This window comes from Cornus florida, unplaced genomic scaffold (assembly GCF_030987335.1).
Source record: "Cornus florida cultivar Cherokee Brave unplaced genomic scaffold, ASM3098733v1 CherokeeBrave_3.0.0_Hap2_Chr08, whole genome shotgun sequence".
Classification (NCBI taxonomy): Eukaryota; Viridiplantae; Streptophyta; class Magnoliopsida; order Cornales; family Cornaceae; genus Cornus; species Cornus florida.
Genome location: NW_026775578.1, coordinates 84,696,448 through 84,840,626, shown reverse-complemented (window position 1 = coordinate 84,840,626; position 144,179 = coordinate 84,696,448). Strand labels below are relative to the sequence as shown.

General features: G+C 37.0%; 1 protein-coding gene across 2 annotated transcripts; it reads right to left on the bottom strand.

Moving 5' to 3' along the window:
- Positions 1 to 23,920: 23,920 nt before the first annotated feature.
- On the bottom strand, positions 23,921 to 110,076 carry LOC132268241 (uncharacterized). 2 transcript variants are annotated; one of them, XM_059769061.1, is made up of 12 exons: positions 109,574 to 110,074; positions 109,385 to 109,452; positions 104,188 to 104,271; positions 103,718 to 104,011; positions 102,583 to 102,722; positions 88,570 to 88,657; positions 66,199 to 66,381; positions 43,063 to 43,224; positions 36,702 to 36,895; positions 33,842 to 33,992; positions 27,355 to 27,520; positions 23,921 to 24,346 (listed from the first exon to the last, which is right to left on the bottom strand). In XM_059769061.1, exons 1-12 carry the CDS (start codon positions 109,941 to 109,943, stop codon positions 24,279 to 24,281), a joined length of 1,968 nt encoding a protein of 655 aa, XP_059625044.1. In that variant the 5' UTR covers positions 109,944 to 110,074; the 3' UTR covers positions 23,921 to 24,278. The 2 variants fall into 2 exon arrangements, with proteins under 2 accessions (XP_059625044.1, XP_059625045.1); XM_059769062.1 differs by lacking the exon at positions 104,188 to 104,271 and having other exon boundaries at positions 109,574 to 110,076.
- Between the last annotated feature and the right edge of the window lie 34,103 nt (positions 110,077 to 144,179).

Here is a 144,179-nt window from a genome sequence, read left to right as displayed (position 1 = left end):
ACTCTTAGAATTTCTTTTTGGTCGTTTTTCCCCAATTTTTGGGATTCTAACCCCGGTTACCGCCGAACTTGTTTAGGGCATATCTTTTTGCTTAGGACTCAGTTTTTGATGTTGTTTCTTTTGTTGTTCATCTTTTTTCATTTTGGTTCTTTTTTGTTCATGAAGTTTTGCCGTTCGAGTGCGTTTGCTCAAATTTCACTTTTTCGAACTTGGTGGGGCCCGTTCAGGGCTCTTTTTGAGTTTTTCTATAAATAGGGGGTCTTGAAATGAAAAATCAGATTTCTCTATCTCTCCCCCTCTCTTAGTCAGATTCCATGGCAGCCAAGGGGCTGCCACCTTCTCTCTCCTCTTTTGAGCCTCCTCCCTTTAGTGAAACGCTGTAGTGCCATAGTGTTTAATGTTTGCCTTGGCGAGGCCTTCGATTCCAACCGATTGGAATTCCGTTTTGGCCATTTTTTGAGTTCGGGTTTGAAGCCAAGATAGGATTTTGGTAGGACTTCCTTAAGGTTTAATGATAACCATGTTGTCCCCGACAAACCCCCGAGGTATCGTCAGAATCGTAGCGGTTTCATTTTGGTGGCTTTTAAGATTTTTATCTCAAATTGAGGTAGAGGATGTCTTAGGTTCATTTAAATGTTGTATTAATGATTTTAAAAGCTTATACAACTTGTATGCATGCTTTAGTTCAAGTTCTAGAATTTAATTTAATTATTTTCTATGTTTAAGATTTCATTCTCATGATGGTATACAACTTAGAATTAAATTGTGGCATACTATTAAATTAAGCCTTGATATGTTTGTTAACATATATTAAATTGGGATTGTTTGAATAAGAATTGCAACTTTTATTTAATATTTTTCTTTTGTGAAAGTTTAATTCACATGGTTGTAACTTGCATGAAATCAACTTGTAATGTGATATTACAATAGACCATGGTATGTTCTCTAACCTATATTAATTTGAGAGCATTTGGATGAGTTTAAAAATCTAGATATCTTCATTAAAAGAATTAATTAAAATCTATTTAATAGTTCCTTTGGCTTAATTAAGTTTTTAACTTGATATTTTTGATGGCTATGACTTTTTTACTAGTATATATTAATTTGGAACCATTCGGAGTTGCTTTAGAAATTAGAGATTTAATTATCATAATTTAATTAAATTCTACTTTATTGTTCCAATGACCTAATTAAGTTTCGAATAGATATATGTAATGACCATGCTATGTTGTTTAACATATATTAATTAGGGATTATTTGGTTAAGATTTGAAACCTAGAGAAATTAATTAGTTTATTTAATTAATTTCCGCTTCTATTGCATTAATGATTTAATCATGTATTTGACGTTGGTTGTATGTTTAAATCATGATTTTAGACTTGTATTAGATTCATGAGTTTACGTTTTCAATATTGAATGATATTGTTATAACGTGTAACGAATTGCACACTGAAGATTCGACATGTGATGTTATTATAACGTGTAACGAATCACACTTTGAAGATTCGACATTTGTCATGCTATAGTAGTTGTGAACTTGAAGCATGTGGTGCGTAATTTTTAACCTACTTGTGCATGGAAGGTGGTTTCGTGCATTATTTAATTCGTGTATACGTTGTGAACTTATTTATTGATTTTGAAGTCACTTGGAACATTGTTACAAAGATATGGCCAGAGTTTGGCTCTAGTGCGGGCGGTATGAGGTCTCTCTATTTTATAGTTTGCACTAGGGTGGTATTCCCAGCGGGTTAGTGCCCGTAATAACCGTTTAAGTCTTGGTTTTACTCCGAGATTTGATGTCCAAGTTTTTCACTATTTGATTTCACATTCAATTTCAAGTTGACAACCAATGTTTAATTGTGACATGTGATTTTGGTTCTTGGCGATTTAAATGTTGTTAAGTACATTTATGTTTTATGATTTTAATGAATCATTGCAAATTTAATGTTGTTAAGTACATTTATGTTTTATGATTTTAATAAATCATCGCAGTTTTAATGTTATTAAGTACATTTATGGTTTATGATTTTAATGAATCATTGCAAATTTAAATGTTAAATAAATTTATGCTTTATGATTTTAATGAATCAATACAATTTTAATGTTGTTAAGTACATTTATGCTTCATGATTTTAATGAATCATCGCAGTTTTAATGTTGTTAAGTATATTTAGGCATTATGCCATAGTGTTTAAATGTAGCTTAGGAATGATCCTATAGATTCATATAGAACATAGACGTTAGGTGGCATGATCCACTTTAGTTGTTTTCGTGTTTTTTATTTCAAGTTGATGGCTTTGAGAATCTATATCTTGTTGTTTCGTATAACATGCTTCTATATTGTTTGAATCGCATGAATGATGTGATTTATACTAGAAATGATCTAAGGTAGCTTAGGATGCTCCCTGAGTCTCACCTTCGACATAAACATTAGGTGACATGACCTTTTGAATTGTTTCACATTAGTACGATAAACTTGTAAAACATTAGGTCCTTGCATGCTCATCTCCTACAAGTAGCTTTATGTTACTCACCCCAAAGTTACCGGGGACATTTTTTAGGTACAGGAATGAAGGTTTGAGATTCTCATCATGCTTAAATGATTTGTAGACTTGAAGGTTTCAATTCTTGTAAAGGTTGGCTTGAAATCTCACTTGTAGCCTTATATGTCAAATGTGTATATTTGATTCTAAACTTGTAACGTGTGCCTAAGCACACTTTTTGGCACTCATTTTATGTATATGATATGAGGCCAAGAGCCAAACTTCATTTGAAATCCATGTATACCCATAAATGTTGAATTTTGCCTTTAATGAGAATATATGAAAATAATGTGTTCTAACATGTCATTTATGCATCGGAGTGTGCATTGGGTATGAAATTCATTATTTAGCATTCATTTGATATGTATGTGGTGTGGCCAAGGGCCGAACACCATTTCATTTTCATTTATGTGCCATGGTGTTGTATTTCACCTTTTTAGGCAATTTTATGGGAAATTGAGGTTTGATAGCTCATATTTTGCATTGAGGATATTTAGAGGCCGTGGACCATTGGAACGCATCTTAAATGTCTTTTTACGTTCGTGTGCATGTCCATATTTCACAAAACTCTTTAACTTTGGAACTTCATGGGGGCGATTTATGAGTTTTTATGCAAATTTTATGCATTGGAGTTGACTTAAGCTTCCTTCTTGTTTTAGCATGTTATGGATGCGTATTTGTGACTATGGGAGGTTTTGAAACTTGTTTAGGACTCTTGGAATGCATGTATAACATTAGGAGTGGACTGGGCACCTTCCCTATACATTGTAGCAGCAGCTTTTGTTGCTATCTGCTATGTCGGTTGGCTGACAGCTTCTCGAGACCAATTCTAATAGGTTTGCTAGTGAAAAAGGTCGTTTCGGTTGGCTGATCTTTGCCATCAGCCAGCTGATGATGCACTTTTGGTCGGTTGATCCTTGTTGTCGGTCAGCTGATCCTCCCTAAAGCCTTCCCATTTCAGTTTTTCTTGGACAGCTTTGTTGCACCAACTTCAGAGGGTTATATCTCACTTGTTTTAAATCCAAATTAGGTCATTCTTGAGTCTAAATTCAAGAGCTTGAAGTTAGATTTCCAATGATACTAACCACCAACCAAAAATCCAACTGTAGTGAGAGTTATTACAGTTTTAGTGAGATAGGTTCGTGAAACCTCTTGATCGAAGTATGCCATTTTGTTCTATTTTCATATCTTTTTCGTCCGGACTCCAAATTCGGTGATTCTTAAGTCTAATTTCATTCATTTTTCGTTGTATTTACAATGGTGTACACGGTGGCACCCATTTCAGTTTGAAATGAGCATTTTACCCTTAGTTCATTTCTTATCGGGTTTGAAATCCTTGCTTCGGTACTTTACTCATTTGAGTTCCGTGGCTTCATAGGGAGTCATTTTGGTGCCTTAGGGATGACGTACATCTCTAGAGGCCATTTTACATCTCTTGCTTCCACATTTTGAATCCGTTATCGAGTCAACTTTTGGTCATCATTGACGCACTGGGTTTATAAAACTTGGGCCGTCATAGGATCCTTGAGTTACGGGATTCCCAAGTTGTAACCTTAGATAATATTTTATATGGATTTTAAGTTGGAAGTTTATTAATGAAATTTTAAATTATTAGATTTCTTTCAGCGGGTTATTTATTTATTTTTTTTCTTTTCGAAATATGTGCTTGTTAAATATTAATTATTTTGATATCCCTTGGTTTTTTTATATGGATTTGATTAACCCATGTTGGCCTAAGGATTTTATCTAAAGGTCAATCTTATATTTTGATGATTACAAATCATTAATGATGTTTAATTACTAATATTTTCATCGAGTGATGGATAGTTGATCAATATCCAATCCTCAATAATGAACTAGAAGATCCATTCCAAGCATTCCAAGCACTCAAGCAATGGATTCATGGAAGCCTCAAAGTTGCAAGAAATCAAAGAAAAACTCGGACTTCAAAGATCACATAAAGCATTTCAAAGAAAGAAAGAAAGTCTTCATCAAGCCTAAACGATCATGGTCAAAGAATGAAGAAAATGGTAGATAGGATAGTGAGAGCTTAAGATTCAATGTCAAAGTCTTTATGAATACATTTGAAGCTTATCTCTATAGGACCATGCATATCATACATCATTTATATGCTCCTACATCATTAGCAATAGACTATGAACTTCAATACATATATATTTAACATATAAAGTCTTTACTAAGAATGAGTTAGTTCAAGCTTGCATAAGCTTTGAAAGAACTCACAACTTAAGCTAGAAATACTAGGACCATGCACATTAATCATAATATTTATTTTGGTCTCTAAAAAAAAAGAAAAAAATATTGAATTTAATATTTCATCTTTAAAGCCTTTATTGTCATAATTTGGTAAATGACTCTAGGATACAATGAACATGAAATTTATCATCTTCATATATCCCAAGACTCTTAGAAATAGGCCTTGAACTAAATTGAATCATTCATCAAAGTCCTAGGTGCTAGAAAGATGGATATCTTAAAAGAAGCAATTTTCAGCCCAGAAAAATTTCAGACCAGCTTGCACTAAAACTACTATAACTATTTGTGTAGTTGGAATTTTTACATGATAATCTGTGTAAGAGTTTCAAGCTTATCATTCAAGGAGATCATTCCTTGTCGCAAATCGTCAAAAATGTACCTTATAAAGATCATCTGAAAACCATTGATGAATGGGCACAATCACTCAAGGCCAGTGGCATTAGAAAGTTGACTTCGAGCCCTTGAGTTTAGACTCAAATTTCACCTAAAAAGGATTTAAATTGAGAGAGATATAACCATCATAAGATGCCTGATTTTGCTCTGCGAAAATTCTGACCAGGTTGCACTAAAAACGGCCATAACCATTACTGTGGTTGGAATTTTTGAGCAAGGCCAGTGGCTTTAGAAAGCTGACTTTAAGGCAATAAATTTAGACTCAAATTTCACATCATTTGGAGTTTCATGGACTGAGTTATGTCCATTTGAAGTCATGCACTTTTTCTGTCCAATCCAATTTAGCAGCAGCCTTCATGAAGCAAGAGCAGCCTCTATAAGAAATAGAGCCAGCTCTCTCAAGACCAAAGGAGCAGGCTTTATGAAAGATAGAGCAGGCTCTCAAAGAATGGAGAAGGCTCCATGAAAATGGAGAAGGCTCCATAAAATTAGAGAAGGCTCCAAGCAAATGGAGAAGGCTCCATGCAAATAGAGCAGGCTCTCAAAGAATAAAGCCGGCTCTATAAAAGACAGAGCATGCTCTCTCAACTCCAGTAGCTATTTTTCAACGAAAAATGAAGTTTCCATCTAAAGAGCAGGCTCCTAAAATAGGGAGCAGGTTCTCAGAGGCTGGGAGCCGTCTCCATGCAATGGAGAGCCGACTCTTAAGGCTAGGGAGCCGCCTGCTCTTGTTTACAAGAGCCGGCTCCTTCTAGGGTTTTGATCTACAACGAAAACTTTTTCATTTATTGTTTCCCAACCACCTGCAACAGCTATATTGACCATTGTTTATCTATAAAAACAGAGGTTGGTCTGCAACATAAATTACACCATTTTGAGAGAGCATTCAAAAACATCATTCAAGTGCATCCAAGAGAGCTTTTGGCTCTAGCATTATACAGAGCTTTTGTTCTGGTTTTACTCACTCATAGAGCCTCTATTCAGACATTAATCTTCATCTCATATACAAGCTTCCATAGCTGAACTAGAGTGAACTTCAGAGAGCATTTAGTGAGCCTTTGCTGAACTTTTGTTCTAGTATTTCATCAGAGCTTTTGTTCTGGATTTTCCTCATCATCTCTCATTCATTTCATTCATAGAGTTTGAGCTTCATTTATATTCATCAATACTCTAGTTGTGAGTTAAAAATTGTATTACTATCTTTGAGAGATTCATTGTACACTTCATTTCTATTATAAGTTACTGTAAAAGGTTAGTGTGACCCAAAAGGAAGCCTAGGAGAAGGGTGTTCTCCTAGCAAGAAAGAGAAGCAAGGTCTTGCTTCAATTGAAGGTTTGCTTTCCACCATTAAGGAGAAGCTCTAAGGAATTTGGGAGGTCTCAAGAGGGATCTTGAGCCGAGGAGTAGGAGTTTCCGAACCTCGCAAAAATCGTCGTGTTATTGTTTGCAATTTCTCTTCCCTTATCTCTTTTATAATTGTGTTAAATTGATTACTTTCATATCTTGATTATTGCATAATTAGTTATACTGTTGATTAGAAATTGTATTTCTATAATTTGCGAAAATTGGCCATTGACTCTATTCGCCCCCCCTCTAGAGTCAATACTTGGGTAACAATTGGTATCAGAGTCTAAACTCTATTAAAGGACTTAACCGTCTTAGAGTACAATCATGGCCAATAATAGTAGTATCACACACTTAGAAGGTTATCCCATTGATAAACCTCCTTATTTTGATGGAAATGATTATATTTATTGGAAAATTAGAATGAGGGCCTTCTTAAAAAGTATTGATATTGATTTATGGAAAGTTGTAGAAAATGGTAGTCATATCCCAACCAAAGTTATTGAGGGGAAGGAAATTCCTAAATTAGAAGGTGAATGGGATGAAAATGATCATAGATTAATACAATGCAATACTTTAGCCATATGCCATCTTTATTGTGCATTAAGCCAAAATGAGTTCAATAAGATTATCTTTTGTAAAACGGGTAAAAAAATTTGGAACTCACTTGAATTAACCTATGGAGGATCAATTAATGGTGAGGAATTATATATGCCTATTGTTATTGAAAAGATGTTGCTTCCATCATAAATGAAAATGAATTAGTTAGTGAGATGTATTCTAGTTCTACCAACATTTATAATCATTTGAATTTTCTTAGTAGAACTTACTCTTCTTCCTATAGTGAAGAAAATAAAGTAACTCAAAAGAAGAGTATAGCTCTCCAAGCTTCTAGCAAAGAAGCAAGTGACATTAAAGAGTTGGACAAACTTTGTCTCATGGCCGATGAAGATGAGGTAAATTCTAATCATGAATTTTTGATATAGAAGCCTCTTATAATGAACTAGTTGATGCACATAATGAATTACTTGATGCGTTTAAAGAGTTACATGGTGTGCTAGAAAAAATGACTGTGAAATGTGCTTCTCTTAAAAAGGAAAATCAAAATCTCTCTCAAAGACATGAAAAAGTCCAAATGGAAAATGATTCTTTGAAAATGAAAAACCATTATCTTGTGCAAGAATTACAAAAGATCCAACTTGAAAACGAATCCTTGAAAAAGGAAAAGAATAATATACTATCTATAGAGCCACCATCAATTGATTGTGTTTCCGAGTATAATTTTTCAAAGAAAATCATTGATGATCAAAATGGCACTTTAGCAAAGACAACCAAAGGAAAAGAGAACTTAAGTTCTATGCTTGGAAATCAAAGAGTTGTCTATTTCAAAAATGAGATAAGATATGATCCTCATACTAAAGATGCATGCTTGTTGAGAAGAAGAAAGTCTTTGTATGATCACTTTGTCAAAAGTGGTACCCATTCCTTTAAATGCAATTATTGTAAGAGGTTAGGACACAAAATTCATGATTGTCCATTTAGAAAGAAGTTAAGGTCAAAGAAGGTTTGGGTTCCAAAAGGAACTTATGTTCCATTGCCTAACTTATATAGACCCAAGAAAATTTGGGTACTTAATGGCATCTTCTTCAATCAAGGATTAGGAAGAAAGTATCACACTTGGGAAAACTCTAAGGATAAGGTAATTGGTAAAATTCCACACAATCTTTCCATACTATGAATTGATTGATTATTTGTTTCATGGTTTGTTCATATATTGTGGAAATTTTCTTATAATTCAAGTATTCATCAATTATGCAAACTATTTTTAGTGCATGATTTTCAAGGATTGAAAATATATATATATATATATATATATATATATATATATATATATATATATATATATATTATGCATTACATTCATATGAATTACTTGTTAATTTTATTTGGAATGCTACACATTGAATTAGAATAAATTCGATTTAGAAATAAATTCATCTTCCTTCAAATTGTTGAATCCTTTAAGGATTTCAAAAAGGGGATACCTTGTTTAATGTTGCCTACTTAGGAAGAATTATATTCCTCTTTGTCAATTCTTGAACTTCATTACAGACAATGCTCATGGAATTACATTATGATCCATATATGAAAGGTTGTTGCTTCACTCATTTTTATCTCATATGATTCATTGAATTGAATGTAATCTTGAGCATGTCTATTTATTGAATTGACATTTGCACTAGCATGCTAAAGACATTTAAATTGATAATTTAGTTTGAAGCATGTTGATTAAAGGACCAAAAATGCTACATGTTTTTACATGAAATGATTTTTATCAAATGCATTTTTAAGTGACTTTAAATTCAAAGGTCTCTAAAAATAAACCACCCGGATTTAAAATTGCATATATTTTGAACTACATGTTTAAAATGATCTATAGCCTATGTGGTTAAAAATAAGCTCCTAGAGCTCTTTTCAAAAGGCCTTGTGGTTATCTCATGGATGTGGACAAAATACCATTCATTAGCCTAAAGTTTGCAAGGCATTGCTTTTTTACACATATCAATATCTGTCAAAGGCTACTAAATGAGGTGCTTTCAGCTGAAATATACAAAGACATTGTAGTCCTTTCTCACACTGGAAGATCAGGTGTATTTCCTCACTGTGATAGGTGTAATATAGCTCAACATTATCCATAGTAGGGTTGGATGTGTGTGGTCTATATAAAGGCTGTTATAGCAAATTGAAAGGGTGAGCCTCAAAGTAAAAAAAAAAAAGAAGAAAATCCTAGAAAAGAAAGCTAAAGGAGAGTGACTCGAGAGGCCATATGAACACATGATTTCATGAGTTCTTAATCAAGAATGAAAGCTGAATACATTCTCAGAAATTAGTAAGCAAATGTAAAATACATTGAAGTGATGATGGATGCCGAATAAACTAAAAATCTGGTGCAAAAGGTGACTGGAAGGACTTAAATTTGCTGGAATCACTATCCTTGCTTGAAGAAGGTTTAAACAAGCTCTTATATCATGTTTACATCTGCAGGAGGTGCTCTCTTGAATAAAGTTGAGCTGAAGTAAGTTTTTTTTATTTTATATCCCTAACCCTCATTTAAGCTTATTTTCTGGATCAACCTCTGATTTATGTAAGGAAGTGTTAGTATCTTGCTGTGATTCATCTGTTAATCATTCTAGCAAGTGTCTGTAGTTGAATAAAGGCTAGTGAAGTTCAGAAGTTACATCAAAACTGACCAACTTGAAGTTTGACCTAGTAAACCTAAGCTATTAAGGTTTAAAGGCATGAAAATCTGGGATTCAAACTATGAAAATTGTATACCATGCTTATCTTGATGTAATTACTGTCTGAGCAAGTGTATTAACATGAAATATACCTGAGGGCTTCGAATTCAAGGCAGTGGCGCAGTGATTTTACAGCTTTGTCCCTGAGTGTAGAGTTTTTACAGAAACTGGTCTATAACTGATTTTGAGGCTGAAATTAAACTGTGAAATGAATTGATTAACCTCTGAGCTTTTGTGAGAAGATGAACCAAGTATGTGAAAGTGTATTCCAGGCCTGAGACCGTATAGAATACCATTTATGTCCTTGATTCAGAAGCATCACAGTGGCTACAAAATTAATTCTGAGATGAACTGTTTTATTACCGATTATGTGCTGAAGCAAACTGCAGCAGAGCCAGCTCCATACAGAGGAGAGCTGTCTCTTTGAAGAAAAAGAGCCGTCTCTACATAAAGCATAGCCTGCTCCACAAATGGTATCAAATTGCATGCTCTCGGGATCTCAAGAATTTTAAGAGAGAGCCAGCTCCCTTTACATAAGAGCAGGCTCTATAAACTGAGAGAGCAGGCTCTATAAAAACAAGAGCCAGCTCCCAACCTGGACCAAAACCTACATATTACTTGCTTGCTCTCAGGATCTTAAAAATGATGAGAGAGAGCTGGCTCCTTATAAAACAAGAGCAGGCTTCAAGGAATTTATAGAGCCAGCTCTATACAACATAAGAGCCGGCTCCCATGATGGTTATAAGAATCAGTCTCTCGGCATCTCAAGAAGAACACAAGAGCAAGCTCCAATAATGCTATGAGCCGGGTCCATCTTTGATGTTAAAATGAGTCTCAACACTTTCTGTCTTGAGGTCTTGAACTTGAATCACTCCAGAAAGTTTTCCAAAAGCAACAGTAGGTAAGCATCTCGGCTAGAACTCTTGATTGGGCATCTTCACAAGTAAACTCTCTTCATCACAATTCTCTTTAAAGTTCATGTAACTCTTGCCTTTTAAATGATTTTTAGTAATTAATTTCTTAACTCATCACCTTTAATTCATCATTCAATGAAACCCTTGATTGCAATGTAGCCTTTCTCTTTCACATGTAAAAGACTTATTCTAGCAAGAATTACTTAGTCTATAGTTTGCAAATTCAAAATTTATGCACAAACTATCATTTGTCCTTTAATTAGTCTATTGATCCATTATATATAGATCAAATCTTAGAGATATATTGCACAAATTTTGTTATCAAACCCCATTTGTTTTGAAGTTATCTTTGAATAAATTTTATTCATGTGTTGTCTATGGTTCAATTGGACAGTGAATTTCAAGATTCTACTGGATTTCCACTTTTAGGCTGAATTTATCAATTTCAATCTTTAAATCTTATTACATAAAATTTTGTTTTGGGGTTTTCAAGTATAAATTTGTCCTAGCACTCAAATTGACTGAATGTGAAATTTAAACTAGATTGGTTCATTGTTTCAAAATCCTTTTAAGTACCTCTATTAATCTTCAGTCAAAACTAATTTGAGTCTTGAAATTTTCATTGTATGATAATTGGATTTTTATTCAGAGAATTCTTTCTGTAATTTCAGTCTAAACTCTAGAAATATCCATGGCTTCATCCTCACGTAGAAAGAATCCTTCTCGTGGACAAAAACAAAATACTCAACGTACTTATGATGATGAATTAGGCCCTAGTGAACTAAATCCTCCTTTAATTCAAATCTCTATCATATGGTAGTTGTGTTCACAGTCTCCTTATGTATTGAATTCTGCTATCTATAAAATGAAATATTTGCTCTTCATTTTCCCTTTAATTCATTTTTTCTCTGTTATTTCATATGATGGCAAGTAACTTTTTTATCCCCCCCGCCTTTTTGAGATGACAAAGGGGGAGAAAGATGTGTTCTTATGCTTATGTGTCTATTCTATTGCTTTTTATTGATCGATGCATATTGTTAGGGGGAGTCTTGTAAAAATATCAGTTGTAGAATCAAGCATGATATGATATTCTAGATATGCTTATTGATAGGGGGAGCATTCTTTCAAATGCAACTCCACGTTGACAATAAACACATCAATGTTTTGTCATCATCAAAAAGGGGGAGATTGTTGTCCTAAGGATTTTATCTAAAGGTTAATCTTATGTTTTGATGATTATAAATCATTAATGATGTTTAAGTACTAATATTTTCATTGAGTGATGTATAGTTGATCAATATCCAATCCTCAATGATGAAGTAGAAGATCCATTCCAAGCATTCCAAGCACTCAAGCAATGGATTCAAGGAAGCCTCAAAGTTGCAAGAAATCAAAGAAAAACTCGGGCTTCAAAGATCACACAAAGCATTTCAAAGAAAGAAAGAAAGTCTTCATCAAGCCTAAACGATCATGGTCAAAGAATGAAGAAAAGGGTAGATAAGATGGTGAGAGCTTAAGATTCAATGTCAAAGTCTTTATGAATACATTTGAAGATCATCTCTATAGGGCCATGCATATCATACATCATTTATATGTTCCTACATCATTAGCAATAGACTATGAACTTCAATACATATATATTTAACATATGAAGTCTTTGCTAAGAATGAGTTAGTTCAAGCTTGCATAAGCTTTGAAAGAACTCACAACTTAAGCTAGAAATACTAGGACCATGCACATTAATCATAATATTTATTTTGGTCTCTAAAAAAAAAGGAAAAGGCATTGAATTTAATCTTTCATCTTTAAAGCCTTTATTGCCATAATTTGGTAAATGACTCTAAGACACAATGCACTTGAAATTTATCATCTTCATATGTCCCTAGACTCTTAGAAATAGGCCTTGAACTAAATTGAATCTTCATCAAAGTCCTAGGTGCTAGAAAGATGGATATCTCAAAAGAAGCAATTTTTAGCCTAGAAAAATTTTAGACCAGCTTGCACTAAAACTTCTATAACTATTTGTGTAGTTGGAATTTTTACATAAGGATAGTGGCATTGGAAAGCTTACTTCTAGCCCTTGAGTTTAGACTCAAATTTCACCTAAAAAGGATTTGAATTGAGAGAAATATAACCATCATAAGATGCCTGATTCTGCTTTGCGAAAATTCTGACCAGGTTGCACTAAAAAGGCCATAACCATTACTATGGTTGGAGTTTTTGAGCAAGGCTGGTGGCTTTAGAAATCTGACTTCAAGGCAATAAATTTAGACTCAAATTTCACCGCATTTGGAGTTTCATGGACTGAGTTATGTCCATTTGAAGTCATGCACTTTTTCTGTCCAATCCAATTTAGCAGCAGCCTTCATGAAGCAAGAGCAGCCTCTATAAAAAATAGAGCTAGCTCTCTCAAGACCAATGGAGCAGGCTCTATGAAAGATAGAGCAGGCTCTCAAAGAATGGAGAAGGCTCCGTGAAATTAGAGAAGGCTCCATGGAAATGGAGAAGGCTCTCAAAGAATAGAGTCAGCTCTGTAAAAGACAGAGCATGCTCTCTCAACTCCAGTAGCTATTTTTCAACAAAAAATGGAGTTTCTATCCAAAGAGCAGGCTCTCTGAGGCTGGGAGCCGTCTCCATGCAATAGAGAGCCTACTCTCAAGGCTAGGGAGCCGCCTCCTCTTGTTTACAAGAATTGGCTCCTTCTAGGGTTTTGATCTACAACGGAAACTTTTTCATTTATTATTTCCCAACCACCTGCAACAGCTATATTGAACATTTTTTTATCTATAAATACAGTTGGTCTGCAACATAAATTACACCATTTTGAGAGAGCATTCAAAAACATCATTCAAGTGCATCCAAGAGAGATTTTGGCTCTACCATTATACAAAGCTTTTGTTCTGATTTTACTCACTCATAGAGCCTCTGTTCAGACATCAATCTTCATCTCATATACAAGCTTCCATAGCTGAACTAAAGTGAACTTCAGAGAGCATTTAGTGAGCCTTTGCTGAACTTTTGTTCTAGTATTTCATCAGAGCTTTTGTTCTGGATTTTCCTTATCATCTCTCATTCATTTCATTCATAGAGTTTGAGCTTCATTTATATTCATCAATACTCTAGTTGTGAGCTAAAAATTGTACTCTGATCTTTGAGAGATTCATTGTACACTTCATTTCTATTATAAGTTACTGTAAAGGGTTGGTGTGACCCAAAAGGAAGCCTATGAGAAGGGTGTTCTCCTAGCAAGAAAAAGAATCAAGGTCTTGCTTCAATTGAAGATTTGCTCTCCACCATTAGGGAGAAGCTCTAAGGAATTTGGGAAGTCTCAAGAAGGATCTTGAGCTGAGGAGTAAGAGTTTTCGAACCTCGTAAAAATTGCCGTGTTATTGTTTGCAATTTCTCTTCCCTTATCTCTTTTACAATTGTGCTAAATTGATTACTTTCATATCTTGATTATTACATAATTGGTTATACTATTGATTAGAAATTGTATTTCTATAATTTGTGAAAATTGGCCATTAACTCTATTCACCCCCCCCTCTAGAGTCAATTCTCGGGTAACAAATGTCTCTGAAATTAGGAGGTATCACAAAATGAATAGTGTTTTTTCATGTTCACATATGTATTTTGGTTAACTTCACTTCTTTGAAACATCATGACTTTAACTCCATTAAATAGTAAATATGAGTCCATAACATCATGTATATGTAATAATCCCTTACCTTTTTTTGCTAGTATTATATATATAAATTTTTCTCTTCAACACCATAAGAAAATCACCACTTAAAATATATTATATTGTTAAAGCAAAATCTTTACTACTAAAATAAAAATGGCTAATTAGCAATAAATATTATGTTTGCCAGAAAGTTATTCCATCAAAAAGTCATAATAAATGATAAGTTTATGATTGGTTTGATATCACCATTAATATTTGTCTGCCTAAAAAATCCTTCTGGTCTAGTGGAAGTACGGGTATGCCAGGAACTCATAAAGTTTGACATGAAAATTCAAACTATATTCTAGATGGAAATGGAATAGATCAGGTTATTGAAAGGAGGTCTAGAATGATCACCTCCAAAGGTTCTTTTTTGCCTTTAGTAATAAAGGACTTTGAAACTTTCTTATGATTGGAAAGGAAAGTAATTGAAATGGTGAACTGAAAGTAAGGAATTGAAAGTGCAAAACTTGGAAAGTAAAGTAATTGAAGTACTGGAACATAACTTGTATTAATGAGAGGAATTGAAATACATTGTAGAAATGAAAAAAAAAAAAAAATTTGAAGGACAATTAAAGGAATTGAAGGGATAATTGAAGTGCTTTTGTTGTATGTGATGAACAAGATTTTAAAGTTACAACAAAGTGCCCTATTTTGTTATAGTGCATGCACGTGTGAGACCATGTTTTTTCACAATTCTACTATTTTCTGCACGACTTTCCACTGGCCAGGAATAATCGTTTTTCTACTGGAAATCCTTCGCATGTCCCATGTTTTTAGATTATGCGCTTACCTTACAGCTACGTTCTGGTCCAAATCCTACCATTTATGTTACTTTTCGCACGATTTTCCATTAGAACTTTGCATGTTCCATTCGAATAGCCGTTTTTTCACTAGAATTCTATCATGTGTCCTACTTAGAAGTCATATCTTCCAACTGTAGGTAACTACTTGCTTCTTGGCCTGCCACGTATCCCATGACTTTCCACTTATAGGTAACTACTTGCTTCTTAGACGGCCACGTGTCCTAAGGAAGTTACTTTACCAAATGGATTTCTCAGATGAATCCACATGTTGCTTTATGATTCAATCCTCGTTTACATATCACCTTTCTATTGTAACTGGCCACGTCAATCTTCCACTGGAAAATGATCGATAATTATGGTTTAAATATCTATAGGTGTGGCCTTTGTAAAGAGCTATGTGTCTAACTTTGATTGGTTTCTTACCGAAATCTCTTGAAGATACCAGTTTCCACTAAAAATTTGTAATCGGCCATATATTAACCTTCTATTGGAATCTGCTATAGATATCTTCTACTAAATATTGACCAATAATTATGATGTAAACATATTCCCTCCAAATTTTATGTGTGATAAGCACTGAATGTTGCACATTCGAGTCCTTAGATTTGTATATTTTAATACTTGATGCTTTCTCGGGTGTGTGCAAAAATGTGTGTAAAACTTTGCTTTAGAGAATGTCAAGTGGGCATCACCTTTTAAAATTTATAAAAGCCACTTAACACTTATACTATATAGTATAAAGTGAGAAGGGATTATCCTAAGAGATTGAACACGTATTGGAATCAAATCAAATTCTAGTGCTAATGAGATTGTAAAAAGAGTTGGTTTGGTTTGTTTTAAACTACAATTTGAACTTTAAAACATGCAAAGTAATTAAACTAAAATGATTAGAATGAAAGAAATATGAGAAGAGTCTTAGGGTATAGGAATCACCGCTAAGCTCGTCACTAAGCCACTAGTTTATGTCTAAATGGGGAAAAAATCATGTTGTAAACCAAATGTGACTACTAATTGCAATAATAAGCATGGCTACCAAATTCAAGCATGAATTGTCAGCCTAACTACAAGCATGAATTAAATTGAAGTGCAATTCATCAAGTTCAAGCATAAACTATCAAATTAATCAACAATTGTAGCACATATCAATCTAGAGAATAATGCAGTTTGCAACAATAAGCCATGGATTGTCAAATTCAAGTATGGATTGCCTACCTAATTACAATTAAAATGCAATTAAACTACAATTAAGTTAAGACAATAAATTTAAAGCAATTAAACTAAAGGTGTAGTGCAATCCTTCAAGCATAAGCATAATCCATCAAATTAATCAACAAATACATCTAGTGAAATCCATTCATAGCCCTTACTAAATTCTCAAATAATCATACATAGACATGCAACCAACATAGAGAATTATAAGAAAGAATTTAACCATAGAAATCATAGGAAAAGCCAAGATTCATTACATACACAAGGCAAAAACATCATTTACAACATCAATTCCCCAAAAAAACAAAGTGCTAGGGTTTAGAGAACAAGCCTAGGGCTCTTCCAAGCCCTAAGATGGTGTTTAGATACTCATGGAGGAGGTGGATGTGATCTTGAAACCCTTAACATGACTCCATCTTCTTCCCTTTGGTCTTTTTGGTAGAAACCCTAGAGATCTTAATGTTCTTGCCTCTTTTCTTCCCAAAAACCCTAATCCTATAGAGAGAATTTTTAATATCTAAAGTTGATCCCTGTGTAAAATTAAATAACCCTTTACAAAGTGGTTTATTTTCCTTCAAATACAAGCTCCTTGGAGTGCAAAACAAGTCAAAAATGAGCCCCAAATTGATTTAATCTCGCAGCCACTTGGTAGGTGTCAAAGTTTTTGGCAACAAGTGTTACATTCTAAATCACATTGACAGCCTTGGAAAGTTTGATTCAAAGGTAGATGAAAATATCTTCTTGGGATACTCAACCAAGAGCAAGGCTTACAGGTGATATAATCTAAGATCCTCAAAGGTGGTTGAGTCAATTTATGTGAGGTTTAATGAGAATCCTCAAGCAAATAACTCTGAAGAAGCTAGTTCTATACCAGGATCAAGTGAAGCTAGTTCCTTACTCTCAGAGTCTATTATTCAGAAAGAAACCACTTATCCAATTCTGCAGAAGCAGGTTTAAGCTGAAAACATCATTGGCTCACTAAAAACAGGAGTTCAAACAAAGGCTAAGAAGAAGTTAAGTGAGTTGGAAGCTGAAAATGCTGAAAAATACAGTTATTTTTCAATGTTGTCCTTTATTGAACCTAAATCCTATTATGAAGTCAAGAATGATAAAGATTGGATAGTAGTTATGCAGGAAGAGCTTAATCAAATACACAAAAATGACATTTGGAAGTTTGTTCTAAAACTTTAAGACAAGAATGTTATTAGTTCTAAGTGGATTTTTATAAACAAGATGAATGAAAAAGGCTCTGCTATCATAAACAAGGCAAGGCTGGTGTGCAAAAGGAATGCTCAACAAGCTAGTATTGACTATGATGAGACATTTTCTCCTATGGTAAGAATAGAATCCATCAGAATACTCTTATCATTTGCTTGTCATAAACAAGTTAAAGTTTATCAAATGGATGTGAAGTCTGCCTTATTGAATAGTGAACTTAATTAAGAAGTTACTTAGAATAACCTGAAGGTTTTGAAGATCCACAACTTTCCTCTCATGTGTTTAAACTAAGCAAGGCCTTGTACGGTCTTAAACAAGCCCCTAGAGCTTGGTATGAAAAGCTATATAGCTTCTTAGTTAAACAAGGTTTTCACAAAGGCAAGGTGGATAACACTTTATATGTCAGAACTCATCAAGATCAATTCCTCATTCTTCAAATTTATGTTAATGATATCATGTTATGTAGCTCAGACACTTCATTAACCTCAGAATTTGCCAATCTCATGAAGACAAGGTTTGAAATGTCTCATCCAGGTACTCTCAGATACTTCTTAGGGCTTCAAATTCATTAAATATCCACAGAAATCTTCATTTCTTAAGAGAAGTATGATATTGAGCTACTCAATAAATTCTATATGGCTTAAAGTAAGGTTGTTTCTAAATATGCAAGTCTATCATTGGGAATTTGTTGTATCTCACAGTTTGTAGGCCTGATAGCATGTATTACATGGGCTTAGTTGCAAGGTTTCAAAGCAATCCAAGAGCTTCTCACCTTCAAGCTACCAAGAGAATCCTCAGATACGTCAAATGAACTCTTTCCTATAGCCTTCACTACTTAGTTTTTCCCATATTGCCTATTAAAGCCTATTCAGATGCTGATTGGGGTGGTTCTTTACTTGATAGAAAGAATACTTCAGTTGTTGTTACCTTCTTGGTTCCAATATAGTTTCTTGGCTGAGCAAAAAATAAGATACAATGTCGCTTTCAACCTCTGAAGCTAAGTGCATTGCTGCTTCTCAAGCTGGTTCTTAACTACTTTGGATTAGGACACCACTTACAGACCTTGTTCTTCAATTCTCAGGTCTTCCCAAGCTGTATTGTGATAACTAAAGTGCCATTGCTATCAGTAAGAATCCAACTCTCCATCGGAAGAGCAAACATATTGACATCAGGTATCATTTTCTTAGAGACAAAGTTCAAAAATGTCACATTAATATCACTTATTTGCCTACTGAAGATCAACTTGTAGATATTATGACCAAACCTCTTCTTCCTCGGTGATTTATAGCCCTTAGAGTCCTTCTCAGGGTTATTCCACCACCCTCTTGAGCTTATAATTATTGGTCCTTATCACCTTTTGACCTTCAATGTGGAGAAAAGGAATAAAATAAGGATAGTTTTTATCCTTTAATAAGGTTTTGGTACTTATATTTAACTGTCTGTGACTGTGGTATTCATATACTTGTGTTGCTGAATCTTCACTTTTTAGTTCTTATTTCATTTTGAGGTTTTTGTCATTAAAGGAAAAAGGGAGAGATTGTTGGTCCTAGTTAGTACCAATTGGTGTTTTCCTTTTGATGTCAAAACCTAGTGTAACAGAGCTCTCAAGGGCTTATATCATCACCATTGTTGTACACAATGGCTTTTATAATCTCTCAGGGGTAGTATATTCTTTTACCATTTTGTGACACAATTTTACAATGGTTTAAGATAATATATTGCAGTTATTCAGCCTGTTCAGGTTATTTTCTATGTTAACTGAGGTTCAGCATATGAAAATTAGCTATAGGGATTTTCAGCGGTATTATGGTCATTTCACAGTTGTATTATGTTTATACATATGTTCAGATAGTTGTATTGCATTGAACAACTGTGTTTTAGCCTGCATTGTGAATTATTCAGTCTCAACAATAGGTTTGGGCTGAGAATGACAAGTGGCTATTACAAGGGTATTTTGGTCTTTCTACTTAAAGCTAAGGTGTGTGACATGTTGCTGTGGTCCTAGAGTGAGAGTGTGTACACCACATTGCATTTCTTAATCATTAAGTCTGGGATAAGAATGTTACTACAACCTTGATATTGTGAGCTGTAATTTCTGGTATACTAGAGAACAAAACAGCTGAGTTGGCAAGGGTATTGTGGACTATTCACATGAAGAATGTCAGAACATTCTCTGGCCAATGATTGGCTACATGTGCTATATGTATATCCTTCTTGTAGTCGGACTTGAATTGTATGCTTGAGTATATATATGTTGCTATAGCATTTCTGCTGAATCAAGCCTTTTGAAAAACCCGAATAGTGGCCTGCATCGAACCTTACTTGAGAGCTTCCTATGAACCAACATTTTTGAGGTCCTTAATGATGTTCTGAACATGAAATCTTCATAGAAATGTCACTTAATTGATTCTTGTTGCTGTGTTCATCATGGAGTTCATTTGTTGTCAAGTTTTGTTAGTGTAAGGGCTGGTTTGAAGGTTCACTTTGAGCCTGAGGTTGCTGTGGTGATAAGTCAAGGTTGAAACAGGTATATTTTGGCTATTTACATTTGCAGAGCACTTGTTCTTGAGGTTTACTATGCTGCAAATGATTTTTGCATCTCAGACTTATGATTTAAGCTGTTTTCTGGTTTAGCCTTGTGATTCATATATAGATTGTTTATATCATGCTATACAATGTCTAATCTACATGCTAGCAAGTTTGTATTGATGAATCAAGGCTGTTGAAGTTGGTTTTTGGACAGAACATTGGTCACTTGTGGTTTTAACCTACTAAAACCCTAGTTCTTTATTGTGTAGAAGCTGTCAAGGCCTTGTTGATGTTGTATTGTGGTTCACATGATGTACTTATCTTGTTTATCATTTGAGCATGTTTGTAATGATGATATAAGGTTATGGGAGTGATCTCGAAATTTTCGGGACACGAATTTCTAGATTTACCCTTCAAACCCTAGTTTCTGCAGAAAGGGTTCTAAAGGCTATATATTGTTGTTTTGAGCTGGACAACCACTCTTATCTTTTGTGTAAGCTTGAATATTGTATATATTCACTCTTTTATATGTATTTGGTGAGCTGTGAGAGCTTGTAGGGTCCAAGCAAGGGTACTTAGGATAAGGGGAGTGCTTGTGAGCACTGTGTTGAGCTAGTGTATGTGTAAAGGCTATGGAAGCTAGTGTTTCAACTTATATAAGGGTGTGTGCAGAGTGTGAGACAACTGAGTATGTAACTACTTACATACAACTAATGGAGCTTATATTGGCTGAGGCCAAGAATTAAGGTTTTTCCTTATTGAGAGGGTTTTCCTTCTATACCTTGTGTTCATTGTATTTGTTTATCATCATTGATCTGGTTGTGCTGAAGAAGGTTTTGAAATTGACCAATTCACCCCCCCTCTTGGTCCAACATATAACCACATATTCTTCAAATGTGATTTTGCGAAGCCCTTATGGTCCTTTCTTCAAGCACGTTGTGGGTTCCATATTCAGCCGCCGGACTTAATTGCTTGGGCATCTTATCATTGGCGATGCAACTTTTGTTTTTACAGTAACTTAATTTCAAAAATGGCTCTGGCATCATTGGTTTACAACATATGGAATGAACGCAACCGGAGAATTGTAAAAAAAAAAAAAAAAAAAAATCACTTACACCGAACTCAGTGCTTCATCAAACATTAAAGACAATCAGACTGAAACTAATGTCTTCATCATCCATCACTCACTCTCTCAATGCTAGGCGCATAATTAAGGAATGTGAACTTCCAGCTTTAATCGTTCATCCGCCGGTAAACCTGTCAATAAAGTGGATCCTGATCCGAATCCGCTCCGATTAGTCGAATATGGATTGAACAAAAAAATCTTATAACCCGATTACGATCCGAATCCGATAATCCGTTAGCTTAACAAATCGGATATGGATTATGTTGATCCGATTTGATAATAATCCGATCCGAATAAAATTGTATATATATATATATATATATATATATATATCAATACTCTTATTAGATTTGTATTAGATGTAACCAAAAAAAAAAAAAATCATATTGTTATATGTACAATAGGTTGTTTTCATCCACGTACTAATAAATCTCCTAATATACATACTAATTATATCATATTGTTTATTCATTAACAAAGAGTAAATAATCTTTTTTTTTTTTTTTTTTTTTTTTTTTTCCTTTCATATTTTATTTATCTTTTGTTTTATATCTTTTTCTTCTAATCATTATTATTTTTATTCTCTTTTGACATTATTAAATTTTTTTTTTCCTTTTTTTTAATTATAAAAACTACATTTTATCGGGTAGGGACGAATTATCTGATTGAATATCCGTTTATTAACAAATCGGATTCAGATTGACTTGCAAAATATCCGTCGAATTATCGGATCGTCGAATTATCGGATCAGATCAAATCGAGTAAAATGTTTATCAGATTTGAATTGAATTAGACTTAATTCTATTCGAATCCAATCCATTTACAGGTCTATATGCCGGGGAAGCCCCTTGATCACCGGGTATAAGGAGACCATCTCCATCTTCTACACTGTTATTTGTTGTTGGCCAGTAACGGTCATTGCTTTTGAAATCCTTGGGTGGGATGTTTTAATCTTGGGCTTGGGCTTGCGTATTCACGGACTCAACTTGTAATTGTTGTTAGCTTGGGCCAACCTTGGGCTGTACATTTGTTAGTTCTTATATCTATAAAATTGAAATTTACCTTTAAAAAAAAATGCTAATTGTGGGTACTATTCTCTGTTGGCGAAAAACACTAAAGAAAGAAAGTTAATTGTGCACAAAAGTTGATATAAAAAATATTTTACGGACCGTTACCAAACACTGAAAAATAAAAAGGACATTTTACATGAAAATATTTTGTTTAGAAAATATTTTAGGTCCGAACAAGGAGAGTGTTTCTTTAAAGACAAAAATGGTCTTTTTGAGCTTTCTAAGGACATTTTTGGATTTTAAGTAATATTATGCATGTCATCAGCAGCAGATAAGAGTGTTAGATCTTATAACATGAGAGGCTAATGCTACTCGGTCCTGAACCAGTGGAAGTTCAATGTTTATATTTGAAATTAGGAATGCTAATTGCAGTCGCACATGAGATTGTTCTTGCACACTTGCACTCCTAATTGGTCAAGATTCCTACGCTAATTAATTAAATGTCCCCTAACATTATGGAACACTTAAAATTAAATTTATTGGACGAAAGTACTTTTCTAATTATTTCTTCTCTCCTCACTTAGATGACGTGTGTGTGTGTATAAACACCTAAATTCCTTTGTGTGTGCGTGTGTGTATATATATATATATATATTGAGTATCTATATATAAAAACAACAACTTTCCTTTTTATGTATATATATAGATTGAGTATTTATATTTACAAATAGCAGCTTTTCTTTTTGTATGTATATATATATATAGATAGAGTATCTATATGTACAAGCTTTCGTATATATATAATTATATATATATTATATGTATTCATAATAGAGAGATATTGACTAGTCTATCCCAAAAAGAATGTCTTTTTGGGAAACTGTGATATTCTTTTTGGAACAAAATGAGTAATAATTAGATACACACTCTGTATATTAACTAAAAGACAATTAAAAAAAATATCCATAAAAAAAAAAAAAATAGAATAAAAATAATCGCATCATAATCCATAATTAGAATGTTATTGATAAATATACACGTAGTATTTATATATGTATCCGGATCAACTTAAGAGAGAAAAAATAATTAAAAAGACACTTTTGACTTATAAATTTATATTTTAAATGTTCTATAATGGCAGGAGACATTTAATTAACTATAAAATTCTAAGAATCCTAACCAATTAGGGGTACAGTCGCATATGCGACTCCAATTAACACTACTGTTGAAACTAGAGGGGAGGCACATGGTGAGAGTAATTATTAGACAATCTACAGGAGATGCAAGTGTATTCCAAAAAGATATGGTGAGAGGTGGTGCACACAAAATGTCCCCAATGAATTACTGATATGAAAACAGACCTAAAGCAGCTTGAGTGGGTTTCCTTTATTCTTTAACTACTTTTAGTACTTCAAATCTCAGCAACCACACAAAATAAACATAGTAAAGAGTAATAGAAATTGGCCAAAAACAATCACACAAAATAAACAAAGTAAAGAGTAACAGAAATTCGCCCAAAAAAAAAATAAAATACACGAGAAACAGAATTTTTATAAGGAAAGCCCAAAGTAGGAAAAACCCAGAACAATTTCGCCCGACTAACCAATCCACTAATAATGAAGAGTACAAGCATCCAGAAAAATGCTCATTACAGTTCAACTAGCTACAGTAACTCTCAACGTCTGAACTCAAGCTTAGTTCCCAGTTGAATCCACAATTTTCAGTAAAGAAGCTATTATACCTGCTGCTCAAATGTTCTTCAATGATCCACGGTATCTTACACGATCAATGAATCCCGCCAAAAACTAGTATGTGAGTGTGTAATAAACAAAACTAGATGTCTTACCAAAAACTAGAATGTCACTGGATAACCAAAAGTCGGTAACAAGTCATGCAGCTATTGCCAATTTTCTGTTACGTGGTGTGACATTCACTTGCATTGTTGTTGCATTCTTTGCTGGAAATGACAATGAAGGCCATATAAGTTGGATACATCTTCCAACAGACATTTAGAAATTCCAATATAATGCAATAATTAGAATACATATAACTTGAAATTAGCAATTCTGGAATAAGATAGTCATGAAAAAATAAATGTACCCAATAAAAAACAAAATATGTAAGGAAACCATTCCCCAATTTATAAAGGAACTGTATATATATGATATACAAAGGAGCTCCTATAACATTTTCATTTGACTAGACACACAAATATATACATGCAAGGATACACTGATTCAATTTTTATATTTTTATTTGTACGTCATCTTTTTGTGCTCTACACTCAAAGCTTCATGATCTTGAATGGCTATGGAATATATATATATATATAAACATTTTAAATATTATGTAAAAATAAGATAAAAAAAGAAAAGAAATGGGAAGAATTCATTTTAAGTGCTATCTAAATTAAAATTGATATGTTTTCATTTGCTGAAATCTTATATGCCACAAACCTGCTCCAAATACTATGTTTAAATAAAAATAAAAATAAAAATAAAAATCAATAAGTTCGATCTGGTTACTACTTCTAATAAGATGATTTTCTTTACGTCCCAAAATTAAGATATCCTGCTCGAAGACTGATGGGAATAAAACTTGCACTTGTTGGAATTGCATGCCCTTTGAGCCTTTTTGATTGGTATTTAACACTTTCTTATTAATAAAATTTAATATTTTAGTTTAAATGCTTTACTTGTGAATGCTTTTGTATTGATCGACTCTAGAGTTGAGTCAAGGTATTCATTGATTATGTAATATAATTTATGTGCATCTCGAAATGAGAGACATGCATAGGAGATATAAAACATAGATATTACGTCTTCATAAATATGTTCACTCTTACCATAGAGTTTGGTCACTCTATCTGTAACAGTGTGACGTGTAAGTTTCTGTTTATGGATTGACTTATTTTAGCCCATCATAAATAGGACTTATATATGTTGGTGTGTATGGCAAATTGAACAGGATCGAGAATAAGTAGAAATTACGATGGTCGTCATAGTAATTTCTCCTTATTAAGTGTTATAGCAAGTTACTCTTACACCTGAGAGAGTAATAGACCATGCTCTGATTAGTGGTTTGCCCTGATTTCCTTCAATGGACCCAAGGTCTAACATCTAGGTATTTTAGGTAATCACTGATTGAATGGAACTGAAACATATATTCTCAAGATGGCATCTATGCAGTTGTTATATTAATCATTTATTGTGGCTTGACTAAGTTTGATCACAGGATCCAAATCTGGAAGTTTTAATGAAAAAAGTTTTATTATATATTTTTTTATTAAATATATTACTTTTTCTCAAAAGAAACTATTGATGTGATCAAACGGAATTATTCAATATAATAAAGGATAAATTAGTGATTGGATTGATAATTCCATTTATCTAATAGCCTAATTTAGCATAGAGGGGTAATCCTGTATTTTAACACCTGTGGTATTATTATTATAATAATATTTATTTATCACTTGGAGTGCAACTATTTTTATTTAGTGGAATTAAAAATAGTTGAATGAACTAATTAATTGGATCATATAGATTGCCTAGTACTTTAAGAGGCTCGTTGGAAGTTAAGTGTGATTATGCCCAACTAGATCACTCTCGTAGCCAAACTTGATAAAAGCAAACAAGGGAATTAGAAGGAAACTAGGAGACCATGAAATACCATTGAAAAAGGCTACGTAAGAGGTTGAAGAACACACAGGTGTATCTCCAAATTTTTCTAGACCAACAGTTTGTTTTGGTCGTATCTCCCTCGTTACAAGTAGGGATGGCAATTCGTGTTGGAGGATTGTGTTCGTGTCGTCTGAAGACATAGGTATCTAGTTAAATGGGTCAACACAAACACGACACGATTATTATTCGTGTCAAGAAACCTTGACACGAGATGACACACGTAACCCATTAAATAAATAGGACAAGACTTCACACGACAAGACAGTTTAAGTCATTTTAGACATGAACACGCCATGTTTATCTGACATGTTTAGCTAAATGGGTTATTTTTAACACGAACACAATACGTTTATTTGACAATTTTAATTAAATGGGTTATAAACGGGTTGGTGGGTCAGCACGAACACGACACGTTTAATTATCGTGTGAATTCGGATCGGCACGATTACGACAAGAACACGATTAAGCCAAACCTAAACCCACTTATCATGTGTGGTGTTCAAGTCGTGTTAGTGTGTCGTCAAATAGTGCCACCCCTATTTACCAGTCGGATTGATCTGAAATCTGCTACAAATCGAAGCTAACATCAGGGGCTACGACATATCCAAAATCAACTTCGGGAAGAACGATCGTTTGAAGTTCTTCCTGTTCAGAATTTTGGTTGGAAGACCTTAAAGTTTTTTAAGCGAAGGATTCACGTGTTGGCAACCTACAAGTTGCCCAAAGGTGGCAATTATTAATCTTCCTCGCTCTAGGATTCATTTGCAATAAGTAATGCAAAAACAATTTTTAAAATTACGCTGATACACTCGTTTTCCAACTGCACTAACCAAGAGTGCACTGTGCTTCAAAAGTTTACTTTAGCTTCTATCTTTTGCATTGTGCTTCCATGCAGCTCAAATATTGAGATCTATAAAGCTTGTTCTAACAAAGAATGCATGTCTGTTGGCAACCTACAAGTGGCCAAAGGTGATAATTCTTAATCTTCCTCACTCTAGCATTCATTGCAATAACTAACGGAATAACTATTTATAAAATTGATACACTCGTTTTTCAACAGCACTAACCAAGAGTGCACTGTGCTTCCATGTTGCTCAAACCAAGAGTGCAATGCATGTCTGTTGATACACTAGGTTTTTCATTTTTTTTATTTTTATTTTTGCTCCCACCCTCCCTCCCTCCCTCTACATCTTAAAAGTTGAAGATACACATTTTCACGGTAACAAAACAACATATATGACAAGAACATGAACAAATTATGAGCAAAGTGAGCCCTTTTACTTACCTTCACCTTTTTCAAATTTTCTTCTGCTGCGCCATAGAAGGCGAATAGGTGTTCCAGGAAATCCTGCATCCGATCGTAATTGCTTCTCCATATAACGTCGGTATGTCTCAGGGAAAAGTTTTGCATCATTAACAAAAAAAACAAATGTGGGTGGCCTAATAGCTGCCTGCAAAAGGAAATTGAGTCAGGTAATTGATAACCATAGTTTCTTTATTGAAACAGGAAGAGGAAATTATTTTTTTTGCAGAGTTCATATAACTGTAATTGAATGCTCTTATATTAAAAATGCAAAGTATTGAAGCTATTAATTGGTGGTATTATTATTATTATTTTTTTTAATAAGTAATAATAACATAAAAAGGCATTCAAAAGGGGAACGCGTCCCTTATACAAAAATGGAACATGGACTAAGGCCCCAAAAAATCCAAAAAAATAATTAAATCATCAGAAGAAGAGTAAGAACTCCTCTTCACATAATTGAATAGAGAACGAAGAATGTAATGTTTCACCATTGCCGTAGACGACTCTTTATCTTCAAACATTCTACTATTTCTCTCCTTCCAAATACACCACCAAATACAATGTGGGATAACTCTCCAGAAATCGCGTACATCCCTTCTCACGCGACATCCTCTCCATAGATGAATCAATTCCTTAGTAGATCGTGGCAGCGGTCCAAACAAAGAAAGCCACCCTAGTTGGAGCCATGGATCTCCAAATAGTTTTCCATAGGAAAACATAATTAACAAAATGAGACAGACATAAGAACAGGTATCTTACTTCGAAACGACAATGGGAAGAAGGAACCCAAATCAAATCATCATTTCCTTTGCCAACACCCTCCTGCCGATACAGAAGATCCAAAAAAACACATACCTCATCTATCTCCCAATCCTGAAAAGAGCGCCGAAAGTGCAAATCCCACGTAATCCCACTGCTATCAAGACGATAACAATCAGCTACGAAGGCATGTTTATCAACTGCAATACTAAATAATCTAGGAAATGAACGAGATAGTAGCTGACCACCACACCAATGATCTTCCCAAAACCGAATGCGACGTCCATCACGAACTTTGAATCTGATATGAGCAGAAAAGTCGTCCCAACCCTCCCGAATAGACTTCCACATCCCTACTCCTCCCACAAGAGTAACCGGATGTGTAAACCAGCCTCCATCTTCTTCCCCAAACCTACAGGAAACTAACCTGCGCCAAGGACGGTGTCTTTCCCTTCCATATCTCCATAACCATTTACCTAGGAGGGCTTGATTGAAAGGAACTATTCGTCTTATGCCAAGTCCACCTAATTCACAGGCTTGCAAACTTGCTCCCATCTGACAAGGTGATACTTGAACTCATCTCCCATTCCTCCCCATAGAAAATCCCTTTGAATTTTTTCAATCCTATCCACAATGGAACAAGGGATTTGGAATGTAGAAAGAAAATAAGTGGGAAGGCTCGATAACGTACTCTTAATAAGAGTAACTTTACCCCCCTTTGGACAAATATTGCTTTTTCCATCCTGCTAATCTCTTCGCATACTTGTCAATCACTGAATCCCAACTCCCCACTATCCTTGAAGAGACCCCTAAAGGTAACCCCAAATAAGGAATAGGAAAAGAACAGACCTTGCATCCAAGAACTGCAGCTAAGGAGGAGATATCCTGAACATTCCCTACTGGGACAAGCACACTCTTAACCACATTGACCTTTAGCCCGGAGACCGCCTAAAAACAAGTTAGGATGCATCTCAAATAACGAAGTTGAGACATATCAGCATCACAGAAAACCAGGGTATCATCTGCGAAAAGTAAATGAGAAATCTCCATCTGATGGGCTAAATCTCTACCCACTCTGAAACCCTTAATAAAGCCAAGGTCCTCTGCCTGCACATAAGTCTGCTTAATCCCTCCATAACAACAAGAAAGAAGAAATATGATAAAGGATCACCTTGTCTTATGCCCCGAGTGCAACCAAAGAAACCAGCAGGAGAGCCATTCACAAGAATAGAAAACTTGACGGATGAAGGACAAGCCTCGATCCACTTCCTCCATTTGCTTCTAAACCCCATTCTTTGTAACAATTAGAGTAGGAAATTCCAATTCACATGCTTGTATGCTTTCTCAATATCAAGTTTGCATAAAACTCCAGGAATACCACTTCGCAATCTAGAATCCACACATTCGCCGCAATAAGAACTGAATCAAGAATTTGTCGTCCTCCAACAAAGGCGTTCTGGGAGTCCGAAATAATCCCATCCATTACTTCCCTCATCTTTAGAGCAAGCACCTTAGCAATAAGTTTGTAAACACAACCCACCAAACTAATTGGACAGAAATCCTTTATGTCAGAAGCGCCTCCCTTCTTGGGGATAATGGCAATAAATGAAGCATTAAGCGACTTCTCAAAGACGCCAGAAGAATGAAATTCCTGAAAAGTACCCATTACCTCATATTTTACTATCGCCCAGCTTTCTAACAAAAAACGCATGGTAAAACCATCAGACCCCGGAGCTTTGTCCCTATCACAACTTTATAAAGCCTTTAGAACTTCTTCTTTAGTAAAAGGATTCTCAATCCTATCTCTATCCAGCTCAGATATAGCCTCAAAATGGAGACCATTAAGTATAGGTCTCCAAGCTAAAGGCTCAGTGTAAAGCTTCTGATAAAAAGAAGCAATCCCGTTACACACCTCCTCCTCTCTCCACAGCTCCACACCTTCCACCCGAATTCTTCCAATATGATTACTCCTCCTATGAGCGTTAGCTAATCTGCGGAAGAATTTTGTGTTCCTATCCCCTTCTTTTAGCCAAAGAGCTCGAGATTTTTGCCTCCACGAGATCTCCTCCATACAAGCAATCTCAGCAAGAACTGCCTGACAAGAGACTCTTATAGAACGTAGAAACTAAGATTTTATTATTGGGCCCCCGTAAAACCTTTCTCTTCAAATTGGTTAAAGAATGTGGGCTGGGCTTGTTTTGAAAGGAAACAGGCCCCCGATGAACAGCCCTCTTAAACTCCTGTGGGCCATGATTAACTAGCGGCCCACTTGTTGGCCCATAGACCTTTGTAGATCCACATTTTGGCCCAGCTGAATCCGCAACATAAAGATCATCTTCAATGCCACGATTATGGCCACGTGGTTGGAATCCATTAGCGCGGATATTACGAGGGAACAAAAGGCGATGACTGAGGGCTTGATTGACACGAGTCTTGGATCTATCTCGTCTACACGCTTCTGGCACGTGAGAAGGCAATCGCCTCTTTCCTTCAACGCCTTGGTGGTTCTGTGGTTTCCGGCGACTACCTGCTGTTGCAATAGCCAAGATATGAGGGCTTTCTCCAAGACCGTAGTAGGATTTCGGAAGGATACGAGGTGTGATTTCCTCTATCAGATTAACCCTAAAGGCCACGCGTTGGTCCTCAATTGGTGATATTATGAAGCAAAGAAAAGAATTTTAGAAGTAGCATCCATTGAATAGAGCATGTGTAACAGCCTGTATTCATCGAAGTTCTATTTAAATTTTAGATTAAATTTATTATACTAATATTATAATAAATTCAAATACATTATTGGTTTCCAATTTATTTGGATACAATTTACTACTTGTTATATTGGATCTCAATTTGGATAGTTTAGGAAGACTTATCAAGGTTAATAGGATATTGATTGGCAAGTTTTGCACAAAATGGGGATTGGTTCTATGACAAGTAATGGGTTCTTTTTTGATTGCCTATGACCTATGGTTCTTTTTCAATTTCACTTGGTTATCTAACTAGGAAGTTCTAGTGTTGGTTTCTAAGTTGTTTTAAATGATTAACGATTAAGCTTACAATGATCGATTGTTGAATTTTAAATTTATTAATGATTAAGATTACAATGATCAATTGATGAATCATTAAGTTTGATTAATTGATTCTAAATTCCAGATTAAGAGATTGTTCTAAGGTGTAATGCTGATATTGGTTTGTTGTTTCGTTAATAGATTAGACATGAAATGAGGGTTAGCTATCTATTATACATTCATAAAATGCATATGGAACAAGCATACATTAATCTAGATAATATACAACAGGCCCCAAATTGCCAGAGATTTTTGCTTCTTTCATTCATCATCAAGCATTTAGATCGTTAATTACTTTGAGTGTCAATAATCAATACCTCATGCATCAAGGAGTTCAACACAGAAAATTCCACACAACCTACAAGGATCAGACGATTAGCAGAGAAGATCAAGACACAAGTTGAAGTCCAGTTCATGTGAACGGATCACGTGAGCAGCGGATTCATTGATAGTCGATAACAAAGTTAGTGGTGGAAGATCTGGCATGAGTCTAGATCAGAGATTATTCAGGCGATTCTATGGTTTTATAATCTCTTACCTGAGGTTGTAAACCTTTCTTCTATAGTAAATTTAATCTATGTGGATCAAAGGCTGCTTGTTTTACCCCTACACGGGGTTTTCCACACATAAATTGTTTTTTTTTTTTTTTTTTGTTTTTTTTGGGTGGATGCTTCTTATGCTTTATATTCTGCAATAGCTGATTTTATTTGCTTAGTTTGTCATATTTTGAATTTCAATTTTAAAGTCAGTTTGGATATTTTTTTAAAGCATTTATTTTGGTTTTGAGACCTATTCACCCCCCTTTTAGGTCTATTTTGGGGCTCAGAGTTCTTCAATTATCAGAGCCTAGGGGGTCTGCCAACCATGCCAGTTATTCTCATTATCACCAGCTGTTAGTGAGGACCACCTGTAACAGCGTTCCACATTAACACAATAAATTTGAAGTCATTTTCTAAGAAAGCAAGGTTCCTTTTGCTACAAAATCCTCCAGGAAATACCTTTTTTTCTAAAATAATAATAATAATAATAATCATCATCTGGGAAACTTATATCACTTGTGTTGAAAGATATAAAAGTTGAAGAGAGATATTAAACATGAAGAACAAAAGGATACACACACAAAGCCCAAATGGCAACATCACCTTTATTATATTCTCTCTTAATTTTTGTAGACACGATCACCTTTATTTATAGGTGAAAGAATACAAACATGTGATAAATATGATAAGGAAACATTCCTAAAATCACTCCCATGATTGACTCGTATCAATATGTCAAAGGAGTGATTTAAGGGTTTTAATCATTTCTATAATAATATATTTCAACATCCCCCCTCAAGTTGTTACACGGAGATTTTAACTCAAGTGTCCAACTTGAAACTAAATACGAAGTTGTTGAGAGTACGAGGCGAGTTGATCCACAAATCCGAGACGAGTTGATCAGAAGATCCGAGATTAGTGATCTAAAGATCCGAGACGAGTTGATCCGTAGATCCGAGATGAGTAGAGGATAGAGTAGGGTATGATAAACCTGCTCTGATACCATGTTAAAAGATATAAAAGTTGAAGAGAGAAATCAAATATGACGAACAAAAGGATACACACACAAAGCCCAAAGGGCTACATCACCTTTATTATATTCTCTCTTAATTTTTGTAGACACGATCACCTTTATTTATAGGTGAAAGAATAGAGACATGTGATAAATATGATATAAGAAACATTCCTAAAATCACTCCCATGATTGACTCATATCAATATGTCAAAGGAGTGATCATTTCTATAATAATATTTTTCACCACCCCCCCTCAAGTTGGTACACGGAGATTTTAACTCAAGCGTCCAACTTGAAATACGAAGTTGTTGAGAGTCCGAAACGAGTTGCAAAGATCTAAGAGGAGTTGATCCGGGGATTTGACATGAGTTGATCCGAATATCCGAGACGAGTGATCCGAAAGAGAAATTAAACATGAAGAACAAAAGGATACACACACAAAGCCCAAAGGGCTACATCACCTTTATTATATTCTCTCTTAATTTTTATATGCACGATCACCTTTATTTATAGGTGAAAGAATAGAGACATGCAGGGACGGAGCTACATACAAGTTAGGGCGGCAATTGCCCCCCCGAGTATATATATATTTTTTAGTAATATACCCTTATAATTTGTTCATTTTCAGTAATAGACCCATAAAATATTACTTTTGGGCACCTCTAAAATTCCTAAAAAAATGCATTATTGCCACCTAAATTCATTTTTCTCCCCCCTTACCTTACAACCTGGCTCCGTCCCTGGAGACGTGATAAATTGAATAAGGAAACATTCCTAAAATCACTCCCATGATTGACTCATATCAATATGTCAAAGGAGTGATTTAAGGGCTTTAATCATTACTATAATAATATTTTTCAACAACTTGCAAAATAAGTTGTTTTACTTCTATTTCCATGCCTTCAAAAAGCAACTATCCAAACAATACACAAACTATATTAACAAGCTAAAAATGAACTAGTTTACAATAATGCACCAGAAAAATAAGAACTAGAAGCACCCTCCGCACAGCAAGACAAACACAGATTAACAAAGGTATACAATATAAAAATTGCTACCAGATAAAACCTACAGTATTACTTAAGTACCTGAGTGCAGTAATAAATACGCCCTCTCTTTCCACCTCTGGTCCTCGGAGGTGATTTAAAAGCTAGTGCTTCATGTACCACTTGATTCAAGATGGAAGTACTTAGCCTTCTTGATCTCTCCTTTTCAACAGTAGTAGCAGAGACAATGATCCTGAACAAATGATTAAGTAAGAGCAATGTTAATGCTGTGTAGGATCAAGAAGTTTGTAGTAGTAAAAATAGATTTGAGTAGAAAGCCTTTTGATTAGGCCTTGCCACTGCAAGGCACTATGCAAAATGAGTTCGCTTCACTATTAGGGCGTAATGTACAAATTACCAACCACTAAGAATAGATAGATAGATAGAGAGAGAGAGAGAGAGAGAGAGAGAGAGAGAGAGAGAGAGAGAGAGAGAGTGCATATAGATGCAAGTTCTTAGTACCAATAAGAGGAATATCATGAATGCATGAATAGATAATCTGATTGATAATGTTTATAGATGAACAGTTATGAGTTAACCAGACAGAAAAATGAAAATAAAAGAAGACGAAAAGAAAATATTCAAACCAGAAATATTTCACTAGGTCATAACAGAATCTCGGATGCAGATGAGTTTTGAACAAAATATCATCTGGTCAAATATATTCAGTTTTTAAAATAGATTGATTTTAGTATCCATATTATGAAAATCTTCCTGTTATGTAAATGAAACATGTGTTGGCATATTCCTACTCAAAACTTCTGCTGTAATATGCGTCAAAGTGTCTTGAAGAGGTGGCAGACACAAAATTGCAAAAATATGGCAGAAAGTTCACTTTCTCTATGACATATCTAGGGCAAAGGTAAATTGACTTTAGAAAGACCTAAATTGACCTAGTTTGCTCTTGGCAAGGCTCACAAACTTACTTTAAAAGTGTTACTGAAAATGGATTTTCAAATTTATTCTTCTATACATTTTTCAAAATTAAATTTTAAACATGACAACAGTGTTCATCGATCAGTAGGTCGATCGATCGAACACCTTTTAGTAGCCATCAATCGAATGGCCAATCGATCGAGACTTTAGAAGAAATATTTTTTGGAAAATCAGTATGCCTCTTGTTATGAATATTTGAATTATAATGGTTTGAAAATGTTCTGTTAGACTTGGGCCCAAAGTAATTGTATTTGAGCCCCAAGCAGCTTTATTCGTGGCCCAACAAGAATTTGAATCACTTGTTCACCAAGCTATGGGTTAGGAATTCTATAAATAGAGGTAGAGTTGAGAAGAAAAGATAGTGGGTGCAAAGAGGCACCAAGAGCAGAGATGTAGCCTCATAGAAATTGGTGCGTGGGGGGGTAGAGATGATGAGTGAGTGGATAGAATACCAATGGCAAGCAGGGGTCTTGTGGAGTGGTAGATCGTGAAAGGCTCAGGTATCTACACCATACCCCGAGCATAGAGAGTGTGTACATGATCCGGTGTTCAAAGTCTCTATGGATGTAATTTCTCATGAGGTAATGTGTGAGTGGGCATTCTCTACAGTTGTAATATACTCTTCATTAATGATAGTTTTAATATCCTCTTCATTAACTTTGAGGGAGAGGAGTCTCCCATTTGGTCTCTTAAATACAATATTATATCTTCTTTTTAATTTTTTTGGGTCAATGGGCGGGATTGTAATTATATGGATTGTCTTTTGTACTTTGTGGATAGCTTAAAGTTATAGTGACGTCCTGGACAGCTTTTGTATCCTTTGGGAGCGCTCCCCCTTTGAGTACTTTTATGAAATATTACTTATCAAAAAAAATAAATAAATGTGTTATTACAATGGCACCAAGCAACAGCTCTTTAATTGAATGAACAGTTGGTGCATCAGCTGAAAAATATGATTTTATTTTATATATTAGTTACTTATTAAAAAAAAAAAAAAAAACACAACAACTTCTAAGATAATATAATCCATACTCATTGTTTATTGTGTGATTCAAATACTGCCACGGTCACATCTATATAGGTAACTGACCATGTCTAATCTATTAAATGGTACTACATTTATTTTGTTATTGGGAAGAGGAAGACCAAAGTTAACGTGAATAGAGTTAGTAAAGAAATATATGATATTATGTGGATTGACCGAGGCTATGGCCTTAAATAGAGATGAATGGAGAAATAGGATTCATGTAACCGACCCCAAGTAGTTGGAAAAAGGCTTGGTGGTGGTGGTGGTTGTTGTGCTCTTCATAATTTTTAAATTTTTTTATAAGTTTAGGCATTATTTTTGTCTTTTACTTCAAAAGTAAATTAACCATGTGGATTTTTCTATAGGGGCAAGGCTCCTATGTTCCATTTGCCTTTTATTTGTTATTTTTTCAAATTTCAGGTGTGAGTGTGCACCTGGAAACATGTGATTCTTGGGTGGTTTTTGTTATCAAAAGGTGGCTACGAATATAGAAATATAATAAACCTACTGTTTGAGAGAGGAATAATAATATAAAATATCAAAAATAGTCTCATTTTTTTACTTACTGGAATAAGAAAAGCAACAGAATCATGCTTAGGAGAATGGGAGCATATATTCATTACATGACATTTCTTACCAAATCTCCCCAAGCGTAATAGACAACAAACTAGGTTTGAAAATAGTAGAAAAGATAATTGAAAATATCCTTATCTACGTCAATCCCATATTCCCATGAGTGATGTGCCAAATACATCTCCCAGTTACTGCTGGTTAGTGTTTTAGCCTTGTGACATTTCAGTGTAGACAGGGTGGTCTCCCAGTGACTGCTGATTAGTTTTTTAGCCTTGTGACATTTCAGTGGAGAACAAGGATTTCAACATAAATGATGCAACTGAAATGTAAACGATATTGCAATTAAAAAATCAGTTATAAACATACTTTTCAACGCTATCCCCAGCTATTGCAGTTGAATAAACAATAGGTGCCCAATTAAGAGTACGAAGCTTCTCCCTAATGTCTTGCTCGTAGTATGTTGCAGTCTGCTGGTTTTTATTTGGTATGGTATCCCACTTGTTTACTACAATCAGGCAACCCTTCCCTTCACTTTCTATCCTTTCAGCAATCCTGCAATCCTAAGAAATTTAAGCAAAAGCACAGAACATTATTAGATGGGATTGAGAGTTTAGAAAAGAAAAGAAAAAAAATGGAAGAGGAACCAAGACCCTGCGCACTAATGCAATGCATGGAAAAATCATAAACATAGTTGTATTTGTGTTAGATGGTCTAAGTGAGGACTGGCGCTGCAGTCGAAATTCTTTGTCTAGGGCCAGAATCGTTGCAGCTCTGATACCATGTAAAAATTTGTGCAAACCAACCAGTGAAGGAGAGGAGAAAACTTTCTGTGTATTCAATAATACGTGAGGATACATTATACAAGAATATAAATATAAAATAACCTAAACTAACCTAACCTAAACTAATAAGCTGAGGGAAAAGACAAGAGTGCCCTCAAATATAAAATTAATCATCTAACAGTATTGACCTCTCAAAAAATTTTCTTAAAGCTCATGCTTTCATTGACATTCACCTTATATGAATTACTTTCAATTATACAACAAATTTAATTGATAAAAATGGAAAGTCGTTTCTTTTGCAGTGTCAGATAAGTTTCGTAGAAGTCAACCTATGATAGCCACAATGACCCAAGCGAAAAAGGGGGAAGGGGGGAGATTTTGACTTTTATCAAACACTTAGTATACAAATAGATTTAGCAAATGGAAGTGCAGATATAAGAGCAATATTCAAAAATAAACAGAAGCAAACACAAAGAACACCTAGTCATAATGTGGTTTGATACCCTCGCCTACATCCATGCTCCAAGAGCACCTCTGGAGAATTCCACATCCAATATACCACTTGCCTTCACAGGTGGAGAGAAAATCTTTAGACACCTTCAAAAGCGAGCTCTCTTTTGCTAAGTGAGCACCTCACCTAAACATCAAGAGTTGCACCATATCTTTTGCAACCATCTCAAATATAGAACGGTTTAGAGTACAATAGGTATCCCTCAATGGATAGATTTTACAATCAAAACTCTCTCTCTGGAGTAATAGATGTAACAAGTGATGAAATCTCAACTCTAGAGTATGAAGGTATGAATGCTCATAATGTTATACAAAAGTATACCCTAATTTAGCAAAGCAGTAAATGGAAATAAGGGTAATGAGCCAGGGGCTTTCAATTTAGAGCCTCATTAGGAAAAGTGCAAGTTACAGCACTTGGAGGCCTGTTTGGTTTCGCGAATAGCAAAAGTCAGTGCTAATATAGACATTTGTATAATGTCTTATAGACGTCTCTGAGACCAATTTACTCTTAAGGTTAGACGTCTGTAACCTTTTGGGTAGATGTCTGTAGGAGTTGAGCTCAGAAATGCCTCTCGGTTAAGTTTTGAACAACGAAAGCATAGACTTCTATCTTGGAACATATAGACGTTTGTAAGACTTTATCAAAAAATTTATCACTTTGGCCAAATCATGAAGACATAGACGTCTATGTTACAGCCCTCTTAGATTTAGGCTTGATATTAGCTTGTATATTTCCATATCTTTTGTTACATATGTTGGCTTCATTATAGGCTATGTTAGACAACTCCCTTAGATTTAGGCTTGATATTAGCTTGTATCGATGCAATCTTCTTTTACATCTATTTAGGCCTAATTATAGGTTTGCCAACATTGAGCCTTAGATTTAGGCTTGCCTTTTATGTATCACACATATAAATACCCCCTAATGGGATGAATACAATGGTGTTGAATTTTCTCAATTCTTTTAACTTTCACATGGTATCAGATGGTCTCACGACCTTATCGTCTCTTCCAATTCTTCTTCTTTTTTCTTCTTACATTTTTTAAGTAGAGTCTTTGCCTCATCCGGCGTGAGATCCCTTCATTCCCTTTGTGTTGAGATGCCCCTTGTTCGACCACTGTCGGGCTTCACTATTGTTACGTCATATCTTCCTCTTCTAGCAACGCTGGTGCCACGGACTCTGCGAAATCTACACCGACAACCTTTATGGTGTTGTATTCCTCCTCCTTGGTCCCTAACATCACCAATTTGGTAACTGTGAAGTTGACTGACTCGAACTACATCCTAATCTTTTCTTTTCTTTTTTTCTTAGTTGGTACTCACACACCCATGCCTCCACTGAGGCTCGAACCCCTGACCTCCCTTTGGGAAGTAGGGGCCTGTACCGCTGGGTCATATCCTTTAGTCCACTCAGGTCAAGCCTTTTTTTGTTGGGCAGAATTTTTCGCGCTTTGTTAATGGCTCCTATCCTGCACCCTCGGAATTCCTCACGATGGTTGTTGACCAACCTGGAGTACCAAACCCAGGATACTTGATTTGGCTTCGCACTGATCAGACACTCCTTGACCATTATGGGGATGGTTGTCGGCCTCCACACTTCACGAGATGATTGGACATGACTTGAGCAACAATTCTCTCAGCAATTTATTACTAATGCCTCTACACTTCAGTTCTGTCTCCTGTCTCCTACCAAGGAGAACCATTCCATCTCTGACTACCTCTTACATGCCAAGTCCCAACTGATTTGGCTGCTATTGGTCAGCCGGTATCCAACAATAATTTTGTCACTTGTGTTCTTCGGGGTTTGGGTCCAGGTATGAGATGATTATGACAGCTACTCTGCATTTTCCATCGTTGCCTTCATTTCAAGACCTTCGGGCTAGGCTACTGTCCTTTAAGGCTCAGACTTCTGCTCCTACCCAGCCGCCTCAGGTTGCACTTCTAGCCCAACAGTATTCTGTTCCTTCTGGGTTTTAACCTACACCTCCTACTTCCAGACATGGCAATAATCCTGGTAATCGAGGTGGCAACCATAGGAAATGGAACCGCAACCGGAGTCTCAACAACAACAACAATCGAGACTCCAGTCAGGCTTCTACTGGCATTTCCGATTCCTTTTTCAGTTGTGCAATGGTACTGGACATGTTGCCCTCCAGTGTCCTCATTGGTGTCCTTGTCCGACTGACCTCTCTCGACCTCCTCCCATTACTGGTATTCAGTTGACTCAGCCATCACCGAGGTCACTATTCCTTATGCAGAGTTATCAGCAGCAAGTTTTACTGCAGTCCCTTCAGCCACCATACTTGAATTATCAGCCATCTACTGCTCATGACCCAAATTGGTACCTGGACACTGGTGCTACTCATCACATGACTGGTGAGCCTCGCCCGCCCCTTGCAGAATCATACCCCTAACACTGGATCAAATTCTGTTTATCTTGGCAATGGTTCTCACCTCCCTATCACTCATATGGGTAACATGTCTCTTCCTCTTGGTTCTTCTTCCTTTCAGCTTAACAATGTCTATAATGTTCCTGCTATGCATAAGAACCTACTTTATGTTACTCAATTCACTCGAGATAATAATGTCCGTCTTTCCTTTTATGCACAAAGATTTGACATTCATGACCTAACCTCTAGTAGGGATGGTCTTTATCCTTTGTCATCTATCTCCCCAGTTCCCCATGCTTTTGCTGCTACCAGCATGCCTTTCTCCATTTGGCACAGTCACCTAGGTCATCCGTCTCACAAAGACTTGTTTTACATAGGCTCAAATCAATTTCTATCTTCTGATTTTTGTTTTTCTAAGTCTTTTTGTAAGGGATGTGCATTGGGTAAATCCACACATCACCCCTTTTCATTTAGTAATGAAATTAGTGCATTTGTTCCTTTTGATCCAGTACATCTGATGTATGTAAATCTTCAGTTACTTATGTCTTTGAATTTAAATACTATGTCTTATTTACTGATGATTTCATCTGTTACACTTGGCTTTATCCCGTGCTTAGAAAATCAGAAGTTCTTACCCATTTCAAAACCTTTCTTGCCTTCATTAAAAATCACATTGGCAGTTCTCTAAAATCTTTTCAAAGTGATGGGGGTACAGAATATGTTAACTCTCCAACTTCTGGATTGTGCAACACTCTTGGGATACACCATCGTCTTTCTTGTCCTCACACACCAGAACAGATTGGACTTGCTAAATGCAAACATCGTCACATATCTGAGATGGCGCGTACACTTCTTGTCTCGGGTAGTGTTCCACTCCACCTTTGGGTTTTAGTAATATCTACTGCAATTTATTTCCATTTCACTTAACATCTACAACTTCCTTCGAATTTTCGTTCACAGTTGCATTCCCCCCATTAGTCATTGTTTCATGTACACAAAGCTTGCATCCCATGTTTTCTGTTTTCCTATATTTTTACCCCACCCACTTAATTTTGTGGAAATAACTATATTCTATATTAACTTTCCTTATAATCATTGTATCTAGCAAATTGCCTTTTTACTTGTCAACATTCACAGTTTGGAGTTAATAAGCACCTATTATATACTGTTAATTTTTGCATCTTCCAAGTAACAGAAGCACCTACAACAAATGTAAGAACTCTTGCCTACTCCCCAACAAATCTGGACAATACTCAGGCATGGTGCTACTAAGGGATGCCCTGGCTAACAATGAATCGTTCTTCATAACACCAATGATCTGATACAGCAAGCTTGAACAGCAATTTTTTATAATCCAAGCCAGATAGAGGAAAAGATAATATGAGATAAGAGGTATGTGCTTAGCACGTGCCCATAATCCTAGTTCTATAATGTGAAACCAACTTTAAACCTAAAAAAGAAAGGGAAAAAACAAAAGCAGAAGAAGGAAAGGGCAACCGGGTTGTTAGTTGTAGGTACCTAGTCCATGACCTCCAGGTTATGGTCTAGCCACATATAAATAAATATATACGCATATATATATATATATATATATGCTGATGTGTCATTCTGGTGTAACTACGCTAGATGATAGTTTGCTTTCAAATGGTGTCTAGGAAAAGGGAAAAAGAGACACTGAAAAACATTGAAGTGCCAAAGGGGATACCATCACCTCTTTTGTGGGGCATTGACTAAATTATTTATGAGGAGTTCCTCTCGACAGATATATCTCGGGGCCAGCCTTGAAAAAGAATGTAAAAAACTCCTCTCAGCAGATAAGTCTCACCACTGTACCCTCGAGGAGCTCTCCCACCAAATGAAACTCCAGAGGCAACCTGCCAAGGAGTTCCTCCCAACAAATAAACCTCGAAGCCCTGAAGAGTTTTTCCCTACAAATAAACCTCAAGGGTCAGCTCAAAACCTCCAGGGAGTTCCTCCTGATGGATTAACAAACCTCAAGGATAAAATATATGATGATCCTCTTGGGTCCAGTGAGGAAGACCTTGGAGGAAGAGTCATCTCTTCAGAGGGACCCTGGGAGTGTTGGCTGGTGGCTGAGCCCTGAGGATACGCTGGAGGCATCGACATTGTCTACTAGCCTGTCATAGAGGAAGAAGAGTGATCTGTAGAAGACGAGGAAACAATGACCTAACCCCCCAAGGAAAGTGGAGGACCCTCATTATGAGGGCCAATCACAATAAATGGAACTCTCTTGTCAATCTGACAAGCTGCCCTGGAGCCACACGATTGTCCTACCAAACCCACTAAGACCTCTCCCAATCAGTATTTCACTTCTCCTTTTATCTAGAGGTTATGACGGTTGCCTAAAGGTGTTTGCCCATTGCCAAAGTAAGGAGAATTTGATGCTCTTGAAACCTTAAGACCCAAAGAAGCTTGTCCATTACAAAACTCCCTAACCTCAGCAAGAGATCACTCAAAAAAGTTCGTCACCCTTTTCTTTACTCCTATTGGGAGGTCCCTTTGTGACACCTCAGGTCTCCACCAGGTCCTACACTCCCTATGGGCCCATTGTGCAATGTGACTCCTCATTACACTGAAATCATCTACAAACATTAGTGTTAATTTATCACTCATAACATTGATTGCATTAAGCTTGTTTAATGCAGAGGAAATCTCAATGTAGATATAAAGGTTACTCATCAGAAATTAATATAAAATGAAAATCTGAAGGCCCAATATCTCTACAGAACATCCAAGGAGCTGAAGCAAACACATTCCAGATGAACTATCTAATAACACCCTATAGGGGTGGCAGTGACAAAGCCCAGCCCACAAATCCAACCCAAACCAAACTAATATTTGTTTTTAAATACTCAGCCCCATGATGAAAAATATAAATTTGATTATATATGTTGTACCCGACAGATTAAAACTTAATTTAACACAGAGATTAATTTTTTACTCGACACCCACCCCTTCTCATTTCTTCCTGAAGCCCAATCTGTCAAGCATTGTTCGCAATGAAATGCTATGTATTCATTTACCTGTTCTGTTATGCAGGCCATGGCCTCTATGACAAGAGCCACAACATCAGAACGACGGATGGCACGAAATGCTCGATTGACTGATAAAGCCTCTGTTGTGCTACCAGATGAAGCTATGGCTGCTTTTCTTCTAATTCCAGCAGTATCAATAAGCCGGAACTTCTGCAAAACAAAGTACATTTATGTAAAGTTCATTCAATTTGAAATGTAAAAGGAAACCAATCATGAGTAAAAGTATTTCTTCATTTTCATCCACGATCTAACAATAGTATAAATGGAATGAACTTCAACTCAGGTAAGTTCATGAATCTGTAAGAGTCAACTCCTTGTGAAAGCATACAAACCAGCATATAATCATCGTCTTCTTCACCATTGGAATCATTGTTGTGGCTATTGCCTGTCTCGTTCCATTGTTGTTGTCATTGTGTGTGAACTGTATACACACAGTTGCCGCTAATCTTGAAACCCTAAATCTTTGAAGAAGACTAGGGGTGTTTGGTTCTGGGATCCGGCTCCTCTCAGTTAAAATCTCTCTCAGGGCATCTATGTGTATTAGATCCAACGGTACGACGAGCTGCCACATCATCATCCTAAGATAATACCCAAAACGCCATTGTTCTATTTAATTAACTATAACGTCATCTTCAGATGGAGTATTCACGATTTCCCCTCAATTTCCCTCTTTTTTTTCACATTGTTTCCTCCTTACAATACCCTCAAATTGTTCCCTCCATTTGATTTCCCTCCTCAACTCACGATCTCTCTCAAGATCTCTATCTCCAAAGATCTTAATCTTTGTCTCCAAAGTCCTCCTCGAGATGGAATTTGAAGAGCTTCTTTGTGCTAGCTTCCATTAAAGCATCTTTATTTTGGAGGTATGTTTATTTTTCTCTTTCAAAACCCTTGAGTATTCTCACCAAATTTATTGTTGCACATTTTAGTCTTAAATGGGACAAAAGAATTCAGATTTATTTCAAAATTTAGATGATATTTTTTTTTTTTCTTCTTCTGCTGGAGTAAAATAATGGAGGTTGTGTTTCAGTATTTTAAATCTAAAATATTTTATGTGAAATTACACTAATTTAATTTTCTAGGGTTTTAGTTCCAATCTGATTGTCTAATAACTATATGAAGTGGAGCATAAAATACCACCCCCCCCCCCCCCCCCCCAACAAACTATACAATAATTGGATTTATACCAACGAAGAAAAAAGTAAGAACTTAAGCAACGAATTTATAAACCGAATCGAGGAGAAGCCTCGAATGCCAACAGGCGTCTATTATTGAATCCACCCGACCCGATATTAGACTTGAGAAGGAAATAATACAAAAGCAACTGCAATTGCTGTTACAAATGCTTGGACATGGTTTTTAGTTTCAAATTTCCTTTCCTTTTATGACTATTAGATTAAATTTTACAGTGCTCCTAATGTTTCTAAGATAAATTATTTTAACAATTTCTTGTTACATTCTGTTCTGTGTAAATAAATCCTATAACTATGTTTTGTATCATAGTTGAAGTAACTTCATTTTGTTATAAATAGGATAGAAACAAGTTTGCTTTGGTTGATGCAAGCTAGCTGAGCTAGTATAGTGAATTGTGTGCTGCCAAAATTCTTTGTTTAGATCTCCTCCAAGTTTTGGACATTGATAACTTCTCTGCCCTGAATAGAGAGGAGAATCTGAAAAAAAACAAAAAACAGCTTCAGTTGAGATTTTGGAATGGAGTTCAATTCTGAAGAAATGGGTTTTGAATTTTATAATGAGTATGGGCGTAGAGTTGGATTCAGCATAAGAAAAGATCATGCTAACGAAAGTCCAGTCACAGGAGAAGTTACGTCACGATTGTATGTTTGTTGTAAGGAAGGTTTTCGAAGGAAAGACAAACGGGACTATTTGACAAAGAATCCTAGAGTGGAGACTAGGTTGGGTTGTGGTGCTTTGATGAACATTTAACTAAACAGAGGTAATGGAAAATTTTGGGTTAATAAATTTGTGGAGCAACATAATCATTCATTGGTTATGGAAGCATGTGTTCATATGATGCCAGCACAATGCAAACTTTCTACAACTCAAGCAATTGAAGTGGACTTGGCAAATGAGTCTGGCATTCCTTTGCGATCTGCATATGAGTTATTGGGAAGGCATGCTGGTGGAAGGGAATGTCTTGGGTACTCTAAACGAGATCAAAAGAATTATATACGATCTAAACGACAGCGAGATTTGGCATATGGAGAGGCAGCGTTAAAGTACTTCCAGGAACAATCTTTAGAAAATCCCTCATTCTTTTATGCGGTGCAATTAGATAAAAAAGGAGAAAATAACGAATATATTTTGGGCAGATGCAAGAATGATTACTGATTATGGTCAGTTTGGAGATGTCGTGAGTTTTGATACAACATATAAACTAAATCAAGCCAACCAACCATTTGCACCATTTGCCGGGTTTAATCATCATCGTGAAACTGTTATTTTTGGAGCAGCACTAATGTATGATGAGACAATTGACTCATTTATTTGGTTGTTCGAAACATTCTTGGAGGCAATGTCTAAGAAGAAGCTGAAAACTATTTTTACAGATCAAGATGCAGCAATGGCAAAGGCTTTAACACTCTTGATGCCAAAAACATGCCATCAACTTTGTGCATGGCATATCATGCAAAATGCTGTGAAGCATTCAAGTATCCTTTTTAGGACTTCGAATGGAATTAAAGCTGTGTTTACAAAGTTAATGGATGACTAAGAGGAAGAAAATGAGTTTACTAATGCATGGGATGACATGCTATCTATGTATAATGTCCGTGAGAATACTTGGTTGCATAAATTGTTTGAATTAAGAGCTAAATGGGCAAAGGCATACGTGAAATGGGAATGGTCTGCGGGCATGAGGAGCACACAACTAAGTGAAAGCCTAAATGCTAGTCTAAAGGGCTCCTTAAAATCTGACCATGATTTGCCACAATTTTTTAAGCATTTTGAGAGAATGCTTCATGACAAGCGTTACAAGGAGTTAGAAATTGAGTATGCATTATGTCACAAGTTGCCTAAAATAAAGATGCACTTGAAGATGCTAGTGCATGCCGGTACTATATACACTAATGCCATATTTGAGGAGTTTCAAAGGAAATATGAATTATCAATGGAGGCTGATATAAAGGATTGCAAGGAGGATGGTGAAATTTATATGTATATAGTTGATGATAACCAAGGTAGAGAGCGTCAAGTCAAATGGTTCCCTAATGATTTTCTATCAAGTTGTGGACAAATTGAGATGATGGGTGTGTCGTGTAGTCACATAATAAAGATTCTTAGGGAAGTCATGCATGTTAAAGAAATACCGAGTGCATATATTTTGAAATGGTGGACAAGAGATGCAAGAGTGGGATTGGTGCAAGACAACTGTGGACGTGACATTCAAGTGGATGTTAATTTAGAAATGGCATCTCGATACAAGAACTTATGCTATATATTTACTAAGATATCATCTTTGGCAGCTGAAACTGATGAATCATACAAAGTTGCTCTCCAACATTCACACAGTTTAAGCAAGGTAGTTCATGACATTCGGAAGCGAAATTTCAGTGGTAAACAAAAAGAAAATGTTGATCCAAACTCGTCTTTCATTGTTTGCAGTACAAATGAAGATGGGCATCTCTTAAGTGTGTCAAATGGTATAAATGCGAGGGGTTTGAAGAGAAGGGAGGCCTCTAGGGGACGGTGAAGGTTCCAATCACCAATTGAAAAGGCTCCGCGAAAGAAAAGGAAGCCTCTAACTTGACCATCTCAGGTACTTTTATCTATTCTCATGTGATATACTTCTTATTAATCCATTATAAAATGTAAATCGTATGTAAATGTATTGCTTAATCTTTTTAGGGTGTAGAGATACCTACTAAATCAACATCGTTGAATGAAAATACCAGCAACTCGTCAGTTATGAGCCATACGTTTAATGCAAGTGCATTTTCAACTTTGTCATGAGAAATTTTTGTTATTATATACTAACTTATGTACGTAATTTTTGAGGGTTGGGAGTTACCTAATGCTTATGCATCGATGAGTGTTGAATATTCACAACCACATATATTAAATCAATACTCCCAAGCTTCTAACAGTCCACTGTGACCTCAGGTAACAGTGAATAATTGTTATATATATATATATATATATATATATTATACATATTTTTTTTTTATATAAGTAAAAAAGTCGTTAAAAAAGCATTCAAAAGGGGAATGCGTCCCGTGTACAAAAACAAAAGAGGAACCTATGGACCCAATGAGTCCAAGAAATCAACAACATCGTCAAAAAAGAGCAGTGTCTCCCCTTCACCCAACTGAAAATGGAGCAAATGATATGAAGTTTCAAAGTTGCCGTAGACGCCTCCTTTCCTTCAAAAATTATTCCTCTCTTTCCATATGCACCACCATACGCAATGTGGAATGGTCCTCCAACAATCACGAGCATGACCCCCCACATAACATCCCCTCCATGCTTTAATCATGCCCCTTGTGGACCGGGGCATCACCCAAGAAATGCCGAATAATCTGAAGATAAGATTCCAGCAATCGTGCACCACAGGGCAGTGTAAGAGTAGATGATCCGTAGACTCACCATTGTTTTTGCATACTCATGAATGATGAGAAAATTTGGAATATTGTATAGATGAATACAGGACCTACTGGAGTTATAATCAACAATGGTTTTACTGGAGCTACATCATATGGTGATGGTGGGGTGAGTCTTAGTATTTCGATTATTTTTTTTTATTTTTTTTTATTTTTGCATTTTAGGTGTAAATATAATAATGCGCTTAGATAGGTAAATGTAACAAACTAACCATGTTTTTTTGAGTAGACCATCAACTAAAATGTGAATTGTGATGGTGGTTACATTCATGTTGATAGACAAGGTAATCCATGTTTGTAATTATGTAATGCTACTGCTATTTAGTTTTTCTTTTGCTGATTTTTTTGTTCTTCTCATGTGTTTTGTAGTGAAGCTGCTCCTCTTTTGCTTTTGGAAATTGTTGATGCTCTAAAGTGTTTGAAGTTGCCGATTTGTTGTCCAGATCTTGGTTGCTGTAGTAGCAGTTTTTCGTTGATGCAACAACAGTCTTTGAAGTTGCTGCCCTTTATATTATTATTTTTTTGCATCTGCTCTTCTCCTATTTACTCCAGATTTTGGTTAAAATAGCAGCACTAGTCTTTAAAGTTGCTGAGGACTTCCAAGGGAAGGTCCAGTCCTGGTGGAAAGAAACAACGCTTATTGGCTCTACTAGCTATGTGCTTGCTAAGAAGTTTCAGATTCTCAAATCTGAGCTTAAGAAATGGAATAAAGAAGTGTTTGGGAATCTTGAATGGAAGAAAAATAGAGTCCTGGCTGCTATCGCTGAACTTGATTGTCTTGATGAGACAGGGCAAGATACGGATTCTCTACGCTCTAGAAGAGCGTCTTGTCAGGCGACTTTTGCTGAGATTGCTACTATGGAGGAGATATCGTGGCGTCAGAAATCTCGGGCTCTGTGGCTTAAAGAAGGTGACCGTAATACTAAATTCTTTCACAGACTTGCTAACGCTCATAGAAGATACAATAATATTGGGCGTATTCGTGTGAATGGTTCAGAGTTGTGGAAAGAAGATGAGGTGCGTGGGGGTATTGTTTCTTTTTATCAGCAGCTCTATACTGAGACTTTGGAATAGAGACCAAAACTTGATGGTTTGCACTTCGATGCTATTTCTACGCTGGATAGTGATATGCTTGAGGTTCCTTTCTCTGAAGAGGAAGTTCTTAAGGCGTTATCCAGTTGTAATGGTGATAAAGCTCCAGGGCCAGACGGATTCACTATGCGGTTTCTTAAAGAGAGTTGGGAGGTGGTGCGTAATGAGGTAATGGGCACTTTTCAGGAATTTTATTCTCATGGCACATTCGAGAAATCATTAAATGCATCTTTTATTACTCTTATTCCTAAGAAGAGCAACACCTCTGACATTAAGGACTTTCGGCCAATTAGTTTAGTGGGGTGTATGTATAAGCTTATTGCCAAGGTCCTTGTTCTTAGAATGCAGAATGTTTTGGATGGAATCATTTCAGAGTCACAAAATGCTTTTGTTGGTGGTAGACAGATTTTAGATTTTGTTCTTATTGCAGGAGAATGTGTCAATTCCAGGTTGAAGAGTGAAGTTCCTGGTGTTTTATGCAAACTGGATATCGAGAAAGCTTATGATCATGTGAATTGGAAATTTCTTCTTTACTTCCTTCGGAGAATGGGGTTCGGGGATCGATGGATAAAATGGATTGAATCTTGCATCTCATCAGTTATGTTCTCTGTGCTTGTGAACGGCTCTCCTGCTGGTTTTTTCCCGAGTTCGCGTGGTTTGAGATAAGGAGATCCTTTGTCGTCTTTTCTTTTCCTTATTGTCATGGAGGGATTGAGTAAATTAATAAAAAAGCCAGAGAATCTGGGTTACATAAGGGGGTTCACTGTTGGCAGAGATGTTGCTAACCAGATTGAGATATCCCATTTGTTGTTCGCAGATGATACCCTGGTTTTCTGTGATGTTGATGTTTCCTAACTCAGGTATTTGAGGTGCATTCTTACATGCTTCCAAGCATTGTCTGGTCTTAAGATTAATGTTGGAAAGAGTGTGCTTGTCCCAGTGGGGGAGGTCTCTAATATTTCCACTTTAGCTGCAGTTCTTAGGTGTGGAGTGGGTGCTTTTCCACTCCCTTATCTGGGCTTACCTAGGGGAATCTCCTCCAGGAGAGTGGGGACTTGCGATCCGGTGATTAACAGGTATGAAAAAAGATTGGCGGGATGGAAAAAACAGTATCTTTCGAAAGGGGGGAAGGTCACTCTTATTAAGAGCACCCTCTCGTCCCTTCCCACATATTTCTTATCTCTGTTTCAGATCCCGTGTTCTGTTACTGAACGAATCGAAAAAATTCAGAGAGATTTTCTTTGGGGTAGAAAAGGGGAGGAGTTTAAGTATCATCTTGTTAATTGGGAGCAGGTTTGCAAACCGTTGAAGTTTGGCGGTTTAGGTATCCGGAAGTTAGTCCCTTTCAATAGAGCCTTATTGGGGAAGTGGTTATGGAGATTCGGTAAAGAGCGTTATCAACAATCGAGAAGAGTTGTCTCGTGTCGTTTTGCGGAGGAGAGTGGAGGTTGGTCCTCTCGTCCTGTTTCTATTACCGGGGGCGTTGGCGTTTGGAAGTTCATTCGGAAAGGTTGGAATGTGTTTTCCACCCATATTAAGTTCAAGGTTCGTAATGGTATGTATGTTAGATTTTGGGAAGACTTATGGTGTGGTGATCAGTTGTTGTCTCTTTGTTTTCCTCGTCTCTTTAGCATTGCCGAGAATAAGCATGCTTACGTAATTGACTGTTATCATCTTGATAACAGTGGAGTTACGTGGGATGTGCGTTTTAGGCTCCTTTCAGGATTGGGAGATAGCTGAAGTTTGCGTCTTTTTGGACCTGTTGTATAGACAGAAGGATGTTTACAGAGGTTGTGATGATATTTTGTGGACTCCCTCTTTTCGTGGCAAATTCGAAGTTCGATCCATGTTCTTGTGTTTGTCTAATTTTATTGGATATGATTTCCCATGGAAGTGTATTTGGCGCTCTAAAGCTCGTCTTAGAGTTGCCTTCTTTGTTTGGACTGTTACCTGCAGAAAAATTCTAACATTGGATAATCTGCGTAAGAGAGGTAATACCATTGTTAATTGGTGCTGTCTTTGTAAAAATGATGGTGAGTCCGTGGACAATCTTCTTATACATTGTCCTGTTGCATCTGATTGCTGGAATCTCATATTCAGTATTTTTGGCGTTCAGTGGGTAATGACTAAGCACTCTTTCCAATTAATTAATGCTTGGAGAAGATGCCTTGTTTCTAGTCATGCTCGTGATTTTTGGAGGGTCACCCCACATTGTGTTTAGTGGTGTATTTGGAGAGAGAGAAATAACAGAAACTTTGAAGGGAAGGAATCGTCTTTTGCAAACCTTAAGTCTTTTATTCTACACTCTCTTTTCTGTTATGTTAGAGGCAGCGCTTGCTCCTCAATTGATGACTTTTTTGTTCTATTGGACTCTGTTGGTCCGTAGGTTTGGTTTTTGCTCTTTCGTTTTTGTGTATTAGGGACGCGTTCCCCTTTTGAACGTTTTTCTAATATATTTTTACTTATCAAAAAAAAAAGGTTGCTGCTCTTAGTCTTTGGCTACTGCCTTTCTCCTCCAGTTTATTCTAGATTTTGGTTTATGCAGCAATAGCCTTTGAATTTGTTACTCTTATTTTTTGGATGTTGGTCTTCACCTATTTACTGGACAATTTTTTTCCATTGTTTGAATTGAAATTCTGCAATGTTTGTAGAAGATTTTAATGTTTTCAATGTACTAGTGACAACCATGTTGACTCAAGTTACTTAAAATTTTCTGAATCACTTCGTTTCATTGTTTATGAATTTGACAACTTCTAAATGTGTATTAGATATTATGAAGTGTGGTTTTGTAGGCTCTGTAGCAATCAGAATACTCAACCATTTACATTCAAAAATTACATGAATCTCATACCAAAAATATGAACAAAAAGTTTTTAAAAGCATCATTAACATTCAAAAATTATAAATTACATGCCAAAATACATTGTAATTTAGCACCATTCTTCCTCCAACTACACATGGGCACAAACAGTAAGAAAAAAGGAAAAAAAAAAAAGAAAAGAATCCTGTTACTCAGTTGCAAGTAGGTTCCACCTCCCATATTCCATTCTCTATTCTCTTAGCAAGTTGGTCACTTCAATTCTTTTAATAGTGTAAATTAAGTTCTAAATCTTTTGCCTACGCAGCGAAAAACAAGTTCCTCGCAAGTCTTTGCCAAAAAGAAAAAATAAAGTTTCATGAAAAATAGTAGAAGCAAATTCCAAGTCTTGGATTACTGACAATAACATGTGATTGGTTGGATATAATCAGGGTTCTAGAATTGAAATTTGAGAGCTTTTCTCTCCCTCTATTCTTGCGCTCCGTCATTGCTCTACCAAACCATTGTCACAGCAGCGACCTAAGTCTGATGCAAAGGTTATCACCGCCGTACAATTTCCATCATCGAGTCATCGTTGATGTTGCCTTTCGCTAGGACCCAAAACAGATTTCTGTTTGGTATTGATTTAGATTTAGCTTCTTAGAACAGTTAGAAGAGCAGTTTTGAAGTTGCCGTTTGAAGATGACAGTAACATCAAGTGGGTAGAACGACAGCATTTGGGCCTTATTTTAAGATGATGATGTGGCGGATCTCTAAACCGTCGATGCTATACTCGTAGATGCCCAGAGAGAGCTTTTAATTGAGAGGAGCCGAATCCTTGGTTCTGGAGGTTAGTTGAACCAAGTCAACTTGACCCAGATCTGGTATCCGACCCGGCTCTGTTGAAGTAACTTGATCTGACCCGATTGGAAGAACCTGACCCATAAGGGCCTTTAGGGTTTGGCTAGGGTGGGACGAGCTTTCTAAGCATATTAGGTTCAAAGTTCGGGAGGGCAGGGATGTTTGGTTCTGGGAGGATTATTGGTGTGGGGATTGCCCGTTGTCTCGGTTGTTTCCAAGACTTTTAAGGATTGCTACGGATAGAAATGCTATGGTAGCGGATTGTTATCGGCTTGATAACGGAAGGCTTACGTGGGATGTGCGTTTTCGACATTCTTTTCAGGATTGGGAACTTGAGAATGTCCTTGGCCTTTTGGATGTTTTGTATAGACAGGATTTGGATGGTAGAGGGTCCAACTCCTTGGTTTGGATGCCTTCTCCTCGGGGGAGGTTTGATGTCCGTTCTTTATTCCTTTGCCTCGCCGGTTTTCATGGCTCTAGTTTCCAGTAGAAGACGGTTTGGCGTTCGAAGGCTCCTCTCAAGGTGGCATTTTTTGTTTGGACTACGGCTTTGGGCAAGATTCTGACTCTGAACGATTTGAGAAAGAAAAGACAGATCACAGTCAACTAGTGTTGTATGTGTAAGAATGATAGAGAGTATATGGATCACCTTCTTTTGCATTGTCCTATGACTTATGATTGCTGGAGTCTTATTTTTTGTCTTTTTGGCATCCATTGGGTTATCCCTCGGTCTTCAAGGGAGTTGATTGACATTTGGAGGGCCAAAGGGTGGGGGGCCATGCTCGTATTTGTTGGAGGGTGATCCCCCTTTGTGTTTGGTGGAGCATCTGGAAAGAGCGAAATAAAAGAACTTTTGATGGGGAGGAAACCTCCATTAAGGCGCTGAAATTGCTATTATTAGTTCTCTTTTTAGTTGGGTGATGGGGAGAAATTGAATATCGTTAGATGAGATTGTGGACTTTTTGGGTTCTTTGGGTTCATAGGGTTTTTGTTTGGTTTCTTGTATATCGCTTGGGATCTTTTTGGGTTCTTTGGGTCCATATGGTTTTTGTTTGGTTTCTTGTATATTTCTTGGGATTCGTTCCCCTTCTGAACGCTTTCTAATACATTTTATTTAACAAAAAAAAAAAAAAAGGACGTTTAGTGTTTGGAGTGGGTGGAGAGAGAGAGACTAAAAATCGTACAGATTAGAGAGTGAGGGGCTACAACTTGTAATCTCCGATTTACACATGGTGAAGACTTTCGCCGGATCTCCACCGTGGACATAGGCTTTGCCGAACAATGTATAAATCTTTGTGTTCTTTGTGGGGTGTGTTTACTTTTTTATCGTGTTTCATGATTGTTGATTAGGTTCAATGCATTTGTCGTAACATATAGTAGAAATATATAAAAAGAATAGAAAAGAGAGAATTGCGTAAAGGCTTGAATGAGATGAATTACTCATTCACAGCTCTAGTATTTATAGATAAAATGAGCACATGCTCATATTACAAGAAAGGAAACTAAATCAAATCAAAATCAAATCACAACTTATTCTAAAGCATATTCTGTTGCATATTCTATAGCATAGTCAAATCTCTGCTATTATGGTAAGTCATACCATAAATCGTGGTATCATATATGTTAACACTCCCCCTCAAGTTGGTGCGTGGATATCTGAAATGCCTAACTTGGACAATGCATTCTCAAACACAATCTTGCTGACGCCCTTTGTAAGAATCTCTGCAAGCTGTTGAGAGCTTGTGACAAATGGAATGCAAATTTGGCCAGAGATGATCTTCTCTCGAATGAAGTGACGGTCAACAAATCAAAAATGTCTCCTCAGACCATAAACAACCAATCATATCTCCTCAAACTGTAAAGAATCAACAATGTCTTCTCAGACCATTTCTCTTCATACACATATTTAAAACGTGTAGATGGAAGAATCAACAATGTCTCCTCAGACCATTTCCCTTCATACACATATTTAAAACGTGTAGATGGAAGAATCAATAATGTCTCCTCAAACCATTCCCCTTCATACATATGTTTAAACAATGTAGATAAAAGAATCAATAATGTCTTCTCAGACCATAAAAAAGAAACAACTATGTCTCCTCAGACCATTTTTGAATGCCAAACTCGCAACACCCACATTGAGGTCGGACCGTCCTGCCTACCCGACACCTCCTGGATGGCCATTAGACCATTACCGAATGGGTGGTGCCGAACTCACAATGCTCTCATTGCAGTCGGACCACCGTAGCTCTGATACCAAGTAGAAATATATAAAAAGAAGAGAAGAGAGAATTGCGTAAAAGCTTGAATGAGATGAATTACTCATTCATGGCTCTAGTATTTATAGATAAGATGAGCACATGCTCATATTACAAGAAAGGAAACTAAATCAAATCAAAATCAAATCACAACTTGTTCTAAAGCATATTCTATGGCATATTCTATAGCATAGTCAAATCTCTGCTATTATGGTAAGTCATACCATAAATCGTGGTATCATATATGCTAACACATATATTATTTTATCAAAACATATATTTTTATGTGATCAAGCAAGATTAATCAAGAAGTCAAAATACAGGTTAAATTAGTAATTATATTGATGGAATTTTTTTATCCAATGGTTAATTATGCATAGAGGGTCATCTTGTAAACTAACACGGTGGCCTTACTATTCATTACTTGGAATGCAACTATTCTTATATAGTAAAGTTAAGAATAGTTAATGGGTTTATTTTTTTTTTATTTTTTTTTATAAATAAAAATTAATTAAAGGCGCGCAAGAGGGGAGCGCTCCCAAACAACAAAAGGCGCCCGAGGTGACACTATAATTTCAAGCTTTCTACAAAGTCTAAAAGAATTTCTATAGATATAAAATTCCGCCCATTAACCCAACAGAAGAGAGAAGACATAATATTGAATTTGAGAGACCAAATAGGGGACTCCTCGCCCTCAAAGGATTTCCTATTCCTCTCGCGCCACAAACCCCACCATAAACAAAGGGGATTGGTTCCCCAAACATCTCTGACTCGGCTCTGCAGTGTACGCCCTTTCCAAGCCTCTAACATATCCACCATGGACCCTGGAACAACCCAATCTACACCAAAAGCAACCAAGAACATAGACCAAACATCCCTTTGCCATAGGGCAATGCAACAATAGATGATTCACAGATTCTCCCAACTTCTTACACATGCAACACCAATTCACCACGATTTGATGTCTCATTCTGAGGTTGTCGAGAGTGTGGATGCTTCCAAAGGTAGCAGTCCAAGTGAAAAAAGACATCTTCAGTGGGGCTTTAGTTCTCCACACAGCTATCCAATGGAAGATGGGGCGTGGTAACTCTGTAAGGCTTTGGTAATATGACCTAACCTCAAACACCCCACTTGAGGTGCCCAACCACACCATCTCATCCATACCCTTGCCCTCCACCACTTGCATATAGATCAAACCCAGAAAATATGTAACCTCCAAGAGCTCCCAATCATTGAAATCTCTACGAAACTACACATAAGATGACTAGGTCTCTCAAATAACCCATTGGGGCCAAGTAGGGGATTTGCCCAACTAGATCCTCACTCCTAGCCCAAGTTTAAAAAGCAAGCAAGGGAGTTATATTAGCAAGACTCAGGCAGCAAGAACTGATAGGAGCAGTCCTTGGACACTTCTGTATAATGTGTTCATCGGTTACTAAGCCAAGCCTCTCTTATGAGATATAAGACATCCTCTCTCTACACAGCACATAGCTCTTTAGGGTTCTAACTATACTCCTTAGAGTCTAACCATTCTATGCTTGTGGTATTCAAGAGGAGGCAATAGGAGTGAAGCATTTAAGGGCAAGGAGGCCATTAAAGAAGTTTGGATCTTAGAGAAAGAGAATAAAGTGTTCTCTTTCATAAAAAATAACCATATTATGCAAGAATAATCATCAACAAATTTAGCAAAATAACGAAATCCATTCAAACTGACAGTTCTAGGAGGACCTATTGCAGCAGTGCGAACACACGAATATTGAGATCCAATGAAAGCCAATAAAGCAATCACATAGAAATACAAGATATAAATTGGTTTAACCAAAGCTGACTACATCCACAGATGAAAAGAGATTTCACTATGATTTCATAGACATATTACAACAGTAGAATACAAACACCGTATAAATTCCTTTTCACCATTTACCACCCCAACGAGCCTGTGCCATCACTACTTAAACTAGAATTTGAGACACAATTTTCAACAATCTTCAACTTGGCTCAAATTTTGTCAATCATCGCTTCCGTCTACTTTAATGAGGACAATTCTTTTGCAGCTTCAATCTTGGACACAAAATTGAATCACTCGTTAGGGGCTTCCACCAAGGAGCCAGTTCCTCCTAATATGATTTAGGGCCTTTAACCAAGGAGCCAATTCCTCCTTACTCTTCGGATTGCATGCCAAGATGTCGAGATTCTTCTGCAAAGTTATAGTGGTCCACACTATACATTGCTCAATCAGTCAAACTTCTAAGGCTCCATCTTGACTACTCGAGCTTCATGCCATCCATCAAGATTTTCTGACCATCGTGATCCAACAAGCTGATTGACTCCACCTGAAACCCATTGCAGTACCGTTGAGACTCCTTGTGTTTTTCGGATCTCCCTCACCTTCGACTCTCATACCACTTTATTGGGATAGTGTAAACACACAAATATCCAGATCCAATGAAAGCCAATAAAGCAATTACACACAAACACAAGATATACGGTTTGACAAAATTCGACCTACATCCACGTATGAGTACGAGATTTCAATATTACAACAATAGAATATCAACATTATATACATGTCGTTTCACCATGTACCACCCCCACGAGCCTCTGCCCTCGCTACCAGTGCCATCGGTGTTTTTCCTACTCTACCAATCCATAAACTACCTCCACCTATCAATTCTCTCATGAGACTACATCTCTTTCAATCTCATAAGTCTTAGCCCATAACCAATGTATCTATTTATAAAGTACTAAACTCAATTCATTGTTGGACAAGGAATCAATTTCTAAGAGCCCAAGACTTGCCTAACAAAAAATTTCCTAACAAAATACAAATCTAAAATAAAAACCTAATTAAACTAGAATTTGAGGCACAATTTTCAATAGGACCCCATATGTCGATGTGGGCAACATCAAATGACTGAGTTTGATGACTATGACTACGATAGGAAAAGAACTACGGTGATGCTTGCCCAACTGACAAGCTTTACAACCTAAATACGACACATAACTCAAGGTAGGAATAGTTAATCTCAACTCGGCCAAGGATGGATGACCCAAATGAAAATGCAATTGAATAGGCAAGGTCAGACCACTCAAGGTTGATGACAAAACAGATGGACATTCACAAAGATCGAGATAATAAGGCCAATCTTTCTCATGCCCCAAACCAATCATCTTCTTCATCCTAAGGTCTTGAAAAACACATGATGTGAGAGAAAAGGTTATTGAATAGTGTAATGCTTTAGTCAATCGACTTACTGAAAGAAAATTAAAAGGAGAATAAGGAACATAGACATCAGATGATAACGATAACGAATTGCTAGGGTAAAGAACATCTTTCCCAAAAAGAGGAGAAGAGCCATCAGTTAAAAAGGTGGTTAAATAGATTTTAAATCAGAAAAGAGAGATGATATACCATACATATCTTAACTCGCTCCAGAGTTATTGACCTAAGATGGAGATAACTGGGCCACACATGCAACATTACCTAAATTAGCTAAGGTAGCAATGGAAGTGGATGGAAGAGTAGTTTACAATGTTTGAATAAGCTCGCTAAGTTGAGTGGTGAGTGCATCACAAGAACAAGAATCAGAAGCTACATGTTCAGAACCAGTACGAGGTTGTGACTGTGAAGTACCATCGATAGCTTGATGAACAAAATTTGGCTTGCCATATTTAGTATGATTCATACCACCACAATGATTGCAATTCCTATCTCTATGTCCACTAGAATTAGAACAACCACCACCACGAATAATACCACGACCCCCATTGCTGGAAACTAAGGCGGAGGACTCTTTAGGAGTTACGGTAGAGCTTTATCCCAAAGAGGACCACAATAATCGAGAATATGCATTGGCAGTCGTAGGTAACTTCTTGCTAGCTAGAACCTGATCTTTAGAAGCCGCGAAGATCAGAGTCTGTTGTAAGTAATAAATATAAGTTGAAGAGAGAAATGAAACAAGTATAACACACATATATTATGTGGTTCAACCACTAGGGCCTACATCCACAGCACAAAAAGCCCAAAGGGCTACATCACTTTTATAATATTCTCTCTTTTGATACATAATACAATGGTGGAGGCTCCTCTATATAAAAGAAATGATGAGAATGGAAAGATATAGTGTTAAAAATGAATAAAGAAACAAAGTATGAAGAACACAAGGAAAGAATATACATGGTTCAGCCACTAGGGCTAAACCACGGCACACAAATCCCTAAAGGCTAAATCACTTTTATTATGAACTCTCTTTTTCATACTCAGTACAATGGTAAAGACTCCTCCATGTAGGAAAATAAATGATGATAATGGAAAGAGATAGAACATAGGAAACAATATCAATACTAGAGGACTTTTTTCTCCACTAATTCCTCTAGTAACGGTAAATCTTCAATAATAGGAAACTACATCAATACTAGAGGATTTTCCTCCACGTAATTCTTCAACACTCCCCCTCAAGTTGGAGCATGAATGGTATGAATGTCCAATTTGCCATTGAGACGACGAGTAGTGCAAATGATTAAGAGGTGTAACAAGATGACCTTGATAAAAATGGATCCGGAGATCCAAGAAGAGTAGTGGCAACCTCGATTAATGATGAGGTGTAAGAAGACGGCTTCAATAAAAATGGATCCTGAGATCCAAGAAGAGAACCAAAAATGACTGATGAAAAGAGCAAATGAACATCGAACCTCGTCTACTCTGATACTATTAGATTATATTGTCTATTGTATATTAGGGTTAGGGTTAGTTGTCTTCACCTACTCTCATTACCATATATGCCATTACCATATATAGGGGTTCTCCACACGTGTCCTCTCCTATATAAACCCCTCAGTACTCTTACATCATTACTACAATACAATATACAGTTTCTCTCTCTCTTACTTCTAACATAGTATACTTCTAACATGGTATTAGAGCAACTAGTAGTCTTTCAATCCATCGTAGTCACTGCCGGGGATGGCGCACTATCAATGCCATCCCCGGCGGCGGTCCGCCTCCACAATCATGGCCTTTTGTTCCGATTCGGGCTACCAATTTTCTCGATGCCATCCGCTCGATCCGCCTGCATCACGACATACCCGCAAGCGAGACCCCCCACGGTGGAATGGAATGAACAAATCACCTTCAATCTCTTTGTAATCTGGCCGGAAAACTCTGCATTGCCTTTAACCGTGGCCACTTCTTTGACTCGTCCAACCGCTGAGTCCTACAACTCATTCACGCGTCGAGCTCTTCCATTCCCAGTGCATACATCCCATACCATTCGCTCTAGTGTCCGGCTCATGATCTGCCTCATAGAACATTAACTCATGCACACCAGTGAGTTTACCGGCAGTCATCAATAGATACTTTTCCTCACAGTGTTCATGAGTTTTTCCCTTGGTCATCATCATCATCCTTCATGTCGCCGAAACACCCAGTCCATCTATGTTCTTACACATCTTTTTTTTTCACTTGTCGCTTGCTTCTGGGTGTTGCACAAAACGGCGAGGAAAAACATGGTGACAGTAAGGTGGTTCAATCTAGAGCAAACTCTCTGATCCGACAAGTCTAAGTCTTCCATCTCCTAACTTCGCACAGCCAACCAACGCGAAAAGTACGGAGTAGTACCCGTACACGAAGTTCATGGTGAACTTAACTATCGATGCCTCTATGCTCACCGGTCGCCAAAAACGTCACTGCGGGTGACCTGACCCGGTTTTCTTCAAATATGTCGTCGTCATCATCACTTCATCATGCTGGGTCGACGTCTCTAAGTTCTCCGTTGGTGGCGACGACGCCAAGGTGCCTCGCCATCAACGTTGAATCACCGCTGGCACATGTTTGATGAGTCAAGGTCGAATCATACAGCAGATCCACTGCAAGCTTCTCCACCTTACGTAAACAACTCTCGCTGCAAGGCTTCAAGAACCATCTCGATTCTCTGTTCTCTGCACCACCATCAAACGGTTTTGCTAACTGCCACCAAGGTGGGAAAAATTCAATCTTGGTGGCAACATATCTGGTGGAAGTGACCATGGTAACTCCGATGGCAGTGGAAAGAACAAAGTACTAACACCGGATCATCACCAGCGAACTCTTTATCTTCGCACCTAGAAACAGAACTCCGGAGCGCAAACGAGTTCACATATCGGACGGCCAAAAGCCGTCCTCGTAGCTGACCGCGTTGCTCTGGACCTCTCTCACTGCCACAACTTTCCACCGTTCTTGTTCATCGGTCGGCGTCTTGGTACTCACCATCTCTAGTCGAAATGACCATGGTAACTCCGATGGCAATGGAAAGAACAAAGTACTAACACCGGATCATCACCGGTGAAGTCTTTATCTTCGCACCCAGAAACAGAACTCCGGAGCGCAAACGAGTTCACATACCGGACGGCCGCAAGCCGTCCTCGTAGCTAACCGCATTGCTCTGGACCTCTCTCACAGCCACAACTTTTCCACCGTTCCTGTTCATCGGTCGGCGTCTTGGTACTCACCTCGTCTTCACTAGAGCATTCATATCTTCCTTCATCGCCGCCGGTCATCACTTTGTCAGCATCATCTCACAACTTCACACGCCATCTCGTCGCTTCATCCACAGAATCGCACAATTTTCTTGCTGTTATTCATCATGAAGTTCAGCAGCCAAGTTTTAGGTTTTGATGACTTGAATAGCGGTGGGGAGGAGCTCCAATCAGAAAAAGCAGATCTCAATTTGCAGCGTGTGGAAAGGGCCAACAATCCAACTATTTGGTATAAGAATTGTTTGGGCTGACCCGATTATTGAACAAGAATAAGAAGGGGAAAAAAAAAAATGATCTAACCCAAACCCCAAAAGCGGATCCAATCCAAATTTTAATCCTACCATATGGGTTAAGTATGGATCAGCTCCATACCCATCACAATAGTCAACAACAGTTCTGTCATTGTGCTTTCAAGCGCAACAGCGGTAATCCCGCACCTTTAACACGTGTCGGATCTTTATAGGTACGCCACCGTACTGCAAAGCGCCCCAATGTGTTGGATCTTTGGATACCTCATCAGATAACTCGTTTAGAGAAGTCCCGCTAAGGGATGCCCCAAAAAGGGAAGCCTCATTGGAAACCCAACGAGATGCCTCATTTAGAGAAACCCGCCAAGGGATGCCCCGTAAAGGGAAGCCTCATTAGAAACCCAACGAAATGCCTCATTCAAAGATGCTCAACATGTCTGATTAGCTCCGTCACCGCACCACCATGCGCCTCAAGTGGTAATCCCACTCTTCCATGTGCAAAAGCAATAATCCCGCACCTCAACGTGTCGGATCAGCTCCGTCACCGCGCCATCAGTGGTCATCATGCGTTTTGCAAAGCGCCATCAACGTGGTGAATCTTCACAAATTCGTCACCCATCAGTTTATCGTAGTTACCACCGGTGATGGCACTACCAACACCATCCCGGCTGTAGTCAACCTTCAAACTCACGCTCCGCACCTACCTCCAAGATCTTCACAAATCTTCACAGATCCACCCCACATCACATGACATATCAACATCATTGGAACGTCAAACACATTCTGCAACGGTGCCAGTAGTTGTGCCACGTCAATTGCCACGCAACAGAGGTTCCTACAGTAGTGCCAAGTCACCTGCCACTTCAGTTGCCATGTCATCAACCACGTTAGCATCAGTGCCATGCCAGCTACATCAAGGTGAAAACAGTTTTCTCTACCAAATCTTCTGAGCCACTTTTATGATCTCGTCTCCAAACTCAAGCTGGTTTCATACTTACCTTGAGTTTAAGGAGGTTGTTAGATTATATTGTCTATTGTATATTTGGATTAGGGTTAGCTGTCTTCACCTACTCTCATTATCGTATATACCATTACCATATATAGGGGTTCTCCACACATGTCCTCTCCTATATAAACCCCTCTGTACTCTTACATTGTTACTACAATATAATATACAGTTTCTCTCTCTCTCTCTCTCTCTCTCTTCTAACAGATACCATGTTAAAAATAAATAGAGAAACAAAGAATGAAGAACGCAAGGCAAGAATATATGTGGTTCAGCCACTAGGGCTGAATCACGGCTCACAAAGCCCCAAGGGCTAAATCACTTTTATTATAAACTCTCTTTTTCATACTCAGTACAATGGTGGAGGCTCCTCTATAAAGGAGAAGAAATGATGATAATGGAAAGAGATAGAACATAGGAAATGATATCAATACTAGAGGATTTTTTTCTCCACTAATTCTTCTAGTAACGGTAAATCTTCAATAATAGGAAAGTACATCAATACTGGAGGATTTTCCTCCACTAATTCCTCTAGTAATTCTTCAACAAATAGAAATAGAAAACTTGGAGGATTTTTCTCCATTGATTCCTCTAGCAAGAGTTAATCTTCAATAATAAGAAACATCAATCATTGGAGGATTTTCTCCACTGATTCCTCCATTAAATCTTCAATACTCCCCCTCAAGTTAGAGCACGAATGCCTAACTTGCCATTGAGATGACGAGTAGTAACAAGTGTGAATGATGAGAGAGAAGAAAGAAGGCAATAAACAATGCTACCGAACACACCGACAGCCTAAACAAGTCAATAAAAACAGCCAGAGACACGGCAAAGGAGAAGAACAATGCTACCGAATAAACCGGCAGCCTAAACAAGTCAACAAAAAACTATCAGACACATGGCACATGGCAAAGGCTAAGAACAATGCTACCGAACACATCGGCAGCCCAAACAAGTCACAAATAGTACTGAGAAACCCTTAGCAAGTTGGTAACATTCCAGATGCTAAGGGAATACCCGAAAATAGGGGTCTAAACCTAGGAAGAGAAATTAGGCTCTGATACCATGTTGTAAATAATAAATATAAGTTGAAGAGAGAAATGAAACGAGTAGAATACACAGATATTACGTAGTTCAGCCACTAAGGCCTACATCCACGGCACAAAGAGCCCAAAGGGCTACATTACTCTTATAATAATCTCTCTCTTAATACACAATAAAATTGTGGAGGCTCTTCAAACCTCATATTTCTTAGATTTCGTGATGCGCGCGCCCCGCCTGGGGGGGGGGGGGGGGGGGGGTGGGGTTCATCAGTCAAGTATTTCAATTCTCTACACCCTCTATTAACATCGTTCAGCTTCGCCGAAGTAATCAACTTAGGCTTATCATCATTTGAGTGATGGTTGTGGTCTTTTCTCAGCCATAGGTAAAGTTTGTGGCAGATAACAGATTCAAAAACTAATTTCAGACCAAAAATAAAAAATAAAAATAAGAATTAGGATCCAAAGACATAAGTAGAAGTTGGTCGGAAAGTTTAGATGAATCTGGAGGCAAGGAAAGTGCAAATTCTGAAAGCCCAAGCGACCAAAGACAGTTGTAGAAAGAAAAATATAATTGCAGAAACAGAATTTGCACAGAGAGTGTCAGCCGGACCCTTTAGTGCCAAAGAAATCGATCCAAATGCAACAAATCAGCCAAAAAGCAGTAACCAAGGTATTTCCCAGCCAAAATGCATCACATAGGATGGATCTTGACCAACAAAGACAACTGAAAACCCTCCAAAAATCAGATTGAAACCAAAAGGGCCAAAATCCAGAAATTCTTTTGAAAACTGAAAAATCCACTCAAACAGCTTAAAAATAAATCAAAAATACAACCATAAATCCCAGAATATTCAAGGAATATAATCTGATGGTCGTAAGGTTTTTCTACCACCTTTCCAACATATATATATATATATATATATATACATATATACTGAAATAATAAAATTACAATAATGCCCCAAAGTAAACAAGTAAAACACTAAACACTCTAATAACAAAAACTGAACTTTGAACTCAGATATATGATGTGTTACCTGGACTCGCCGGTGACGGCAAGGGTGTCCGTGTCGACACGACACAACAAGGACACGGACACGTGATCTGTGTCGGATCCTTCAATTTGCAGTCAGACACGGCTGCTGTGGTCTCTCAGGTGGTTCGAAAAGAAAATATGAAAAGCTTGTAAAGTCTGGTTCAATTTTTAGGGTTTCCCCATTGAAGAAGGTTAAAGAAGATGATTGGTATTGCGCACCTGATTATCGGCTTGTTATTTGTGCCTGCCTTGCATGTGTTTGACGTGTCTGATATACATACATATATGGCAAGTTGGCAACGCATTTTTCAACACCCCACACGTAATTGAAATTTGTAGGTAGGAAATCCATGGTGGACAGAAAGCCACCTGTCATATAGAATCTCAAACAAATCTGATTATTATTTTTTTTAATAAATTGTCAAATTTACCCTTTATCTCTTAGAGTTATATATAAGTATGTGTGTGTGTATATATATATATATAAACAGGCCTGAACTCACAAAAACAAATGCCAATGTTACCTCGGTCAGATCAAATTTTTTATTTTTTTTTAAAGTGTTAAAGTATCAATTATAATATATATATATATATATATATATATCAATTGATGCATATATATTATAATTGATGCTTTAAGGGAGGCAGAGGGAAGTTGGCAATTTTTTCAAAAGAAAACACTTGATGGAGAGGGAAACGTTTTGGATACCAATTCCCCATAAAATATAATACTCCGTACTGCATATCTACTTTACAGACTTCCTATATTTATTATATATATATATTTGTAATAGAGCTAAATTACCTAATGCAATGAGTGATGCAGCTAATGCCTATTGCCTATTGTCCTAGTCTGTTAATTTACAGTTGTACAAATAAAAAGGAGTGTGGTAACATAAAAGTTAACTCAGTTACTTTTTCTTTATTTTTTATTATTTTTAAGAAAAGACATGACAAATGAGAAGTCCTCTCTGACTCCTCTTTATTGAAAATTGTTTAGTACTATGAAGTACTTAAAATAATTTAAAGTACTGGCTAATACTTTAAAGACATATTATTATTTAAAGCTATTCTTTAACAAACTTTTTGCTAAGAAGCACAAAAACCTTTAATAATAATCATGTATATAGTTGAATATTCTTTGTCCATGGAAGTGTCCCAGTGTCCGTGTCCAACTTTTGGACACTTATTAGCCAAGTCCCCGAGTCCACTAATGTTATAGATTAGCGAATCCGACCTCTAGACACATACCCGTGTCTGCGGGTAACATAGGAAATATGTAAAAGCTCAACCCAGTCCAGATGGCCAGGATTTGTAAATTGTACCAGTCAGAAAAAAAGATTATATAATTTGAAAACAGAACTTCTATTTAAACATCACTAATAATGATTATTAACAATAATAGACTAAGAACGAAACAAATGCATGCCATACATTCCCAAAAAAGTAAGGGTAATATTTTGATCCACGTCTGTGCATAACAAAGATGATTCCCGACCAACTCTAAAGTTCCTACTTCCACATTATTGAATTAATTTGTTCTTGTCATTCTCTATTAAAACCTATAAATTTTAATACTTCAACAAAATGTTTTTACAGTAAAATTTCAGAGGCCAACAGGAAGTCCATATAAACAATATGAAAGTAATCTAACCTGGCCTTCTGGTCCAGTGAATTCAGTATCAATAGCATCACGAGTAGTGCCACTGATTGGACTAACGATTGTTCTGTCCTCTCCGACTAAAGCATTCAAAATGCTACTTTTACCAACATTTGGTCGGCCAACAATTGCAATTGCAGGAACATAGTTTTCTTCATCATCAAAATTCTCTGGACCCTATGCATAAAGCATCAATAAATACATTTAAAGACTAATAATAGAATCGATACAAGAATAAAATCTAGACAGCATACACGCTCACAAAGACTATCAAAACATTGAAGTGCATGACTGTAGAAGTAGAACAACATAGTTCACTAAATTCTGAGCCTCTTCTAAAGAAAATATCTTGGGGGTTAAAAAACTATCAATCGATTAGATCAGTCCCATAAAACATGGACATATTAAACAAAGATGCCACAGATATTTGAAATATATAAACTACCAAAACTTAAATTGCTGTAACTTCATTGGTTCATTAAGTTTTCCTTTTTCTTTTATTTCTTCACTATGTGTCAGTATGTCAAATCTCCGAACACTGATACATGACTAGCAAAGCCCTGTAGTTTCCCAGAATCCATTCTATAATAGGTTTCTGGAAATCCATTTTTGGAAATTGTATGAAACCTCACAACATTTAAGGAAAATTCTAAAATTTAAAAAAGGAAATCCAAAATCGTAGTTGAATATTTAACCATTTGTCACTCAGTTTTGATGCATCCCCAACAGTACCAGCTCATTCTGACAAAGCATCTCATTTCTCTGTAGGTTTTCCACTAAACTAGGAACCTTTTTTCTTATATTTGTGAATTTAATCACGTCCACAGAGGTTATTAGGATTGTAATAAGATCTACTTATTAATATTTAGGAAAAAAATAAGATCTACAACAAATACTCCAGATCAAATCATATCATTGATGGAAAAATCATGAAATCCAAAATAAAATAAAATAAAAAAGAAAGTTTTTATGCTACAAATAAAAATAAAAATTTGAAGAAGACCAAAGCTTGAAAAAATTCAGAGTAGGTTATTAGAAAACAATTAGAAAAAAGCAAAAGAAGAGAAGCTCGGAGAATTAGAAGCTAAAAATTGATAAGTAGAACCCATAAAGTTTCAGGTTACATCGCTAGGACTCGTACTATTTGGGAGGAGATGTCAAATTATGATTCCTTCCGGTCTTGGAAGGATCCAGAGGATGCAATTTTATACGCGGGGATTGTGGAGAAGAATCAAGTCTTTCAATTTCTTGCCAGTTGATCAACGAGTTTGATTATGCTCGTGTTCATTTGTTGGGTTTGTCTTCATTCCCTACTCTGGAAGATTCATCCTCTATGTGTTGTCAGATGAGAACCGTCAGACTAGTCCATTAGGTTGCTTCTGCTTATCGTTCTACCATGGCAATTCGTGTCCCTCACTCTTCAGAAACCGTACCATTGCAGTCGGTTCAGAGTTCTAGCACCGGCCATCATCCTGGACGACAACATTGGTGGTGTGATCGTTGCAAAAAGCTTGGTCACATCAAATCTCGTTGTTATGCACTACATGGACGCACATCACAGCAGAAGCATATGTGGCCTCGATCCTCTACGCATTCAGTTTCAAAGATGTACTCCTTGTCGAGTCTTGATGACTCTGCTTCTTCATCCTCTGGCATAATTACCTTAACTGGAACTGATTTGGACAAGGTCAACCATTTCTTCAGTCAAATGGAGGCATCATCCTAGCCAACCTCCACTTATGCCCACTCAGGTACTTTTGTATCTACACACAGTGTATCTACATCTTCGACACCATCAATCACTGTTTCTGGTGTTTCAGACAATAGGACTGGTATGTCCACCTTCTTCCACTATTATAGTATCTCTCTAGCTATAGCAAAGTACGCCTCACGAATGGTTCTTTATCTTCCATTGCTAGAAAGGGTCACATATCGGTTACTCCTTCAACTTTGTCATATACACTTCATGTTCCACAACTTACTATTAATCTTATTTCAGTTAGTAATGTTACTAAACAATTAAGATGTAGTGTATTGCTTTTCCATCTCACTGTGTTTTTCAGGATCTGGTGTCGAAGCGAACGATTGGCAATGAGTGTGAAGTGGACATCCTATACCTGTTGGATGATTCTCCTTTGTCACCTTAAGCACACTCAGTTTCCTCTTCTAGTTCTGTTTCATCTAATAAAGCCCAGCTTATGAGCTGGCACTTGCATTTAGGATATTTCTTTCAGATATTTAACATTTTTTTCCTTCTTTTAGCAATGTGGTAGTCTCAGATTTATCCTGTGAGACGTGTCACCTAGCTAAACATTTTCATTCCAATTATCCTACTAGTAGTAATAAAACTACTTCAGCACTTTTTGTTCTTATTTATTCAAATGTGTGGAGGCCTTCCCTAATTATTTTTTGTCTTGGATTTCGATATTTTGTGTTGTTTATTGATTATCGTAGTCATGTTACATGGGTCTATGGGTTTATCTCATAATGACCAAAAAATGAGGCGTATAGTATTTTAAATTTTTTGTGACAATGGTTCAGACTCAGGATGGTTGTACCATTAATAAATAAAAAAAATTAATCATATATAATCATGCTAAGGAGTACATTTAAGGAGAGGTACAACGGTTATGTACAGAACTTGGTATTAAGCATTAGATCACTAATGTTCAAACCCCTCAATAGAATGATCGTTCAAAGAGAAACAATCGCCACATCCTTGACTCAGCTAGAGCCATCTGCATTGGCATGTTCCCTAGTTGTTTTGGGGAGATGCAGTTCATACATCTGTCAACATAATTAATCGGACCACTTTTAGGGTTCTTAACTTTGCAGCTTTACTCTCAATCCTACATCTGATTTAATCTCATTTTTTGTTCCCCACTAGTCTTTTGGGGTGTGTGCTTTGTTTAGCACTTGGGATAGACTCGTACAAAGCTTAACCCCACAGCATTGAAGTGTGTGTTTTGGGGGTATTCTCAATCTGAAGAAGGGGTTACAGGTGTTACAATCCTCCCAATCGATGGTTTATATCCATGGATGTCTCTTTCTTTGAGCATACACCATACTAGAATGGTTCATTTGGTTCTCAAAGTGATTGGTTCCATTGAATATGAATAACGATCACCTCCTTCTGTCTTCAACTCCTCTACCTTTTCCTGTTTCCTCATCTACTATTCCTCCTCGTTATACCCCTCCAGCAGGGGAAATTGTTCGTTTTTTTACCATCATACGTTTTCCTATCACAACCAACAAACTGTCCCTTCAGCTCCAGCTCTACCTACTCAAGTTGTTGTTCTGCTTGATGATCAACCTATTACTCTTCAGAACAACAAACTTTCTTGTACTTACCCTATTTCGAATTTTGTTTTTAATTGTGCTCTCACCCTCCTATTGGAGTTTTCTTATTTCTATTGTCTCAATTCCTCTTCCTTCTAGTGTTGCACTGCACTAGCACAGCCTCAGTTGCATGATGCTATCACTGAAGAACTACAAGCACTTGAGCAAGTTTTAACTTGGGACATGGTTCTGCTTCCTGTCGGAAGAGAGATTCATGGTTATCGTTCGGTGTTTGCAGTTAAGCATAATCCAGAGGGATCAGTTGCTCTTATAATGCCCAATTGGTTTGCAAGGGTTATACTCGTATCCAAAGCATAGATTGTCATGAGACTTTTGCCCCTATTGCCAAAATGATCACCATCCGTATATTATTTTTCATTGCAATGATTCATTCTTGGCCTCTATTTCAGTTAGATGTGAAGAATGTCTTTCTCAATGGTGACTTGCAAGAGGAGGTGAATATGGCTCCCCCTCAGGCCCTTGCTCATTCCAGGATGGTCTTTTGTCTTCGCCGCTCCCTATATGGCCTCAAGCAATCCCCTCGAGTTTGGAATGATTGCTTTGGCATTGCCATGCTCTAGTTTGTTTCCATCAGAGTTGTTAAGTGCTGAAATATGCACATTTCAACCCTAATCTTGAGTATATTAGAACCTTATTCTATCTTTATTTTCCTACTTTAGTCTTATTTTGTGTTTTTCCCCTTTTCAGGTGCATAAGGTTGAAATGAGCTAACTCAGATGTTTTAGAGCCTTGGGAAGGTCAACCAAAGTCTTAGCGAGATGTTGGAGCAAAAAGGAGGCTGAAGCTAAAAAATTTCCTCTTAGATCGATCGAGCCAAGTCATGATCGATCATGCATGATCGATCCAGCCAGAACCATTGATGGATCGAAGGCCTTATTTTTATCCAAATAAATGTCTTTTTTCCTTATCCAAATAAATATCTCCCATCATTTGTGATTGACCCAACCCATTCCATGATCGATCACAAACCTTGTCCTTATCTTCATAAATATCTCAAGCCTTTGTCCTTATTCACATAAATATCTTTCACCAACCCACGATCGATCGAACCTCATTCATGATTGATCGAACTTGCCTCAAAATATGTGAAAAACAGAATTGAAGCCTCAATTCAGGGGAGCTCGTGGTGCAATCATTTAGGATCCTAGTGCATGAGGTCTGACCAATTTGAGGTCACTAGAGCCACTTATATAAGGGCATTAGCACATTTTAGCAAAAGGGGGTTGGACATTTTGCAAGGATTAGATTAGAATTAGGATTTTTTGGGACATTCTCTCTCTACATTCATACACTCTCTCTAGGGTTTCAACCAAAGAAGAAGAAGATGAGCCAAAGCTTGGAGATGGATTGTGAAGCTACCTTGATGACATCTACCTTCTGCATAAGTGGCTAGTTCTTCACTTAGGGCTTGGATGAGCCCTAAGCTTGTGTAATTAAACCTTTGTCTTTCAATTTTGGGGATTATTAATTGTGATTAGTGCTATGATCTTGTGAATTCAAACTTAGTTGTACCAAGGTTTATATTGATAATTCTTTCTATTGATTCTCTATGTTGATTGCCTGTTGTCTTATGTGTAATTAATTGAGGATTAATCTCTACACTAAGTGTTTTTTGTAATTGTGCTTAGTGATGGCCATGCATGGTTCTTTTTGGATATAATTGCTAATTAGTTTGATAGGTTATGCTTAGTCTTGATGGGTTGTACTACACCTTAGAGTAATTGTAGTTAGGTAGACAATTCATTCTTGAATTTGATAGTCCATGCTTATTATTGCAATCTGTATTATCCTCTTGATTATTGATGTGTGCTTGTAGCCACATTTTGATTACAATAGGTTGTCCTCATTAATTGAAGGCACTTGGTTTAGTTGCATGAACTTAGTGGTGCATTCCATGCCCTAAGCCTCTCTTCCTATCACTTATCTCTCATTTAATCTAGTTTTAATTTCACTGCATGATTCACATTGTTCACATTAGTTTAATCAATCAAATAAACATCCTTTCAATCTCACGCTCATTAATGTCAAGTTAGATTCCAAACCGCAAATCCCTGTGGACGATCCATTCTCACTATATACTCACGTATAAGTGTTTTGTGGCTTTTATAAATGCAAAAGTTGATGCCCACTTAGCACATTCTCAATTCTATATTATAAAACCTATTTTGGGTACGCATCAAGACTACAGCTGACCATACCTTGTTCTTATGCCATTCAAGCGGTAAGACAGTTGCTCCCATTGTGTATGTGTATACTATTGTTCTTACCGGATATGACACTGCAGGGATTGCTGAGGTTAAGAACTATCTTCGCCTCCAGTTTATGATTATGGATCTTGGCTCCCTTCGGTACTTCTTAAGCATTGAGGTGGCTTGCTTCAAGGCTAGCATTTTTATCTCTTAGCACAAGTATGTGTTGTCACAGGCTTATTTGTAATTACTAATATAATGTTGGGGGCTTGTGTGTAATTTTTTAAACTTATTAGACTTGAACGAGTTCCCTTTGAAGTCATAAGACTGTTTTAATGTGTAAAGATTGAATCTTTGAAGGAAAATACCTTAATCAAGACACCTTCGAAGTCACTAGAGTGTTGATACAATGTGGTAGAAGGATGAAAATACCCTTTCATTCTTTCCCCATCTCTCTCTCTTTCTCTACTCCTCTTCCTTCCCTTCTTCTTCATCTTCTTCTACTTTATTGTTGTTTTGATCATCTCTTAAAGACAACATGGTATCAGAGCATGGTTTGTAATGCTTTAGGGGGTGTAGTTGAAACCCTAGGGCAAGTCTGTGTAAACACTAGTGGGTTTGAAGGGTTTTGAATAGATTCCAAGATGGGATTTATTTGCAAGGAAGTAGTGTTAATCACATCCACACGTATCGCGGATCCAACTGTTTGATAAAAAAAAAAAAAAAATTGGCCTTGTCTTTGATCGATTGCAGTCTCAATCAGTGTTTTTCCGTGTTCGCGTGGTTCTGCAACAACTTTTTCTTCGTCATTCGCGATTTTGGTATGGTCTATTTGTTGCTTTCTAGGGTTTGTGTGGTCACTTTTTTATGCATCTCAGAAGACAGTAATCTCTCTAGTTGCAGTTGTTTGTGTGTTAGAGAGGTGGTTCTCTACATATTTTGTTGTTGTTTTGTTTCTGAGGAGTGTATACCCAGAAACTGTTTGATAAAATGTTTGGCTCAGAGGTGACTTCAAAAGAAGCTGGGTCTTCTCCTAGTGTGGCTCCAGTGTCAGGAGGTAGTAGTGATCAGCATCTAGACCTTCGTATTACGACTGTTAGGCTGGATGAGACGAACTATATGGAGTGGGCTCAATCTACTCGTATGCATATCACTGGTCGTGGGATAATCGACCATATCGAAGGGACTGTCAAATTTCCCTCCAAGAGCGATGTTGAATTCAAAGAGTGGAGTGTAAATAATGCACTAGTTATGATGTGGTTGTTGCAGTCAATGCAACCACAGATCAACAAGGGGTTCCTGTTTGTGAAAACAGCTAGAGAGTTGTGGAAGGTTGTGGAAGACACGTATTCCTCCGTTGGTAATTTTACAAAATTGTATGAGCTTTAACAAAAGATTTCACGATTCAAGTAAGAAGACCAAACTCTTGCTACGTATTACCACAGTCTACGTGGTAAATGGGCAGAGTTAGGGTCATTACCAAAACTACATACCTATGTGTGCAGTTGATATTAAATCATTTCGGGCTATAGTAGAAAAAATTCAAATCTATGAGTTCTTGGGTGGTCTGCATCCCAAATATGAGCAAGCCAGGGTACAAGTGTTAGGTAGATATCCAGCCACTACCTCTGCTAAAGAGGTGTTTACGTATATCCAAACTGAGGAGAGTAGAATGAAGGCTATGTCTATGCCTGTACACTCTTAAGCCTGAGCCAGAAGTACAATTGTCTGAAGTGTCTGCTCTTGCTACACAACAACAAAACAAACCCAACCCCCCAAACGGAGGGAAGCAGGATGATAAGAGCAAGTTGAGGTGTGACCACTGTGGGCGTACGCGCCACACTAGGGAAACGTGCTGGAATCTACACGATCGCCCTACTCCAACTTCTACCCATGTTCATGCAAATGTTAAGCCAAGGTTTGGTCTATTTAGGGGGTTATCTATGGCACATATTGCAGCGCCTGCTTCTGCTAGTCATGCCTTCTCAGGGTCACCGAGCTCTTTGTGCGGGGTTGAAGTTAATGCTCTTTGACATCTGCTAACTCAGAATGCCTCCATCTCCACCTCTAACTTTGCTCAGACAGGTACCTCTTATTCGGCACACCATGTGTCCACATTATCTGGTGGGACACCCTGGATCACTAATTCAGGAGCCACTAATCACAGAACTGGTATGGCATCTGACTTTTTCTTCGTACACTTTATGTTTTGGTTAGGATAAGGTTAGAGTGGCTGATGGCACCTTCTCCTCTATTGCAGGGAAGGGCACTGTTTTTGCCTCTCCTAATCGTACCTTATCATTTGTCCTTCATGTCCCAAAGTTAACTAATAAACTCCTTTCTGTCTGTCACATTACAAAAGGGCTTGAATTGTAGTGTAACATTTTCTCCATCTCACTGTGTGTTTCAGGACTTGGACACGGAAGACGATTGGGAGTGGACGTGAGGACAATGGCTTGTATTTGCTGGACGCGAGGCCAACTTCTTGTTATATTGCAAATCAATCTAGTGCTAGGAATAGTAATGTCAAGATCTGTTAATGCGATGGCATAATAGACTCGGTCATTTACCTATTACTATTTTGAAGCATGTGCTTCCCCAGTTTGCTTTTGTTAAATCTTTTGAGTTAAATTGTGAAACATGTGTTCTTGCCAACGTGTTTCTTATCTTACCAGTATTAATAAAAGTACAGCTCATTTGCAGCTTGTTCATTCTGATGTGTGGGGTCCTGAATCTACTACTTCGTTACTTGGTTTTCGCTCATTTGCTGTGTTTATTGATGACTTTACTCGTTATACTTGGCTTTATCTTATGTAAACCAAAGATGAAGTTCATTCCATCTTTAAAACCTTTCACAAGATGGTATGTACTTAGTTTGGCTGTCCCCTCAAAATATTTCGATCTGATAATGGAGGAGAGTTTATGTATGGTGGTCTTGCCTCCTTTTTTGCTAATAACGGGATTGTCCATCAAACCTCATGTGCCGATACACCACAACAGAACAGTGTAGCTGAAAGAAAACATCGTCATATTACAGAGGTGACCCGTTCTCTTCTAATTGGGATAGGAGTGCCTAAAAGTTATTGAGTTGATGCAACCTTAACGGCTACATACCTTATCAATCGCATGTCTTCTAGAGTTCTTGGCTATCAATCACCCTTCTCTGTCTTACATCATGACACTACCTTGTTTACTGTCCCTTCGAAAGTATTTGGTTGTGTTTGTTATGTTCACATTAATCATCGCAAGGCAAAATGGACCCTAAGGCAATCCAGTGTGTCTTTCTTGGATACTGCACCACTCAGAAAGGGTATCGGTGTTATAACCCTACCACTTGTCGTCGGTTTGTCTCCATTTGTTCCTTTTTTTCCCGTGCTTGGGATTCTCTACAGGGGGGCCTACTATTCATGTAGAGAATCCATCATCTACTTAAGGGGAATTTCCTCTTCCATTATATGTTCCCATTCAGGGGGAGCTTCTCATTGAGGTGCCTCTGTCTACTCCTAACACTAACGATTTGCAGCAAGGAAAGCAACTAATTATCTATACTAAAAGGGCAAAACAAGTCATTAACTCACCCCAGGACCAAGAAGTCTCCCTCGATCCAGGTAATCCCTCAGTTGACATTAACACTCCTGATTCTTTTCCGAATAGCATTCCTGTTGATCATGATGTCCCTATTGCCTTTCGTAGAGGTGTCCATAGTTGTACAAAACATCATATATCTCAGTTTATATCCTATGATGCCTTATCTCCAACATATCGTGCTTTCACTTCCTCTATCTTGTCTGTTTTTGTTCCTTCTAGTGTTTCAGATGCACAACTCCATGGAAGGAAGCCATGCTCGAGGAAATAAAGGCTTTTGAAAAAAATGATACTTGGGATATTATTTCATTGCCTAAGGGTAAGAAACCAGTAGGCTACAAATGGGTCTACGCAATAAAGTATCATGTAGACGATATCAGGCCCGGTTGTTTGCAAAAGGCTTCACTCAGACCTATGGGATTGATTATCAAGAAACATTTGCTCCAGTTGCCAAGATGAACTCTATACATGTCCTCCTTTCTTCAGCAGCTAATTTGTCTTGGCCTTTACATCAACTGGATGTAAAGAATGCTTTCCTTCATAGTGACTTGGAAGAAGAGGTGTATATGATTATGCCACAAGGGTTTAAGCTTGCTAAGCGTCATAATTTAGTGTGCAAGCTGAATAAATCCTTGTATGGGTTAAAGCAATCGCCGCATGCTTGGTTTCAGAGGTTTAGCACTGCTGTGAAGAGAGTGGGGTATACACAATGTCAAGCAGATCATACTCTCTTAATCAAGAAGCACCAGGACCGCACCACGGCCCTTATTGTATATGTTAATGATATTGTTATCACCGGAAATGATCCAGAAGAGGTTCATCGAATGAAGTCATTCTTGGGGACAAATTTCAAGGTTAAAAACCTCGGACCATTGAGATACTTTCTTCGCATTGAGGTATGTAGATCCAAGAAAGGGGTATTCATTTCTAGTAGAAATATAATATAAAAGAAAAATGAAAGAATTGTGTAAAGGCTTAAATGAGATGAATCACTTAATCACAACTCTAGTATTTATAGATAAAAAGAAGCACATGCTCATATTGCAAGAAAGGAAACAAAATCAAATCACAGCATTTTCTAAAGCATATTCTATGGCATATTCTATAGCATAATCAAATCTCTGCTAATATGATAAATCATTCCATAAATCATGGCTATCATATATGTTAACATCTGCATAATCAAATCTCTACTAATATGGTAAGTCATTCTATAAAAAATGGCTATCAATGACCCAGGCAAGAGGAAGGTGGTGAAGATGGCAGTGAGAAAATGGGCGGCTCATTTGGTGTCTCTAGGAAACGAAGATTGATTCTAAGACTGACAGTGTGGTTAAAAGTCTTTGGGGAAATAGCTTCGTGGAGTGGGAGACTCTGAATTCAGTAGGGACTTTTGGAGGCATTCTTCTCATGTAGGATAGGAGATGGATGGCAAAGGTGGATGTTTGAAGGGGGCGCTTCTCTCTGTCTTGTGCTTTCGAGATGGAGGATGATTTCTCTTGGGTCTTCTCTGGTGTGTATGGCCGATGGATGACTGCGATAGGCCTGTGCTGTGGGAGGAGCTTAGTGGGTTGAAGGGGAGGTGGTCGCTTTCTCGGTGCGTGGCAGGAGACTTTAATGTGGTGAGATCCCCGTCGGAGAGATCTACTGGGGGTCATGGACTCCGGCTATGATGCTTTTTTTGGAGTTTATTGATGGCCATCAGCTTATTGATCTTCCGTTAGAGGGTGCTACTTTTACTTGGTCCAGTGGTAAGGAGACGCCTACTCTTTCCCGCCTGGATAGATTTTTGATTTCTGGAGAGTGGGAGGAGAAGTTTCCGAACGCTGTTCAGGTTGTTTTGGCTCGGGTCACGTCGAATCACATTCCTTTAGTTTTGGACTGTGGAGGATTGAGTCCACATCGTACCCCTTTCAGATTTGAGAACATGTGGCTTAGAGCGGTGGATTTTCAAGGGTTGGTGTGGTCTTGGTAGGAGGACATAGTGGTGGGAACTTCGAGTTTTATTTTAGTAGGAAAGCTTCGCCTTCTAAAAAACAAGCTCAAAAAATGGAATAAGGAGGTGTTCGGTAATCTGGAATGGAGGAAGAATAGGCCCTTACTGACATTGCAGAGTTGGGCAGATTGGAAGCAGTGGGTGGTCTTGTTAAGCCTCAACGTAATAGGAGAGCAGCTTGTCAGGTAGAATGTGTTGAGATTGCGGTTATGGAGGAAATCTCGTGGCGACAGAAATCTCGGGCCTTATGGCTCAAAGAGGGAGACCGTAATACAAAGTTTTTTCATCATACTGCTAATGCCCTGGGAGGGGCAACCATATAGGGCGGATGTGTGTGGACGGAACAATGTTGATTTCTGAGGAGGAAGTGCGTACGAGGATCGTTTCTTTCTATCAAATGTTGTACACTGAGCCTCTTCATTGGAGACCACGTCTTGATGGTATTCATTTTGATTCTATTTCAGTTGAGGATAGGGACGGGCTTGAGAGACCCTTTACGGTGGAGGAGGTTCTTATGGCGTTGAGGAGTTGTAATGGTGAGAAGACTCCAAGTCCGGATGGCTTCACTATGAGGTTCCTTTTGGAGAGCTGGGGGGTGGTTAGGCAGGAGGTTATGGGCACTTTTCATGAGTTCCATTCTAATGGGAGATTCGAAAAGTCGTTGAATACTTTTTTTATTGCTTTTATCTCCAAGAAAGGAGGGGCAACTAACGTAAAGGACTTTAGACCCATTAGTCTGATCGGGAGTATGTATAAGCTCATTGCTAAAGTCCTTGCGTTAAGATTGAGGGAGGTTCTGGACGGAGTCAATTCAGAATCTCATAATGCGTTCATTGAAGAATTGTTTGAACTTGTCCAAATCAACTTGAGTTAAGGTAACTGTAGCAGAAGATGTAGAAGCAGAGTTGTCAGGAGGTTACAATGAGACTGGTTGTGTACAGAATGTGAAGAGGATCGAGGCTGTTGTTTCTGATGCGGTGAGCGTCCATGTAAAGCATAACAACGAGATTTGATGTGCCCAATTTTTCCACAATGGTCACACCATCCACGTTGTCGTCCCAGAGGAGGACCGGTGGTAGATTTATGAACTGACTGGGAGGGTGCAGTTCCTAAAAGGTTAGGAACCCGAACTGCCATAGCAGAACGATCAACAAAAGCAACACCTAATGGATGAGTCCGACGGCTCTCATCTGGCAACACATAGGAGTATGCATCCTTAAGAGTACGGAATAAATATAAGCCCAATAAATGAACACGAGCATACTCAAACTCGTCGTTCAACCCGGCGAGGAACTGAAACACTCGATTCTTCTCCACAATCCCTGCATATAAAACTGCATCATTTGGATCCTTCTAAGAGTGGAAGGAATCATAATATGACATTTCCTCCCAAATAGCACGAAGCTTGGCAATGTAACTTGAAACTGTCAGAGAAATCCTGGTGATATCTCGCCCCAACTGGAAAATCCGTGCATTATTCTGCCTTTGAAAATAAGTGTGTTGAACTGAATCCCAAATCTCCTTAGCAGTATTCATAAACATATAGCCAACGGCTTTGTTTGGTTGCATCGAATTGACTTGCCAAGACATAACCATAGCTTTATCTGCAAACCACTATGAATATGCCTTCTCTGACTCAACTGGCTCTTTCTCAGAACCAGTACTATAGCCAATCTTGCCTTTGACACCAATGAACATCTTAGCAAACTGTGCCTAAATCAAATAGTTGGAGCCATCCAACTTCACTTTCATGATTTGAAGAACTGGATTTTCTAATGAGTTGGTGGGAAAAATAGCACCACCACCCACAGAACTTGAGCTGAGAGAATTAACAGTCGAAGACCTGAATCTGTCACAATCTGTCACACGATAATAAAAAACTCCAAAAAACCACAAATTCAATTAATAAATCAAAGGGTCTCCTCAGACCATAAACAATAACAATGTCTCCTCAGACCATTCCCGAAAAATCCAAATATATACTTTTTTTTAAGAAGCGCTGCCCGCTTACATATAGCCAGACAACCTCCTTAATATCCGGAACCTCTCTGTAGACTAAAAAAAATTTTACCCAAGCCCTTCTAGGTGTTGGAGACCAACTATCCCAATTTACCCAACCCTAGAAGAGTAAAAAAGAAATTGTAAAACTTAAAAATACATGTTTTCGATCGCAAAACAACAAAACAGAAAAACATGTGTAGGCAACGTCACACGATGTCACAAAAAGCCTAAGGTGGCTGTCACACAAGTAGCAAGGTTGCTGAAAGGTGTGGAAAGGTATTGGCTCTGATACCAAGTAGAAATACAATATAGAAGAAAAAGGAGAGAATTGTGTAAAGGCTTGAATGAGATTAATCACTCATTCATAGCTCTAGTATTTATAGATAAAAAGAACACATGCTCATATTACAAGAAAGGAAACAAAATCAAATATAAATCAAATCATAGCATATTCTGTAGCATAATCAAATCTCTGCTAATATGGTAAGTCACCTAATAAATCGTGGCTATCACATATGCTAACATATGCATAATCAAATATCTGCTAATATGGTAAGTCATTCCATAAATCGTGGCTATTATATATGTTAACATTTATGTGTTCGATTTGTTGGCTGAAATCGGTACGCTTAGAGCTAAACCTATTGATATTCCCATTGAGCAGAACCATAGGCTTAATGATGTGAATGGTGACCAATAGATGATGTGGGAAGATTTCAGCGATTAGTTGGGAGACTGATTTACCTATCTCTCACATGTCCGAATATTGCCTACGCTTATGCATGCACCACGTACACCTCATCTTGAGGCAGCTCATCATGTTCTTCGCTACCACAAGGGTTCACTTGGTAAGGGGATATTGTTTGGCAGTCATGGCCACTTGCATGTTGAAACCTATACGGATGCTGATTGGGTAAGGTCTATGACAAATCGGCAATCTACTTCGAGATATTGCACATTTTTTGGAGGAAATCTTGTTTCATAGCGAAGCAAGAAACAGTCTGTAGTAGCTAGATTTAGTGTAAAGGCTGAGTTCGAATCCACGACACATGGAATTTGTGAGTTGTTATGGCTACGAACTATGTTGAATGAGTTGGGTTATCCTATTTGTGAATCAATAAATTTGTATTGTGAGAACAAGGCTGCTATTAGCATTGCCCACAATCCAGTTCAACATGACAGGACAAAGCACATCGAAGTTGATCAGCACTTCAAGGTTGTTGATGTTTTGACTAAGGAGCAAGACTTGCATGCAAAATATGTTAGTCAAGTTGGGCATAATAGATATATTTGCACCAACTAAAGGGGGAGTGTTGTCAGGGACTTATTTGTTATCACTTATATAATGTTAGGGGCTTGTGTGTAATTTTTGAAACTTGTTAGTATAAATAGAATGTGGTGCAAGGATGAAAGTATTCTTTCATCTCTCTTTCTTTTTCTCTCCTCCTATTCCTTCTCTTCTTCTTCATCTTCTTCTACTTTATTGTTGTTTTGATTATCTCTTAAAGATAGCAGTATGTTTTTGACTTGTTTTCTCCTTTTAGCCAACTTGGCGCTCATCCGGTTCATACTCTGCAAAATCATCAGTTGGCTGATTTTGAGGGGAGTAATTGTTAGACGTTGGTCACTATCAGTGACTTATTAGGAAGTTCATGTCTATCAATGACTAGACATAACGTTGCTTATGCCGTGAGTGTCACAAGTCAATTCATGCACTCTCCTCGAACCCTTCACCTTGATGCAACTATTTGGATCCTTCGCGACCTGAAGGGGTGTCCGAGCCGTGGTATTTTGTTTGCCAATCATGGTCACCTACAGGTTGAGGCCTGGACAGTTGCTGATTGTGCAGATACAATTTTAGATAAGATGTCACTTTTCTTAACAGGTGCACTTAAAAGGCTTTGCATCTTTACCTATTTTCTCTCATTTCATCTCCCATAGGTGCTACTACAACCTTCTTCCGAATGTGATCATTTCTAATTCTACCATTTCTAGTCTTACCACACATTCATCTCAACATTCGCATTTCTACCACTCACTTTATGCAAATATTGTTTCCTATCTATCCAACATTCGGGGTACCTTAAAGTATGGCTAGTCTAATAGTTGCCAGAACTCCCCTTTCAATCATAAGGGGATACACCGATCACACAATATACTAGATGCACTCCTTAATTAACCCATCCTACCTTGATTCTATGATTAACGTGGTCTCCAATTTCTCTCTCATTGTGAATAATTGAGCCAAAATAACAAAAAATGTCCACTTTCATTGATTCTCAATCCTCACTACATCCTGATTTGTGTTTCTATATTCACTAAAGTTAAACTCCATATATTCAGTTTTATTTCAACTTTTCTTAAACCCTTTTACTTCTAAAGCTTCCCTCCAAACCTCCATTTTGAGGTTAACTCATTCTCTAGTCTCATCAACTAAAACAATATCATCGGCAAAAGACAATCACCACGAAATCTCATCTTGGATATGTCTTGTCAACTCATTCAAAACCAAGGCAAAAGGTATGGACTTAATGCAGACCTTTGGTGTAAGCCTACAAAAATTGGGAATTCACTTGCTTCCCCTACTGGCGTTCTAACTATAGTCACAGAGCCATCATGCATGTCCTTTATTGTGTCAATTATCCTTTTCTGACTCCTTTATTTTATAAAACCCTCCATGTTAGGTCTCTAGGTACCCTATCATAGGCTTTCTCCAAATCAAAAAAAACCATATGGCGATCTCTCTTCTTCTCTCTATATCTTTCCATTCATCTCCTTAGTAAGTAAATGGCCTCCATTGCTGCCCGGCATGAATACAAATTGATTCTCCGACACTTCCGTCTCTCGTCTTAGGCGTTGTTCAATCACTCTCCCAAAGTTTCTCTGAACAAAAATATAATAAAAGAATGGAGCAGGTAAAAACTATTAATGGGGACAGCTTTGGATAGATCCTAAAGAGCAAGGGATTATGGATTAGAGGAAATTAATTAAAAACTAGCTTCTGCAACTACCAGCAATACAGATTTACCCCTCATATTAACAGTGTATAGAAGAACACAAAATGATGACACTACAAATAATTCTAATGATGCTTGGAAATTGGAGACACTGTATTATCACTTGCATGTTGTTAGCATTTATGATACCACGATTTATGGTATAACTTACCATAATAGCCGAGATACGATAGGCCAAAATCATGGAATGTGATTTACCATATTATCTGTGAGATATGATAGCCACTAATCATGTATTTGACTTTATTTACGCATACATCTAGGCATAGAATATGCAATGATTTGATTTTGTTTCCTTTCTTGTAATATGAGCATGTGCTCATTTTATCTATAAATACTAGAGCTGTGAATGGGTAATTCATCTCATTCAAGCCTTTACGCAATTCTCTCTTTCTCATCTTTTTATATTTCTACTTGGTATCAGAGCCAACACCTTTCCACACCTTTCAGCAGCCTTACTACTTGTGCGACAGCTACCTTAGGCTGTTTGTGACATCATGTGACGTTGCCTACACATGTTTTTCTGTATTGCTGTTGTGTGATCGAAAACAGGTATTTTTAAGTTTTACAATTTCTTTTTCACTCTTATAGGGTTGGGTAAATTGGGATAGTTGGTTTCCAACACCTAGAAGGGCTTGGGTAAAAAAAATTAGTTTACAAAGAGGTTCCGAATATTAAGAAGGAGGCTGTCTAGCTATATGTAAGTGGGCAGAGCTCCTTAAAAAAGGTATGTATTTGGATTTTTTGGGAATGGTCTGACGAGACCCTTTGATTTATTAACAGAATTTGTGGTGTTTTTGGAGTTCTTTTTATTGTCGTGTGACAGATTATGGCAGATTCAGGGTCCTCGACTGTTAATTCTCTTGGCCCACGTTCTATGGGGGGTGGTGCCATTTTTCCCACCAACTCATCAGAAAATCCAGGATTTCAAATCACCACACTGAAGTTGGATGGTTCCAACTATTTGATTTGGGCACAGTCTGCCAAGATGTTCATTGGTGGCAAAGGCAAGATTGGCTATATTACCGGTTCTGAGAAAGAGCCAGCTGAGTCAGAGAAGGCATATCCACAGTGATTTGCAGATAACGCTATGGTTATGTCTTAGCTAGTCAATTCGATGCAACCAAACATAGTTGTTGGCTATATGTTTATAAAGACTGCTAAGCAGATTTGGGATTCAGTTCAACGCACTTATTCTCAGAGGCAGAATAATGCACGAATTTTCCAGCTGGGGTGAGATATCACCAGGATTTCTCAGGGTGACTTGACAGTTTCAGGTTACATCGCCAAGCTTCGTGCTATTTGGGAGGAGATGTCATATTATGATTCCTTCCACTCTTGGAAGGATCCGGATGATGCAGTTTTATATGCAGGAATTGTGGAGAAGAATCGAGTGTTTCAGTTTCTTGCCGGGTTGAACGACGAGTTTGAGTATGCTCGTGTTCATTTATTGGGCTTATCTTCATTCCCTACTCTTGAGGATGCATATTCCTATGTGTTGTCAAATGAGAGCCGCCAGACTCATCCATTAGGTGTTGCTTCTGTTGATCGTTCTGCTATGGCAGTTCGGATTCCCAACCTTTCAGGAACTTCACCATCCCAGTCAGTTCAAAGCACTACCACCGGTCCTCCTCTGGGACGACAACGTGGACGGTGTGACCATTGCGGAAAAATTGGTCACATCAAATCTCGTTGTTATGCTCTACATGGACGTCCATCGCAACAGAAACAACAACCTCGATCCTCTGCACATTCTGTTACACAACCAGTCTCGTTGTCAACTCATGACAACCCTGCCTCTACATCTTCTGCCACAGTTACCTTGACTCAAGCTGATTTGGACAAGTTCAAGCAATTCTTCAACCGAATGGAGGCATCATCTCAGCCAACCTCCACTTATGCCCACTCAGGTACTATTGCATCTACACATAGCGTATCTACATCTTCAACACCATGGATCATTGATTCTGGTGCTTCAGACAATATGACTGGTATGTCCTCACTCTTCCAATCTTATAGTATCTGCTCTGGCCAACGCAAGGTCCGCCTTGCGGATGGCTCTCCATCTTCCATTGCTGGGAAGGGTCACATATCAGTTACTCCTTCATTAACTTTGTCAAATACACTTCATGTTCCAAAGTTGGCTACAAATCTTATTTCTGTTAGTAGCGTTACCAAACAATTAAATTGTAGTGTAACGTTCTTTCCCTCTCATTGTATTTTTCAGGATCTGGTGTCGAAACGGACGATTGGCAGTGGGCGTGAAGTGGACGGTTTATACCTGTTGGATGCTCCTTTGTCACCGTAAGCACATTCAGCTTCATTTTCTAATCTTGTTTCATCTAATAAAGCCCAGCTTATGCGTTGGTACATGCGTTTAGGACATATTTCTTTTGGTTATTTGAAACATTTATTTCCTTCCTTATTTTGTAACGTGGCAGTGTCAGATTTATCCTGTGAAACATGTCATATGGCTAAACATATTCGTTCCAATTATCCTGCTAGTAGTAATAAATCTGCTTTAACACCTTTTGATCTTGTTCATTCAGATGTGTGGGGTCCTTGCCCAGTTACTTCTAGTCTTGGATTTCAATATTTCGTGTTGTTCATTGATGATCATAGTCGTGTTACTTGGGTTTATCTTATGAAAACCAAAAATGAGGTATACACCATTTTTAAAAATTTTACGACAATGGTTCAGACTCAATTTGGTCGTACCATTAAAAAATTCCGATCTGACCAGGGTACAGAGTACACTTATGGGGAGGTACAACGGTTATGTACAGAATTTGGGATTGCGCATCAGCTGGCTAATGTTAAAACTCCTCAACAGAATGGTCGTTCTGAGAGAAAGAATCGCCACATCCTTGACTTAGCCAGAGCAATCTGCATTGGCATGAATGTTCCCTAGTCATTTTGGGGAGATGCAGTTCTTACCGCTGTTTACATCATTAATAGGACTCCTTTTAGGATTCTTAACTTTGCAGCCCCACTCTCAATCTTACATCCCAATTCATCTCTATTTTTTATTCCTCCACGAGTCTTCGAGTATGTGTGCTTTGTTCAGCAGTTGGGGCAAACTCGTACAAAGCTTGACCCCAAGGCTTTGAAGTGTGTGTTTTTGGGCTATTATCACTCTCAAAAAGGTTATAGGTGTTACCATCCTCCCAGTCGTCGACGGTTTATATCCATGGATGTTTCTTTCTTTGAGCATACACCATACTATAGTGGTTCAGTTGGTTCTCAGAGTGAATGGTTCCCATTGAATATAATGGATGATCACCTTCTTCCGTCTTCAACTCCTCTACCATTACCTGTTTCTTCTTCTATAATTCATCCTCGTGATACCCCACCAGCAGGGGGAATTGTTCCTTTTTCACAGGTTTATAATCGGAGACAACAGATACAAGCTTCTACTCCCACAATCGACTGCCTTGTTCCTTCGGCACCAACTCCGCCTTCTGAAGCTATTGTTTCGCTTGATGATCGCCCCATTGCTCTTCGAAAGGATAAACGTTCCTGTACTTACCCTATCTTTAATTTTGTTTCTGATTATGCTCTCTCACCCTCCTATCGGAGTTTTCTTGTTTCTGTTGCCTCGGTTCCTGTTCCTTCCAGTGTTGCAGATGCGCTAGCACAACCTCAATGGCGAGATGCTATGACAGAAGAACTACAAGCACTTGAGAAAAATCAGACTTGGGACATGGTTCCGCTTCCTATTGGACGAAATGTTGTGGGTTGTCGTTGGGTGTTTACAGTCAAGCATAATCCAGATGGGTCAGTTGCTCGTTACAAGGCCCGATTGGTTGCCAAGGGTTATGCTCAGAGTTATGGCATAGATTATCAAGAGACTTTTGCCCCTGTTGCCAAGATGAATACCATCCGTGTATTATTTTCCGTTGCTGCAATTCGATCTTGGCCTCTATTTCAGTTAGATGTCAAGAATGCCTTTCTTAATGGTGATTTGCAAAAGGAGGTGTACATGGTTCCTCCTCCGGGCTTTCGTTCTCCTGCTCATTCTGGTATGGTATGTCGTCTTCGTCGTTCTCTATATGGCCTCAAGCAGTCTCCTCGAGCTTGGTCTGATCGCTTTGGCATTGCTATGCTCAAGTTTGGTTTCCATCAAAGTGCAGCTGATCATACCTTGTTTTTACGTCATTCAGGCGGCAAGACAGTTGCTCTCATTGTGTATGTCGATGATTTTATTCTTACCGGCGATGATACTACCGGAATTAATGAGGTTAAGAGCTATCTTGGCCGTCAGTTTGAGATTAAGGATCTTGGTCCCTTATGATACTTCTTAGGCATTGAGGTGGCTCGCTCAAAGACTGCCATTTTCATCTCTCAACACAAGTATGTTCTTGACTTGCTTTCTGCTTCTGGTCAGCTTGGCGCTCGTCCTGCTGATACTCCGATTGAGCAGAATCATCGGTTGGCTGATTCTGAGGGGGAGTTGTTGTCAGATATTGGTCAACATCAACAACTTGTGGGGAAGCTCATCTATTTATCCATGACTCAACCTGACATTGCTTATGCCGTGAATGTCGTAAGTCAATTCATGCACTCTCCTCGTGCCCCACACCTTGATGCAGCTATTCGGATTCTTCGCTACTTAAAAGGGTGTCCAGGCCATAGTATTTTGTTTGCTAATCATGGTCACTTACGTGTTGAGGCTTGGACAGATGCTGATTATGCAGGATCAATTTCAGATAGGAGGTCTACTTCAGGTTATAGTACCACTATTGGTGGTAACTTGGTTACTTGGCGCAGTAAGAAGCAAGATGTTGTCTCTCGATCTAGTGCAAAGGCAGAGTATAGGGCTATGGCTCTTGGGGTACGTGAGTTGCTTTGGCTGAAAACCTTGATGATAGACTTGTGCCTTCTAGTGTCGCTTCCATGCTCACTCTACTGCGACAACAAGTTTGCCATTAGCATAGCAGCAAATCCCGTTCAGCATAACAGGACTAAGCATATAGAGGTGGACCGTCACTTCATTCGAGAGAAGATCATCTCTAGTCAAATTTGCACTCCATTTGTCACAAGCTCTCAGCAGCTTGCAAACATTCTTACAAAGGGTGTCAACAAGATTGTGTTTGAGAATGCATTGTCCAAGTTGGGCATTTCAGATATCCACGCACCAACTTGAGGGGGAGTGTTAGCATTTATGATACCACGATTTATGGTATAACTTACCATAATAGCCAAGATATGATAGGCCCAAATAATGGGATGTGATTTACCATATTATCTGTGGGATATGATAGCCACTAATCATGTATTTGACTTTATTTACGCATATGTCTAGGCATAGAATATGCAATGATTTGATTTTGTTTCCTTTCTTGTAATATGAGCATGTGCTCATTTTATCTATAAATACTAGAGCTGTGAATGGGTAATTCATCTCATTCAAGCCTTTACGCAATTCTCTCTTTTCTCTTCTTTTTATATTTCTACTCATGTATCAAGTGCCTCGATATTTCAATATAGTTGCTTTGTACACCTCAAACTTCATATAATTCCTTCGTGAAACAGTCAACTTTAAATCCTACTTGGAGAATAGAATATTTTATTATTTTTAAATCAACTAATCTAGTCAGCGACCCATTGTATTGTCAGCGTAATTGATAACTCATTGGATAAAGTGTGTAATACTGAATCTATGCAAAATCAAATTTTAAATAAAGAGCACAATTTGGACATCAAAAGCATAGTTGATTTGATTTTCCATTTCAATTTGTTCGTAAGATCAATGGAATAACCTGTCAGAACTAAATTAGAGATAGCAAACAGTCCATTTTGTTTCTAAGTGACTAAAATGGTAGGCTAGAAACCAACAAGCCAGTGACATAGCGGTACCGGGCCCCTACTTCCTAAAGGGAGGTCAGGGGCCTGGTACGTAAGATCAATGGAATAACCTGTCAGAACTAAGTTAGAGATAGCAAACAGTTCATTTTGTTTCTAAGTGATTAAAATGGTAGGCTTGAAACCAACAGGCCAGTGGCCTAGCGGTACCAAGCCCCTACTTCCCAAAGGGAGGTCAGGGATTTAAGCCTCAGTGGAGGCATGTGTGTGAGTACCAAATAAAAAAACAAAATACATATATATATATATATATATATATATGGTAGACTTGAAACATAGATTCGCCGAAAGTCAATAATCATGAAATGCTGAGATACATGACACTGAAAGCTGAGTTGTAAGAACCCAGTACCTCAAATTTTTTTAACCCTGAACAAACAAGATCAAGGAGCTCTCCAGTTCCAGTCCCAGAAACAGCAGATATAGGAAGTGGTGAAAGCCTAGTTGGTAAAACCAAAAAGAGGATGCACTGTTAATGAAACCACACAAGTAAGAGACAGCAAATTTTTGAGTCACCAAGTGTAATATAAACTCAGCTACTGTTTTTATAGATTCAGAGGTATTATAATTAAGCATCTTAGTTCCAGATATTCGGAATTAACTAAAATCATTGCTTTTAATGGCTGAAACTGTTAAAGAAGGTGCAATTTAAGTATTTATATTATCAACACTTCCCATATTTATGGCCAGCTTCCCCCCTCAACCAACATCCCCAACCCCACCCACCCACACACACAAAAAAAGTCAATGTATTACAATTACCAGGTAGAAGCAGTGAGGTACTGAGGTTTCCCAGTATCTTGCCTGCTCTAATTTGACACAAAGTCAACAACCAAATTGTAAACTATTAAAATTTAAAGGCTATGTCTTAAATACTTATACCATCAAGATAACCAAACCAACACTGCATCCAAGATATTAATTTTCTAGAGAAGCATCAGCGATGCTCCCAATCTGAGATTTTCACAAATAACTGATGGAAAAAGATTTAATTTCATATGCCTTCACTTGGTGTCAAACTTACAGAATATTGCAAGAAAGTCAATTTAGGTGTGAAGTATATAGAAGAAATATGGTAGATAAACACAGAAGAAATTGTTTGTCATTACAAAGAAGATATGTCAGATCCGAAATTGAATTCCCAGTGGAGTGTCACTACAAGTGCAAAATTCATATACTTATGTGGAAAGATCTAGGTTGAATTGTTAGAAAATTAGTTATGGAGGATTTTTAGGAATTATCCATCGTTAGATAGTTATGATCTGTATATATCTTTTCCTTAGATATAATTTGTAATACACTTCTATATCTATATAGGCCTGTAAACTAACATATGATATATGAAAACAGAATATCAGAATTTATTCTTTTTCACCTTTGTGTTCATGGTATCAGAGCCGCCCTCACTAGGATGGTAAATTAATCCATTGTTATGCTGATTATCCAATAAAATCAGTAAATATTCATCTATAATTCTGGTCGTTTATACCAGAATTATAGAAGACTTATTCTTCTATTTCTCTTCGTCATTTCTGGACGATTTCTTTGGTTGAATCCGCGATGTCTGGAATCTCCATTGAGGAAGTTTTGGTCGATTCCTCAAATGCTCGGAAATCCAATATCACTTCATCCGGTTCAGGTGACAACCCAATCCTCCAAATTGCCACTCATCGGTTGAATGGACAGATTTTTCTACGGTGGTCTCAATCCGTACAGTTGTTCGTCCGAGGGCGGGGGAAGATTGGTTATTTAACTGGTGCAAAGCAGGCCCCAAAGGAAGATGATCCAGCATACGCCGTTTGGGATGCAAAAAATTCCATGATTATGTCATGGCTAGTGAACTCCATGGAATCGGAGATACGCCAGACATTTATGTATCTCTCCACTGCCAAAGAATTATGGGACGCAGTGAGTGAGACATACTCAGACTTGGGCAATTCTGCACAAGTCTATGAAATTAAAACAAGGATCCGAGAAACAAGACAAGGAGTTACAAAGAATTACAACATATTACAAGGTTTGTGGCAAGAACTTGACCTCTTTTATGATTTTGAATGGAAGTGCGCATGTGATAGTGCCCAGTTCAAGAAAACAGTTGAGAAGGACCGTGGTTTTGAATTTTTGGCCGGACTCAATGCTGAGTTAGACGAAGTGAGAAGACGTATTCTAGGCAAAGAGCCACTGCCTACCACTAGAGAAGTCTTCTCGGAAGTTAGGAGGGAAGAAAGCCCCAGGTTGGAGATGATGGGAAAGAAATCTTCTAGCACTTATGGTGAGAACTCTGCACTCAATGTAACAGCCACTGAAATGGCAGCAACTGCAGTTAATCCAAAACCAACAAATCACCCACAGCGGAAGATTGAAGAGAAAACCAAGATCTGGTGTGATTTCTGTAACAAACCAAGGCACACACGAGAAACATGGTGGAAACTACATGGAAAACCAGCAAATTGGAAGGTAGGCAGATTTAGAGACAAGAATAGGTGTGGAATGCAGGCTACTACTGAAACCGAGACAACTCCATTCAGTAAGGAGCAGCTTGATCATCTCTCCAAACTGCTGAACCAAACTCAAGTTTCAAGTGTCTCCTCAGGTTCTCTTGCCCAAAAAGGTAGCTCTTTAAGTGCTCTCACTAGTTCTTTAAATCCGGTACCTTGGATTATTGATTCTGGTGCATCTGATCATATGACTAGTTTATCACATTTGTTTAGTACATATTTTCCAAATTCTGGTCACTTCAAAATTCGTATTGCTGATGGTAGTTTGTCTCCAGTTGCAGGAAAAGGTTCTATAGTTGTCTCAGAAAACCTTCTTTTAAAATCTGTCCTCCATGTGCCTAACCTTTCATGCAATCTTTTATCAGTTAGTAAACTCACCAAAGATTCTAACTGTGTTGTCAAATTTCTTGTTCTCACTGTGAATTTCAGGACCTATATTCAAGGAAGATGATTGGCAGTGCTAGGATGGTTGATGGACTCTATTATTTTGATAATGAAATCTTCAAGAGTGGACAAGCTCAAGCTGCAAGTAGTAGTGAAATTATGTTATGGCACTATAGGTTAGGCCATCCCAGTTTCTCTTACTTAAAACATTTGTTTCCATCCCTGTTAAAAAATTTAAATCATTTGTTATTTTAATGTGAATCTTGTCAATTATCAAAGCATCATCATGTTTCTTATCCTTCTCATTTAAAACAAGCATCCAAACCATTTTATTTGATTCATAGTGATGTGTGGGGGCCTCCTCGGGTTACTAATGTGACTGGAACTAGGTGGTTCATCACTTTCATTGATGATCATACTAGAGTGTGCTGGGTATATCTTTTGAGAGAAAAATCTGAGGCTGCTAGAGTGTTTAAAGCGTTCTATGCCATGATTGAAAACCAGTTTCAAACCTGGATTCAAGTATTTAGAACCGACAACAGAAAAGAATTCTTTAACTCTATTGCTGGTGATTTTTTGAAAGAAAAAGGTATTTTGTATAAGTCCACTTGCTTTGATACCCCACAACAAAACGGGATAGCTGAGAGAAAAAACCACCATTTACTTGAGGTTGCTAGGGCAATAATGTTCACTATGGGGGTTCCTAAATATCTATGGGGTGAGGCTGTTCTTACAGCTTCATACTTGATCAACAGAATGCCAATTAGGGTGTTGAAATCTGAGACGCCCCTAAACAGCTTGCTGTCAGTTTTTCCCCATATTAGGATCTTCACCTCATTACCTCTTAAAGTGTTTGGATGCATTGCCTTTGTACATGTTCATACACAGGACCGTTCAAAACTTGATCCTAGGGCTGAAAAGTGTGTGTTCGTTGGGTACTCTCCTAAACAGAAAGGGTATAAATGTTATAACCTCACCTCTAAAAAAATTCTTTGTGAGTATGGATGTGACCTTTTTTGAGACTCAACCCTATTTCACCAAAAATACTCTTCAGGGGAAGAGTAATGAGAGGGAAGACCATTTATGGGAAGTATTGGGCTCTTTACCATTGCCGAGTGTTTCACCAAACTCTACCTTACCTACTGAACCCACTATTTCAACCTCTCCGAAGCCTATTGAGTCAAACATTATAGACTACACTTCAGGGGGAGAACCACTTCAAATCCAACCTCAATCTGAGCTCCGTGTTTACTCTCGAAGAAGGAAGGATCAAAAAATAGAGCATCAACCTACTACCTGCCAAGAAAATTCTCCGGATAAAGGCATCTTGAATGAAACAGGTATTTCTGTCTCTAATCCATCTTTAATTCCTGAAACCAGCAATGAAGAGAGCCTTTCTCATGACCTTGATATTCCTATTGCAATTAGAAAGGGTACTCGCTCTTGTACCATCCATACAGGTGGTGTTGTCTCTTGCTGCAAGCTTGAGTTGGCCATTGTAGCAATTAGATGTAAAGAATGCATTCTTAAATGGTGAGCTAGAGGAAAAAGTGTTTATGAATCTACCACCAGGATTTGAAAATGATTATGGAGCTGGAAAGGTGTGTAAATTGAAGAAATCGCTATATCGTTTGAAACAATCACCCAAAGCATGGTTTGATCGATTCACTAAAGCTATCAAGGGTCATCGATATCGTCAAAGTCAGGCTGATCACACTCTGTTCTACAAACATTCAAGTGATGGTAAGATAGCCATACTTATTGTTTATGTGGATGAAATAATCTCGACAGGAGATAATAAAAGAGAATTGGAGGATTTGAAGTCTTTTCTTTAAAGGAAATTGAGATAAAAGATCTTGGAGCTTTAAAATACTTCCTAGGAATGGAATTTGCCAGATCCAAGAGAGGCATATTTGTCTCTCAAAGGAAGTATGTGTTGGATCTACTTATGGAAACAAGTTTACTTGGCTGCAAACCAATGAAAACACCTATAGAGCCCAATTTAAAGTTGCAGGCAGAGAGTGCAGAAAAAGTGGTGAACCGAGAGCAATTTCAAAGGCTGATTGGAAGACTCGTTTATCTTTCACACACTCGGCCAGATATTGCCTTTGCAGCGAGTGTAGTGAGTCAATTTATGCAATCACCAGGAGAAGAACACTTTGAGGCAATCTACCGGATTCTCAAATACCTAAAGGGATCACCTGGAAGAGGTTTGTTGTTTGAAAACCACGGCCATCTAAGGATTGAAGCCTATACCGATGTTGATTGGGCAGGTAATGTGACGGATAGAAGGTCTACTTCAGGTTACTGTACTTATGTTGGTGGAAACTTGGTAACTTGGAGGAGCAAGAAGCAAACCGTTGTAGCAAGGAGTAGTGCAGAAGCTGAGTTCAGAGCAGTTGCTCATGGAATTTGTGTATGTTTGTGGTTGAAAAGATTACTTGAAGATCTTAAAATCTCAAGTCCGATGCCTATGAAGCTTTACTATGATAATAAAGTTGCAATCAACATAGCTCACAATCCTGTCCAACATGATAGGACTAAGCATGTGGAAGTTGATCAACATTTTATTAAGGATAAATTGGAAGGAGGAGTGATATGTATGCCCTATTGTTAGCATATATGGTATTCACGATTTATGGAATGACTTACCATAATAGCAGAGATTTGACTATGCATATGTTAGCATATATGATAATCACGATTTACAGAGATTTGATTATACAATAGAATATGCCATAGAATAAGCTTTAGAATATGTTGTGATTTGATTTAAATTTGATTTAGTTTCTTTTCTTGTAAAATGAGCATAAGCTCTTTTTATTTATAAATACTAGAGTTGTGAATGAGTGATTCGTCCCCTTCAAGCCTTAACACAATTCTCTCCTTTTTCTTCTTTTTATATTTCTACTTGGTATCAAAGCCAACACCTTTCTACACCTTTCAGCAGCTTTGCTACTCGTGCAAGAGCCACCTTAGGTTGTTTGTGACATTGTGTGACGTTGCCTACACATGTTTTTCTGTGTTGCTATTTTGTGATCGAAAACAGGTATTTTTAAATTTTACAATTTCTTTTTTACTCTTCTAGGGTTTAGATAAATTGGGATAGTTGGTCTCCAGCACCTAGAAGGGCTTGGGTAAAAAAAAAAAAAAATTAGTTTACAAAGAGGTTCTGGATATATAGGAGGAGGCTGTTTGGCCATATATAAGCGGGCAGCGCTCCTTAAAAAAAGTATGTATTTGGATTTTTCAGGAATGGTCTGAGGAGACATTGTTATTGTTTATGGTCTGAGGAGACCCTTTGATTTATTAACATAATTTGTGGTGTTTTTGGAATTTTTTATTATCGTGTGACAGATTATGGCAGATTCAGGGTCCCCGAATGCTAATTCTCTTGGCTCAAGTTCTGTGGGTGGTGGAGCCATTTTTCCCACCAACTCATTAGAAAATCCAGGACTTCAAATCACCATAGTGAAGTTGGATGGCTCCAACTACTTGATTTGGGCACAGTCTACCAAGATATTCATTGGTGGCAAAGGCAAGATTGGCTATATTACTGGTTGTGAGAAAGAGCCAGCTGAGTCAGAGAAGGCATATCCACAGTGATTTGCAGATAACACTATGGTTATGTCTTGGCTAGTCAATTCGATGCAACCAAACATAGTTGTTGGCTATATGTTTTTGAAGACTGCTAAGAAGATTTGGGATTCAGTTCAACGCACTTATTCTCGGAGGCAAAATAGTGCACGGATTTTCTAGCTGGGGCGAGATATCACCAGGATTTCTCAGGGTGACTTGATAGTTTCAGGTTACATCGCCAAACTTTGTGCTATTTGGGAGGAGATGTCATATTATGATTCCTTCCACTATTGGAAGGATCCGATGATGCAGTTTTATATACAGGGATTGTGGAGAAGAATCGAGTGTTTTAGTTTGTTGCCGGATTGAAAGACGAGTTTGAGTATGCTCATGTTCATTTATTGGGCTTATCTTCATTCCTTACTCTTGAGGATGCATACTCCTATGTATTGTCAGATGAGAACCGTCGGACTCATCCATTAGGTGCTACTTCTGTTAATCGTTCTACTATGGCAATTCGGGTCCCCAACCTTTCAGGAACTGCACCATCCCAGCCAGTTCAGAGCTCTACCACCAGTCCTCCTCTTGGACGACAATGCGGATGGTGTGACCATTGCGGAAAAATTGGTCACATCAAATCTCGTTGATATACTCTACATGGACGCCCACCGCAACAAAAACAACCACCTTGATCCTTTGCACATTCTGTTACACAACCAATCTCGTTGTCAACTCCTGACAACTCTGCCTCTACAACTTCTGCCACAGTTACCTTGACTCAAGCTGATTTGGACAAGTTTAAACAATTCTTCAATCAAACAAAAGCATCATCTCAACCAACCTCCACTTATGCCCACTCAGGTACTATTGCGTCTGCACATAGCATATTTACATCTTCGACACCATGGATCATTGATTCTGGTGCTTTAGGCAATATGATTAGTATGTCCACATTCTTCCAATCTTATCTTATTGGCTCTGGCCATCACAAGGTACGCCTTGCGGATGGCTCTCCATCTTCTATTGCTGCGAAGGGTAACATATCAGTTACTCCTTCATTAACTTTGTCAGATACACTCCATGTTCCACAGTTGACTACAAATCTTATTTTTGTTAGTAGCATTACCAAACAACTAAATTGTAGTGTAACATTCTATCCCTCTCATTGTATTTTTCAGGATCTGGTGTCGAAACGGACGATTGGCAATGGGCGTGAAGTAGACGGAGTATACCTGTTGGATGCTCCTTGGTCAACTCAAGCACATTCAACTTCACTTTCTAATTTTGTTTCATCTAACAAAGCTCAGCTTATGCATTGGCACGTGCATTAAGAACATATTTCTTTCTGTTATTTAAAACATTTATTTCCTTCTTTTGTAATGTGGCAATGTCAGATTTATCCTGTGAGACAAGTCATATGGCTAAGCAAGTTCGTTCCAGTTATCCTGCTAGTAGTAATAAATCTGCTTTAACACATTTTGATCTTGTTCATTCAGATGTGTGGGGTCCTTGCCCAGTTACTTCTAGTCTTGGATTTCGATATTTCATGTTGTTCATTGATGATCATAGTCGGGTTACATGGGTTTATCTTATGAAAACCAAAAATGAGGTATACACCATTTTTTAAAAATTTATGACAATGGTTCAAAATCAATATGGTCGTACCATTAAAAAATTCAAATCTGACCAAGGTACGGAGTACACTTATAGGGAGGTACAGCGGTTATGTACAGAATTTGGGATTGAGCATCAGATGGCTAATGTTAAAACTCCTCAACAGAATGGCCGTTCTGAGAGAAAGAATCGCCACATCCTTGACTTAGCCAGAGCAATCTGCATTGGCATGAATGTTCCCTAGTCATTTTGGGGAGATGTAGTTCTTACAGCTGTTTACATCATTAATAGAACTCCTTCTAGGGTTCTTAATTTTGCAGCCCCGCTCTCAATCTTACATCCCAATTCATCTCTTTTTTTTATTCCTCCGCAAGTCTTCGGCTGTGTGCTCTTTATTCAGCAGTTGGGGCAGACTCATACAAAGCTTGACCCCAAGGCTTTGAAGTGTGTGTTTTTAGGCTATTCTCACTCTCTAAAAGGTTATAGGTGTTACCATCCTCCCAGTCGTCGGCGGTTTATATCCATGGATGTTTCTTTCTTTGAGCATACACTATACTATAGTGGTTCAATTGGTTCTCAAACTGAATGGTTCCCATTGAATATAATGGATGATCACCTTCTTCCGTCTTCAACTCCTTTACCGTTATCTGTTCCGTCTTCTATGATTCCTCCTCGTGATACCCCCCAGCAGGGGGAATTGTTCCTTTTTCACAGGTTTATAATCGGAGACAAGGTACAAGCTTCTACTCCCATGATCGACTGCCTTGTTCCTTCGGCACCAGCTCCGCCATCTCAAGCTATTGTTTCGCTTGATGATTGCCCCATTGCTCTTCGAAAAGGTAAACGATCTTGTACATACCCTATTTCTAATTTTGTTTCTGATTATACTCTCTCACCCTCCTATCAGAGTTTTCTTGTTTTTGTTGCCTCGGTTGCTCTTCCTTCTAGTCTTGCAGATGCACTAGCACAACCTCAATGGCATGATGCTATGACAGAAGAACTACAAGCACTTGAGAAAAATCAGACTTGGGACATGGTTCCGCTTCCCATTGGATGAAAGGCTATGGGTTGTCGTTGGGTGTTTACAGTTAAGCATAATCCAGATGGGTCAGTTGCTCGTTACAAGACCTGGTTGGTTGCCAAAGGTTATGCTCAAACTTATGGCATAGATTATCAGGAGACTTTTGCCCCTGTTGCCAAGATGAATACCATTAGTGTATTATTTTCCATTATTGCGATTCGATCTTGGCCTCTATTTCAGTTAGATGTCAAGAATGCCTTTCTCAATGGTGATTTGCAGGAGGAGCTGTACATGGTTCCTCCTCCTGGCTTTCGTTCTCCTGCTCATTCTGGTATGGTATGTCATCTTCGTCGTTCTCTGTATGGCCTCAAGCAGTCTCCTCGAGCTTGGTCTGGTTGCTTTGGCACTGCCATGCTCAAGTTTGGTTTCCATCAAAGTGCAGCTGATCAAACCTTGTTTTTACGTCATTCAGGCGGTAAGACAGTTGCTCTCATTGTGTATGTCGATGATATTGTTCTTACCGGCAATGATACTACCGGAATTGCTGAGATTAAGAGCTATCTTGGCCGTCAGATTGAGATTAAGGATCTTGGTCCCCTACGGTACTTCTGGGGCATTGAGGTGGCTCGCTCCAGGGCCGGCATTTTCATCTCTCAATGCAAGTATGTTCTTGACTTGCTTTCTATTTCTGGTCAGTTTAGCGCTCGTCCTGTTGATACTCCGATTAAGCAGAATCATCGGTTGGCTGATTCTGAAGGGGAGTTGTTGTCAGATGTTGGACAGTATCAACGACTCGTGGGGAAGCTCATCTATTTATCCATGACTCGACCTGACATCGCTTATGTCGTGAGTGTCGTGAGTCAATTCATGAACTCTCCTCGTACCCCTCACCTTGATGCAGCTATTCAGATCCTTCGCTACTTAAAAGGGTGTCCGGGCCGTGGTATTTTGTTTGTCAATCATGGTCACTTACATGCTGAGGCTTAGATAGATGCTAATTATGCAGGATCAGTTTCAGATAGGAAGTCAACTTCGGGTTATTATACCACTATTGGTGGTAACTTGGTTACTTGGCGCATTAAGAAGTAGGTTATTGTCTCTTGATCTAGGGCAGAGGCAGATTATAGGGCTATACCAACAGGCCTGTGGCCTAGCGGTACAAGGCCCTTACTTCCCAAAGGGAGGTCAGGGGTTCGAACCTCAGTGGAGGCAATGTGTGAGTACAACTAGGGAAAAAAAAGATTATAGGGCTATGGCTCTTGGGGTATATGAGTTGTTATGGCTGAAAACCTTGATGACAAACTTGTGCCTTCTAGTGTCGCTTCCATTTTCACTCTGCTGCAACAACAAGTCTGCCATTAGCATAGCAGCAAATCCCGTTCAGCATGATAAGACTAAGCATGTAGAGGTGGACCGTCACTTCATTTGAGAGAAGATCATCTTTGGTCAAATTTGCACTCCATTTGTCACAAGCTCTCAGCAGCTTGCAGACATTCTTACAAAGGGCGTCAGCAAGATTGTCTTTGAGAATGCATTATCCAAGTTAGGCGTTTCAGATATTCATACACCAACTTGAGGGGGAGTGTTAGCATATATGATATCCACGATTTATAGAATGACTTACCATAATAGTAGAGATTTGACTATGCATATGTTAACATATATAATAGCTACGATTTATGGAATGACTTATCATATTAGCAGAGATTTGATTATACTATAGAATATGCCATAGAATATGGCAATATGCTTGAGAATATGTAGTGATTTGATTTAGATTTGATTTAGTTTCCTTTCTTGTAATATGAGCATATGCGCTTTTTATCTATAAATACTAGAGTTGTGAATGAGTGATTCATCTCATTCAAGCCTTTACACAATTCTCTCCTTTTTCTTCTTTATATATTTCTACTCCTATATTCCTACAGGAGAACAGGTGGCAGATATCCTCACTAAAGGATTACCGAAGGGGAAATTTGACAATCTTACATGCAAGCTGGGAATGCAAGATACTTTTTTGAGCCAGCTTGAGGGGGAATGCAGAAAGATCTAGGCTGAATTGTTAGGAAATTAGTTAGGGAGGATTTTTAGGAATTATCCATAGTTAGATAGATGACTTTTTTTAAAATTATGATCTGTATATGTCTTTTCCTTGGATAGAATTTGTAATACACTTCTATATATATAAGCTTGTAAACTAACATATGATATTTTTTTTTTTATAAGTAAAAATATATTAGAAAAACGTTCAAAAGGGGAATGTGTCCCTAATACACAAAAACGAAAGACCAAAAGCCAAACCTACAGACTAACAGAGTCCAATAGAACAAAAAAATCATCAATCGAGGAGCAAGCGCTGCCTCTAACATAACAGAAAAGAGAACGAAGAATAAGAGACTTAAGGTTTGCAAAAGACGATTCCTTCCCTTCAAAGTTTCTGTTATTTCTCTCTCCAAATACACCACCAAACACAGTGTGGGGCAACCCTCCAAAATCACGAGCATGACCAGAAACAGGGCAACTTCTCCAAGCGTTAATTAATTGGAAAGAGTGCTTAGGCATTACTCACTGAACGCAAAAAATACTGAATATGAGATTCCAACAATCAGATGCAACAAGACAATGAATCCTTTTTCACCATCCCACTCGGTCTAAAATCACTACCTCACTCAAAGCACATCATAACTTTCCTTTTATCAACCTGTCAGTTTTGTTCTACCCTTCCCAATAACATTACCATAAATATGACCACATCAGTCTCCCTTACTAATTCAATCCTTCATTGCATATAGTCTTAGTGCCCATTTGAGAGAGCTTCCTAAGGCCTTCAAAAGTCCTTCCAAGCTTCAAAAGTCCTTTTCTGAAAATTAATCTATTTTCTTTCATAGGCTACTTCAATTGTTTTACAAATGTGTTTGTTTCTAAAAGTATTGTTACATATTTTGTCACACATCCATCTATACCATTTGCATTTCAACTACGGTCATTTTAGTGAAATGTTGTTTACATTTTCCTTCTTCTTTTTTTCTTCCATTAGTAAGAGTTCAAAAAAGCGCTCAAGAGGGGAGAGCACCCAAAGGAATACACAACATGCCAACGACGACAACTATAATTTCAAGCCATTCAAAAAATCCAAAAGGCGACCCATAGATTTACAATTTCGCCCATTAACCCATAAAAATAAAGTAGACAATATATTATATTTGAGAGACCAAATAGAAGTCTCCTCACCATCAAAAGGTCTCCTATTTCTCTTGCGCCACGAACCCCATCATAAACAAAGGGGAGTGGCCCTCGAAGCATCTCTGACTCGGCTCTCACTAAACACCCTGTCCAAGCCTCAATCATATCCACCATGGATCAAACATCCAAGACATGCCAACACAACCAAGAACATAGACCAAACATCCCTCGCCACTGGGCAATGAAGAAGAAGGTGATTCACTGTTTTTTTTTCTTTTGCACATACAACACCAGTTAACCACAATCTATCGTCTCCTTCTAAGATTGTCGAGGGAGAATGCTTCCAAGACCAAGCAAAATAGCCACCTTTTAGGGGGCTTTCGACCTCCAAAGTGCCTTCCAAGGGAAGGTAGGACCTGAGATCTCCATAAACTCTGGTAAAAATACCTAACCTCGAATACCCCTCTCAGGGTGCCCACCCACACCATCTCATTTATCCCCACTCCCTACTAGCCACCTACATTATGTTTTGCAAAGTATGCTTACCCCTTGAGACGTGTTTGGATCTGCTTTTATAAAAATAATCGATCATATAGACGTCTAAGTGTCTTTAAATAGATGTCTATGTGCAATTTTCTATTTCCAGTTAGATGTCTATAGAAGCCCCGGTAGACATCTATGTGAATTGAAACAGTTTTGGGTCTTTTTTTGTTAGATTGTCTATAGAAGCCTAGGTAGACGTCTGTGTGTTTGATAAAAGAAATGTTCCCTTCTAGAAATTAACCAGATAGACGTCTATGACTACCTTACAGACATCAAAGTCACTTTTCTGGAAGAAAAAAAATGCGTAAATGAGTAGATAATGAACAGACACAAGTCTAGGTGTCTTTTTCTGAGAAATGCTTACTTGCAGGAAATGAACATATAGACGTCTGTGAATACCTTACTGGCGTATAAGTCACTTTTTTTTTTTTTTTTTTTTTTTTTTTTGACAAGTATAAGTCACTTGAAAGTACGAATTTTAAATTTCTAAAGTCCAAGGTGACTTCCAAAAAGATAAATCACTATTTTGCCCTTATGAATCATCTATGTTCTTGGGACAAGTCAATGATCCTAGTGACCCTAAGATGATATTTTCAATTCAAAGGTTAGGTCCTAGGCTACTTTAGTTCCTAGACTTGAGCTTTCAAATAAATGCAGAATGAATCACTTTACAAAATAAAATAAAATAAAAATCCTAGCTCTCACCATAGGCCTATACAATCCATAATCTTCAATTTGCTCTTCAATGACATTAAGCCTTTGAGTTCTATGACCATGAGCCTTAGAACCATTAGAGTTTTCCCATTGAGCTTTTGATGCTTGAGCTTAAGGATGATCTGAATTTTAATCACTCAAGTAAAACATTATATTTGCACATGAATAGTTTGTTATCATCAAAATTACCCATATATCCTTAGGTTGAAACCTTGGGGTTAACACCATTCAATTTTATGGGTATACACAAAAAAACCCCATTACACCTATTCAACTTTAATTTTTTTGGTTACTCCATTTAACCTATTCAACTTTTATTTTGTGGCTACATCACCTCCAATTTCTCACTCTTTGTGGACAATCAATCCTAGGGGATAAAATGCCCCCCTTTTGGCATATCCTCAATCTTCATTCTTCACAACATCGCCACTTGTATATCTACTTTTTCTAAAATTTCATTACGTACATTAAATTTTTGTTTTATATATATTAAAACCTCATAATTTGAAAGCTTCTCTCCACAAATCAATTAGTCATATTGCATGTCCAGCGTGACAGAGCAGGAGGTCGCTGAATTTATGATATTTTATCATGGATGATTGCATGTGCATCTGCTAAATTAGCACAACCACTCGTATAACTCCTCTAAGCATCATAAATGAAGACATATTCCAAGCAATATGAAATTCCCGTAATAATTTCTTTAAAATATTGTAACTCATCAGTGTTAAATTACAAAGACTAAAGATGTAAAATTCATAATCTTGGTTAATGAAAAAATAAAATAAAATAAAATAAAAGAGAGAGTGTGTGATTGGGACAGCCTTACCCTAAGGACCAAAATTCTGATGCTTGCATAATTCCCTTCCTTGGAGATTCACACTTGTTCACGGCAAGAACGATAGACTTCTTTGAATAGTTTTTACGCAGCCAGTCCGCTATTTCCACATCAGCTGCTGTCAGACCTGCCTGTTAAAGTTTGTTGAAGTGTCTTGAACAATCAAAAGAGAATTGTCCACAGAATCATGAAATCAAAGACTTGGCAACACACGCACACAAGATTTCCCGATAAATTGAAACATTTATTGCTCGCTTAAACATGAAAGCACTTAGATTATCAGTCAAAGGACCATAGCCATGTGGAAACAATGGCCACAGCTTTATAAGTTCTCAGAAACCTATAGCATAAGATGTTCAAAATTTTCTGTTGGTCATACAGACACCTATTACCAGATTCCACCAAGGTACGTCCACTACCCTCGCATATTAAATCTAAAATCATTCGTGCGGGGGATCTAGAATCAATCCGCTAGGTTTTTTTTTTTTTTTTTTTTTTTTTTTGGGTTGGTTCATCTACTAGTCTCCATTGTATGCATCCATGCACCCAAGTTACTTCTCTCGACATATTAGCTAGCCAAGCTCGATGTAAAGGGTTAGGTTAGCCCAATGCACGAGGCTCCCGTCATTGTGGGGGGTCTGTGGAGGGTCAACTGTATGCAGCCTTACCTCCACATGGAGACGCTGTTTGCAGTTTCGAACCCGTGACTTCCAGGTCACAATGGAGCAAACTTACCATTGCACCAAGGACCACCCTCACCAAGCTAGATGCAGCTTATAATAAAACCTAGAGCACTAATTATATTATTCTCCTTTGAATAAGCTGTTCCAAAAAAATATTGCAAAGAAAAGGAGGCAAAATAAGTGAAAGAAAAAGGTTAATAAAATCTGACAAGTGTGATTGAAATAAATATGGTTCATTATTTGGTGTGGTAAAAAAACTGGACAGACAAGCATGAGAACGCATAGGCAGACACTACTCCCCAAAAATATCAAAAGCTAGGTATGCATCCAGTCCACCCACCTAGCCTGGCATGGCCAAATGGCTCTGGCAAATGGCATTTTACAGTTGTAAGATATATTGGCAGCTATGAAATGCAAACAAGCTATAAAATGATGTAGTATACCTGGCCATCAACCACAAATATAATGACAGATGACTCTTCCACAGCTGCATTGACTTGTCTCTCAATCTGTGAGGGCATCCTGGCAACAGCTGCCTCCCTCGAGGCAAGTGGAATCCCCTCCATACCAATAGCTGGTGTGATAGCCAATCCCTCCATAATATCAGTCTGTGACATCGAAGTCCTGAGAACACCTCCAGTATCCACTACCATAAATTCATAGTCTCCCCAAAAGGATCTACCATACAAGCGATCTCTTGTAACCCCAGGTTCATCCACCACAATAGCCTTGTTACCCTACAAGAATTGAAATTAATAATATTAATTATTAAAATAAAAATTTCCAAAAGAAAAAACAAGAACTTTTACAACGTAGAAATCAAAATTGTAAGCTTTTTGTTTCCTAATAATTGGAATTCATATATATTTTAAAAGTCAGGATAGAACAAGATGAAAGGTTGATAATTAAATACCCCAACCAGACGATTAAATAATGCTGATTTACCAACATTGGGCCTTCCAACAATTGTAACCCTCGGAAGAAGACGGTCAGAGATCTGCAAATGGAATTTAAAATGTCCAGTAAGTTTCTTCCAAATATGCAGGAGCCTTTCCCCCCCCCCCCCCCCCCCCCCCCCCCTCTTCCTTTTCAAAGTTGAATCCAAAACTTATATTATCAAAAAAAAAGATTTAGTTTCAACAGTATCTGAACAGTTTGTATTTTTTCAAATTTCGATGATGCATATCTGAATGCATATGTGTGTATAGACATATAAATAGACTAGAGCTCGTACAGGCATCTGAAAATCTATTCTAATTTCTAACATATTCCCAAATGCAATATATTTTAAGAAGGAAAAAGGAAAGTATCTGCAGTAATATGTAAATAATTATTTCTTAAGAAATTTCCCCAAGTCATAAAGATCTAGGACAAAATAGTCCTTCCAAAGAAAAGAAGAGCAGAACAACCAGAAAAACACAGCTCTCCAAAGTCCTAATGAGGACAGATATGGCCCCTGAACCTTCTAAGGGAAATTGGATGCTTAGATAAGAAGGCCACTTTCAATTAGCAGATCTAAAAAACAAAATAAAAAATAGAGTAAACAACTCTTGTGAGATGTCAATAATCTCATGCTCAAGAAAAGCATGCCTTGAAGAGCGTCAAAATTTGCTTTTTCACCGGTATAACAATGCTTGCACACTCCCCCCTCTTCCCTTTTTTTTTTTTCCTTCTTTCCACGTGGATCTTGACCAACATTTGCGCTTGACTTCTCTTGGCACAATCAACAAAGCCAGAATCTCAGCTTTTATAGCAAAAACCATTCCACAAGGCAAAAAAAGAAACAAAAAGTTACTCCAATTTCATCCATTTTGAATTGTAGCCCCCACTAGGTTGAGGAGTGCAGTTGTTAGATTTTAGAAACTCAAGCCCTTTTCACAAATGGCCTTCCATAAAAAGTCAAAGAAAGACTCCTGACAGACTCAAATAACGAATCCTCAAAATGAAGTACCATATTGCAGTTTTTCTGTACCCCGTCATACGAAACAAAGCAGGATAACAAAAATTCTCTCCAAGAAGAAGCCAATGAAATAATATTACCTTTCACACAACCTATGCCTAAGAGAGTTCCAGCACAAAAGTAAATTTGAGAGGGTCCACCCATCCCACATAAGTTAAGGAGAAGAATACTAGCTGCCAGTTATAAGCAAAGGGGCAATGGACAAACAAATCATAGTACTATCCTTAACCCTCCAACAAATTATGCAAATATATGGGAAAGAATCATTTTATGTCTCTCTTCTTGAATCACCTCATATACGCTCGCCGTAATAAAAGTCCTCTGAGAAATACAAGAACATAACCCAAGGCTCTGACGTGAGAGTATGCGCAAGGCCCAAAGTAGATCTAAATGGGGGTTGACAAAACTTAGGACTGGAACCCAGGCTCTGACTGAGAGTTGTGCATGGTCCACTTATGTAGACTTAGGGAGGGGGTGAATAGGTCTTGTAACACTAATTACCAATTTGAAATTGTTAGCCAGGATATGATAGCCTATCATGGGATGTGACTTATCATTTTAGCCAAGATATGACAACCTAGAATCATGGAATTTTACTTTATTTATGCATATGTCTAGGCATAGAATCTGTAGTGATTTTATTTAGTTTCTTTCCTGGAATATTAACAAGTGCTCTTTTAATATATAAATACCAGAACTGTGTATGAGTGATTATCCTCATTCAAATCTTTATATATTTCTCTTGTATTCCTTCTATCTTGTATTTCTTCTTCAATAATTTTCAAATTAAACTTTAACAAAAATTTAAACTCAGAATTATAGAAAATAGTAAAATCAAAACAATCCATAGCAATAAAGACATAACGCAATGGACACAAGATTTTTACGGGGAAAACCCTAGGAAAAGAAAAACCACGGGACCTAATCTAGGCAAACCAAATTCACTATAAGAGAAAGAGATTACAACCTATGACACAAAAGACTCCACCGAAAGTCTCCACGCAGCTCTTCAAAGAGAAGTCAACACAATTCGCTTCACTTAGCTTCAATCTCAGTCCGCTCATCAACTGCGTTCGAGGGATAATTTGAAGTGTTACTTTCGATCACTATCGAATTGAAGAATCATGTTAAGAGCTTGAAACTTGGGCTTCAAGTTTGTTGCTCAAAATTGTGCAAGATCAGAATTGTGTTGGCTGCAAAGCACGGAATTGACATTTGCAATAGGAACGCTATCATCTTCATTCTTGGGTAACATCAAGCCTTTCTTAGAACATGGATCGTCAAGCATATTGCAATTACAGAAGGAGTGAAAGAAATCACAACACCGTTGTATGCCATTTGAAGTTGTTATGCGTGGAATCCATCTCATGCATATTAGCTTTAGAAGACACAAACCCGAGTTAGGAATTACGTTTGTTGTAGGAGGAGGAGAGTAACCTAGTTCAATTGAGAACAGACCTGTCATCCATTAAATTAACAAACTCTCTCACGTGAGCTTTCCAATAGCTGCAATAACATGCTTCGAAGTGGATGAGGTAGATAAGGAACTGTCTTCCTTGAGACCTTCCATGACCCACTGAATAAAGTTGACCAACCTACTCTGATATCAATTGATGAAACATAGGACCAGAACCTGAATCCCTGAAAGAGAGTTGCGCAAGGTCCACCAACCTAGACCTAGAAGGAGGTTGGATAAATTTTGTAGAGCTAAGTACTAGTTTTAGCTAATTATCAAATTAAAACCACTTTAATAGAAATTTAAACTAAGAATTATAGCATATAGTAAAAATCAAAACAGTCCACAATAACAATAAACAACAAAGACATAAAGCAATGGACACCAGATTTTCACGTGAGAAACCCTAAGAAGGGGAAAACCACAAGATCTAATCCAGAAAAATCAAATCCACTATAAGAGAAAGAAATTACAACCTAGCTTAACAAACTATACCCTAAGAATCTCCTAGTTACCTCAATGACACAGAGGACTCCTAACTTTCTCCAAAAAGTCTACAGGCAGTTATTCCTCTCGTCAACAACATTTGCTCCTTTCTTACTTATCAAAAAAAAAAAAAAACAACATTTGCTCCTCTTGAACCTGCTTCTCTAATGATTCGGTCACAACCACTAGTCATTAAGGCTTCTATCTGATAATGGGTTAAAAGATTGTGTTGAACTCCTCGCTGTAGTACACAATGACAAATGTCAACAAGTATCCATAGAATGAGAACTGTGAACTATCTTTCTCTTTGAACAGTAAAGAGGGAAAGAGAAACAAATAAACAAATAGAAATGGTCCGTTGTTCCTCAATAAAACAGGGATGCCCCTTCAAAACTCATAATCATCAGCTCTCTATTCTTTATATGGGAGTATTTCATTCTGCCCAAACATAATGCTTATATAAGCAACCAAGTAGTTTATAAAGATTAGGTTTAATAGAGTTTAAAACAAACTTGGAAACTACTTTTTTGAAAGGTTCGATCGATCAAATTTGATGCCATTTGATTCGTCATCTTCAAAGGACTTCGATCAATACCTCGATAGATCGAAATCTTCTGAAGGTATTACATTTTGAAAATTTTCCACATAGCAGTTTCTAAAACCTATTTTCGTATTTTTGTTTTTAACAAGGGAACATATTACAGAAAAGCACGCTCAGCTGGGGAGCACAACCCATATACAAAAGACCAGGACCAAATAGGGCCCCTAGACTCTCAACATATCCACAACCTCCCTAATAGATTTATGGTTCCTCCCAAGAACAAAAGAAAATAGAGAACTAATATAAAGAATTTAAGCACCCCAAAACTATTTTAATACAAGTTTAAAACAATTGAGGGTTTCAAAGTCAAATTAAATCATTAAAATTTAGAAACCCAAGACATACATGCATGAATCCATATTTGGTGAGTGCATCATTGTGTCAATTTATCTTTATACCCTTGTCGATGAAGATTAACAGACTTAGATGTAGCATGAATTCCATCTTCGACCTGGAACGTAACTAACACTGAATTTTGTAAATTTCTAAACTAAGCTAGAAATTTAAAACAAAAATCACAGTTTTATGCATTTTAGAAAGAGTTTTATTGGTCAAGCCTTACTAATTTTGTAAAAATTCCTTTCCTTGTTCTTTTAGGATTTCTAAAATAGTAACATTCAAAAACAATCTTATACATTTTAGAAAGAGATTGATGGATAAGAACACCAATCTTCAAACCCTAGCATATACAATCATATAAATGGACAAATTAAAAACTCAAATTAAAGAGTTAGTGATTCATGAGGTGATTTTACCTTTTTGCTCTTCAATATATCTTCGAATCCTGATGCCCTTGGACATAGGTACTTACTAACTAACTAATCTGATTTTTGAAAACCTAATTAAAAACTAAAATAAAAATAATTACTCCAGCTTTAGTTACGAAATTTGTTAGTACGAAGTTCTAGTGCTCACACCCACTAACAAAACAAAAGCTTTGGATTGAGAAGGAACATTCAATCAAATTTTTAGCTTGTAAGCCAAGAATATAACGCCAAAAAGAAAACAACAAAAAAATAATAATAATAATAATAATAATAATAATAATAATAATTAATAAAAGGTAGTTAAAAAAAGGCCGGAAGACTCTTAAGTTCCAAGACACGAGACATACCAAAATAGACAGATTCAACTTCTTCAGGTCAAGAAAGAACATGAGCTTTTTAGATTCAACATTTTAAAGAATACGCAGAAAACTATAAATCCAAGACTAACCATTATGACATCATCCAAGACTAACCATTAGGACATCCTTGCATTGGTCTAACTCCAATGGGATCAGCCCCATCAATCTACTATATCTAATTTCATATTGTCTTCTTTCATTTTATCAACCAGTGTCAATTTTGGCCATTTTAAGTAACAGTTTATATAACATACACCATGCCACTTAAGTCTATATTTTTGAACTTTATCACTAAAAAGCAAAGCAAAGCAAAATTAAGTACTCAACAGAAGACATGGCATGGTACTCAGCTTCTGTGCCCTACTTGGATACAGTTTCTTCTTTCTTGCTCTTCCAAGAGATCAATGATGGGCCAAAAATATGGATGAAATTGCAAAATACTTGTGGGATGTAGACAGAGACTTAGTTGAAAGATACTAACCTTTCTAGGTGTACTTCTATTCCTTTTCTGTTTTCCACGAGATTCCTTTCTAACATTTCTTTCTTCTTCTGAAATCATAAGACAGCATAAATGTGAATAATCAATAAATCAATAGTAGATAACAAGCATAATATATATATATATATATATATATATATATATATATATAGTGCTTTGAATCAAACGCACCAATTTTCAGTTCGCGAGATAAAGAGATAGAATACTCTCGAACAGCATCTTCTGCTTCTTTTTCGAGCTCTTCAACGTCAATTTCAGGACTTTCATCGTCATCACCACCGGAATCATTAACTTCTTCAACGTCTTTTTCAAATTCTGAGTCATCTTCGCGGAGGAGTCCACCGTCGGAAACGCAGCGGCAAAGATTTGAGCGGCGGTGCTGGTGATTAATTGCGGAGTTGGAGAAAGAGAGGGAGTGATTGTAGAGAGAGAAGCGAGTTGGGGGAGAGAGAAAGGTGGGAGGAGGCGGCCTAAAAGTTGGGGACAGGAGAGAGAGGGTTTTAGAGAGGGAATGATATCCGCAGAGGTCGATAGCTGACATTGTGTGGCAATGGTGTTCTGTAAATGTGTTTGCGCAGTTGGTATATTGAAATTGGCGGGTATGAGGGTTTATCCGCTTCTCGGGGAGAACGGACAAGTGGTAAGAGTAGCCCCGGTTTAAGAGCAAAGGTATATATGTGTTTTTTTTTTTTGTGTTTTTTTTTTTTTTCAATGGCAAAAGCCTCTTAAGTCGTTTCACTCACACTATATTCTTTTGGAAGCTTAGGGCAGGTCCATTGGACAAAAATTCGGCCATTTTGGGCCAAATTTTGGGCCTGTTTTGAAGATTGGACTGCTTCAAAAGGTCCCCAATAATTGAGCCTCACCCAATGGATAGCAGAATGGGTCGTGGTATTCTGCGACCCTGTTGGTGAGCCGCAGGCGTGCCATGTGGGCCCACATCCATTTTCTTTAAATTTTTTTATTCTGGCCCAAAACTGACATTTAGCCCAAAAAGAATTGTTCCTAAGGACATGTTTGCCTGAAAAAAAAAAAAAAAAAAGGAAAAAATCAATTTTTTCTGCTTATTTTGGTCTCTCTTTTTTCTCAAAATAATTGAACCAAAGTGCCGTTAAGGCACTATTTGGCTAACACAAACAGTCCTTAAAGGCTTTTTTGAGCAAAAAAAAGTTTAAAAAAATAGATAAAAGTGCTTTTAAAAAAAAAAATTGCTTTTTAAAATATTTCTATTGACATATAGCCGTTTTAACAGTGCCTTAACGGCTGTATTTGCACAAAAACCTATTTTTTGAATTTTTTTTTGAAAAAATTCATTAAATATATATATATAAAAAAATAATAAATAAATAAATAAACCCTTTCATTTTTCCTCTATAAATACATCAACCCCTACTATTATTCACATCATATCGAATCCATCTTCTTTAGTTTTCAACCTACAACTACAACCACTAAGTCATTTTCTCAATCTTTTAATTATATTTTTTACTCAAGTTCAATTCCATGGATCCTCCACCACCATATTACAACTACAACTCCTAATTCAACCAATCAAATGATAATTTTGATCCCTTCTTATTTGTTGGAGAAGAATCTAAATTTGTTGGAGATGAATCTCAATTTCCGTTTCATCAACCTTCTCAAGTTTCCAACATTCCTACTGAAGTGCCACAATCTAGTAACTCCCAACCTCCAATAAAGCAAAGGGCTATTCGGCCTCCTAATTGGTCCACGGTTGAAGATGAGGCTTTATGTTATGCGTGGATGGCCATTAGCACTGATACAGTCATCGGTTCAGACCAACAAAAGACAGCGTTATGGATTCGAATTCAAGAAAATTTTGAGCAACATGTTAATGTGCTGGTACACCTAAAAGAAATCATATCGCCTGCTTGAATCGTTGGTCTATCATGCAACAAATGATTACCAAATTTTCTCGATACAAAGCCCAGATCGAAAGGAATTACCCCAGTGGGCAAAACAATGAGTACAAGATAAGTTATTTATTGTATTAAATTCAATTGGTAGATATTTTAAAGATTCGTCTTCTAATAATTATTGATTTTTATTTTTTAAGATGATAGCAGCCACAGAGTTGTTTGCTCGTCAAAATAATACCAAATTTAAGTTTGACAGTTGTTGGAACATTTTAAAAAGCAATAATAAGTGGCATTTACATTGTCAAAAAGAATTGACATTCAAAAAAAAAAAAAAAAAAAAAGACAGCTAAAGAAGAGGAGTGGAATCCACATTGATGATAGTGAGCCTATTGGTCACTCAAACCCATCTACTCCATCAAGTAATGTAGCAATGACACCAAGTTCGGTTAAAGGATCGACGCACATAGGCGAAAATTATCCGACGGATGTTGAAGAATGTCAGCGACCAGAAGGATAAAAAGCAGCGAAGCAAAGGTGAAATAAGGATAAAAGACAATCTAAAAGTCAGAATGATTTCATTAGCAAATTCGATCATGCAACAGCCCTTTATCAAAGACAATCTGAAACTCTTGAGGCCGCTCAAATAGCACGAGAAGGATGCAAAGCAGATAAAGAAAAAACTAGACAACTTGAGCTTCAAAGCAAACTAAGAGAGATTGAAAACAAACAAAGAACTGAAGAGATGTTAATCATGCAAAAAGATCCAAAATCGATGCCATCAGAAGCCGGGAAAGCATGGCTAATTAAACGCTAAAATGAAATATTAGCATCTATACACGCACGCAGTAACTCAATCTTTCCATAGGATTATCTCAAGCATTCCATATGATTGTTCTGTTTTTCCTAGTTGTTATGTTTTTAATTCATGTCGTATTGTATTGTTTTTTTATTTTTATTGTATTGTTTAAATTTATGTCATATCGTATTGGTTTTAATAGTAAATATTGTATAGTTTAAATTTTTTTTTATGATATAGCCGTTTTAAAAATATAGCAGTTAGAAAAAAATTAAAAAATAAAATTTATTAAAAATTTAAAAAATATTAAAATATTAATATTTTTGGAGAACGAAAATGCACCATTGGAATACATCCGATAGCTAAAATTTGGAGATTCTAAAATGTTGACGTGGCTATGGAAAATGCTGACGTATCTATTGAAAAATGCTGATATGGCAAATTCGAAGAGCATATTGGAGATACTCTTAAAAACCGTTCACTTCAGAACTCGATTTTTCACCACCCACTTTGAAAGATAGTAGGAGTATCCTAGAAAAAGATATGTTATTTTAACTTTGTTGAATTAAACAAGATTATTGGATATCATTGACAAATAGTCCCTCGGTGTCAAATTATTGGCCATCTCTTATAATTGTCCACTTTAAAAAGTCAAAAGTAGCATAAGTCTATACTTTTATTAGTGTGTTGTGAAATTTATATGTACTATTAGGCCCTGAATGTTATACATTTTAGTCCCTTTATTGGCATGTTTTATTCTCTTAATAATAGTTTATTTGTAATTTTTCATTGTTTTATTGTTTTTATTTATTTCATGGCTTTAATTGTAAAATCAGTCAAAACCAGTGATTCTGAGCTTTAAAAGATCACATTCCGTGGGACCGAGCAATGCTGAATATCCAAGTCTAATTATACTTAGAAAATAGTCCAAAAGAAGCCACAAGTTAATGAGAATAGAAAGAAGAAGAAAAGGAAAAATTCTTCTACAAAAAGGTAACTTTCGTCAAAGTTGGTAACTTGAACCCGTTTTGGTAATCTGGCTGTATCTTTCTCCTCGAGTGTCAAAACAACTAAATTCTCGCAATGGTTGAAAGAAAATTCGAAGAGCTACAATTTTGTATTTCACGAGATTCCCTAAAATAGCTGTATACCTTGTCAAAATTGGGCTGGAAATCTGTACGAATTTTGGAATCCTTATTTGGTAGAATTTCTATGTACGTCTTCTATATGAAAAAAGGGAACTTTAGGGCTGATCTTTTATTATTTAAAGGGAGTCCTCTACAGCATTGAATTATCATTCAGAGGAGCTTAAGGCTGAGAGCATTCAGAAGCAAGGAAGGGATCAATCCATGGCGGTGAAGATGTCTTCCTCAACTATGAAGAATTCTACTCCAGTCATGCTTGGCTAAACGCTTTGCTAGGGTTGTGATAAAGCCCTAACTTATTACACTGGTTTGATTGTATTTATTTATTGGAAAAAAATTATTATCATGCATGATTGTGTAATCTATAGGGTTTTTAATTGACTTTTCAATAAGAATCGGTTTTAAAGTTTTTAATTCAATTACAAATATTTTTCTATCTTGTCTTAGATATTTTAATCTTATGATTGAACACAACTCATTCACTTCTTGTAGTTGTGAATGAGATGATTACACAATGGTATTTCTCTGAATATAATGTTAGAGATTTGATGGAATATGCCTAAAAAAAATAGACCATGTTACACCCTAGAGTAAAGTAGTTAGGTAGATGATTTATACCAATCGAAGATAGTCTATACTTAGCTTTAAATTATATTATTTTCTAGCTGAATTAATATGTGGTTGTAACCATGATTAATTCGCTATGCATGTGGTGGGTTTGGTGTCGTCAATTCAAACCCAAAGTTTATGTAACGTGGCCAAGTTTTACATTTAGAAATTGCCACTACTACCTTTCACTAAAAATATAGCTAGGGCAAGTAGGGATCGTCCCAAGGGATTGAGGGTCGCACTAGGTTGAGGAATCAAAATTAGGGTTAGTAGGGCGAGTGATCAAAATAGTGGTTAGTTGGTTGGATTACACTAGATGCAAATTAAACTAAAGTAAAAAATAATGCAATAGAGAGAATAAAAGAGAGAGAGATCTTGGGGTTAAGAGATCACCACTAACCATAGCTTTTTTACACCTTTAATGAATGATTAATAAGGGGAAGAACATGTATTGCAACAAGGTGTGTGTGTGTGGTTGTTTCAACAAGCATGGATAACAAATTATGCATATATTGTCTAAACAACATGGTGGATAGCATAACATATCAAATTAAACCATTAATCCTTTCTTTAAGCTCACAATCCAAACACATCACAAGGTTAGAGATATATGTTACTTGCTTTCATAAGTATGGAACATCAACAACAAGCATGGATTGTCCTCCCATTTAATAACTACACTATAACTAAGCTAATGATATGAAATTAAACTAATTAAACTAAGGACTATGAAATGAGTATGAACCATCAAATAAACCATAAGAACACTCCATTAAGCACTATGTCTTGACAATCTCTAGATCTATAGCATCAATACACATAGACATGCATCAATAACACAAGAAATAGAGACAAACACATGAACATCTATTCTAGCATACATAGACATATGGATAGAATGAAATGATCAATTGGAAGCATTAGAGCACATAAATCATTGAATAAATAAGATCAATATATATAAAAGTGTCAAGACATGAATCACAATACAAATCCCCTCAAAAATACATAAATCAAGAAGTAGAAAGTATGTTTAGGGCTAACTCTAGCCCCAAGAGAATGTCTAGCCACTCATGGATGATGTCCTCCAACCCTCAAGGGCAAGCTCCATGGAAGAAATCTGCTCCTTGGTTGATGAAGAGTCTCCAATGGTGTCTCTAGCATCCTCCTCTCTTTTCCTTCCTCACTAAGTATATCTTCTCTAAGTATGTGTATCAAAGTATATCAAAAAGGCTCCCTCAAAAAGTGGCTTATATTCCTTATATAGGTAGGTCAAAAATCACCCCAAATGAGCTGGGCTCATACACCAATAATCTTCTAATGATTGGATATGAGACAATTTTTAATGAGCTGGAATTTGGATTTTTCTCGGGATTTGGGAGGTTCGATCGATCAAACTTGAGGTGCGATCGATCGAACATGGCTGAGATCTATCGAATTGAAGTTGGATCGATCCTCAATGGCAGCCCCTTTTTGGATAAGAACAAATCTGAAATATTTTGAAGATATTTTTGGGAAAAGGACAAAAGTGGTTGGTAGGGTGGTACAGCTGGATAAGATTTGGCATGTGGATAAAGACAAGAAGGTTCGATCGATCAGAGAATGATGTTGGATCGATCGAACTTGTGGGATCTTTGAAGATGACATCATGGCCTGGATCTATCTTGGAGTGTTAAGATCGATGGAAGTTGGATCGATCGAACTTTTCTTGAAATCAATCGAAGTTGCTGAAATTCCACCTTTTGCTTCCTTTTGCTCTACTTTGCTCATTTCTTTGATTCATCCCAGAATTGCTTCAATTACGCTCTTATTTTGCTGAGTTTGGGGATAAGTACCTGAAAATGGAAATAACATGAAATTAATACAAAACGGTAAAATAAGATAGATAAAGGTTCTAGAATACCTAAGCTTAAGGGGTTTAAATACGCACTTTTCAACGCTCATCAACATGTTATATAGTATATCTCCAATAAATTGATGCAATTGACTGGTAGTGCGACGTTAGTGGTGAAATCATACCCCTAGTCCTCTCTCTCTCTATTTTCTACATCCTATTTAATCATTGTTTTTTAGTTTATTTTATTTTTCTACTTAATTAATTTAGAATTAATCATCACAATTCGATTATCCTATTTTCAAGTTAATTTGGAATTTAAGAAATTTGTTGATATACTTAATTTACACAAGTCCCTTGGGTACGACACCCTTATAAGTAAACCATATCTACAAAGATTTGTGCACTTGCTAGTGGTACATATAAATCTCACAATAAGTTTTTTGCGCCGTTACTGGGGATTTGTTTTAGTTCTTGACAGATTATATTAAATTCTACAATTAATTTCAATTAGAATCCTAGTCCGGGATTTTATTTTATTTTATTTTATTCTATTCACAATTTCAGGTGGAAGACGTTCTTTGTCACTCCCTAAGCTTCTGTTAGACCCAGAAATTGAAAGGACTATTAGAAACTTGAAGAAAGATTTTGGAAGCTTTGAAAAGGAAAAGATGGCGGATGATCGAGAGAACCTTTGGGACTTGTAAGGCGAGAAAGCAAATCCACTAGTTGCAGAAGCAATTCGCTGTTTAAAGGATCACTACGAATCACTACATACTACTCTTCATCTGTAGCTCTGTATTCTCAAGTGAGGGCCCCTCACTACGAAATTAAGGCCAGTACTCTTCAGTTACTGCCTTCTTTTTACGGCCTATCAAAAGAGGATCCATACTGGCACTTGGATGACTTTGCAGAGGTGTACAGAACAATAAAGATCTAGAGCTTTGACGATAATGTGCTCAAGCTACACCTTTGCTCCTTTTCATTGAAAGACAAGGTGAAGGACTGGTTTAATTCATTACCAGCAGACCCCATCACTACATGGGCTAAATTGCAACAAAAGTTTTTGAACAAGTACTTCCCTATGGTGATAACTACTCAATATCGAGATACTATTACTCGTTTTGCTCAAGGGCCTGACGAGCCTTTTCATGAGGCTTAGGAAATATTCAGAGACCTCCTTAGGAAGTGTCCTCATCATGACATGCCAAAATGGCAACTTGTCAACTTCTTTCATAAGGGGCTCAATGAGGCACAAAGGTATATGGTGGATGCCTCTTGTAGTGGAAATTTTATGTTGAAGAGTGTAGAGGAAGCGTGGAAGCTTTTTGAAAATATATCTAATAATTCTATATAACATATCTTACCTCCAGTAGCAAGACCTCCTACCCTGTTAAGGAGAGCAGAAAGTGTGAATGAAGCGGGAATAAATCAAGAGCTAGTGAGGCAAATGGAGGCATTAACTAAGAGGATGGATCAATTGATGACTTCAGGCTCAAATTTTACTCTTCCTTCGACTAATGTTGAAGGCTTTGAAGTGTGCTCTTTCTGTTCCAGTCCAACTCACCATGTGTCCATTTGTCTAAGTGCAGCTCAGTATTCAGAAATTTCACAAAAGCAAGTTAATGTTGCCTATGAAACGCCCGGAGGTAATATGTTTTCAAACACTTACAATCTAGCTTGGAAAAACCATCCTAACTTCTCATGGAAAAATCCAGTCATAGGGACATTTGCTCCTTTACCTCAAGTACCTCAAGTACAAGGCAATTTTTAATCTCAAGTTCGGACTTCAAATCCTCCTGGATTCACTCTCATAAATGCCTTCAGTCAACCTCAACAATTCTTATCAATGCTTGAGGTAATGATGGCAAAGCAGTTAGAGCCAATTAATCAACTTGTGCAGTCTCATTCTCAACTTGTGCAATCTCAGTCTTAATCCCTTGCTAAGTTAGAGACTCAAGTTGGCCAACTAGCTCAACCCTTGAACAAAAGAGAGGATGCAAGCTTCCTAGTCAACCAGTAGCTAATCCAAGAGGTGTGCGTATAATTGATGCCATTACTGGCCAAGAAGTCCACCGTGAACAAGTGCAAGCAATTACTACTCTTAGAAGTGGTAAAAGGTTGAAAACAAGGTGGAAGAAGAGGAAACAAAGAAGGATGAAAATTGAAAGAAATGACTTAAAGAGAAGAAAGAGTGTAATGAAAAAGCACAAGAAGTACCTCCAACTACTGAGCCATCTCTTTAGCAGAGACATGTAGTTGTGCCATTCCCTCAGAGACTACAAGAAACATCAAAGGTAGCGAAGCAAGCAAGCAAACTTCAGGACATAATGGAGATGTTCAAATAGGTGAAGATTAATCTCCTATTGCTTGATGCAATTCAGCAAATTCCAGCTTACGCCAACTTTCTAAAAGATATGTGTGCTCAGAAGAGGCGTTCAAATAGCCATGTTCCTAAGAAGGTGCTATTAACTGAGCAAGTCAGTTCCATAATCCAGCACTGCACTACTCCAAAATTCAAAGATCCAAGCACTCCAACAATTTCATGCACAATAGGGAATCATCAAGTAGAGCGAGCTCTCCTAGATTTGGGTGCAAGTGTAAACCTTCTTCCTTATTCAGTTTACTAACAACTCGGATTAGGAGAATTGAAACCAACCTCAATTATTCTCCAATTGGCAGATAGGTCAACCAAGCAACCCCGTGGTGTCATTAAAGATGTGATCATCAAAGTAGATAAATTCTACTTCCCAGTAGACTTTATTGTGCTAGATACCGAGCTAGTTGTAGAGTCAATGAGGCACATTTTAGTGATCATTGGTCGTCCTTTCCTTGCGACAGCAAATGCAAGTATAAATTGTAAGAATGGCATCATGGACTTATCTTTTGGCAATATAAAGGGGCGCTTAAATATTTTCAATGCAGTCAATGCCCTTCAAATGATAAGGATTGTTTTCTTGTCGATACCATCGATGAATATGTTGAAGAGATCGCCCCATTTGCCTTGACAAAAGATCCACTGGAAGCATGCCTATCTTACTTTGATACCGAGTCCTTTGATGTCGACAAAAACATTGAAGAAGAGAATGTCATTCTTGATGGAGCCAATATGCATAACATTCCACCATGGAAAATTCCTATTGAGCCACTTCTACCATTGTCAAGTGAACCACCTATGTTATCTTTGAAGTTTCCACCAGAGCTAGAGGTGAAGTCGTTACCCTCTCATTTGAAGTATGCATATCTTGGCCAGAAAACACTCTTCCATTACATAATTCATTCCCAGATAAGCATCTATTTCAACTTCAGAAGGAGACTCCACCATGGTATGTTGATATTATGAATTGGAAGACGTCAAGAAAGAAGACCGTTCAGCCGGATCGGAAGGAGTGGTGTATTGACGATTTTGTGCCTATGGAAGGAGTTGAATCCGTCACTTTGACGGATCCCATTTACTCCACCTAATCATCCAAGTATCACGTCACCTACCGACGTTAAATGTAGGAATTGTAGATAGGATTTTTTATTTATGTATTTTTTTTTTTGTTTTTTCTTTCTCTCTTTAATTTTATCTTTTGTTTTAGTAGATTAGGAGGATTTAATTTGTTTTGTAGGACTTTTAATTACTTGTGCATGATAGAAGTTGTGGAATGATGAATGCGTCATGCTTGTTTGGAAGAAAATAAAAAAAAAAATTCCATGGCATATAAAGCACAAATGTTGATTGGAGCAGAATAGGGCATTTTTTTGGTCAAAATGTCTACCAAACTGCTGGCAGTTTGCAACAAGTAGTTCTTGAAAAAATACCTAAAATATATAAAAAAAATTAGTCCAAAATGGATCACCGATGACAAAGTTATGGTCGTTTGAAGTTTGCATTCTTTACACAAAAAAAAATCCAAGCAGTAGGTCAGGCAAATCATCGCCCGACCCATGGGCAACCATCGCCCGGGTGAGGATTATTTTCCAACAATAACAGTGCCGGGCGAATGATCGCCCGAATTCACGGCGACCATTGCCTGACAATTTTTTCCAGCGAGAACTACAAACCAGTGTCGAGCGACCATCTCCAGGAATAGCGGCGACCATCGCCCAGTGATTTGATTTCTGAGAGAAGTAACAGCAACGCATCGCTGGGTGATTTTTCACCCGGTTTCCTTGTAACAATCGCCCATGGCGACTTGATTAGTAGAAGATAGCATTGACAGTCGCCCTTAGCGAAGCGGTAGACCATCGTCGGGCACATGATCGCCTGGCCATTTATTTCGGCAACCCCAAACCAAGTTGAAATTGGTAGCGCCCGGAATAGTAGCGACCATCGTCCAGGCAGAGATGAGAGAAAATAAATAAATAAAAAAAATAAAAACTTTTTGGTTTTAAACAATTTTTTTTTTGGGTGGCAGAATCTTATCTCCCCACTGCCCACTGCCACCATCAACCAATACACCATTATCATGACCCACTTCCCGTTTCATCTTTACAAATCTATTACACAAATTCACCTACACCACCTTTCCTATACACATTAGAAAACCTTCACCATCCCAAAATCCTTTCTTCATTTTACCTCACTATCCGTATTTATATATATATATATATGTCCCTTGTCATTATCTTTCACCATCCCAAATTCCATTGCACAAATTTGAAGAAGAAATCAAAATCATTGAAGGCAAATTCTCAAGATATTGGGAGCTTGCATCAAGTTGAAATTGGTAGCGCCCACCAAATTCCCGATGCTCCGCTGCCTCCATTTTAGCTATCCTGCCAGGTGTTTTCGTTCTGTGTTTTTTTTATTATTGTTATTATTATTTTTAGTCTTTATTTTTCTTACTTTTGATTTTTACCCTGTGAGGACACTGTCCAATTCAAGTTTGGGGGAATAGAGTCTACTCTAGTTGTTAAAAAAAAAAAGGAATTCAATTCTTTTTCTTTAGCATATTGACTTTAATTCAAGTATTTGAGAATTGTTGGGGGGATTAAGACACTTAAGTACTTTTTTAAATTCTTTTCTGAGATCATCTTGAATCCCTAATTTTTGTGCTTTATTTTATATGGGTTCTATTATCTAGTATGATATGAATTTTGGTAATTGTCGGTTCCTGATGGATTTCACATGCACACTAGAATTTTATCTATGGGTATTTGTATTTTTGGTTGAATTATGATGACTATGGATGGATATGAATTGGTGAACTTTGAAGGTTATTACTATAGCATAGATATTAAAAAAAATTCGGAACCTTTCATGGAGTAATCGGGGCTCATGTCTTATAAGCATAGAGTGTTCCCATAAAGAATTGGGGGTAAGGATTAAAAAAAAGAAAAAAAAAAAAAGAAATAAATAATATTTTGCCATAGAAAATAACTTGAGAAGGGATCTGAGGAATTGAAGTTATAGAAGTTGGGTTCAATTGAAAAGACATTACTATATAGGTAACTTGCTAGTTCACAAATTTCACAACATTAGGGATTGATTTTTGCTATAATTCTTGTTACACATGTGTGTAGGAAACATTGGGGTGAAGTATAAAAATATGGACTAAGGAGTATAGTCAAATGATAATTTTTAAAATACTTTCGTGTAGTCTTCCCTTTGATTATTGTGATGATATGAGAATAAGTTGATTGCTAAAGGATTGAATTGTGTTGTATGTTGTGGGTATCATCTCTAGAAACCCCCACGAGACTTCACTCGTCCACTAGGGGTAACCTAGGGGTTTAAAAGGCTTGTTGCATACGCTAAATGTAGCGGCATTTATGTTTTCTTTAGTTTTATTGCTATGGGACTAGCAATATGAAAGTTTGGGGGTGTGTTAGGCACTGAATGTTATACATTTTAGTTCCTTTACTTGCATGTTTTATTCTCTTAATAGTAGTTTATTTGTGATTTTATATTATTTTATTGTTTTTATTTATTTTAGGGCTTTAATTAAAAAATCAGTCAAGACCAGTGATTCTAAGCTTTAAAAGATGACATTTCGTGGGACTGAGCAATGCTGAAGATCTAAGGCTAATTATACTTAGAAAATAGTCCAAAAGAAGCCACAAGTTGACGAGAATGGAAAGAAGAAGAAAAGGAAAATTCCTTCTCTAAAAAGGAAACTTTCGCCAAAATTGGTAACTTGAATCCGTCTTGGTAATCTGGCTATATCTCTCTCCTCGAGTGTCAAAACATCTAAATTTTCATTAAGGTTGAAAGGAAATTCGAAGAGCTACAATTTTGTATTTCACAAGGATTCTATAAAATAGTTGTTTACCTTGTCAAAATTGGACTGGAAGTTTGTACGAATTTTGGAATCCTCATTAGGCAGAATTTCTATATACGTCTTTTATATGAAAAAGGAAACTTTAGGACTGATATTTTATTATTTAAAGGGAGTCCTCTACAGCATTGAATCATCATTCAGAGGAGCTTGAGGCTGAGAGCATTCAGAAGCAAAGAAGGGATCAATCCATGGCTGTGAATATGTCTTCCTCAACTATGAAGAATTCTACTCCACTCATGCTTGGCTAAACGCTTTGCTAGGGTTGTGATGTAGTCCTAGCTTAACACACTATTTTGATTGTATTTATTTATTGGAGAACAATTATTATCATGCATGATTGTGTAATCTATAGGGTTTTTAATTGACTTTTCAATAAGAATTGGTTTTAAAGTTTTAATTCAATTACAAATATTTTTCTATCTTGTCTTAGATATTTTAATCTTGTGATTGAACACAACTCATTCACTTTTTGTAGTTGTAAATGAGATGATTACATATTGGTATTTATCTGAATATAATGTTAGAGATTTAAAGGAATATGCCTAGAAAAGATAGACCATGCTAGACGCTAGAGTAAAGTAGTTAGGTAGATGGTTTATACTAATTGAAGATAGTCCATGCTTAGCTTTAAATTATATTATTTTCTAACTGAATTAATATGTGCTTGTAGCCATGATTAATTCCCTATGCATGTTATATGATATATCTTCAATAAATTGATGCAATTGACTGGTGGTGCGATGTTAGCGGTGAAATCATACCCCTAGTCCTCCTCTCTATTTTCTACATCATATTTAATCATTGTTCTTTAGTTTATCTTATTTTTCTACTCAGTTAATTTAGAATTAATCATCATAATTCGATTATCCTACTTTTAAGTTAATTTGGAATTTAAAAATCTGTTGACAAACTTAATTTACACAAGTCCTTTGGGTACGGCACCGTTACAAGCAAACCCTATCTGTAAAGATTCATGCACTTGCGAGTGATATATATAAATCTCACAACATGTACCATTCGTAAGTGCACGAATCTTCGCAGATAAGAGTTACTTGTAAGGGTGTCGTACCTAAAGGATTTGTGTAAATTATGTTTGTCAACAGATTTATTAAATTTCAAATTAATTTGAAAGTAGGATAATCAAATTGTGATGATTCATTCTAATTTAACTAAGTAGAAAAATAAAATGAGAGCATTAATTAAATATGATGTAGAAAATAGAGAGAGAACTAAGGACATGACTTTACCATTAACGTCGCACCACCAGTCAATTGCATCAATTTAGTAGAGATATAACATATAACATGCATAATGAATTAATCATGACTACAAGCAAATATTAATTCAGTTAAAAGAAAATATAATTTAAAGATAAGCATGGACTATCTTCGATTGGCATAAACCATCTACCTAACTACTTTACTCTAAAGTGTAGTATGATCTATCTTTTTTAGGCATAATCCATCAAATCTCTAACATTATATTCAGAGAAAAACCATTGTATGGGCATCTCATTCACAATTACAATAAGTGAATAAGTTGTGTTTAATCGCAAGATTTAAATATCTAAGACAAGATTGAAAAATATTTGTAATTGAATTAGAACTTTAAAACCGATTCTTATTGAAAATTCAATTAAAAATCCCATAGATTATACAATCATGCATGATAATAATTGTTCTCCAATAAATAAATACAATCAAACCAGTGGTGCTAAGCCAGGGTAACGTCACAACCCTAGCAAAACGTTTAGCCAAGCATAACTGGAGTGGAATTCTTTATGGATGAGGAAGACATCTTCATCGCCATGGATTGATCCCTTCTTGCTCTAAATGTTTCTCCTCTGATCTCAACTTCAAGCTCCTCTGTATGATGATCTAATGATGTAGAGAACTCCCTTTAAATAAAAGAAGATCAGCCCCAAAGTTCCAATTTTCACATAGAAGACATATATGAAAATTCTGCTAAATAAGGACTTCAAAATTCGTACAGACTTCTAGCCCAGTTTTGTTAAGGTAAACAGCTGTTTTATGAAATGCTCGTGGAATTTCCTTTCAACCCGTGAAAGAATTTATCTGTTTTGACACTCGAAGAGAGAGATACAGACAGATTACCAAAACGGGTTCAAGTTACCAACTTTGGAGAAAGTTTTCTTGTTAGAGAAGGATTTTTCCTTTTCTTCTTCTTTCCATTCTTATTAACTTGTGGCTTCTCTTGGACTTTTTTCTAAGTCTAATTAGACTTGAATTTTCAACATTACTCGGTTCTACGGAATGTCATCTTTTAAAGTTAGGAATCACTAGTCTTGACTGATTTTACAATTAAAGCCCTAAAATAATTAAAAACAATAGAACAATATAAAATCACAAATAAACTACTACTAAGTGAATAAAACATGTACGTTGAGGGGCTAAAATATATAACATTCAGCGCCTAATGTTGCTCCTCGAGTGTGTACCACAAAAATGTGTTACTTTGGCTAAGTGTGCATCAAGGTTTAATATTTATAAAAACCACTTAACACCAATACAATGAAGTATAGTGAAAAGTGATCGTCCATAGGGATTAGAAGGTACTTAGAATTAAACTTAGCTTAGTAGGTCAAGAGATTGAAAAGAGAGTTGGTTTGGTTTGTTACTCTAATGATAAATTAAAAACAAGCAATGTAAATGAAATTAGAGCTAAAAAGAGTTGAGTTTAGACAATAGGAGATGAGTCTTAAGGCATAGGAATCACCACTAAGCTCATTCACTAAACTACAAGCCTTCAACTAATTGGGTAAAAAATCATGTTGTAAATCAAAATATAGCTACAAGCACACATCAATCTAGAGAATCATACAACTTGCAATAATAAGCATGGATTATCAAAACCAAGCATGGATTGTCTACCTAACTAGAATTAAAATACAATTAAACTACAATTAAACTAAGACAATGAAATTAAAGCAAATATGTGACGGTCCTGGTTTTTAGGCCAGTGCGTCTTATGATGAATCGAACGTAGATCCGATAGCAAATCTAGAATGAGAAAGCAAACGATAAAATAATGGTCTTAATAAATACAATATGTCTCTAAGACACCAATGTGACCTTCAATGAGGTCATGGAACCCAAAGAAAACGAATGCGGAAGCGACGTTTCAAAAAGGGACAAGAATGAACCTAGGGGCAATATGGTCATTTCAAAAGTTAAAGTGGGTGTTACCAAGTACACCATTGGAAAGACAACGAAAAATTAATCAAGATGGACTCAAGAATCACATGATTCGGAATCCGAATGACGGAGAAACGATAAGATGAAGAAAAATGAACACTTAAGGCTAAAAGGGTAAACTGGTAATTTTTCAGGAATATCTGGGTACAACCGAACACACCGTTGGATAGACAATGAAAAATTAGTCAAATTCAAAAAAAAATTCACTCGATTTGGAATCCGGAAGAAGGAGATATGGCTAACGGAAGAAAAATGGGTAAAAATGTCAAAATAGTCAACCCAAGACTATCTAACCGGTTACAAGGCTTTCCTAACTGGTTAGAAGGCAAAAAATAATGACCACTACACTGCCCAAGCTCTCGTAACCAGTTACGAGAATCCACCACTCACACACATGTACTACAGCTCAGCAAAAAGCTGACAGCAGGGGTTTTTCGGGAAAAAATGGGTTTTGAAACCCCCACCAAAATCAAGTTTTCTACTTGATATCGTGAAAGAAAATGAAAAAAACTTGCTGTGAAATACCCAAAATGCCCCTTCATGAAATCAGGTCATAAAAAGCTGCTAAAATGTAAAACTTCGCGAGAGATTTCCGGTACCAAGACGACATTTTCTAAAAAACACGAAGAAGAAACCCCCCCTAAAATCACGTTTTCTAAGTGACAAGTCAAGACCAGAATAAATTTTTTGAAGAAAAACCCCAAAATGCCCTTAAACCGAATTATGCAATAAAAATGCAAACTGAGTCCATAGGAGGCTCAAATCGCCAAGAAAGAGGTTTTTCTTGAAAACGATCATGCAAGCAAACATAACTTACTTGTTAGGATATGCTACAATGGTCCACAGCTTAAAAATACCGCCGATGCAAAATACGACCCCCCAACAGCCAAAAAGGTAAAAATAGACTTGAAATGGAAAATATAAAATCCAAAAATATAAAATGGAGTCAAATAATCGTTTGGCCCTTGGCCACACTTCATACATGATTAATGAGACACTATGAAAGAATAAAAATAAAATTCCCACACCCGATGCAACCATGGTGAGACAACGACTTGGCATTTTTTAAAATTTTCATAATATTTCATGAAGTCAAAAATTATATAGAATACAAAATACATATCATTGGCCTCCGGCCTCATCTCATACATATCAAATATATTGTAAAAGGTGTACTCATGTACACATTAAATATATGGAATCAAAGAATACAAGTTTTAACGTATAAGGCTACAAAATGATATTTCATGCCAACATTTGCATGAAATGAAAACTTGAAAGTTACAAGTCATCCAAGGAATGATGAGCATCACGAATCAAGTCTTCATACCTGAAAAATGTCCCCAGTAACTTTGGGGTGAGTAACATAAAGCTACTCGTAGGAAATGAGTATGCATCGACCTAACATTTTACAATTATATCACCTTAAGGTGAAACAATTATATCACCTAACATCTATATCGAAATGAGACTCAGGGAGCATCCTAAGCGACCTTAGAATATTTCTAGAATAAACCACATCATTCATGCAACTTAAACAACATAGGAGCACATTATGTAACACAACGAGACATAGGTATCCAAAGTTATCAACTTTTAACCTAGAATGTGATGACTACTGAAACGGTTCACGTTACCTAGAATCTAAGTCAAGATGCTTACATAGGATCATTCCAAAGTCATATCAACATGAAGCAACATGAATCAAGATATATATGACGTTGAACAAGGTTGGGATAATCCAAGGAACACGACAAGTTTATAATTTAACATGAGTTACATTATCAATGTAATTGAACATGGTTTGGAATAGTCCATACAATATGACAAGAAGGATACTTAGATACAAGGATCACATTATTAATGCAATTAACATGATTGGAACATTCCAATTAACATGACAAGAATAATACATGAAATCAAGGATAATGCGTAATATCTATGCAATTAGACAAAGTTGGAACAATTCATATAACACGAAAAGTTTTAAATCCTCAAGGAATGCAACACTTGAAATTTAAAGGGTGAAATTCAAGATGAAGCATAAAGTCTATGCAATTAAATAAGGTTAGAATATTCCATATGACACGAAAAGGTCTTAAATCTTCAAGGAATACAACACTTGAACTTTAAGGAGCAAAATCAAAGAATAAGCATAATATCTATGCAATTAACAAGATTGGAGCATTCCACATAACACGATAAGTTTTAAATCTTCAAGGAATAGCAACTTGAAATTCAAAGAGTGAAATCAACCAATGTGTATACTCAGATATCGCCCAGATTAAAATCGTACTCTTGAGATCACTTTAGGGCTACTAACCCATGGGTACCTTCCTGATAAACGCTGAAAAGTGCGCATTTAAACCCCTTAAGCTTAGGTATTCTAGGACCTTTATCTATCTTAGTTTTTCATTTTAGACTAATTTCGTGTTATTGCCCTTTTTAGGTACTTATCCCCAAAATAAGCTAATTCAGCCAAATAAGAGCTTAAAAGAAGTTAACTCAAGCTGGATGGAAGAAAGGAGCAAAGTGGAAACAGATTGAAGCAAAGTGTGAAAATTCAGCAGGTTCAATCGATCTCAAGAACACTTTGATCGATCGAAAATTCATCGATCTAGACTCTCCAAGATGGATCCAAGCACTTTTGTCCTTATCTAAAGATCCCACAAAGTTTGATCGATCCAATAATTCTCAGATCGATCGAAAAGATTCCATCTTATACTGTTGTACCACCCTACCTACCACTTTTGTCTCATTCCCTAAAATATCTTAGGTCTATCCTTATCCAAAAAGGTGCCGCCATGGGAGGATCGATCAAGCCAAAGTTTGATAGATCTTAGCCATGTTCGATAGATCACAGCACAGGTTCGATCGATCGAACCCTCTCAAATCCAAAAAAATTATATTTCCAGCTCATTAAAAGTTGTCTCATTGTGCAATCATTGGAGAAGCCCTTGTGTACGAGCCTAGACCATTGGGTGTGACATTTGAGATACCTATATAAGGAATATGAGCCACTTTTACACATATGCTTAGATATATGCTTAGGTAGATAGTTTTTGATAATTTTAGATACAATTCTTAGAGAGGAAGAAAAGTGAAGAGGAGGCTAGAGACATTCTTAAGAGGTTTTCCATCTTCCTCAAGAAGAAGAGCACTTCTACCATGGAGATAGCCCTTGAGGGTTGGAGGACACCATTCATGAGTGGCTAGACATCCTCTTGGGCTAGAGTTAGCCCTAAGCATGCTTTCTTTACCGTGATTTATGTATTTTTGAGGGGATTTGTGTTGTAATACATGTTTTGACATATTTATATATATAAATCTTGTTCATTCAATGATTTGTATGGTTTAATTATTCCAATTGATCATTTCATTCTATCCATGTGTCTATGTATGCTAGAATAGATGTTCATGTGTTTATCTCTATCTCTTGTGTTGTTAATGCATGCCTATGTGTGTTGATACTATAGATCTAGAGATTGTCAAGACATAGTGCTTAATAGAATGTTTTTGTGATTTATTTGATGTTTTTGTCATTTCTTGATGGATTGTGCCTCTCCCTTAGTCTAATTAGTTTAATTTCCATGTCATTAGCTTAGATATAGTGTAGCTACCTTAGTTGTTAAATGGGAGAACAATTCATGCTTGTTATTTGATGTTTCATACTTATGAATGCAAGTACTATATTTCTCTAATTATGTGATGTGTTTGGATTATGAGCTTAAAGAATGATTAATGACTTAGCTTGATGTATTGTGCTATTCATTGTGTTGTTTAGACAATATATACTTAATTGGTCATCCATGCTTGTTAAAACAACCACACACACTCACTATTGTTGCAACATATATTTTCCCCCTCATTAATTGTGATTGAGTGTAGAAAAAGGTGATGCTTAGTGGTGATCTCTAAATCCCAAGACCTCTCTCTCTTGTTTTCTCTATCCTTTAATTACTCATTTTATATTGATCTTATTTAATCTTAATTGTAACTTAATCAACCAAACAACCTACCTTTGATCACTCGACCTACTAACCCTAAGCATTGTTCCATTACTAATAGCCCTTCAATCCCTTGGGACGATCCCTACTCACCCTTGCTATATTTTTAGTTAATGGTAGTAGTGGCATTTATAAATATAAAACTTAGCTACATTGCACATTCACTATCTTTTGCACATCTTTAGACATTGGTGCTTGGCGACAACACCAAGTTTTTGGCGCTGTTGCCGGGGATTTAATTGGCAACGCCGTATTTTGGAAACAATTAGGGATTAGTACTCTTTTGATCGTGTCTTTTCTTTATTTTATTTTTGGTTACTTATTGTGTTTGTTCTTATTTGGCTAGGTGAAATTGAGCAAGGAGGTTAAGCAAAGGAGAATTCAAAGCAAAGAGCTAGGCTAAGTACAAAAAGGACTAAAAATCTAAAAAATATAAAGCATAACAAAGTTTGGAAGTTGAAAATTAATTGAAGTTGCTTAAGGACCCTTTGTGAGATCTTTCTAACTCAAGCTCTAGTTAAATCGTTGGCCCACGTGGAGGTTTGTTTTTCATTTATTAGATAAATCGTGAGCCTATGTGGAGGCAATTTACTTTACTTTGCATGTTGTTTAAGCATGGGAGTATGGTATCATTGAATGTGAAGATTTGTTGATTGAATTGTTGCGGGGGCGAAGTGATTGTTACTTGTTTGTTATTTGCTTTGCTAGTGTATGCATGGTCGTAGGTCATTGAATCCTACTCTTGTCCCTCCTAATTTGCAATCCTAGGGAGAGAGGTAGTTCTCATCACTCCATTTCACCAATGGAGACTTTGAATGATGACCATGTGGAGGACCTTGGTCACATAGACCAACAAGGCAACCTCCACCCTAATGTGCATCATGAAAATGTTCAAGTACCATTAGGCATATCTAGACCATTCATTCACCCACAACAACAAGGCCAAGTTCCATTAGGAATGCCTCGGCCAATATTTGCTCCACAACCCCCCATAGTTCAAGCTAATCAAGGTGTTCATTTAGCACCACCAATTATGAATCCTCCCATTGCATTAAGAGACCATTATGTGCCTAATGAATATAATGCACCCACTTGCATTCAATTGCCTCCATTTAGAGCACATCACTTTGTTATCTAATAAACTTTTATCCAGTGCCATCTTTTAAGGACCACAGTTAATCCCAAGTTTGGGAGGGTTATACCACCCACTTTGGATACTTGTGTCCCGGCCACTCTTTGCTATAGCTATATTGGTATACTCTTTCCTTTATTCTCTTTGCACATTGAGGATATTGTGCCATTTAAGTTTTGGGGGGGGGGGGGGTAATGGTGTTGATTGCAGCATTTGCTTTTAATTCAAAATATTAAGCTTGACTTGTGTATTTGAGGGATTGTCTATGATTGGACCATAATTAGCGATGATTTTGATCTTTTGAGGACTATATTGTTTAAAATTTAAAAATTGCTTGACTTGAGAGTCCAATACTCTTTGTATGCCTTGTGGATGCCATTTATGAATAAATTTTTCAAAAGATTGATATCATGCTTGCACTTGTGGTCCACATTATCCTGATTTTGTGATTGTTTTGAGATTCACTCTAGGATTCTACACTAGCACAGGCACACACTAGCATTCATTTGTGGGGTACAACTTTGTTGATTATTGAATTAGTTATATCCCAATTGGGCTAGTAGTGCATTGAAAGCTTTTATTTTTGATAAAGATGGATAACAAACCCTTTTCATTGAGTAGCCGGGATTCTAGCCTCATCAAGCACTGATTTTATCGCGCCAAAAGGTAGAGGGTCCAAACTCTAAGTTAATAATTGAAAAAAAAAAAAAAAAAAAAAAAAAAAAAGTTGCAAAGAGCAATAAAAAAAGTGAGGACTTCTCCCAAAAGGTGAGAAGTAGGAAATGATTAGATGGAGGTTGTTTTGATTTGTAGCCTAATTGATTTGAGCTTGTAAGTCCTTGGGGGTGTTTGAACACCTAGTGCCCTAAAGCCGTTTGGTTTGGGAGTCATTGACCTAACGCTCGACCTCATGGATCGCTAGTAAGCTTAATAGATCAACACATTACACTATGCTTCCATCTTTGATTCTTAGGATAGAAAAAAAAATTATTATAATAATTATTAAAAATTAGAGTGAAAAGAATAAGTGCATCTAGATCAATAAAGCTTTAATAAAAGGTCCACTCTTTGTCTTGATGATCAGTACTAGATTTGTATGCTAGTTTGAGGGTAAGGATGTGATCATTTCCTTAGTTGGCTTAGATAACAACATATTTGATGCTGGTCCACTCAAAAAAAATTCTAGAGTTGTTTTGATTTGCATGATCATTTTCTTGATATGTGGAGGATCATATTTGCTTGGTTGATGTTGAAATTTTGGGAGATTGCTTGAAAATGGTTGACAAATTCCATATTTGAGGTAGTTTTCTCCCAATGCTTGTTTGCAATATTGGTACCTCTTTTGTGAGAATGAGCTTAATGTTTGTAGGTATCATTTCTGGAAACCCTCACGAGACTTCACTCGTCCACTAGGGGTAACCTAGGGGTCTAAAAGGCTTGTTACATATGCTAAATGCAATCGTGTTCCTTACGAAAGTGGCGTTATCCATTTATTGCTTTCTAGTTCATACCTGTATAGTTGTTTATTTCATTCATTTACTTTGTAGTTCAACTAGGGACTAGCAATATTTAAGTTTGGGGGTGTGATGAGTGCTGAAAAGTGCGCATTTAAACCCCTTAAGCTTAGGTATTCTAGGCTTTTTATCTATCTTAATTTCCCGTTTTAGACTAATTTCGTGTTATTGTCCTTTTTAGGTACTTATCCCTAAAATAAGCTAATTCAGCCAAATAAGAGCTTAAAAAAAGCTAACTCAAGCTGGATGGAAGAAAGGAGCAAAGTGGAAGCAGATTGAAGCAAAGTGTGGAAATTCAGCAGGTTCGATCAATCTCAAGAACACTTCGATCAATCAAAAGTTCATCGATCTAAACTCTCTAAGATGGATCCAAACTCTTTTGTCCTTATCCAAAGATCGCACAAAGTTCGGTCGATCTAACAATTCTCAGATCGATCGAAAAGATTCCATCTTATCTTGTTGTACCACCCTACCTACCACTTTTGTTTGATTCCCCAAAATATCTCAGGTTTGTCCTTATCTAAAAAGGCGCCGCCATGGGAGGATCGATCCAGCCAAAGTTTGATAGATCTCAGCCATGTTCGATTGATCACAACATAGGTTTGATCAATCGAACCCTCTCAAATCCAAAAAAAATATATTTCCAGCTCATTAAAAGTTGTCTCATTGTGTAATCATTGGAGGAGCCCTTGTGTACGAGCCTAAACATTTGGGTGTGATATTTGAGCTACCTATATAAGGAATATGAGCCACTTTTACACATATGCTTAGATATATGCTTGGTAGATTGTTTTTGATAATCTTAGATATAATTCTTAGAGAGGTAGAAAAGAGAAGAGGAGGCTAGCGACACTCTTGAGAGGTTTTCCATCTTCTTTAAGAAGAAGAGCACTTCTACCATGGAGATAGACCTTGAGGGTTAGAAGACACCATTCATGAGTAGCTAGACATCCTCTTGGGGCAAGAGTTAGCCCTAAGCATGCTTTCTTTACCTTGATTTATGTATTTTTTAGGGGATTTGTGTTGTAATACATGTTTTGACATATTTATATACATAGATCTTGTTTATTTAATGATTTGTGTGGTTTAATTTTTTTAATTGATCATTTCATTCTATCCATATGTCTATGCATGATAAAATAGAAGTTCATGTGTTTATCTCTATCCTTATATTGTTGATGCATGTCTATGTGTGTTGATACTATAGATCTAGAGATTGTCAAGACATAGTGCTTAATAGAATGCTCTTGTGGTTTATTTGATGGTTTATACTCATTTCTTGATGGATTGTGCCTCTCCCTTAGTCTAATTAGTTTAATTTCCATGTCATTAGCTTAGATGTAGTGTAGCTACCTTAGTTGTTAAATGGGAGGACAATCCATGCTTGTTGTTTGATGTTCCATACTTATGAATGCAAGTAGTATATTTCTCTAATTATGTGATGTGTTTGGATTGTGAGCTTAAAGAAGGATTAATGACTTAGTTTGATGTATTGTGCTATTCATTGTGTTGTTTAGAGAATATATACTTAATTGGTCATCCATGCTTGTTAAAACAACCACACACACTCACTATTGTTGCAACATATATTTTCCCCCTCATTAATTGTGAATTGAGTGTAGAGAAAGGTGATGCTTAGTGGTGATCTCTAAATCCCAAAACCTATCTCTCTTGTTTTCTCTATCATTTAATTACTCGTTTTATATTGATCTTGTTTAATCTTAATTGTAGCTTAATCAACCAAACAACCTACCTTTGATCACTCGACCTACTAACCTCAAGTATTGTTCCATTACTAGTAGCCCTTCAATCCCTTGGGACGATCCCTACTCACCCTTGCTATATTTTTAGTTAATGGTAGTAGTGGCATTTATAAATGTAAAACTTGGCTACATTGCACATTCACTATCTTTTGCACATCTTTAGATGTTGGTGCTTAGCGACAACACCACTTCCCCTAGTACGCACTATATTGTAGGGAGCTCTCTATCTCCCGTACTAGAACTAAGTCCTAACTTTTCACTGCCGGTGATAACCATATCATCTACATACACCACAAGAATCACAATACCACATTTCGTTTTCTTAAAAAACAGAGAGTGGTCAACTTGGCTTCAAGTCATACCATGAGCTTCCACTGCTTTACTAAACTTATCAAATTATGCATGAGGGGACTGTTTGAGGCCATAGATAGACTTCTTAAGATGACACACACAGTCCCCCTTATACTCAAACCTAGATGGTTGAGTCATATAGACTGTCTCATTAAGGTCACCGTGTAGAAAGACATTTGTAACATCAAGTTGATGAAGTGGTCAGTCTAGATTAGCTACAATAGAGATTATCATATGAACAGAATTCAGTTTGCCACAGGAAAGAACGTCTCGGTATAATCAAGGCCATAAGTCTGAGTGTAGCCTTTAGCAACAAGTTGAGTTTTGAGATGGTCAACAATACCATCAGGCTTTTGTTTAACAGTAAAAACCCAACAACAACCAACAACCTGAGTATGAGCAGGCTTAAGAATAAGGTCCCAAGTATTATTCAATTTTAAATCGTTTATTTCTTCTTCCATAGCTTTCCTCCACCCTGGATGAGAAAGTGCCTCTTTGTAGGACTTAGGAAGAGCAATAGAGATGAGAGGATAATGACAAAGAAAAAAGCTTGAAAGGAGGAGGAAAATTTATTATACGATACAAAATTAGAGATAGGGTGATTGGTACAAGACCGTTTACCTTTCCGAGCAGCAATAGGTTGATCAAGATCAGAGTCTGGAGAGATGGAAGAATCTCCAAGCGACTGGTGGAAGTGGCAAGACTGGGTTTACTACTTCAGTCGTTGGAACATGATTAACTACTCTTTTTCGGTGACGAGCATAGACACAGCTGGTGGGATGTCAAAATCAAAAACTGGAGTTAGAAGAACAAACTCTTGAAGAACAGAGTCCTCCAAGCGACTGCCTTCCTGAGAATAATAAGGAATATCCTCAAAGAAAGTTACATTTGCGCACACAAAATGTTTACGAAAAGTTGGACTGTAACATTTATATCCCTTTTGAGTGCGAGAATAACCTAAGAAAATACATTTGTGAGCACGAGGATCAAGTTTTTCTAGTCCCAGGCTTAGTTTATGAACAAAATAGACACACCCAAACACCTTTGGCGGAATGGAAAAAGGATTTTTGTCAGAAAACATCATTTGGAAGGGTGATTTTCCTTGAAGGACCCTAAAAGGCATGCGGTTTAAAAGATAAGCAGCAACCAGAACTGCATTTGCCAAAAAAATATTTTGGAACATGCATTTGAATTGTTAAGGCATGAGCGATAGCTAGGAGTGGGCCATTCTTCCGTTCAGCAACTCCATTTTGTGGAGGGGTACCAACATAAGGTGTTTGATGGATAATGCCCCTCAACTCATGAAACTTTTGAAAAACATTAAGTTTATATTCAAGGGCATTGTCAGTTCTAAGAACAAGTAATTTTGCATCAAACTGATTTTGAATTTCAGCATAAAAGGATTGAAAAACAGAGAATACTTGAGATCTATCTTTAAGAATATAAACCCATGTTAAACGTGAATAATCATCAATAAATGACACAAAATAACGAGCACCAAATAAACCAGTAGTACGAGCTGGTCCCCAAACATCCGAATATACTAACTTAAAAGGTTTTAAACTTTTATCAAAACGAGACTTAAAAGTAGCTCAACGATGTTTACTAAGTTCGCAAGTAGTACAATTAAACTTAGAAAAATCACCTAAAGAAGGGACCAGGCTTGAAGACTATTTGAAGAGGGATGTCCAAGGCGGCAATGCCACTAGTAAGCTGAAGAAGAGGTGGAATGTAGAGTTGTCGGAACAACAGTTGACTGGAAGTAGTAAAGACCATCCTTCTCAAACCCCTCACCAATCGTTTTCTTCATCTTGAGATCCTGAAAGACACAACGGGAAGGAGAAAAAGTAACTGAGCAATTTAAATTTGATATGATTTTGCGAATTCACAATAAATTGAATGAAAATTGAGGGATATATAAAACTAATGAAAAAGTGAGACCTTCTCAAACCCCCCACTAATCGTCTTCTTCGTCTTGAGATCCTGAAAGACACAATGGGAAGGAGAAAAAGTAATCGAGCAATATAAATTTGATATGATTTTGCGAATTGACAATAAATTGAATGAAAATTGAGGGATATATAAAACTAATGAAAAAGTGAGACCTGAAGTGCGGAAGGTACCAATTCCATGAACAGGTGATTTGGCACCATTCGCTATAGTAATAGCCGATGGTGAAAAAACATGAGAAATATCAGAAAGAAGAGATGGGTTACCTATCATGTGATCGGATGCCCCTGAATCAATGATCCAAGGTGTAAAAGATGAAGCATGGAGACACGGATTACCTGAAGTAACGATAGTAGCGGTGGAGGGCTGATTTGCACGCTCACGCTTTACCAGTTTGGTGCTGGTGATTGAACCAAGAAGATGGGATTCCTTAGTGTCCATCACAAGAGCTGCCAAACAAATGAGATATAATAGTGATAGGGAGCCGAGATAAGAGAATCAAGATCTAGCCGAGATGAATCCGAGGGAAATTGTTGAGGAGAGAGCCGAGGAGGGCTCCTAGAGAGATTGCTGAGACGAGAATTGAGATAGCCGAGAAGAGATTGAGAGAAAGCCGAGATGGAATCAAGATCGGAGTTTGAATAAGACTAAAAAAATAAATTTAAAGAGGTATCGATTTCTACTTTGATACCATGTTGAAAAAGAGAGAGAAATAAAATATATGAAAACTTATATGTTATTAAGTAATATAATAATACAATGGTGTTTAAATAGGAGAAGTTACGGTAGTAGGTGAGTGGAGAACAAGAAAACCCTATACATGGTAATTCTATAAATGGTAATGAGAGGTAAGTGACAACTCATACAATACTAACTGTACACGTGTGACAACTCATACAATATTGTACAACAATACCAAACTCTCATATGCTTGTACAATTTTAAGAGCAACCTCCTAAATTCCTAACGAAGTACTCCCACAGGCATTACTTGAACACAATTAGAAACCGTGTCACTGCATTTCCTGGATCATTACACAACATTTTTTTCCCTCCAACAATTACTACCCGCTCGAGTTGGACATTGTAGATTGGCCTTTGACCAGGACAAACTACGCTTGTACATATGTTGCATGAACTCGGGGATATTTAGTGAGTGCGTGCATGTGTCTAAGAGTTGGACTTACCAAATTCTAGATCCCAAGGAGAAAAAGTCACAACTATATAAAGCGTTCATAGGGACTTCACTCATCAGATGGTCATATAAATATGGTTGTTAGGTGTGCATGTCTAACCAAAAGTGCCAAAAGCATATTGCATTCTCATGACCAGGTTGTTAGGTACTTCATGTATTTAGAAGAGTTTATGTAAATAGGCATGTTCACATGCAACTGCAAATTTTGCCCCTGGTTTTGGTACTTGTGCCTCTAAACGATCTTTTTGAAGCAAAGTGACGTAGGTATCACTTCAAATTTAAAAAGAGTTAGAAAGAGTAAGAGATGGGTCTTTCAACATCTTGTTGATGGTATTGCATTATTAACACACAATTTCAATTTTTAACCTTCTGCTGTTTATGTTTGGTTCTTTGAGGCATTTTGGATGTATATGTTTTTTTCTCTCCTCTTTGATGGCATAGATCTTAAGCATAAATCTGTGGTGTTTTCTGCATGTGCAATGCGTAGTGAACAGCTTGAAAAGTTCCAGTTAATTTAGTTTGGTGATTGAGTCTGGGAACTACTGTACGTGTGCGCGCACACATACGCATATGCTGTAAGAACAGATATTGTGTTGCCTTGCAACTGCATAGAAATATAAATAGGCACCTAAGTATAAATTTTGCTGTTCTTATGATAATAATAAGGAAATTCGGATACTTGTTGATCAGGAGATTTGGCAGGGTAGAAATTTGTTCGACTTTTTGAAACCACCTCCACACTGTCTCTTGCTAAATGAAAAGTAACTCGTCTTTATGGAAGTTTCCCAATCACTCTCTCATGTATATGGGTGTATGTGTGTCTATATATATAGAGGAGAAATAAGTAAAAATGTGGCTGGTTCAACTTTCCTTCTGCATTAGCTTAATTTACATGTGTCAAAAGACCCTCTAATCCTTATTTACTCTATTTGCTTATGGAAGTTGTTTGTGTCTAACTGGAGAATTGACATTTCCTAGACTTGGCCATCCAAGTATCAATTGACACTACATGGCCTAGAATGAAGGGTAATAAGCTTGTAAATTTTGGGACTCTCGAGATGATGGGTCATTGATTTTCTGACCTAACTAGCATCTATACACAGATTCATAACCATATATTACCCATTTTCAGGTTTCAGGTATATTGCTTGTTTGAGAATGCTTTATTTTCTTTTATTTATTTTTCCTGGGACAATCATAAAAAAATACATCTGCATGAATGTTCTAAAGTTGATATTTTAACTACTTTCATAGTAGTAAACAAAATTCTGTGTGTTTTTAAGTGTCTGGTGGAAGAAATTATTGCATCTGTACCCTTCCAACCTACACCATCATGGATGAAGTGCGTAGTGTGGATTTGATGGCACTGAAGTCTAAACAATAATAGGTAGCACACAAGCATATGACTTGGGGACACACATGGGTCCTCTGGGCTTGAGCCTGGGATGTGGGGGCTTCTTCTCCCACATGGATTGGATCTTGAGCATTTATGAGCGTATGGGCGGATATGCAATGCTCCTTAATGGCTTAAGCTTTTCAGAAGGCAAGTGTTCGGCTCACTATCTTTCAAAAAAAAAAGTGTACTGCTCATAACAAGTGGTTTCAGAACAGGTCTAACCATCCACCTAAGTGGTGTACAGATTTGGGTCATTATTGGGTCATCCTGCAGTTAGAGGGACGAGTAGGCAGGGTTGTCCAATTGCAAGGAGGGTGTATGAGTTCGGCTAGAGAAAAACATATATATATATATTTCATTATACCCGCGCACATGCACACACACAAACAAGGGAAGAGAGTGCAATTCAGTATTTAACTTTGGAATTTAAATGGTTAATTGAAGCACATTAGAGCAGCGTTGGTGGTTTGCTGTAGTAGTAGAAACTGTTGATTAAGGACTTACTTGGATTGCATTTATGAACACAGTTTTCAAGAACAGTTTTCAGAGAATCAGAACAGAAAATAGGTTTCAGTTTTTTTAGATTTCAAACCTGCTTGATTAAGAAAATTTATAAAACAGTTTTCGGAAAACAAAAACTCATAAAACTGTTTAGTTGTATTTATTAAAAATAGCTTTTTGAACTAAGAAAATAAAGAAAAATATTATTGTACCTCAATCTTTAATTTCTTTAATGTATGATATTAACTATTAATATAATTAATTTTTTTTAAAAAAAATAAGTGTTGGAGTTGAATTCATTTTAACTAGTATTCTTAACTTAATAAAAATTGTAAAATATAATATACCAAGTTTAATTAAAACTTGACCAAACATAAATATAATGAAAGTTATATGAATTACTTCAAGTGTCATATGCACTTTTAGTTGTACAAACATCAAGTTTAGTGATATATAACCAAAACAAAATATTAAGAAATTACATAATTAGCTAATCAAGACAAAAAATAAAAATTATAAAATAAATTAAATCCAACATCCACATTTCAAAATAAGATATATTTATATAAATTACATTAATCATTGCTACATACATTTAAAATTTGAATTCATTTCTAAAAAAAAAAAAAAAAAAAAAAAATGAAAATATATTATATGGTTGTTGCTTGGTAATGTTAGTCGCTCCTCTCTATATAAAGCTTGCAAAAAAGAAAAAAGAAAAAAAAAAAAAAAAATTATGCCAAAAATATTAATGGCATTTACAATTGCTTGCAACTTGCTTTTCTCTTCTTGTTGCTACTGCATCAGCCCTTCGTAGGCCAAAAACTATGGCTATCTCCAATCTAGGTGCATTTTGTTACACCTGCAAACAATAGCAAATCAATCAATTGCATATGATATGAGCAAAACTAGTATAAATTAGCTATTGTTATATACCGTCTAAATTAAAGTACATTTATTTAATATTCAATCTAAATTAGCTATTTGAAAACAAAATAGCGTAGCAACGCTCATATATCATAAATTAGGTATTATACAAGAACAGAATCAACTCTCCACAGTTTGATTCTCTCTCTGCCCTCCTCACAATTCAATCTTCAAACTCAACTTCGCGAATACTAGGATCCTCAGGAGACAATTAAATATGCAATCCACTCATCAATGGTCTTACCTTTTTTTTACTCATCAATGGTCTTACAGTCCAAATCCGCAGATAGGTTGTAAAGGGGATGGTGTATATGACCCAATGTAGCATGAACGTCTTGCAAGCAAATATTACATATACATTTAACACATGTATGTATATATATGTGTGTATGTAGTCATAGGCTCATAGAATTCTCCAAGTGTTCTTTATAATTCACAAGTTCTCTGTTCACAAGAAAAAAAAAAAAATCATAGTTATCTGTTTATGTGTTTCCAAACAGGGAACAAAAAAAAAATATTAAAGACAAATCCCTAATTCGTTTTTCGAATGGACTGCATTAATTTTACAAGACAAAGGCCAAGGCGCATACAATATATATATATATACACACACACACACAAATAAAAAGAGAAACCCCATCAATAACAAAATGGAAAACAAGAAAATCCAAATCCAGCCACAACCAAAACAAATTCAGCCAATAAAATCGACAATAAAACTAGAGAAAAAAAATGCAAATCGAAGTTATTTTACCAGATCGATACCTGAATGATTCACTTCTTTGAACATGCCAGGACTGATAAATTTAGGCAGAGCACTGCTATTCAATTCAAATACGTTCTTTTATCTTTAATCGTTGAATGCAAATCAGTGATCATATAGAATCACAATTGATGTGTAGCTGAAATTAAATTCATAATTAAGAATCCTTTGTAAACTGAGTCTGGTTGACTCACTTGGTCTGATAAAAGAAACTAATCAGTCTTTGGACTTGTGTTCTCTGGACTTCTGTCCCGGCATTGGGATAAGGTGGTGTTCTGCCGCTGACAGCTAATAAGTCACAGTACGCACACACGATGTGCACTTAGTTCATTACTTACAACATTCAGTATTTCGTGTCGTGAACATGAAATTAGTACTTAGTTCATGATTATTATTATTATTATTATTTTTTTTTTTGACCATGTGTCGTGTACCTGATGCTGGTACTTTGTTAATGAAATCTTTTTCCAACTCATTAGTTTCCCAAATATTTGCACTTGTTGAAATCAATAGAATATAAATTAGAGCAAACATATTGATGAACTCCATATGAAGCAAGCAAAAGTTTTTGGTCGTCGCTATGATTATCTTGTCCTGATTGGTGGCTGTTATGATTTTCTCTATATATTATTCCATATTATACTTGTACATGTATCTCTGTGTGGGTGTGTAGGGCAATCAGACTAGTATACATTACTATTCACCTTGACTATTAGCTGGGGTAGTTTTTTTGGCTTAGATTTATCTTAATATGATCTTCAAAGCATGAAAACTAGGTCTTTAATCATTGATGTAATAGGGGAAGGATCAACCTTTTCAACGGTCTGAAATCCCTTGGATTCACCTCCTTCCTCCATCAGTAAATACCATTTTTAAGATTCCTCCTCATAGTAGTTCTCCTTGTTAGTAGGAGTTTCTCTGTTTATTAGTGTGTGAAGTTTCTAATTATGACCCAAAAAAAAAAAAAAAAAAAAAATTCATCAGGGTATTCCATATATATATATTTTTTATTATTATTATTTTCTACTTATTCTCGTTATTGATTGAAATTTTTTCCTTCTCTCTTTATGACCACATACGTACCTACCTGTCTTTTTCACTGTGTATTTTGTCCAAATCAAGGTCATTCTCTTAGGACCAAAATCCTCTCCAGTCAAAGAGTGCTCTTGTTTCTGGCCTGTTTTCAATGTAGCATCACTGTTACGAAGGTAAAAAAGGGGAACAGTGTTTTGGGTAAAAAATGGTATATATATATATCCACACACATATATGTACACATATACGAATTATATATATATGTATATATATACACACAGAAATATGCACATATACGAATCAGATTTTAGCGCCAAAATGAAAATTTCAATTCAGATTTCAGCGCCTCTTCTTAATATTCTTTGTTCTTTCTTAATCTTTTTTCTTCTTCCAAACAAAGTCAGAAGTCTTGTTTCCTAAGTTTTCTTGTTTCCATATTTACATGTTATTTCCAAAGCTTTGCTTGAACGCCGGAGAAGAGAAGAACCTTCAAGGCGGTCCATTTTGCACTGAAATGCCCACCACATGCAAGGGTATGGCAAAACACAAGAACACTTGGAATTTCACTCTTCGGAATGCATCTTCTCACTATTTGATCCAGATAATATCAAAACAAGACAGAATCTCTCCAATAGTAATTCCGGATGTTGGCAAAGAAACGCTTCTTTGCTTGCTTTGACCAGTTAGTTGGAAGTTTGCCAATTGCAAGAGAGTTCACAATGTCGACAAACCAAGGCATTTGTCCATTAGAAATTTGGAAGAGTTGTTCATCCGGAAATAAATCACGAATTGGTGGGCTCGAGGAAGATTCTACCATTAACCTTGAAAGATGATCGGCAACCACATTTTCGGTGTCTTTCTTATCTTTGATCTTGAAATTAAATTCTTGAAGAAACAAAATCCATCTTATCAAATGAGGTTTTGTTTCTTTCTTTGTCAAAAGATTCCTCAAAGCAGCATGATCAGATTAGACAATGACTTTAGACCCCAAGAGATAGGACCGAAATTTATCAAGAGCATACACCACAGCAAGTAATTCCTTCTTGGTAGTGGAGTAATTTAATTGAGCTCCCGAGAAAGTCTTGGTTGCATAGTATATGGCGCATGGAAGTTTTCCTATCATTTGTCCCAAAACTACTCCTATGACATAATTAGAAGATTGCATAAGGGTTTAGCAATTTTACTAAAGTCTTTGATGAAATGATGATAGAAGCCGGTATGACCTAGAAAGGAGCGAACCTCTATCACCTTAGAAGGTGGAGGTAATTCAGAAATGAACTCAAATTTTGCTTTATCCACCTCAATTTCCCTTTTTGAGATGACATGACCAAAAACAATACCTTTTTGAACCATGAAATGACTCTTTTCCCAACTAAGAACGAGGTTTGTTTCACTACATCTTTTAAGTACCAAAGATAGATTTTTAAGGCACGTATCAAATGAAGATCCAAAGACCGAGAAATCATCCATAAAGACTTCTAGATACTCTTTCACCATGTCCGAGAAAATTGACATCATACACCTTTGGAATGTAGCAAGAGCATTGCACAAACCAAAAGGCATCCGTCAATAGGTAAATGTGCCAAAGGGACAAGTAAATATGGTTTTCTCTTGGTCTAAAGGGTCAAGGGCTACTTGATTGTTACCTGAGTATCCATCAAGAAAACAATAGTATTATTGCCAGGCCAATCTCTATAGAATTTGATCAATAAAGGGCAAAGGGAAATGATCTTTTCTAATGGCAGCATTTAATTTGCGGTAATCAATGCATACACGCCATGAATTGGCGGTACGCTTAGAAATTGCCTCACCTTTCGAATTTTCAACCATTATAACCCCTGATTTCTTGGGAACTACTTAAGTTGGATTCACCCATTTGCTATCAGAGATTGGATAAATTATATCGGCATCTAAAAGCTTAACAACTTCCTTTTAACCACCCCTTTCATGTTTGGATTTAGCCTTATTTGGACATCCCTAAAAGGTTTTGCATCCTCTTCTATAAGAATGCGGTGCATGCAAATAAAATGGTCAATTCCCTTTAGATCCGCTACACTCCATCCAATAGCTTCCTTATTTTCTTTAAGCACATTTAAAAGATCATTCTCTTGATCTTTTTTAAGATTTGAAGAAATGATGAGCGTAAGAGTCTCTTTTGGGCCCAAAAAGTCATACTTAAGATTGGAAGGAAGAGTTTTAAGCTCAAGAGTGGGTGGAGATACTAAAGATGGGACCGGTGGAGTGCTAGAGAGTGGAGCCAGATGTTCTTTTGGAGCTTTCCAAGGTGGAAAATTCAAACTTGCAACGGATTCCATTAAATCATTTACCTCACTCATTGACCCTTCATTGTCAAACCCATAATTCCCATACATTTCAAGGAGACAAGATGCAAAAGGATCCTTGGAGAGAAGAGAAGAAAGGTTATCCTCAGTTGTCTTTTTTATAATCATAGAAGGAATAGACTCCTCAACAAACTCATCTAAGACACCTATGAGA

Bases quoted from the DNA above. Each gene is read 5' to 3' on its own strand.
- LOC132268241 (XM_059769061.1), bottom strand. From the start codon at position 109,943: ATGTCAGCTATCGACCTCTGCGGATATCATTCCCTCTCTAAAACCCTC. The intron at 102,723-103,717 runs GTATACTACATC...AAACTTTAACAG, and splicing joins TATTTGTGGTTGATGGCCAG to GCAGGTCTGACAGCAGCTGA. The intron at 24,347-27,354 runs GTAAGTAAAAGG...TGTCATTTCCAG, and splicing joins AAAATTTGAAAAAGGTGAAG to CAAAGAATGCAACAACAATG.